Source organism: Heteronotia binoei, chromosome 5 (genome assembly GCF_032191835.1).
Source record: "Heteronotia binoei isolate CCM8104 ecotype False Entrance Well chromosome 5, APGP_CSIRO_Hbin_v1, whole genome shotgun sequence".
Classification (NCBI taxonomy): Eukaryota; Metazoa; Chordata; class Lepidosauria; order Squamata; family Gekkonidae; genus Heteronotia; species Heteronotia binoei.
Genome location: NC_083227.1, coordinates 127,240,213 through 127,384,391, shown reverse-complemented (window position 1 = coordinate 127,384,391; position 144,179 = coordinate 127,240,213). Strand labels below are relative to the sequence as shown.

Here is a 144,179-nt window from a genome sequence, read left to right as displayed (position 1 = left end):
CAACCCAGGGAGAACTCCAGTTTTCTGGGTTACACCTCTGAGGATGCCAGTCACAGTTGCTGGTCAAACATCAGGTCTCACAATGCCAAAACCATGGCCACGCAGCCCAGAAAATCCACAACAACCAATGGACTCCAGCTGTGAAAGTCTTCGACAACATATTTAAGGGTGACGTTTGGAGAATGGAGGAGGCTCAGTAGTGAATGTGCCATCCTCTGAAGCTGTCATTTCCCCCAGGGAAACTGATCTAGAGATCAGTTGTGGTTCTTGAAGAATTCCAGACCTCACCTGGAGGCTGATGCCCCTAAAGAGGAGGGAAGCAGAATAGTTAACTAGGAAGAGTCAGCTAACAGAGATTACAAGGTGGTTCTGGAAGGGTGGCCATTTAGTTTACATGAAATAGTTGTAGATTCTATGCTATACAATAAAAGAAAGAAACTAGATAAATCAGATAAAAGTTGAAAGTAGATGTGACGCTTCAAAGTAACATCTAACAAAAAAATCCATGTAATGGCTATTAAGGCCAAACAAAGGCTGGTTTCTAACTGCTGGCCAATATCCCTTTGTCCAATGAAAGTTTGTACAATTAGGTTCCATGAAAAACCCAGTGTCATAAATGCTCACAAGTAAAAGTTGATATGTAAATTATGGTTTTATATGTTTTATCGGATTAATTGTTTTATAATGTTGTAAGCCGCCCTGAGTCCGCTTGCGGAGAGGGCGGGATATAAATGAAAAGTAATAAATAAATAAATAAGCCCACACAGAAAGAAGCCCACATGAAAAAAAAATACCATTTAAAGAAGATGATATTGGATTGATATCTTGCCCTCCACTCTAAATCTCAGAGTATCAAAGCGGCTCACAATCTCCTTTACCTTCTACCTTCCTCCCTCACCACAGACACCCTGTGAGGTAGGTGGGGTGGAGAGAGCTCTCACAGAAGCTGCCCTTTCAAGGACAACTCTGCGAGAGCTATCACTAACCCAAAGCCATTCCAGCAGCTGCAAGTGGAGGAGTGGGGAATCAAACCCGGTTCTCCCAGATAAGAGTCCATGCACTTAACCACTACACCAAACTGGCTTTTGCAGCATCATAGATATTTATAATTGTGGATAACTATTCATCGCCATTTATGAGAATGAACAGGTATTGCCTATATTTTATTTGTTATTTTAGGATTAAAATATGTCATAGTCACATGCAACAATTTGTGTTCTGATTTTATCAAGTATAATTAAATAATAATTTTGCTGTGTTATTAGTATATTAACTCATTACTATACAAAATTGGCCTGTATGAAGAGGCCTTTAATGCTACTGAGAGTAAAGGTTTGGAAGGGAAAATACAGGAAATAAAAGTGTCCATTTTGTTATCAATGAACTTTATTAAGAAGGAAAAACTAATAACTGAAATTAAACTCTTATTAAAATATTAAAAAAAATAAAATACTTCATTTATTTACAATTTGTCAACCTTTTTAATGTTGGTATGAAGTAATTTCTAAAGTACTGTCAAGTATTCACAGCTTTTGAACAACTATATGGCTTAACATTTTTCAAATATTTACTATTTACTTATTTTGTTATTAAAAATTAATATCATAAGATAACAAAACCATAAGATAACATTAAAATAAGTCAATTTCCTAGCTCAATTTCCCTTTATTTGTATTTTAACAAATACATTGTGGACATTCAGTGACCACTACAAAAGACTACCTAACCCTAATAATAAAAGCAATAATTATTTAAGAACAATGACAATAATAACAATTCAGATATAATTCTTCATTGCAAATTAGTCAGTCTCCTTAAGTACTTAAGTTTATCTTCCACCTGCTCATATTCAGGCTCAGAGCTAGGGCCTCAGGTGCCCCAGTCCAGCACCTGCCCCGTGCCTGACACCCACTCCTGCCCCACCACCGCAGCATCACCCACTGGGAGGACAGGTATAGCAGTGCAGCAGGGGAAGGCAGGGAAGACTCCAGCCATGCCATGCCTGCGCAGTGCATTCTTGGAGGCACCGGTGCTCCTGGAGGCACTCTGAGTCTGCCCTTCTTAGAGCAGTCTCGGGGCGCCTCGTGAGGTCACGGCTTACCTGCAGCCCCTGTTCTCAGCCTTTTTGGGTCTGCCTGAGAAGGCTGAGAGCGGGGCTGCAGGCAAGCCACTCCTGCTCAGTGTGCTCTCAGAGGCACTCTTCAGGGCAGTCTCAGAGTTCCTCCAAAAGCACACTGTGCAGGCATTCTCCTCTGAGCCTGGCTTTCCTTGCAAGGGAAGCCAAGCTTGTAGGAGAATGCACCCCACCCGGTGATTCTCACCTTCAAGGCGAGAGCAGCTAGGCAGGGGGTGTTCTCCTCCAAGCTCGGCTTCCTTTGCAATGGAAACTGGACTTGAAGGCGAGCGCATGTCGACATGCCGTCCTGCCACTCTCAGCTTCCTGGGTCTGTGTCTTGGGAAGCCAAGAGTGGTGGGGAGGGGGGACACCCGGCAGTGCCCTGTAGGTGAGGCAGAGCCCCAGGCAGCCGCCTGCTCCCACATGCCAATCATATTGCTGCACAGAAGTGGCAACCATGTCATTTAGTGCTTCATATTTCCGCTTTCTCACCTCTAGGCGACCTGTCTCTGCATTAGCCAGTGTTAGTTTGTGGCAAGCCAGGTCCTTCTGCTGTCCATCAAATATAGTAATCATAGCAAAATTATTGTTCAATTACACTTGATAAAATCACAACACAAATTGTTACATGTGAATATGACATATTTTAATCCTAAAATAACAACATAAAATATACCTATTCGTTCTCATAAATGGAGGTGAATGGTTATCCACAATTATAAATTATCTTTGGTGCTTTACATGGTATTTTCCTATGTGAGCTACTTTCTGTGTGGGCTTTTTTCTGTGTGGGCTTTTTCCTGTATGGGCTTTTTCCCATGTGGGCATTTTTCCATGTGGGCTTTTTTCCTGTGAGCATTTGTGACCATGGGTTTTTCTGTGAGCTTTTTTCCTGTGGGCTTTTTTCTGATTACTGTACAATTATTGGTAGGGTAGACAGATTGCCCATTGTGGTGGGCAGGCTCCCAGGCCAATAGCTACAGTGGGTCCCCTGGGACCCCAGCCCCCTGATGTAATACCAAGGCCCCCTGACTTCCTATCCATGGCACCGTCATGGCTGCTCCACTCCCCTCATATGCCACCATAGGTCACTTGCACCAAGCCATGGCCAGCATGGGACATCCTCCACCACTGCCACTTTGGCCAGTGTCCATATCTTGCTGGTGGCAGCCTGTGATCTGGCCTCCTGCTTCAGCAATTCTGAGTAGAATTGCTTAGAATTGCTCTCAAAACATGGCAGAGTGTGTTTTTGTGTGCATATGCACACACTTGTGGGGGCAGGGAATCAGAAAAAAAATCAATGGCCCAAAGTCAAAGCGTCCAAGATGAGTTCAAGAGGAAAATAAACCTCAGGTTCAACCCCCAGCTTAGCCCTTTCATTCCAAGAGGGGAGAGGAGGGCACTAAAGCAAGCAAATTGACCCAACCCCAAAGTGACTTGAAGGCAAGGCAAGGCAAAGAGGAGCCATGACCCGCCGAGGCTGCTGGACCTGATTACGGCCACAATCTTCCCCACAGCTGAATGGTGAACAGTGTAGTTGGTTTGCCAGGCAGGCAGGTGGATATCAAGGCATGGCAGTGCTGGCCATCCTGGTTCAAAGGTGAGCGGCATGCCCAGGTGAACCACCCACCAGCAGAGCCCATAGGGCCCAACACCCACACTGCTGGAGCTGCGAGAGATGAAGATGGGCCTTGAATATACCCCCAACACACGTCACTATTTGCTATTGGTGAGTTCTCAAGGATTTTTCACTGCACTTTCAAATCTGGGGCTTGAGAGTTTTTTTACTTTAATTAAATTAGCCAGTGCCCCCCTGGAATTTAAATGCCCCCTGACTTAAAAATTCCTGCCTATGGGGCCTGCAGCTTCTTGCCCCTGCACAGCTGTTTTCCACTGCCACTTGATGTGGCTATCAGAGCAAAACTGGGGCAGGTGTGGGCCCAAGAAAGGAAAGCAGCCAGTGGGATATGGGAGGAGCAGGGCATGGGAAGCACTGACATTTTGTGCAGTGTGACACCTCTTCCATGAAAAACCAGAAGTGACCATGCCACTCTAGGAATCACCAAAAACTCTATGATAAAACCATTGAGTTTTTGGCAGTTTCTAAGGCAGCATAATGCAGTCTTTTCCTCCCTTCCTGCTGCCTAAAGGAGCAGTGACCAGAAGAGTGTTGGAGTGAGTGACTCAACATGCCTGGACATGGGAGGGGGGCTCTATATCACATGTGTGCATAGGTGTTATCTCCTTGAATGTGACACTTCTCATTGTCTTAACTTGGGAGCTGCCCTCTGACTCCTTTTTCTCTCCTCTCACTTTGTCTTCACACTCTCTGCACATGGCCTTCCATGGAGACACACATCTCTACAGGTCCCTCATACAGAAACAATGCTCATATACTTCCAAACATGTGATACCAGAGTAGCTGGCCTAGTGTCGTGTCTTGTGTTGTAATAAAGCACCGCGTGGCCATGCAGCAGAGGCAACCAGGGGAAGTCCCCTGGTCACCCAGCGCAGCGCGCGAAAGGCTCCGCCAATCACGATCTGCGGCGGAAAGTTTGACTGGCCAGGATTGGACTGGCCAGCTAGAGGGCTGTTCCGGGTAAAGTGTATATAAAGCAGGTCCCGGCCCGCGTTGCCTGTTCTGTGATGTACCATCCATTAAAGCATGTTGCCTTCAGCACGTCTCATCTCTGAGTACATTACACCTATGTTATAGGGAAAGTACTCTTAGGATTAGGCTTCTTTCTTTTCTTTTGACTGCAACCTGAATGTGAACTGGAGCTACTTTAATAAACGTTTTTACCTTTTTTGCAATATACTTCTTGAGAAATTTATTTACTGCACTCAGTATCACACTTCTATGATTGGGCAAACTCTGTTATATTAACCAAATATCCCAATAAAGAAATTGTCAGGTTGCTAGTTGATGTACACATACACACCACAAAGAAATGAACTGACAAAATTAGCTATACTTTACAAGCATACATTTTTAATGTGTGAGCATGAAAATCATTGAACAAAGTCCACAATTTTAATAACGTCACCATTTGACCATACAGAATAAAATGTGAATCGATCAGCAGCGGACTTGGCTAATTATGTCAACACTTATTCTGTGTATGTATGTATTATATGTATTTGTGACCACTGAAGAAGGGCCATAAAGCTAAAAGGTGTTCAGTGCAATGGTAGTCTTGATGTATATCACCAGTCTGATGGCTTTCAGTTTAGAGACTAAATTCAAGGTCTGTGTTTTTAAAATTTGTATTTTAAGTGTACTGTATAATAAATTTATTTGTTTTATTTAATTCATTTTTATAGTTTTTGCTCAACCTCTGTGGTACTTAATTCAGTTTTTGAATTGAAGCTTTCCTCTCCCTTTTTGTTGTGTTCAGAAGAGAGGTTTGCCAGCTGGAGAGTATGGCAACCTGCTGACAATCCTAAGATTAAACAAATCATAGTCTCTTTCAGATCAGTAGAAATCACCCTATATCAGAAAGGTTTTATCGAGAAAATTTGCTATATCTAGTCTTACCTTGTAGAGCAGGGGTGTCCAGTGGTGGAATTCTAGCAGGAGCTCTTTGTATGTTAGGCCAAACACCCCTGATGTAGCCAATCCTCCAAGATCTTACGAGGCTCATTTTTGTAAGCTCTTGGAGTATTGGCTACATCAGGGGTGTGTGGCCTAATATGCAAAGGAGCTCCTGCTAGAATTCTACCCCTGAGGGTGTCAAACACAGCCCATGGGATGGATTCAGCTCCCACAGGTCTTGTATCCATCTCATGAGCAACTGGCTCTCTTCTTTCTGTTTAAAAGTTTTTATTAGTTTCAAAGAATTAGGAATAGGGGATAAGAAGGGATAAGAAATAAAGATTACAAATCAGTCTTAATCTGCATAGAGAGTACTTTAAAAAATACAAGTCTACATCTGCTATTCTTTCTTAAAATACATAGATTGTCACATATTATTATCTCTAAACTTTGCATCATCAACATTTTGATATTTTGTATTATAAATCTCTTTGTTAAAATATCAATTGAATTTGACATTTCCAATAAAAGCAATCTTGTAATACAAAATACAGGAAAAAGGAGATATAAGTTCACACCAGAGAATCTTAAGGGTTTTGAGTATCTAGCCAGGCATAGAATTTCAACCAATATTTTCTTGCTTCTTCCTTAGATTTCCCAGCCAACAGCTGGGATAAAAAGTCCAGCTCTGCTGTTTCCAGAATTTTTCCCACCAAGTCCATTCTCGTGGGAATTTCCTGAGATTTCCATCTCTGTGCCAAAAGAATCCTGGCTGCTGTATTGAAATGCGCCAACAAATGTCTCATTTCTTTGGAATAATCCTCAGGAAATATGTTCAATAAAAATAGTTCTGGTTTGAATTGAATCTGTGTCTTCATAATCTTCTGTAATAATTCATGAACCATTTTCCAATAGTCCTTCACCATCTCACATGTCCACCACATATGATAAAAAGAACCCACCTATTTAGCACATTTTCAACATTTGTTAGACATATTAGTATACATCTTACACAACTTCTGTGGAGTCATGTACCATCTGTAAAACATCTTATACAAGTTTTCTTTAAAAGTTACTGACCTGGTTAATTTAATATTGAGCTTCCACAATCTCTCCCATTCTTCTAATGTAATATTATGACCCAAATTTTCACCCTTTGGACCATACAATCTTTTACAACTTCATCTTGCATCTTCATCTGTAGTAGGTATGCATATATTTTAGAGATTAGCTTTTCTTGAGGGCCTAGAAAAAAATTTTCAAATGTGTATTGTTCTTTGTTAAAGCCTATCGTCTTGTCTTTAACATACCTAGATTCGACTTGCATTCTCAACCACCAATTCATTTTAATGTCCATGCTTTACAACTCTTCTCTGGTTTTCAGTTGATTGTCTTTTCCCAACAGGTCATCATATCTATAATTCTGGTTAGGTTTTAAAATATTTGGATGAGTAAATGCTTCCACTGGAGATATCCATCTTGGTATTTTTTTATAAATTCTCGTTTTTAACGATGACCATGTATGATACAAAGATTTCCGAAACCAATGGTTCTTAAAATAGGAATGTCCTTCAAGTCTTTGATACCATAGATATGCATGCCATCCCAGAGCGAGATCATGTCCCTCTAACAGCAATTGCCTCTTGTCATTCAATAGTATCCAATCTCTTACCCACAAGAGCACAGAAGCTTTGTAATACAATTGCCAATCTGGAAGGCCCATACCTGCTCTCAGTTTAGAGTCTTGCAATATCTTTAGTTTGATTCTTGGTTTTTTGCCTTGCCAAATACATTTAGAAACCACCTTATTCAATTCTTGAAAAAACCCACTACTTAAAAATACTGGGATAAAATAAATACTGGGATGAAATAAATAATAATAACCTTGGAAGGATATTCATCTTTATTGAGGCTATTCTTCCCATTAAGGATAAATTAAAATCATGCCATTTTTCCAGGCTTTTAAAAATTTCTTTAAGTAGTTTATCATAATTGTCCATTTTTAAACTGCTGCACTTATTTGAAATACGTACACCTAAATATTTGATTCTTTTCTCATACAAAAACCCTGATTTTTGTTGAAGAGATTGAATTTGTTCCATCATCATATTCTTTGTCAAAAATCTTGTTTTTTGGTAATTGATCTTCAGTCCTGCCCAGTAAGCAAATTGAGTGATCTTGTTTATAAGACAGTCTATTGAGTCTATTGGTTGCTTTAATATAAAAATTAGATCATCTGCAAAAGCTTTCAATTTGTATTGTTCACCTTTTATTACCGGACCCTTGATACTTGTGTCTTCTCTTATCTGGTTATTCATTATCTCTAAACATAAAATAAAAAGAAGTGGTGACAGTGGGCAACCTTGTCTTGTACCTTTTAAAATATGGATATAACCCTTTAATTTTGCTTTTATTTTTTATGTGGTTTGAATATTTTTATATGGTCTGAATATTTTTGGCTTTTGATTCATTTTTCCATTTTTCCTCTTTTTTATATTCCATATTTGGAGTCTTTTTATTTTTGTTACTATCTTTTTGGGAGTGTTTTCCAATTGGTGTTTTTCTTTTTCTCTTGGGTTGTTTGTTTAATTTTTAATTTTTGATCTCACTTGTGGATTATAAATAGGGCATTCAGTCCTGGATTACAAATTTACACCTTGAAGCAGTCCGATGATCCTGTTGTGAGTTGGATTTTAATTGAACTATCATTGGTAGAAGACCTGTTACAGTGAATTGTTTCTGTTTTAGTGAGTTGAACTGTTTTGGCTAAGTGGTATTAAGGATGTTGTACTAAAAAGATTCTGTTTACTACTAATCTTATCATTGTTTTGGGTCTGGCAAGTTGTTGACAGAAGCTAGAAGGCTTTTTTTCTTTTAAAATCATTATGTAACACTGGCACTATCTGGCAGAGATTAGTTTATCTATTATAAACAGGAATATTGAGTTTCAAAACAACCCCCTAAGAGGCAGCATACGGACCTTGTGGCTGTGAGTGCAATTATTTTAATAAGGATGGAAAATAAAGCTGTGATTGGCTTTAAGGAAACAATAAAAAAGAAAACCAAAAAGGTAAACCAACAATACCTTCACCCAGCTCCTCATCTGGGCCAGGGAAATTTACAACCATGCAGGGAGATATGAAAGAGATGCAAAATACTCTACTAACTGCCATAGCACAGCTAACTAGTAAAGTAAATAATATAGGAAAGCAGATGGTAGAAATCAAACAAGAGCTTCTGGAGAACAGCAAACAGACAGCAGAGACCAATAAAGCCTTAAAGGCATTAGATGCCCAGGGGACAGATAATATACAAAAGGTGGAACAATTGGGAAAAGAACAAAACATACATGATTCCAGACTCCTCCAATTGGAAACAGACAGAGCTGCCTATATGCTGAGATTCAAAAACATATCAGAAGAGAAAACTAAAGATTTACAGAAAATATTAAGTGAAGCCTTGGCTGAAATTCTGCAGGTGACTCCTCAAAGGATGGAAGAAGAGTTTGATCAAGTCAGATGAGTGCCATCAAACTTCACGAGACAGAATAAACTGTCCAGTGAAGTTCACTTGAAGCTTACAAGAAAGAGGACCAGAGATGATATTTTGAAGCAAGCAAGAGACAAACCTATGATGATAGCTGGAAATATGGTGAAAATTTTGAGAGAGGTACCATGGCTACTGAGACAAAAGAGGAGAGAATACCAAGCTTTAACAAGCTTCTTGAGAGAAAGAGAAATACCCTATATATGGCTAATGCCGGAAGGCCTTCTTTTTACTTACCAAGAGAATAGGTACAGGATAAACTCCATCTTCAAAGCCCAGAATTTTCTGGATAGAGTGAAGGAAAAAGAGGTGAAGGAAAAGAAGGACGATGAAGAGGAAGAAGAAAGCTCTGGTGAAAAGAATCCAAATGAACCACAGAAATACCCAACAAGACAGCAAACTAAAAAAAGATAAAAAAAAATATAGTGATAAGAAAAATCCATAATGGCATCAATAATTTCTATTAATGTGAATGGACTCAATTCTCCTGTTGAAAGGAGGAAGACCTTCAGAGATCTGACAAAATTGGAAATGGATATAATTTGTTTAAAAGAAAACCATATTTTAACTAAAGACCAACACCTTTTGAAAAATAAGAAACTTGGTAGTTTTTTTACAGCAACAGACATGAACAAAAAGAAAAAGGGAGTGGCAATATATATTAAGGATAAATTTAACCCACAATTACAGTATGCCTCTGAAGATGGAAGAACCTTATTAGTGGAAATTACAGTGGGCAATAAAAAAAATCCTACTGGCAAATATTTATGCCCCAAATGATCATCAAGAGAAATTCTTTCAAGAGCTACATCTTAAATTATCAAATCTGGAATATGTGGAATATTGTATAATAGGAGATTTTAATGCAGTTTCTGACAGGCAACTGGACAAAAAAACACATAAACAGATTAAAAGTAAAAGTCTTCAATTGCCAATAAGCTTTTGGAAGCTAGCAGAGGAATTGGATCTGGTTGATGCATGGAGAACAAGATATCCAAATTCAAAAGACTTTACCTATTATTCTCCTAGTCATCAAACGTGGTCAAGAATTCATATGTGTTGGCTCTCTACAAATTTGGTCAAAGATTTAGTTGAGACAGAAATTCAAACAAGAGTCATATCAGATCATAGTCCTGTAATGGTAAAGTTCAAAGGTACATGAATGAGAAAGATCATGGAGGTTAAATACCTCAATTCTGAAAGATAAAGATTTTCTTAAAGAATCTAAGGTTGAAATGGAATCCTTTTTCAAACAGAACATAACACAAGATGTAAAGATGCAAGTAGTTTGGGATACTGCTTAAAGCATACTTCGGGGCCTCGCAATTAGATATAGTGCCAAGAAAAAGAAAGAAAGAACTGAAAATTTTCAAAAACTAATGTTGCAAGCTGGAAAAGCTGAAAAGAACTTAAAAACGCAACCGACAAGACAGGAGTTCCAAAATAAGGTTAAAGAAACACAACACCAATTGAACTTGTTACTCAAAGAGGAGATGGAGATAAAATTGAGATATGCCAGACAAAACTTTTTTGAGCATGCCAATAAGCCTGGAAGGTGGTTGGCCTATAGAATGAGAAAAGAGAACACCAAAAGAATAATGCCGGTCTTGAAAGATGAGAATAATAAAGAGAAAGTTCAAAAACAGGAGATATGTCAAATCGTGGAACAATTCTATAAAAAATTATATCACAAGACAGGTTTAGAAGATTATATTAACCAAAATAATCTTAATAAATTTACAGAAGAACAACAAAAAAATTTAAATGAACCAATAACAATAAGGGAATTTGGAGACGTAATGGCATCTCAAAAGAATGGTAAAGCCCTGGGTCCAGATGGACTTCCTGCGGAATTCTACAAAGCTTATGAGGAGTCCTTACTGTTACCATTTAAACGTCTCCTTGAAAAGATTCAAGATGAAGGCCAAATACCAGCTTCATAGCAAGAAACTACAATATCCTTAATCCCAAAAGAAGGTGCAGATTTGAAACATATAAAAAACTATCGTCCAATCTCTCTTTTAAATGTGGATTATAAAATCTTTGCTGCAATATTGGCACAACATTTGAAGAAAGTTCTACAGTCTACAATACATCAAGACCAAGTTGGATTCCTTGCTAGAAGATACTTGAAAGATAATGTTAGAACAGTTTGTAATATCTTGGAATATTGAGACTCACCCAGAGAAACAACTGGCACTAATTTGTTTGGATGCTGAGAAGGCCTTTGATAATGTTCGTTGGCAATTTATGTTACAACAACTGAAAGGTATGGAGTGTGGTGAAAATTTCTTGAGAGCAGTAGAATCAATATACTCTTTGCAAAGAGCAATGGTGATGGTGAATGGTGAACTAGCAACTGGCTCTCTTCTGCTGTCTTCTCCCTCTCTCCTGCTTCCTTCTGTGTCACAGCTTGCTTTACTGGGCTCTCTCAATCACACAGGAGCTACAGAGCAAAGCCCCTCTTTCCTCCATTGGCTGAGGCTCCTCCCCCTCCTCCTCCCTTGAGGCAGAAGAGGAGGGAGAGAAAGAGTGAGCTTCCTTTGCCAGACTCTCTCAATTGCACAACAGAGCTACTGAGCCAAGCCTCTCTTCTCTCCATAGGCTGAGGCTCCTCCTTATCCTTTTCCCTTGGGGAGAAAAAGAGGGGGAGGGAGGGAAAGAGCAAGATCTTAACTTTGCCCAGTTCCCTCACTTGTATGGGAAAGATACAAAGCACCTTTAAAACCAACAAAGTTTTATTCAAGGTATGGACTTTTCCCCTTACTGCAGAGAGTGTGTGTATGTGTTTTGTTGGGCTCACTATGCCAGAGCTCTCCTGGTTGTGACTGGGTTCCCCTCTTCTTTTTCACTGTATTCATGCCCTCATGATCCAGTCTTTCTCAGTAGAAAAACAATGTGAACTATTTAGATGAGGTATAACAACAAGCCACTAGTGAGGTGAATTAGGCTGAGAGTGTATGTCCAGACCAAGTTCATCCAGCACATTTCCTTTGTAGATTGGGGTTTTTAGACTTTCCAGAAAGTAGGCTGATACTAACCACTATACATTGCTGTCTCTCTATTCTTGCATTGCCTCATAAGAGTTGTAGTTATTTCTCTGGGGAAGACTTTAGTTTTGTAGACAAACACATAGCCCTCAGTCTTTGTCATGGTGCCTTCACATATACTTGACCAGCACAAAAGCTCACAATGCCCAGCCATTTCATGTTTCCCCCTGGGTCTTAGGCTCAGAGCATTGACCATGAAATTTCTGTAATTAATGTCAATAAATCAAAAGTAGGTTTGCTACTTACAGATACACACCTGAACAGCATACTCAAAATAGCTACAGCAAAGGCATTATCTCTAGATTTTGATGCAATAATTCAGTGCAAGAGGTGTCAGTTATCAGTCTGTTAAATAAACAAAATATTGCAAGAGCATTAATTTTTTAAACATGTTTTTTAAGTTTAAAAAAAATCCTTTAATTGTGTGTGTGTGTGTGTCCTTTATATCTCATCTATCTAGCATTACATTTTATGACACAGACAACCCAGCCCAACAAGGTCTCATTTATGTCTGTTCTGACCCTCATAACAAATGAGTTTGACACCCTTATAGAGTCCCTGGTTTCTCCTCATAGGCTTTAGCCAGCCAGCATCTGACAAAATGGGCTCTCTGTTCCAGGGAAATTTATATTGGAATAAAATCTTAATAGTTGTTAAAGTCCAACATGACCAGTGTTCCCTCTAAGCTGAGTTAATGTGAGCTAGTTCACAGTTTTTTAGCCTCTAGCTCACACATTTTTGTCTTAGCTCAGGAAAAATGGCCCCAGAGCAAACTGATTTATGCAGCAGCCACATTGATTGCTCAGAACTTCAATCCCAGTGGCTCACTAAGTAGAATTTTAGCTCACAAGACTTCACAGCTTAGAGGGAGCATAGCACATGACTCATTTATTACGCACTCCTATTTAACTCTTAAAAGTACAGAAGTCATATTAGAAACAAGCCTGGCGATTGTATTCACATGTATAGGAGACAAGAATTTGCAGAGTTAGAATTTAATAAAATGTGTAAAACTGTGCTTCTTCCCTGACAACATTCTATCCCTAGATTATTATAGTTCCTTAATTACTTTAAAACAAAAAATTGACCTTTATATTAAGAAACATTTAGCAGCTCTAATTACTTTAAACTCCTTGATTTCTAACTCCTGCAAAGGTCTAGAACATGTGCTTTGTAAAGAAAGCTGTAATCCTTGCCCCATTTAATTTGTATTATTTTCACTCTAATGATATCCTAGTCTAACTAATTGAGGCATACAGTCCAGGACTTTAACTACGCAATATGACTTAGAAGAAGGAGGCTTAGTTTAGAAAATAGTTGAACTACTAAAATATCACAGAAAATCAGCAGATAGAATCTTCAGGTGCCTTATTCCCTTATGTAATAGTTGCTACACTGATTGGTAGTAAATATTATATAAGGGGGCAGATCTAGATACTCCATAATCAGTATTCAGATTTCTTCCTAGCAATTCTACAAGTCAGACAAACTTGCTGAGTCATATTTTTAGAATGGCTTCTCTTAATATGGCTGATTTCTCAACAGACATGACTTTAAAGGCTCCTTAGGTAAGCTTACTGGGGGGTTTTTTTAGTAACAAAGCAAAATACTCCCATAAAATATAAGGATTTTCATAAGAATACAAAAAGAACTGTAAGACTTCTGGGCAGGCTTTCCAATCCTCCAGTCCAGTGGGGGAACCCCCAGTTTTCCAGGCTCCACCCTGCCCCCAGCCAGCTGACCAGCAGGGGAAGCCCCATATTCACAGCCACCATGTGCCTTTAGATCTCTGTAGGTTTAGAAGCTCACAAACACTTTGTGTTTTATAATGTGTATGTGCGCCTTTAAATTTGAGCAGGAAGTGAAAGCTGCATGGGGAGGGGCCAGCAGCAGAGCCAAGTGTGTTTGTGTGTGAGGGACGGAGGGAGGGAGAGGGAGAGAGAGAAGTCCCTCTGCTTGCTTTCGTATCAGATTTCTTTATATAGGAACCAGAGCAAGTAAACATGTGTGTGAGAGAGAACAAGAGCACAGTCTCTGTGCTTGTTTTGGATTCGTTTCAGACATCTTTGTATAGTAACCTGTTTATGGGATGGAGGAAAACTCCACCTCTCTCTTTTTTCATTTGCCTGTGTTAGTCTGAAGAAGCTGGTTGGAAATACTGCAGCTCCTGTGCATAAAGCCCCAGTGAGTTCACAAAAGTGATTTGGGCTGCTTTGTTAGTATTTATTTTTAGCTGCTTTGTTAGTGTTTATTTTGGCTGCTTTGTTATTGTGTGTTCACTTTCATTTACTGGAATTGCAGCTGCTGCTGGGGACAAGGAAATGAAGTCTATTCAGGGAATTGCACTGCTGCATTTTTATTTATTTTAGGGAATGGGAAAGTCTCCTAGCTCCACCCTCAAAAGTACCCAGGTATTTTCTGAGTTGGATTTGGCAACCCTACTTCTGGGGTCTATCACTTCAGCAACAGAAGGTTAGAAGACTTCAGGAAAATCACGTGGTGAGTTATGTCCAGTGGTTGTTTCTCACCAGCCAATTTTTCCTCCCAGTGCAGGACTCTATGTTGTACCAATTGCTATTTCTGGGATTTCCCCGAACTTTTCTTGCAAATCAGTAAAAAATACTAGTAGTATTTCATTCATGTGATTAAGCTTGAGACCATAATGTAAAGACACAATCACTAAAACATGTAGAATTTAGTTTCAAGAAAATAATAATAATAATAATAATAATAATAATAATAATAATAATAATAATAATAATAATAATATATTATTATTAATAATAATAATATATTAATAATAATAATAATAATAATAATAATAATAATAATAATAATAATAATAATAATAATAATAATAATAAAAAATTTATTTTTGTATCCCACCCTCCCCCGCCAAAGGCAGGCTCAGGGCAGCTAACAGGCATGGTAAGTACCATGGTTACAATAAAATAAATAAAATACAATCATTACTATAGACCGTTAAAATAAATTAAGTTACATTCATAAATTAAACTAGAACTTAGATACAAGAGAAAACCATTATGATTTATCAATTAAGGTGCTACATTCAGAGTATGTATAGAATGGCTAGCTGTCACATCCCGGGCTTCATCCAAAAGCAAGCTGAAAGAGGGCGGTTTTGCAAGCCCTGCAAAACTGATTTAGTTCTCGCAGGGCTCGCACCTCCACTGGTAGTTGATTCCACCATTGGGGAGCCATTGTTGAGAAGGCTTGCTCCCTCGTTGATTTCAATCTAGCCTCCCTTGGTCCAGGGATTTTTAAAAGGTTTTGAGAACTAGATCTCAGTGCTCTCTGAGGAACATATGGGGAGAGGCGGTCCCTAAGGTAGGCAGGTCCTCGGCCATATAGGGCTTTAAAGGTAATAACCAGCACCTTGTAGCAAACTCGGAACACAATTGGAGCCAGTGCAATTCCCGCAGCCGAGGCTGTACGTGTTCCCACCAAGGTAGTCCCACTAACAGCCTGGCTGCCGCATTCTGCACTAGCTGCAACTTCCGGGTTTGGTTCAGGGGCAGCCCCACGTAGAGGGCATTACAGTAGTCTAGTCTCGAGGTGACCGTTGCATGGATCACAGTTGCCAGGTCGCTATGTTCCAAGAAGGGTGCCAGCTGCCTCGCCCTCCTAAGGTGGAAAAAGGTGGATTTAGCAGTGGCAGCTATCTGGGCCTCCATTGTCAAGGAAGGCTCCAGTAGCACTCCCAAACTTTTGACCCTGCGCACTGGTATCAGTGACGCACCATCAAGTTGGTAGGGAGATCTCCCCTCCAGGCCCGCCGCGGCCTACGCAAAGGACATCAGTCTTCGCTGGATTTAGTTTCAGCCCGCTCAGCCTGAGCCAACCCGCCACGGCTTGCAACGCCCAGTCCAGGTTTATAGGGACATCGTCAATCCGGCCGTCCATCAGTAGATAGAGCTGGGTGTCATCAGCGTACTGGTGGCAACCCAGCCCATACCCCCGGGGCGATCTGGGCAAGGGGGTGCATGTAGATGTTAAACAACATCGGGGAGAGAACCGCCCCCTGAGGCACCCCACAATTAAGTGGGCATCTCTGGGACAGCTCCCCTCCAATTGCCACCCTTTGTCCCCGACCTTCCAGGAAGGAGGAGAGCCACTGTAAGGCTAGCCCCCGAATTCCTGCATCGGCGAGGCAGCAGATCAACAGTCGATGGTCAACCATATCGAATGCAGCTGATAGGTCCAACAACAGCAACACTGCCGAGCCGCCTCGATCCAGGTGTCACCGGATGTCATGCATGAGGGCGACCAGAACTGTCTCCGTCCCATGGCCCAGGCGGAAGCCGTACTGGCACGGATCTAAGGTGGAAGCGTCATCCAGAAATTACTGTAATTGCAATGCCAAAGCCCTCTCTATGATTTTGCCCAAAAAGGGCAAGTTTGAGACCGGCCGGTAATGGGCCAATTCGGCTGGGTCTGATGTAGCCTTTTTCAAGAGAGGGTGGACCACTGCCTCCTTCAGGGGTGTTGGAAAGGAGCCCTCTGAAAGAGATCTATTTATGATGTCCCGTATAGGACATCTTAGCTCCTCCTGGCAAGCCTTAATTAGCCAGGAGGGGCATGGGTCCAGATCACAGGTTGTTGGGCGCACAGTGACGAGAATTCTGTCAACTTCCTCCAAGCTGAGCGGGTCAAAGCAGTCCAAGATCAAACCAGAAGACATGCATTGGGCCTCGAGTTCACTTACTGTATCTAAATTGGCAAACAAACAAACAAAAACTCTGTATGTTCAGTCCCAGGTCCCAGTGGGGGATCCCTCAGTTTTGCAGGCTCTTCCCCACTGCCAGCCATCTGGGTGGCAGGGAAAAGCCATGTGCCTTTAAATGTCAGCAAACTTACAAGAAGTGTGCAAAGAACTGCTTGTGTTTTGGAAGGTGTGTGTGCCTTAAATCTCAGCAGGACAAAGCTGCAGGGGGGCAGAGCAAGCAGGCAGAGGCATGTAGCTCTTCCTAGTGAGTGTGTGAGAGAGGAAGCCAGCACAGTCCCTGTTTGTTTGGCATTCATTTCAGAATTCATTTGTATGGATTGTAAAGAGTTAACCAGAACCTAGACTGCTCTCTTCAGTACTCTCATTTTCCTGTGTTAGTCTGAAGAATTTGGTTGAAATACAGCAGATTGCTACATCCAGCAACTCCCATGAGAAAATTGCCCCAGTGAAATTACAAAAGTGTGGGCTTACAAATTGTGGATTTTGGCTGCGTGTGTGTTCACTTTCATTTAGTGGAAGTACAGTTGCTTGGGGAACCCTTTGAAGGCAGAAAAGAAGAGAAGGAACTGTATTCAAGGGAATTGCACTGCTGTATTTTTATTTATTTATTATTTTGGGAAACAGGAAAGTCCCCAGGCTCCAGTCCAGGGCCGGTGCATGGAAGTAGGCCAAGTAGGCGGCCACCTCGGGCGCCACTTGGCCTAGGAGCACCATGAGGTGCCCCCTCTCCCCATGCCTGCTGCCACCCACCCACACCCATCTCCCCCAGTCCATCTTGCCCCATCTGCCCGCCTCCCACACCCACTAAAGTCTGTCTCACTCTCCCCGCTGCCATCGGTCTCACCCTCCCCCCCCACCGTCTGTCTTGCCCCATCCACCCGCCTCCCCCCTGCCCATCCACCCGCCTGCCTCCCCCATCCATCTTGCCTTGTTCCTCCTCTTCTCTTTTACAGATCACCTAGAATAACATTATGAATTTATCACAGTGGACTAGAAGCAAGATTAGAATGAAGAGTCATCTGTATAGTGCAGAGAAGGGTTGATGGTGTTATCTTCCCCCCTGTATTTTTATTGTGAAGTAAGAAAATGCTTTAGTTAAAATTCCCCCCCCCTCCAGTCTTTTTCTGTAGTTACAGAGTTTGATGGGCAAAGTGTCCTTGAAAACTGCATTTTTTCTTAAGCAGTTATAGTGGACCTGAACCTATAACTGTTAATAAGCAAAGAGTTCCTATCTAAATAAAGGCATACTAGAGTGACATCTACTGGGAAGTCCTAAGTCATTTCAGTAGCTGATGTAATTATGTATTCCGAAGAGTTGGAAGAAAAAAGACAAGGGACTTGGTAATATTCATTGAACACTCTCTTATCTATTTGCTTCTTAGTTTGCTGTAAAATTTCAACACTTAGCTAGATGTAATTAAGAGATTACATCCTAATTCTCTGCACCTTTCTCTAGAAATCAGTCAATATTTTTCCAGAAAACATCAACAAGAACTTAGCCCAGCAAAAGGTATAATGACTTAGGAAACTTTATGCTAAGATGTTTAACTTTTTAAAAACTTCTGAAATTACCATAATATTGATCAGATTGCCAATACCAAATTTCAAAAAGCAATAATAATTTCTTGCACCTGTAGTTCTCGCTATGATGAAGCAGTGGTAGTTTAACTTAGCAGTGCCCCCATACTGTGGTGCTAAGTTATAAAAACTTCCACTAATGTGCCTTGGCCACACTGTATGCCTATGCCCACATCAGCAATGGGTCATAGACATTGGTTTTTTTCCCCCTTCAGTCAGTTACTTTGAATAGGGTTTTTTGGGGATATTCTTCTCACTGAAAGCTGGCTAGAAATAGATGGTTGCAAACCCACAGACTTTTCTTGTATTTTTCCCCCTTAAAGGGTTTACAGTGCCCGGGGAAGGGGCAATTTACATTTAAAAAGCAGCAAAGAGAGAAAGAAAAAAAACCTAAATATCACTTCCCCCCTGCTGGTGTTTTAGCAAACTGGCAGCTTTCCCCTCACACATCCTAAAAATAAAAAAAAATGATGAACTGGTCATATCTCCTATATAACATGTAGTTTGGCATACCCTTTCCTGGCACTGGAACCACACAGATATCCTTATGGGTGCATGTTCATTTAAAAATTGAATTTGAACCTCAGCTGTTGTTTAATTGTAAAGTTATATTTTTTATTTAAAAAACCTTTTGTGGATTTTGAAGGTAAACTATGTCTCAGCTCATATTTTCTGCATGTCTGTAATCTGTGCAGCTTCAGTTACTCATTGAAACAAATCAATACGAGCCCAGAAATATCTTATCACACCCACACAGTACCCTTGGTGATTCCTTCTTAGAACAGAGATAACTATCCTGGAAGAAGAACAAAAATGAACTTCAAAAAGGATGCTCCATATGAATCACAGATAACTTTGTGCAGTAACACATTCACTTCCTTTTGAAGCTGGGGAAAAGATTGTACAACATATGTAATCTGTCCTCCTCTAATCTAAAACTCAGAATCACATGTCTGATTTTCATGATGAAAGGTCGAGTCCATAGGAAGTGCATCTATATCTATCTCTGCCATACTCTGCCTGCCTTTTTGGGTGATTAAATGCTCACCATGTGTGAATTTTAATATCTAAGGGGAAATTATAAGAATGAATAGTGAAAAGCAATATCTCTAGGAAACCAGAATAAAGCTTCTGAAAAGATCAAAGAATGGCTAAATAGAAAGTAATGTATAGAAACATTTTTTGACATTTTAAATTATGATGTGCAAAAATAGTTAGACTGGATCAACTACTGACAGTATAACAGCTTTTTAGAACTCTGATTAATTCAGAAATGAAAAATGAAATCCACAAAAGGTCCTTAAGAAAAGTTTCACTTTAATGGCTTATATGGATAATTGTAAGCTACTTCAAGCTGAACTCTGGAGAGGCAGCGTAGAAATGTCCTAAATAAATAGGATCAGATTGCAGCTTCATGAGATCCTGGATGGAGGCTAAGCGACCATGCAGTGGTGGTGGTAATGAAGTTTGCTCACATGGCATTGTTGCTCCTATATGCAGCTCATAAGAATTCCCACACACATACACACACAGAGAGAAATGAATGGCAGACATTCACAAGTGTAGTAAAAGCAGGGGTACCATACGGATAAGGAGCTGAAGCTGCCTCCTGCTCACAACTGTCTGTGGTGAAGAATGGATTTTGTCCAAAATTGCAACCTACTTACTTCACCTTATAGAATTAAGTAGAAACTGTTGACAACCAAGTCAACCCTTGTTTCTATATGTCACTTCTTGATATTGCTTGAATGCAATGGAACTCAGGAACTATTTTCTTTCGTCTATCATCTATTGATGACAGGAAACAAAAAAAATAGATGTCTCATCACAGACTTATGTGAAGTAACCTTGTTTCAAAGAAAATAATTTTAGTAGGATTTTTTCCATTAAAACCACAAGTAGTAATACAAATGTCTGGCTTTACACAAGTCAGCACCCAAAGAGTGCTTGTGAATGGTTTCTCATCCTCTTGGAGAGGAGTGACAAGTGGAGTGCCTCAAGGATCTGTCCTGGGACCTGCTTTGTTCAACATCTTTATAAATAATTTGGATGAAGGAATAGAAGGAATGCTTATTAAATTTGCCGATGATACGAAATTGGGAGGGGTTGCAAACACAGAAGACAGAAGCATTATACAGGATGACCCTGACAGGCTGGAAAACTGGGCTAAAATCAATAAAATGAATTTTAATAGGGATAAATGTAAAGTTCTGCATTTAGGTGGGAAAAATCCAATGCATGGTTATAGGATGGTGGAGACTTGTCTTAGCAGTAGTATGTGCGAAAAGGATCTAGGGGTCTTAGTGGATAATACGCTGAACATGAGTCAAGAGTGTCATGCGGTGGCTAAAAAGACAAATGCAATTTTGCGCTGTATCAACAGAAGTATGGTGTCCAGATCACGTGATGTGATGGTATCACTTTACTCTGCTCTGGTAAGACCTCACCTGGAGTATTGTGTTCAGTTTTGAGCACCACATTTTAAGAAGGATCGAGACAAGCTGGAACAGGTCCAAAGGAGGGCGACAAAGATGGTGAGGGGTCTGGAGACCAAGTCCTATGAAAAAAGGTTGAAGAAGCTGGGGATGTTTAGCCTAGAAAGGAGGCAGCTGAGAGGTGATATGATCACCATCTTCAGGTACTTGAAGGGCTGTCATATAGAGGATGGTGTGGAATTGTTTTCTGTGGTCCCGGAAGGTAGGACCAGAACCAATGGGTTGAAATTAAATCAAAAGAGTTTCCGGCTCAACATTAGGAAGAACTTTCTGACCGTTAGAGCGACTCCTCAGTGGAACAGGCTTCCTCAGGAGGTGGTGGACTCTCCTTCCTTGGAGGTTTTTAAACAGAGGCTAGATGGCCATCTGACAGCATTGAAGATCCTGTGAATTTAGGGGGAGGTGTTTGTGAGTTTCCTGCATTGTGCAGGGGTTGGACTAGATAACCCTAGAAGTCCCTTCCAACTCTATGATTCTATGATTCTGTTTTTGTGCCCCCTTTGTCTAGGACAGGGGTTCCCAATCTTTTTGAGTCTGTAGGCACTTTTGGAATTCTGAAACAGTGTGGTATATGCAGCTATAAAATAGCTGCCCAAGGAAGCAGAGCAACCCCCCCCCCCCCAATAGTTGGTGCAGCTTGCTTTCAGTCACACAGTGAAGATCCTTGTGCTATAGTGGCAGCTACTGCCAAAGCAATGTTTTTTTTTTCAAAATCTGTGCAGCCAATCAAATCTCCTATGGCCTGTCAGAGGACTTACTGGGCAAAAGCCCCACCTGGCCTTTCCCACTTTCTAAAAATATTTGGAGGCATTTGGAAAGGTATCAGCAGGCACAATGAGTGCCTATGGGAACCACACTGGGGGCCCCTTTGTGTAGGGCATGTTCTTCAACAGCCCAAACTTGCATTTGGTCAGTGACTGATTATGAAACAGTTTTCAGAAGAGATATGTGGAGTAATATCTTCCTGGCTTTCTTTCTAGCTAAGCATAAGGTGTTTTTAGATTGGAGGTTTTAATGTTGTTTTGGTGTGTTTTATATTCATATTTTGACTTATGTGGTTGTATAGAGTTGTATTGTGTCTCATAATATTGTTGTTTACAAGCCTTGAGGTCCTGAGTTGGTCAGGAAAAAGGCGAGCATATAAATGTAAATAATTTAGATGGAAACTTGTCACATTTCTGAAGGATTCCCCATTCAGATTAATGAGATGAATGTAGTAGCATGCCTATCTTCAGGATTGCCTCTTCTGGTATACCTCCCAAAGGGCATTATACTGTGCTGATAAGAATTTGCTGGTGGTCCCCAGCCCGAGAGACATCCTGCTGTTCTTGGCCAGGGCATTTTTGGCTCTGGCCCCAGCCTGGTGGAACTCTGCCAAGTGGCATCTGTGCCCTAAGGGATCTATTGAGGTTGTGCAGAGCATATAAAGCAGAGATGTTCTGCCAGGCATTCAGATGAGGACAGAGACTTTTCCCCATCTGACTGGGAGTCCTGCTTCTCCTGCATCCACACCACCACAAGACAGTGGCATACTCTGGCAGTTTATCACCGTCTGTTGTTGTATATTTCTCACAGTTTTAAGTTATGGTTTTAATTATATGCCACCCTGATATATGCCACCCTGAGCCCTGTTTTACAGAGAAGGGTGGTCTAAAAATCAAACTAAATAACTAAATAAAAATATTTTTGTACACCAGCTGATAATATCACTGTCTTGTTCTCATTCCCAAAGAGCACACTACAGCTGAAAGGCTTTGATTCTCATGGTTCACAGCTGTACTGACTGGTTCTCAATTGGCATCAAGCAGGCCAATAGCCTCACCCCATATTTTCAGTCTTTTATTGTGAAATCCATAGCATTTTGCTCTAGTTTTTGTAAGAGTTATTTTCACAAACTGTGTCATGTTTCAAATCATTCCACTAGATGGCAGGAAAAGCTCGCCTTAGTCAGCTCTTTAAGCATATTCCTGAATGTGTGCTTCAACTCCTTTCATAGTTTTCAAGCTGCTTATTCCTGTTGCCATCGGGACACATTTGAATCACTCTCTGATTAAGAAGTATTTCTTTTTGTCTGTCCTGAACCTACTGCCCATCAGCTTCATTGGATGCCCATGTATTTCGGGAAAGGGAGAAAAATTCCCTTTGTCAACTCTTTGAGAGTGCTAGTCTTCAGTCCTCAGCCCATCCCACTTCACTCCGTTTCTAAAATTGATAAAATAGTTAATCTCGTTAATTTTGTTTATGTGGTTAATACTGTTAATATTGAATTATTACTAAACTGAATGCATCATAAGACTTTGATGTTGGACTTAAGAACATAAGAACATAAGAGAAGCCATGTTAGATCAGGCCAATGGCCCACCCAGTCCAACATTCTGTGTCACACAGCAGCCAAATACACACACACACACACACACACTGTGGCTAATAGCCACTGATGGACCTCTGCTCCATATTTTTATCTAACCTCCTCTTGAAGGTGGCTATGCTTGTGGCCGCCACCACCTCCTGTGGCAGTGAATTCCACATGTTAATCACCCTTTGGGTGAAGAAGTACTTCCTTTTATCCGTTTTAACCTTTCTGCTCAGCAATTTCATGGAATGCCCACGAGTTCTTGTATTGTGACTTATGATCGGCTATGTGTATTTTATATTTTGTATTGTGAATTTTGAATGTTGTAATGTTGGGGGTAAAGTGTAGATGACTGGGGAAGGCAATGGCAAACCATCCCGTAAAAAGACTGCCACGAAAACATTGTGACGCGACGTCACCCCAGAGTCAGAAATGACGGGGAAAGGTAAAAGTCGGATCTACACTGATCTTCATGAATTCATATGATTTTTACATTTAAATGAAATAAAACCACTATAATTCTAGAGATCCTGCTTTAGACGATAAGCAGGACCACAAAAATCATGCTTCCATGGATTCGTGGCGCTTCACCAGTGCAAAAACAGGGTTCCAAAGCACGGATCCTCATGAATTCATATGATTTCTATGGTGAAATGAAATCAAACCACCATCATGCTGTAGATCCTGTCTTAGATTATAGGTAGCACCAGAAAAATCATGCCTCCACAAATCTGTGGCGCCACAACAGTGGAAAAACATGTTTCCAAACCACAGATCCTCATGAATCCTCATGATTTTTGCATTGGACCCCCCCCCCAGCTCACCATCCAATCACATATCATGTCCATGGGCAGAGTTTGCATCACAGAAATTGTGGATCCGTGCCTTCGTGGCAGCACCATGGACCAAAAACTTAGTTTTGAACTAGGGATCCTCATAATTTTTTGCCATGGATCCCCCCAAGACCACCATCCAATCACATATCATGTCCATAGGCAGAGTTTGCACCCCAGAAATCAAGGATCCATGGCTTCGTGGAAGCACCATGGACCAAAAACTGGGCTGGGCAATGGCTTCCAACCTGGAAATGGGTCAAAGCCACTCCCCCTGACCATGGGATTTTACCCAGCATAGTTCTAAGTTTGTCAAAGTTTGCCTTTCTGAAGTCCAACCTATAAGGGCTCTTTTTCTAGCAGGAGCTCCTCTGCATATTAGGCCAAGCCCCCTGATGTAGCCAATCCTCCTGGAGTTTACAGTAGGCCCTGTACTAAGAGCCCTCTAAGCTCTTGGAGAATTGGCTACATCAGGGGGCGTGGCCTAATATGCAGAGGAGCTCCTGCTAGAAAAAGAGCCCTGATTCTGACTACGTATAGCTTTTCCCTTCCCCATGACTGTAAATTCCAAAATTACATGGTCACTACTGGCCAGGGTGTCCAATATTTGTACTTCATCAATCAATTCCTCCTTGTGGTTGAGAATCAAGTCCAAGATAGCAGATCCCCTTGTTTCCTTCTTTACTTTCTGGAAAAGAAAGTTGTCAGCAAGACAAGTCAGGAATATATTTGACCTTTCATTTTTAGCAGAGTTGGACTTCCAATAGATGTCTGGGTAATTAAAATCTCCCATGATCACTGCGTCCCTTCTCTTGGAGAACTTTGCAATCTGTTGTAGGAGTATCTCATCCAAGTCCTCTGCCTGGATTGGTGGCCTATAGCAGACCCCCACAATAATATCACTGATATTTTGTTGTTGTTGTTGTTGTTCAGTCGCACAGTCAAATCCAACTCTTTGCAACCCCATGGACAAAGTCATGCAAGGCCCTCCTGTCTTCCACCATCCTCCGAAGTCTGCTCAAATTCGTGTTTGTTACATCAGTAATGCTGTCCAGCCATCTCATCTTTTGTTGTCCCCTTCTTCTTTTGTCTTCTGTCTTTCCCAGCATCAGGATCTTCTCCAGTGAGCGCTCCCTTCTCATTTGGTGGCCAAAGTAATTGAGCTTCAGCTTCAGCATCTGACCTTCCAGGGAACAGTCAGGGTTGATTTCCCTTAGGACTGACGGATTTGATCTTCTTGCAGTCCAAGGAACTCTCAAGACTCTTCTCCAGCACCACATCTCAAAAGCATCTATTCTTCTGCACTCAGCCTTCCTTATGGACCAGCTCTCACAGCCATACATTACTACTGGGAATACCATTGCTTTGACTATACTTTTGTTGGCAAGGTGATGTCTCTACTTTTTATTATGCTGCCCAGGTTCGCCATAGCTGTCCTCCCAAGGAACAACTGTCTTTTAATTTCATGGCTACAGTCACCATCTGCAGTGATCGTGGATCCCAGAAATGAAGCAGAAGTTGGAATTAAGATTGCCGGGAAAAATATCAACAACCTCAGATATGCAGGTGATACCACTCTAATGGCAGAAAGTGAGGAGGACCTAAAGAACCTCTTGTTGAGGGTGAAACAGGAGAGCACAAAAGTAGGCTTGAAACTCAGCATCCAAAAAACTAGATCATGGCATCCGGCCTCATCACACCTTGGCAAATAGAAGGGGAAGACATGAAAGTAGTGACAGACATTATTTCTTACTCCTTTTCTTTTTACCCAGACTCTCAACTGAGCTGTCATGCTCTGTTTCACATATTTCCTCACAAGTATATACCTCCTTCACATATACTGCAATGCCTCCACCCTTTCTCATTTGTCTGTCCCTTTTAATAAGTTGTACCCCTGAATCCTAATATTCCAATGCCGAGTGTTATCCCACCAAGTTTCATTAAGACCTATTATGTCATGGTCTACTTCCTGTATTAGGACTTCCAGTTCTTCCTGTTTGTTTCCCATACTCCGTGCATTAGTGTAGAGGCATCGGAATCCATGTTTTATGCATCCTGAGGGTTTAGTTTCTGTACATACCTGCAAATTAACATTACATAGGGTATGCACCACTCTTTGCAAATCTTTAATGTTCTTATCCCCAGTTTCTGGCATCATATGAGGCTTTGAATCATTGTCTTGCTCCCCCATACAATTTAGTTTAAAGCCCTCCTTATCAGGTTAGCAAGGCTGTTACCAAACACCTTTTTCCTACTGTCATAAGGTGCAAACCATCTCCTGATAGAAGACCACCATCTCGAAAGCGTAAGCCTTGGTCCAGAAATCCGATTCTTTCCTGAAGACACTATCGACGTAGCCAGTCGTTTATTTGAAGTAGTCTTCTTTCTCATTCTAAGCCACAGCCTTCAACAGGAAGCACTGACGAGAACACAACCTGCATGCCCAGCTCCTTCACCTTCTGACCCAGAGCCACATATAGTCTTTTCTGTTATGTTCAGGGCTGTGACTGGCAGTATCATTCATTCACATGTGGATCAGCAAGAAAGGATAATAATCTGTGGGCCTCCTGTCCTTTCTGTTACATCCTGGGTGTGTGCACCTTGTAGACAGCAGACCTCTCGGGATGACAAGTCCAGTCGGCACACTTTGGGCTCCACCCCTCTGAGCAAGGAGTCTCCAGTTACCACCACCTTCCTCTTCCTATATTGGGGAGCAGAAGCTCCAGGCTTTTTCTTATCCACAGGATCCTGAGAAACTTTCTTCAAGCTTGCAGAGGCTGGGGAAGTAGCCCTTGTTACAATGGTTCAGAATCAGTTACTGTGGGGAAATCCTGAAACCTATTGCTGAGAAGCAGAGACTCAGAACATCTCCTGATTTTCCTGCTCCTTTAGGTTACATTTTTCCACGAACCCTCCTCCTGTGTTGAGTTCTCGTCCAGTTGCTGAGTTACCACTTCCTCTTCCTCCTCTTGTCCTTTCAAGAGCACCTCATGGTTTCCGTCAGGAAAATCCTCACCTTCCTTTATACACTGCAGTGTGAATAATCATGCCCCCAGTCCCCGTATCTTCTCCTCCAGCAAGGCTACTAACTTACACTTGCTGCCAGTGTAATTGCTGCTACAAATACAAACATCCCAAAGTCTTTACGCCTTACTTCCTCAGCTCCCTCACCAGCCATGTATTCCCCCTAGATCCTCTCCTATCCCACCCCCACAACACCACACAAAGCATAGCAGGATGAACCTACTGTTTACAATTTATACAATTATAAACTAAGTAAGAATGATGGTATCTCAATCAAATTACATAATCACCACACACCAAAATCAGTATCCTTCCCCCTTCAAAAACACTCTAATTCTAATACAAGTCAATAAACCTCATACCAGTTAATTACAGACGGAGTTCATTTATCAAGGAGAAATTCATCCTTAATACTTAATTACTCCTAACCCTCTACTTTTGATAAGGTTCCACATAGTATCCTTGTTGACAAGCTGGTAAAATGTGGTTTGGATCCTGCTGCCGTTAGGTGGATCTGTAACTGGTTGACAGATCACATCCAAAAAGTGCTTGTGAATGATACCTCATCCTCTTGGAGAGGAGTGACAAGTGGAGTGCCTCAAGGATCTGTCCTGGGACCTGTTTTGTTCAACATCTTCATCAATTATTTGTATGAAGGAATAGAGGGAATGCTTATTAAGTTTGCCAATCATACTAAATTGGGAGGGGTTGCAAACACAGAAGAAGACAGAAACAGGATGCTGGAAGACCTTGACAGGCTGGTAAAATGGGCTAAAACCAATACATTGAATTTTAACAGGGATAATTGTAAAGTTCTGCATTTAGGTGGGAAAAATCCAATGCATGGTTATAGGACGGGAGAGACTTGTCTTAGCGGTAGTATATGTGAAAAGGATCTAGGGGTCTTAGTGGATCATACACTGAACATGAGTCAACAGTGTGATGCGGTAGCTAAAAAGGCAAATGCAATTTTGGGCTGTATCAACAGAAGTATAGTGTCCAGATCACATGAAGTGATGGTGTTGCTTTACTCTGCTCTGGTAAGACCTCACCTGGAGTATTGTGTTCAGTTTTGGGCACCACATTTTAAGAAGGTTATAGACAAGCTGGAATGGGTCCAGAGGAGGGTGACAAAGATGGTGAGGGATCTGGAGACCAAGTCCTATGAGGAAAGGGTGAAGGAGGTGGGCATGTTTAGCTGAAGAGGAGGCGGCTGAGAGGTGATAGGATCACCATCTTCAAGTACTTGAAGGGCTGTCTTAGAGGATAGTGTGGAATTGTTTTCTGTGGCCCCAGAAGGCAGGACCAGAACCAATGGGTTGAAATTAAATCAAAAGAGTTTCCGGCTTCCTGACCGTTAGAGGGGTTCCTCAGTGGAACAGGCTTCCTCGGGCAGTGGTGGGCTCTCCTTCTTTGGAGGTTTTTAAACAGAGGCTAGATGGCCATCTGACAGCAATGAAGATCCTGTGAATTTAGGGGGAGGTATTTGTGAGTTTTCTGCATTGTGAAGGGCGTTGGACTAGAGGTCCCTTCCAACTCTTTGATTCTATGATACTAATAGCCCAATTTGATTAATGAAAGAATAATATAAAGGTTACCCAATCAATTCAAAGCCATGATGTAATCAATCGGTATTCAATTAATTAATTAATTCATTATCTCCTATACAGAACTATTTGGGGGACCCACTATGTGATCTAATGGTGTATTTATTCTGAACCAATGCAAATATCATAAGGATCCATCAGGATTCATGGTCTGGAACCATGCATTTGCTCCATGGTGTTGTCACAAAGTCGTGGAGCAAGCTATGCCCATGGACATATCTTATGGTGTTTTTTATGGTATGTTTGGGTGACTGAATGCAAAAACTCTGAGGATCCAAGAGGATCTGTGCTTCAGAACCATCTTTTGGCAGAATGGTGTCATCATGAACTCGTAGATTCAAGACATTCCTGATGTAAACCATGACCATGGGCATGATATGTGATATGATGGGGGTATTGGGGTGATCCAATGCAAAAACCCCAAAGATCAATGAGGATCCATGGTAAAACATGTTTTTACAGCATGGCTTCTCAAAGAGAGTGTGGATGTATGATTTCTATGGTGCAAGTTGTGCCATGGATATGATATGTGATTTGATGGTGATGTTGTGGTGACTCCAAGTAAAACCCCAGAGGATCCATGGGGATTCATGTTTCTAAACCATGTTTTGGCTCCATGGTGTTGCCACGAAGGTGTGGGATCATGATTTCTGGGGTGCAAGGTCAGCCCATGGACATGATATGTGATTGGATGGTGAGCTTGTGGTGATGCAAAGCAAAAATCATGAGGATCCGTGAGAAAATATGCTTCAAAGCCGTGTTTTGGCTCCCTGGTGTTGTCACAAAGGCATGCATCCGTGATTTCTGTGGTGTAAGCTGTGTGGTGGCCCAAAGCAAAAATCATTAGGATTCATGGTCTGGAACCATTTTTTTGCTCCATGGTGTTGCCGCAAAGTAGAGTATCCATGTTCTCTGTGTTGCAAACTCTGCCCATAAACAGGATGTGTGATTTAATGGTGATGTTGGGGTAAGCCAAAGCACAAAGCCATGAATCCATGATTTCTGTGGTGTAAGCTTTGCCCATGGACATGATATGTGATTTGATTGTGAATGTGGCTTTACCCAAAGCAAAAACCATGAGGAACCATGAGGATCTGTGCTTTGGAACTATGTTTTTGCAGAATGGTATCACCATGAAGCCGTGGATTTGTGATTTCTTTGGTGCAGGCTTTACACATGGCCATGATATTTGATTTGATGGTGAACTTGGGTGAATCCAAAGCAAAAATCATAAGGATCCATGAGGATGCCTGGTTCAGAACCTTGTTTTTCCTATGTGGTGTTGCCACAAAGACAGGTAACACCATGTAGAAATCTGTGATTTCTGAGGTAGGAGCACTACCCATGGATGATCTGTGATCTGATGGTGAGCTTGGAGTGACCCACAGCAAAAATCATGAGGCAGCATTCAGATCCATGTTCCAGAATCTTAGTTCTGCTTGATAGTGTCACCACAAAGTTGTGGATCAGTGATTTCTGTGGTGCAAGTTCTGCCCATGGACATGATATGTGATTGGATGGTGAACTTGGGGGAATCCAAAGCAAAAATCATGATGATCCATGATGATCCATGGTTCAAAACCAAGGTTTTGGTTCATGGTGCTGCCATGAAGCCGTGGATCCACGATTTCTGTGGTGCAAACTCTGCCCATGGATGTGATATGTGATTGGATAGTGAGCTTGGGGGATCCAAAGCAAAAATCATTGGAATCCATGAGGATCCATGGTTCAAAACCAAGTTTTTGGTCTATGGTGCTGCCACAAAGCCGTGGATCCATGTTTTCTGTAGTGCAAACTCTTCCCATGAATATGATATGTGATTGGATGGTGAGCTTGGGGGATCCAAAGCAAAAATCATTGGAATCCATGAGGATCCGTGGTCCAAAACCAAGTTTTTGGTCCATGGTGCTGCCACAAAGCTGTGGATCCACGATTTCTGTGGTGCAAACTCTGCCCATGGATGTGATATGTGATTGGATAGTGAGCTTGGGGGATCCAAAGCAAAAATCATTGTAATCCATGAGGATCCGTGGTTCAAAACCAAGTTTTTGATCCATGATGTTGCCATGAAGCTGTGGATGCACGATTTCTGTGGTGCAAACTCTGCCCATGGACACGATATAAGAACTGATGGTGAGCTTTGGGGGATCCAATTCAAAAATCATGAGGATCTGTGGTTCAAAACCAAGTTTTTGGTCTATGGTGCTGCCATGAATCCGTGGATCAGTGATTTCTGTGGTGTAAACTCTGCCCATGGACATGATATAAGAACTGATGGTGAGCTTGGGGGGATCCAATGCAAAAATCATGAGGATCCGTGGTTTGGAAACATGTTTTTCCAATGTTGTGGCGCCACAGATTCATGGAGGCATGATTTTTCTAGTGCTACCTATAGTCTAAGTTTTTGTGGTCCTGCCTATAGACAGACAGGATCTACAGAATAACAGTGGTTTGATTTCATTTCAATGTAAAAATCATATGAATTCATGAAGATCCGTGTAGATCCGACTTTTACTCATACCCGGAAACGACTGGTGCTTGCACAGGGACTACCTTTAACCTTTTTTTAAAATGTTGAAAATGTTTTCTTAATTTGTATATTGAAAGTTTTGTTTAATCTCTATTCCTTTCCCCCCACCCCAGTCTCTATTTCCCCTCCTCACTCCGAGTCCGACCCCTCAACTCGTCATGCAAGACACAGTTCTTAAGTCTTTAAGGATCCGCTAGATTCTTGTTTTACTTTGCTACTATTAGAGACTTACAGGTGCAATCCTAGCAGATCTACTCAGAATTCATCTAAAGTCTGCTCAATGAGACTTACTCCCAGGAAAGCGTTTTTAGGAGAGCACTGTCACTGACTTTATTCGAAAGTAAATCCCGTACAGTTCAGTGAGGTTTACTGCAATTTGAATCAAATAATAGTATTTTAAATAAAATAAACAGGCGACTATGAGGACGTTTTAAGAGTTCAGACCTGTAACTGTTCTAAAAGGGGAGACACGCGGTTACTAGTAGATTTAATAAAGGCAATTCTGCCGAGCTGTAAATTGCGGAGCAGGACAACAGAAGAGGAAGTTGGTGTCTTAACGCGATTGCTTCTCCTGACTAGTGTCATATGACACGGTAAAGATGGCTGAAGGGGAGAATTACAAAGTATCTGCTGCGGAGCAGAAGGAAGACTTTGAAGTCATTGACAGGACCCAGATCCCCTGCATGTCTGAGCTGAAAAGCGATGGCAAGGAGAGAACGGGCGAAGACTCTCAGTGGTCTGCTCCTATCTTCTCATTTGCCAAGAAAGCATCGGAAAACTTAGCAGCGAGCTATGGAAATGCTTTGAAGTCTGCAGCCTTGGTAGGACTCATACCCAAACCAGTCAGCAATGACAGCACAGCCAAACTAAGTATGGTTATGTTTTTGCTTGTACTGTGTAATTATAATTTGGGCTATAAGAAGCAAGTGGCATTTCTGGTGGCCAAAGAGACATTGGGTACTTTGTATATCTGAAAAGAAAATTCTGTAGTAGGTTTTCTTAATATAATATGCTTAATTTCTAGAGTTCATGTGGCATATCTTTTCCTTGACTAGGAAACCCAGCTACTAAATTTCACACTGTGAGGACTGGTTATGGGTATCTTTTGGTATAGAAAAGGCATTCTGCACATGCTTAGTTGTGTTATTCTTCACGTGTTCCAGACCTGAGTCTTGGCCTTAAAAGTAAAGAACTAAGGTGTAGTGGACCCAAATTAAAACTAGCCCTAGTAATATATTCATTAAGACAGCAGGGCTGAATTGACAGTTTTCATCCTTTCCACCCCTGGGATTATGTCTTGAACTTGTTTTGCCTGTTACTAACTTCTTGTGGAAAGCTATGTACTGATGAAGATTTATGAATGCTTTGGTTGCACAGATTAATTGATAATGAGATTAACATATGAGAATACTTTGTAGAAATTTGGCATAACATTAAAAATTCTGAATCTGGCCAACCAAAGCTGCAGTCCTAAAAAAAACAATTTCCTTGGATTGTCCCATTAGGTAAAATTAGGCTTAATTCTGAATAGACTTGCCCAGGATGCTCCCCAAATGTCTATAAGAATGCATTTTGAAATGCTGTGTAAAACTGATGTCAGTTATAGTTGCTTGCTATTTATTATGAACCTATTAAATGAACCTATTAAACATATGATACAGAGGGAGAGGTGTGATGCAATAGTTCTCCATGCTCTTTCAATAACTTTGTTCTAAGCCAGGGGTGACCCAAACTGGCTCAGGAGCCACATGTGGCTCTTTCACACATGTTGTGTGGCTCTCGGAGCCCCTACCACCCTGTCAGCTGGCTTGGAGAAGACATTTGTCTCTTTAAGTAACTTCTCCAAGCCAAGCCAGCCAGCTGCTTGGATAATGCATTCAAAATTAAAGTTGCTTTCATTCTACCTTTCCCTCTGCTTGTCTTTTTTCCTTCCTTCCTGTCTTGTGTCTCTCAAACATCTGATGTTTATTCTATGTGGCTGTTATGTTAAGCAAGTTTGGCCACTCCTGTTCTAAGCTATCATAATAAATGTCCTTGCCCCTTTACTAGTTAAGTAACCGGGTGGGGGGGGGGGGCGTTTCCAAGCCTAATTACTTGAAGCTTCTTCTATATCCAAGCTTTGGAATGCTGTGAAACAAGTATTGCTCTGGTTGACCCCAAATTCAATTTAACTCAAAGCTCCATTTGCAAGAACAGCCTAATTAAGTTCAACAGATATACAAGAACAGAAAAGCATACCTTGCACATGTTGGTGTGTGGTTTTTATCAGGACTTGGTCTGCACTGAACAGAAAAGTGCATGTTGCTGTGTGGGTTTTGTCAGGACTTGGTCTGCACTGATTTCAGTATGCACTTATGCGAGACGCCAGATTAGGAGTATTCTGGAATTCATATGGTCAGCATACTCCCCAGGGAGAAATCTTATGCAAAACCAGGGCTTTGTTTGTAGAACAAGCCCAGCAGGAACTAATTTGCCTATTAGGCCACACCCCCAATATCACCATTGTTTTACATAGGGGGGTTTTTTTGTAGAAAAAGCCCAGCAGGGACTGATTTGCATATTAGGCCACTCTCTCTGACACAGAGCCAGCCGGAACTGTGTTCCTGTGCATTCCTGCTCAAAAAAAAGCCCTGTGCAAAACACCATACAATATACCTTATTTTTGTGTGTATGACTTCACACATTTCTGATTTATTACTGAAGTATCAAACCAACAGATGGGGAATGTTAAATAGCGGGTTCGATGCATGAGGAGGCTTAGTTGCAGTTGATCACAGCTCTTTATTAGCGATTACAGCATGGTAATAGGCAGACTAAGACTACTAAACTGGGCCAATAGGACTAACCATATCCAAAGTTCCCATGCTAGAATGCCATTGGGTCATTTGAACCAGCAGGGGGCTAGTGATTGGACCAGGGAAGCAGAGATTTGAATCCTGCTTCCCATTGTTCCCATGTCCCCAAGCTCAGTCCTAAGGCTCCAACTGACAATCCACGTGAAACACAGAGTCACACATACACAACATTGAATATGCTTCTCAGGCTTCTAAAAATGTGTAACTGGTGCAAAAAGGGCTGTGTACTTGAATGAAAAACTTGTGTGGGTGTTAAGTGCCATCAAGTTGCTTCTGATTTATGGCAGTCTTTTGAATTAATGACCTCCAAAGCATTCTGTTGTTAACAGACTTGCTCAGGTCATGCAAACTGAGGGCCCTGGCGTCCTTGACTGGGTCAATCCAATTTATGTTGTGTCTTTGTCTTTTCCTGCTGCCTTCAACTTTTCCTTATTGTCTTTTCCCAGTGAGTTTTGTCTTCTCATAATTGGACTGAAGTACATTAGTTTCAGTTTGATTGTTTTAGCTTCTAGGGATAGTTCAGGCTGGGTTTGAATAAGCCCTTGGAACAGAAGGAGATATTTGTACCAGTGCCCCCAAAATATGGGGTACTCTGGATTTACCCTTTTTGTTGATTTTTAGCCAACTGCATTTTCTCTTGGTAGAACACTTTCACTAAAACCAGATTGCACATCCCTTTTGGGCTGGGCCCATGTGATTTCAGTGATTGTGTATGGAGCTGAGCATTGGTGTTTAATATAGTAATAACACTTTTTAAGAAGGTACGTATACATATCAAAGAGACAGTCGTGTCTCAGAATCTGCAATTTTACTTGAACAGAGAAAGAGTTCACCTAATCAAATATATCAATTGAAGTTGTAAATTTTTCATATGTGCTATATTCCATGCTGTGATGTAGCCATCTTCTGTTATCTAGTATCTAGTAACAAGTCTTTAGTGTTTAACAGACTTGTTTGGATTATGGCTGTTCAGTTAGCTTGTACCATATTTTGAAGCACTTTCTCCAGACTCATTTAGGATATAAATGAAAGCTAAAATATTTTCCTATAACTTTTATTAAGGTTGCTAGGTCTGATTCAGGAAATATCTTGGGACTTTGAGGGTAGAGATAGGAGACTTCGGGGGATAGAGACAGGAGCAAGGTTGGAACGAGCACAATCAATCTTTTTTTGGTAGAAAAAGCCCAGCAGGAGTTCATTTGCATATTGGGCCACATTGCCTGGCCTGGGGACATGTGGCTGTCACATGGAGGGTCAGGCCAGCCGGAGCTCTGGCCAACCCAGGCGGAGCGCCATTCCTGTGGGCTCCTGCTGAAAAAAAGCCCTGAGCACAACTGAAGTCCGAAGGGAGTCCTGGCCATCACAATTAAAGAAGAAGATGAAGATATTGGATTTATATCCCACTTTAGATTCTGAATCTCAGAGTCTCAGAGTGGTCACAATCTCCTTTACCTTCCCCCATACACACAGCAGACACCCTGTGAGGTAGGTGGAGCTGAGAGAGCTCTTACAGCAGCTGCCCTTTCAAGGACAACTCCTATGAGAGCTATGGCTGACCCAAGACCATTCCAGCTGCAAGTGGAGGAATGGGGAATCAAACCCGGTTCTCCCAGATAAGAGTCTGCGCACTTAACTACTACACCAAACTGGGACCACACTCCTTTTAAATGCCTTCCCTTCATTGAAAATAATGGAGGATGGGGGTACCTTCCTGTGGGGCTCATAGAATTGGACCCCCTGGTCCAATCTTTTTTGGAGGGTTTTTTTGAGGAGGCATCAGATGCTGTGCTGAAAAGTTTTTAGCCTCTACCTCAAAAAACAGCTCCCCCTCAGATACCCGCTGATGGAGTCTCCATTATACCCTATGGCAGGGGTGGTCAGACTTGCCTGCATAAGAGCCACATAAAATAAACATCAGATATTTGCGAGCTGCAAGACATGAACATCAAATGTTGGAAGGAAGGAAAAGAGATGAGGTGGAGAGGTGGAAAGAAAGCAACTTTAAATGCATTCTCCAAGCCAATGGCTGGCTTGGCGAAGTGATTTAAAGAGAGAAAAGCCATTTCCAAGTTGGCTGACGGGGCAGTAGGGGCTTCGAGAGCCACACAATACATGCGAAAGAGCTACATGTGGCTCCCGAGCCACAGTTTGGCCACCCCGCACTATGGGAACCAGTCTCCATAGGTATAATCTACTGCCCAGTGGAAATTCAACCCCCTCCCTCATTTCTGATAACCCTGAAGCAGGGAGAGGGCCTCCAAACCAGGGGAGCCCCTGCCCAACTGGGGATTATCAACCCTAACTTTTGTGCTATTCTCATGTGCGCCCTTGGAAGTAAGATCCTTTTTTAATTTTTTTAATTTTTTTTCATAATTAATATATTTTATTTTATTGAATGTAATCCAATACAAGGGGAACATAGAGAACACAGGGAAAATAAATAACAGAAATATAAATCTAACATACAAGAATCCAATTGTGATCATTGGATGCATATAACAAACCATTTACAAAAACAATACATAATATGCTAGGTATTAAGAATTAAGAAAAAGCCTACAATTCATTCTTAGGCAAAAAGGAAATATTCCCAAAGAATTCCAAAACCAGGACCGAAAGTAAATAATAATCTATAGCTAAATCAGTATCATTTTCTAAGAAAGAGTTATCCATTGTCTTACCCATTACATACTGGTCCCATAACTTCATACCACATTTCAATCATGGCAGTATGTGGGGGTTTCCAATTTTTAGCAATCGTCATACGAGCTATCACCAACATTGTCGAGATTAAAGATTTCTGATCTTTACTCATCAATTTATCAGGCCAGATATCAAATAAAAGAAGTTTAAAATCTACTGGAATGGTTAAATCAAATATAAGTTTTATTTGCTCTACCACTTTATTCCAAAAGTTTGACAGCGTTGGACATTCCCACCACATATGATACGGGGAGCCTTTAGTTTTACAATTCCTCCAACAATCTGGACTTGAGACCCTAGAGATTTTACTCATAGTGACAGGGTTTAAATACCAAAGTGAATACATTTTTAAAAATTGGATATGAATACCAATGCTTTTAGCCTTAATGGAAGGGGAGTTCCACGTCCTTTCCCAATCACTTTCCTCTAGCCTTTGAGGTAGCATTAAATTGCAGTGTTTAATATACGAGGGTGGATATGAAGACAGTCAAATAATTATATATTTTAGAAACCTTTCTTACTAAGTAAGATCCAATGACATGTTATTTTTGTTTCCATCTAAGGTTCTAGTCCTTTTTACACATACTAGATACTTAGTAAATTCCACTGGATACAGCAGTTTATATCTGAGTAAATACACATTGGTTTGAACTTCATATACGGTATATTTAAAATCTGGGAAGCAATAGCATTTGATTTTTTTTTTCAGTGTTAAAAAGTTCTTTAAACTTAAGAATTGTCCACTGTATATATAAGGTAGTACTTTTAAATCCCTAATGTGTGTACTCAGAATTAATCAGAAATTATCTCCAAAAATAAAGCTGTACTAGCTTTATTAAGCTGTATAATAAATAAAATCAAGCTGTAATAAAATAATTAAAGCTGTAATAGCTTTATGTAAGCTCTAATTTGTAATAGCTAAACATGCAATTAAATGAGACTCTCAAGGTCCAGGAGAGTTGGGGGTGTGAAGACATGGGATGGAGATGGTCATTGTCAACAATACGATGCCACATATGGGGAAACCCAGAAGTGACTTCACAGTGTCAACAGTGGCTTTTTTTTTATCCTGCCATCCACTGGAGTGGTGGCAGGCAAGGCCTGCTGGGGGTGGGAGATACTCTTGCCAGCAGATGCATGACATCCCTTAGAACTGAAATTGCTAATTTTCTAGAACAGTTCAGTGGAGCTACTAGGATCAGGATGTTTGTGATACTGGAGATTTGAAAATTTATTAATTGCAAGAGGACTTATTTCTAAATAATTGTGCTTAGATCTTAAAATGCAGTTCTTTGCACTTGTCTGGGAGTAAACACTGTGAACTTGGTGGGACCTACAAATGTGTAGACATGCATAGCCTTACCCTGCATATCTAACATAGGAATCCAGTGGAACGCTGAAGACTAATACAATTTATTCCAGCATAAGCTTTTCTGACTTTCAAAACCTTATGCTGAAATGCAGTGTTGGTCTGTAAAGTATCATTTGATGTCTGTTTTATTTTGCTGGTACAGACTAACATGGGTACAAATACAAAATAATATAAGATAATACAATATAAGAACATGGCAATAGACAATTACAGCCACAATTCCTAAAATTCCGGACTGAACTAATCCTTCATTAATGACTCAACTTACAGTACAATCTATGCTTTTTAATTACCCGATAACAATACCTAGCAACCTTGCATGAAACGGAATCATAATTGTCAGCCAATAAAAACTTCATCACTTAACATGGGTACACATTTGAAATTATGACCGCACACTAGGCCTCAATTTTTTATTTTTTCTATTTTTACAGTGTTTTCTTTAGACTTTTTCCTCCCAAAGATTAGTTACTTAACCATCATGGAAATCAACTGTTAAAAACTGCAAAATTCACATAACTTTCAGAATGTCTTGTTACAAAAACATCAGAAATTGGAGTAATCTCTGCAGTGCTTTACTTTTCTTTGTTACACAGTGTATACTAGTGGCAAAATGCCTCTGCGCTTTGTATACTAGCGGCAAAATGCCTCTGCACTTTGCAGCCAGCAGGTGTTGTATCTGACCTTGCTTGTAGCAAATTAAATGGAAGCACTTCCAAATTCAAACGAAGTAACTTGCTATTTAAAGGGCTATCTGTAATATATTTGGTTATACACTGGAAGTGAAATTAGGAAGTATAGATAACTAGTAGCAAAAACACACTTTAAAGGTAAGGTTGCCTCACAGGGCCAGTTCTTTTGAAATTACAATTTATATCCAAACAAGAAGATCAGTTCCCCTGGAGAAAATGGCAACTTCAGAGGATAGACTCTGTGGAATCACATCCCCACTGAGTTCTCTCCCTTCCCCAAACTTCACCTTTCCCCAAATCTTCAGGAATTTCCCCAGCTGGTAATTTTCTTCAGGTCATTAAAACCCAAAGAATTGTTTGGAAACACTTCATTAATAAAATGGCTGTAGCCTGTCTGCAACTATAATTTGTGAACCAAGCGTATTCTAGTGATATTATCAGGACTGAACACTATTGATGATCAGGAAGAAATAAGAAATTGTAACTGCAGTGGTAGGATAGCGAGATAAGGTGCCATCCATGTGACCATGAGTATAGGTCAGTTTCTTTTGCCATTTTATACAGTTTAGAAAATGTTAAAAATGTCCCTTCAACTCGTTTTAGGGTAACTATTTCGGAGATGGGTAGGAGGGATATACTTTAGACTGTGAGCCAAAATATGATTTTTGTGATTATGTAAGAGCAACTAAGCAGTAATCCAATTTAGAAAAAAGAATTCTAGGGATGCATTTGCACACATGCACACACCCCTTTTGGCAGGCTTCATGTGCCCCCTCTCTTCACATGAAGTTATCGGTACAGCACAATTCCCACACCCAATTCCCTGGGAACGCAATAGGAAAGCACGACCTGTGAAATGTTTGCATTGTATCTGAAGAAGTGTGTGCACACACTGATGTTTATACCGTCAATAAAACTTTGTTGGGCTCAAAGGTGCCACTGGATTCTAACTTTATTCTGTTGCTCTGCAACTATTAAAACAGGGAAGCTATACCGGATAGGTGGTGAGAAACGCTATTTCTAGGACAATAAGCTAATTGCCACCATGAACAAACTTAGTTTTAAGCAGTAGCAGCGCAAAGGGTAGTTAGTCTTTGTGTTTGTTTGTTTTTTAAATAAACAAACTTTTATTAAGAAGTCTTTGTGCTTAGCATGTGAGGTTCCTAGCTCCAGAAGAGTATCTTGTAATCCTTACAGCTGTCACGTGGGATAGGTAACAACTCTAGGAGGAAACGGCTCGAATGCATTGAAAAGAGTTAGCCACCCAGTAACTCATGCACTTAGCCCTTGCTTCATAGATCACTATTAAATTCTGGTGCATAAAGGGTGACACTGAAAATGTGCTTGCGGTTTAAGTGGAGAGCAGACAGGCACACAATGAAGGCTATTCAGAGGACAGCAGGAGAAAGGAAGGTGCGACTCAGTGTGTCATATAAAGCTGAAAAATCCCAACGTGTAGCGCAATCCTGAATACTTTAAGTAGAGATAATTGCCTAGTAACAACATTTAAGAGAGCGACAATGAAAGAAGGATAAATGTAAGGCCCTTATTTCCATGGCAAAAGACGAGGAGGAAACTTCCGCATAAGAACTACCGCCAGCCAGGAAAAATGGCGCCGCGCCACTCTCCCCTCCGTGTTTACAACACGACGCCTTTCAGCGCCAGCCTCTTTTTCCCTCGAGCTAATTAGGATCGGGGTAGGGGTGGAACTTGAAGGCTTTTTCTAAGCTTTCGGAGTAGGAGAGGACAGATCAGCAAGTGTGGCCAATCCCGGGACCCTGGAGTTTGTGCATCTGCTGATTTCATTGGTTTTGCACGAAGTGCGTCAGCGACTGGATAGCCTTGGTCCAATGAGGAGCCTCTCTTTGAAGGCAGAGTAGGAGGGAAGTGTTGCTCTAGTAATGCAGGTGAAGGTGAGAAACCAATGGGGAATAAAGGGGGAGGGGGGATGGATGTTGAAGACTCGGGTCGCCTCAGTGCAGGGGTGTGGGGGAAAGACGAGTCTCTCTAGGGATTCGTCTTCGGGATGTGTTGATCAAACAAATTTATGTATGTGTATGCATGTATGAGAAACAGTGTGCGGTATCATTGAGAACAGGAGGCTGCCAGAGGGGAAGATATACCCTAAGGAAGCCAGTTACTCTAATTGCCCCTGCCAACCTACTAACTAGAGTTTTCAATCGCTTCTTTTCCCTGAGGTGCCTCTTGTCTCTTAAGATTATCTTTCCTTGGATCTTACACCGGTTGCCTTAGCTTCCAATTGCAAAACGTGGTTCATACGGGATCTGCCCCTTGCAAAGATGCAAATGTTTCCCCTTGAGTCTGAATGGCAGGCTTTCTCCCCCTCCTCCTCCTGACTGTTCTGCATGTGTTTGCAGAGAGATGGGGACTGAAATGGTATTAAAATGCTGTACCAACATAGGTTTTTTCTTCTGCATTTAACAATCAGATAGAACTTATAATTCAGTTTTAAGGGTCTTGTAGAAACTGAAGCTCGTATAGTGAGTTGCTTAAGTTCTGTGGATGCCCCATATGTATACATAGTCAGTGGACCAAATCACAACATATACAGTATATTATTCTATAATTTTGTATGCACTTGCTGTATAAATAGTAATACATGAATAGTATTATTAATACAGGGCATTTATCACTTTGGCTCTTCTGAGATGATGCCAATTCCTTACGCTTTCAATATTGTTCAAAGCCTAACTTGTTTGTTTTTAAGCATATGTGTTAGCTATGGAGTCTGGTAGGTTGAGAAATAAATTGCTAACCTAAGGATAAAACTTACAAATCTACTTTTCTTTTTTTCTTTCTTGAATCTCTAAATATGTTTAGCAGCCAAATACCACACAATGGAGGAACGTTCAAATCTCATGAACATGATGAAGCTGAGCATTAAAGTCTTAATCCAATCAGCTCTAAGTTTGGGTAGGACTTTGGATTCTGACTTCCCTCCTCTGCAACAGTTTTTTGTGGTGATGGAACACTGCCTAAAGCATGGACTTAAAGGTGAGCTTCTTGAGTTTTTTTCCCTACCTATAAAACCAGTATTGGTTTTTCCTGGGTGTAAATTCAGATATTAAAATGTTCACAGTAGTTTGTCTCCCACTAAAGGAGTGCTTAAGTATGTCCTTCAGAAGTTTCAGTAACTGTTCCATAAGAACATACTTAAGGGACATAAAAGGTGAAGAGAATGATATGGTCTCTTTCTCCTTACTAAAGAAACAAGTAAAACTAGTTAATATATTTGTTCACTGGATCAGCTGTTTGAGTGGATCTAGTTCTAGAATGCTGTGAAACAGAAACAGAGCAAAGTTCAATAGCATTGTAGCATTATCACATGTGATGAAGGGGGATCCCTGAATAATTAATGAATACCCCTATGATAATGAATAAAAGCATGCTTCTGTCTTCAGAACTAGGATGTCTGATGCAACTCTTCGTTAGAAGAACAGACAGCCTTCAGTGGGTGTGAATTCAAGGTTTTATATTAGATAAGAGACAGTGACCTCATTGAGGCCTCTGGATATGTATTAGATAACAAAGGGGCCACAGAGAAGCTTCTTGCTGGAGCTGATAAAGCATGGAGACAGAAGGAATGGAAAAGTACTAGAAAGAGTTACAAGGGGGTGGGGAATATTGAATCAGATAAGCCTGTGTGTCTGCACTGTTGGGTGTCTGTGTGAATAAAATGGTCTGTATGTAGAATGAGTTTGACTTAGTCATTTTGGGGGCCCATGGCTGACTAACTTCTGCTCTTGGTACCAAAAGTAAACCTCGTTTCATACCAGTAATGTGTGCGGACCTCGTTATTTCTCTGCTTTAGTGACAGTGTCTTTGCTACATGTGAGCTGCTAATAGGCAATTTGGGGCGGTTGGAAGGTGTTTTAAATAGGACCGGCTGGAAAAGAGCTGTCCTGAAGCCTCCACATGCTCCCCAGTGAAGCGCCTGGATCCTGTCTGTGAGGTGGCCTAAGGATAAAAGAGTGGTCCACATCTGGAGGCACCTCAGAAACTGGACCACTCTTTCCACCACCACCACCCCCAACAAGTTAAGTGCTCATGCACTCAAGCGCTCCCAACAGTTTTTAAGGGGGAGAAAAAGGTGGAAGTGACTTGGGGCATCTTGGTGGTTTCACAGGCCAGGGCACTTTGCTTGCTCCCTGCCACTTCCAGATCTCCAGGAGGCAATTGGTGTATGACTTAAAAATTTGCTACCACTTCCAAAGTGGTTGCTTTTTGAGCCACGCTCTGGAAGCTGGAGGACGGGGTGGGTATGGGATGGTGACAGGTGGCAGATGTTGCCATTTGCAAGGATTTTGGGGGGTTGATTTCAGAGGCGTCTCTGAGTCAGCCCAAAATGCCTGTCTGTAATCACCCGTGATGTAGCTGTCTTCATATTTGTGTGAATGTAGGTATTACTGGACAGATAATGGAAGTGAGCTATTTCTAAATGGGTGATCATTATAGTTGGTTTTATAAAGTTATTTCAAAATATTTTTTTAATTGTGGGAGAGATAGGAAAATGGTTTATGAACAAATTAAATAAATATAATTATTTGCCTTTGTTCAGTGTACTAACATTAAGTAATATTGTTCTATTTTCTTCTCTCTTCTTTCCCCATTTCTTTAAAACCTAGCTAAGAAAAGTTTTATTGGGCAGCACAAATCATTCTTTGGACCTTTAGAACTGGTGGAGAAACTTTGTCCAGAAGCATCAGATTTAGCAACAAGTGTCAGAAATCTGCCAGAATTAAAGTAAGTTTGGAGGCAATTGTTGAAAGGAACTGGATTCCAAGACCTTACATTATTTCCATACCTGCATGATATGTTGTAGCGTATTGGATGGATTAACAAATTAGTTAACAGGAGACAGGTGCTAATGGAAGTATTCAAGCAGGACATGAGGAAAGTATTCATGCCCTCTTTGCCTAACTTCTGGTAGTGAGTGTTACATGAAGATTTCATTTTCTCAGTATTTTATATAAGAAAAAAACCATTATCCACTTATTTAGCACTAGGGGACTGCCAGGTGGAATATCTCTGTTTAAACTCTTAATATGATAGACACAATTTTATAAAACTTCAGGTATGAGTTTTCAATGTTGTGCTGCAATCCAAGTATTAAAAGTACAAAATCCTAGAATAAGTGCACACCATATTTCAGTATAATTGCTTTTTCATTGTTGTTTCTTTTCTTTTTCTCAGCTCTGCAATAACCTGAACAAGCCCCGCAGAACCTTCCAGAGTAATTTTATATTGCTCTATGTGCTGTATAGTTATCTCTGCAAATCAGTAAGGCTTACACAATGAAGGTTTTGTGGTGGCTCATTTTAGAACATCAAATCTAATTCCCTAAATGTGAATTAATTGTTTTAAGAAAATATCCCTAGTAAAATCTGCAGCTTATTTCCAAAAATGAGATCATCGTGTTGTTGCCATAAGTTGTGTGTAAAGTGTGCATATTTTCTCTACAATATGAATAATCTTTGTTAGGAGATAAGCTTCTCCTAAAAAGATTCTTAGGCTATTAAATATACTTTATAAATAACCTTATACTGTAGTATTCTTAATCTAAAACTCTTCCTCAATTATCAGTGGATTATGAGAACTGTTGTTCATTTAATGATGTGTTAGGGATGGGTATTACAATAATACTCCAGGTGAGGTATTACAATTCATCTCTAGACTACAAAGAGTAGTTCCTGTGGAGTAAAGGGATGTTTTGGAGGGTGGACTCTGTGACATCGTATCCCACTGAGGTCCCTTTCCTCCCTAGGCTCCATCCCTAAATCTCTAGGACTTTCCCAACCTGAATCTGACAACCCTATGCCCATGTCCTCCACTGGTGGCTGGTGAGACCTAGCAACCCTAGATATGGTGCGTCTATCAGCATCAGTATTGAAATTCTGGAAGTTAAAAAAAAAAGGGGGGGGAATCTCAGGGTACAGTTCAAAAGTATATGATAGGCAAGGGTCCTCAACTATATTGAGTCTGAGAGAATTTTTGAAATTTTGGGGAAGGATAGTGGTGCTACCACAAAATGGCTGCCAATTATTCTGAGTCAAGCATTCTATGATGGGGCAGCTATTTCTGAATGGTGCCCACGCAAGGCCACTGCCTTCAGTCAACTTAGACTGGAGTGTTTCTATGTAGGGTTGTACTGCTGGGAAACACAAAACAGTGAGGCTAGAAATGTAATAAAGAATAAAATATTTAATGTAAAATGTTTTGAAAGATAGCAAGCCAATCTGCTCTTTCAGTCTCTGTTTATGAAGCTGGAAACTAGGATGAAGGTTCCACTGAACTCAGAAGGATTTACACTGTTTACTTTGTAAACATGTTCAGAAATTGACTGTCTGCTTCCTGTACATGTGCTTTCCCTGCAAGAAACGATGTACCCTTTGCAGAATATGTAACAAATAACTAATTGTAATAGTGTACTACAATTAAAGTGAGATTTTGGGGGCAAGGAATAGACAGGGGAAGTATCATATGACAGTCTAGGAATTGTCCAGGTCTCCATGGTAAAGGCTATGGAGACTGAAGAAATTCCTAGAGTGTCATGGATACACTAACTGGAAATGATATAGCTGTATCCACATCATTCCCCCTATTCCCATTTTCTCCTCCTGGAAGTGTGGCAGAGAGCCAGCAGCAAGCCTAATTACAATACTATATTAATTGATGATTAAACAGTTTTTCAGTTAAACATGAGGCAATGCTAAAAAGAATTACAGGCTTAAATATGTACTTTTTTGTACTGTTTCTAGAAAGTATACTTTATTCTAAACTGTCAAATATAATATGCTACATAACAGGTATGATTGATGTTGGCTGGTGTTCTTGTAGGACTCCAATAGGAAGAGGCAGAGCTTGGCTTTATCTTGCTGTCATGCAAAAGAAACTAGCAGACTACCTTAAAGTTCTCTTGGACCACAAGAATCTGTTGAGGTATTTTAATGTTTAAAAAAATCAGAATGACATTGTTCATTATACAGAAAGGGAAGTGTTTAAAACAGGGGTGTCAAACATATGACCCATGGGCCAGATGCGGCCCCTGCAAGGATCCGATCAAGCCCACAAGCAGACCTCTGATCAGATCTGGTGCTTCCTACTTCCTGTTCCCAGAATTGAAGCTGGCTTTTGCCCAATTTCTCCTATTTCCTGTTTCACAGAGGAGAGAAAGAAAGCCAAGCCTTCTTTCTCTCGACTGGCTGAGGGCTCCTCCCCCAGGGAGGGAGGGGAGGAAAAAGCCAGAGAAAGAGAGTGAGAGAGTCCCATAGCACTTTTAAGAAGACCAATAACGTTTTATTCCAGGTATAAGTTTTTATTCCAGGTATAAATTTCAGAGTGGGGAGGGGAGAAGGTGGGAAAGAAAGAGAGCACACGGGGGGGGGGGAGAGATCTCTAACAGATGGGGGGCAGAACTAAGAGTGCAGCTTGCGTTCTTTATTAGTGGAAGGAAACAAGTCTAGTAGACTCTTAATGACTAACACAATTTGTGACAGGGCATGAGCTTTCATGAGTCACTGCTCACTTCTTCAGATACAGCTAGAATGTGAATCCATCTGTCCTTATATCTTGGAGAGTGAAATGATTTCAGATGCCAAATGACAATAGCAGGCATTAGTAATGAGAGAAGAAACCGAGGTCTCAGTTTAGTCCAGGAGGATGCCTTGTCTTGAGCTTCATTTTCTGTTGCAATTCAGCAATCTCTTTAATCTCCCTTTGAAATTCCTTTGAACTTCTACTCTTAGGTCATCTACTGAATGGCCTGGAAGGTTAAAATGTTCCCCCACTGGTTTTTGAATGCTGAGGTTTCTAATAACAGTAGAATGAGTAAGAGTCCAGTAGCACCTTGAGGATTAACATTTGTGGTAGGGTATGTGCTTTTGTGAGTCACTGCTCATTTGTTGAGGCTTATTTCCATTTATTCTTTGCATCCTCCTTGACTGAATCCTCCAGTACCAAACTGAGACCTAGGTTTCCTGTCTCATTGCCAGTGCAGTCTCCATGCCTGTTACCCCTCTGCATGTCACACCTAATCCAATCTCATCTGCTATTGTCATTCAGCAACTGAAATCATCAATATAAAGTTTATATCTCTAGTATCTTGTGTTGTATTTTATTGTTTATATGGCCTGGCCTGACAAAGTGACATTTATGTCAGATCCGGTCCTTGTTACAAATGTGTTTAACACCTCTGATTAAAATAAATATTTCTGAATAATGGATAAGTGGATACTGACTTGAATACAGCCTTTAATAAACAATTTATGCTTGAATTTTCTATGCTATGGTAGGTAATGAAGCACACAAGATTTACTTAGATTTTTGTTTAATTTTTTTTCTTAGTGAATTTTATGAGACTGATGCCTTGATGATGGAAGAAGAAGGTGCAGTGATTGTAGGTCTTCTGGTGGGGCTAAATGTCATTGATGCAAACCTCTGCTTAAAAGGAGAAGATTTAGATTCCCAGGTGAAAACCACCCCTTAATTAAATAATACTTCTAGTTTGCATTCCGGTTAAATTGAAATAATGTTACTTAAGATACATTCAGTCCTGTTGTACCCAATTGCAGTCCTGTTGTACCCAATATAAGATCCAGATATCTTATATTTACACTATGGCGAATAGTATACATGTTGTGTTTTAGAGTGCACAATGTTTCATGCATGTTGCACTGAGTCCTACAAATGTGTTCTGCTACTAGTGGCTTTTCTCCAGAGCAAGAGGGATTCTTCTGCTACAAGGAGTGAAGATAATTGGTAGAACAGTTTGCATAACAGAGAAAGCGTCATGGTGGTGTCTGTTTAAAGCTGTCATCATGTGACAGGTTTTCTGTGCAGAAAAAAGCTGAAATAATATCTTCCCAGAAATATGGACATTTTGTTAGTCCAGACCAGCGCTCTGGGCAGTTGTTGTTGTTCCAGTTCCTTCCTATGGGCTGTAGATTTTTATGACTCTAGGTTTGATTTCAGGTTTCTATGACTGTCCTTTAGGCAGACATGGAATGTGTGAAGAACTGCTTTCTTTGTTCTGTCTGTCCCACCTTCTGGGCTTAACTGTCTTCAATAACTGTTGCTGTGGATTGCGCAAATCATTGAATGGCTTTGGGTGTGATCCATCTAGGCTCTCAATCTAAGGAATTTTCTGTGGCAATCTACTCTAGAGTTGGGCTTTAATTATATTATTCCACCCACTTACCCAAACCTTTTATTAACATGCAAAGGGTTTAAGAATGTAACCTTGTCAGGGTTCTGCCTGCTGTGTTAACATCACAATTAAAGAAGTAGTAGTAAATGTAATCTTGTCTTTTCAGGTTGCAGTGATTGATTTCTCCCTGTACCTTAAGGATACACAAAACATTGATGATGGCAAACAGTATGTATAGTTTATCTTCCATTCTTAACAATTGTTCAATAGAAAACTTTTTAAAGGAAGAAGGAGCACTGTTGGTTTTAGAGCCTCCTCTATCTCCTTTTGGCAAGGGGAAAATGAAATCTAAAATGGATCATGGTAAACAAATAGGGGGGGAAAGTCAGTCGTATCTGTGTAAGGAGAGTTGTATGTGCCAGTTTTGAGTGCTGGATTTCCACCATATCCCTAGCACTTCAAGATTCAAACTTCCTCAGTCACTCACATTTTCCTTCATTTAGAAGCAGGCATTTCTGAGAGGGCCCAAAATCAGATGTACGTTATTTTAAAAAACTATATTTGGAATTTGAAGAGCATTGTTAGTTATATACATTCATTTCAATTACTTAGTTCCATTTTGTGTGTGTCATCGAGTAACAAACTAACTTTTTTCTTACATAACAAATAGGGGTTATTGGTTAATGTTCTAAAAAATTAAGATTTTTAAATATCTCACAATTCGTGATAGTTCATCTGAATTAGCCAGGGATTTTGCATTTAATCAAATACCCACCTTCTGCTGAACTTCACGGTTTTGTTGAATGGGTATTCCTAAATCTGTTTTCTCTGGTACTGAGAATTGAGGGATGGGGGGGAAAGAAACAGTTTCTGGGAAGTATCAGCAGGTGAGAAACTTAACCCTGTCCTTACCTGCCAGTTTTCCTACCAAAGTCTCTTATTTCATTCCTTGCCTTTATATATCTGATTTTCATCTTGTTGACACCACATTTGTTTGATTTAAGGAAAGGGCATATGCAGCCTCATAATGTTAATGTGTGTAGCTTTTTGGTTGCATATGCTAAATGCAGAACTTCAAAGGACCAGCTCTTCTGAAGGGAAAATCATTTTTGTTTTTAAAATCAGAGATGGAGGAATTACTGCTGTGCTTGATCAGAAACATTATGTGGAAGAACTTAACCGGCATCTAAGGTAAGATTTGTTATATTGTTTTCCTGCTGTGCAAGGACCAACTCTGGCAGCTTGATCAATATAAAGAAAGCTATGAGGAGAACTGTCAGTTTTCCTTTTGCAGACTAAGTCTTGCCCTCAGTCGTCCAGTTCTGCCAGCCTAGTACCTTCCTCTCAGTTCTGTCTCTTTGCTTGTGATCTGGTGTTGCTGTTTTGCATTCAATCACATCTTTCAAAAATCTAAACTTTTTTTTCATACTTGTGTAATAGCTGTGGCAGGAGTCATTTAGTAGAAAAGGAGGTGTTGGAACTCATTAACACAACTCGTTTGCATATGCCACACTCCTTGACATCACCAGAAGGTATACTAAATTATATCAGCTCAGCATATACCTTAAAATGCTTCTCGAATTACAATTGGAGATGGAGGAATTACTGCTGTGCTTGATCAGAAACATTATGTGGAACCTTACTCCCATCATTCTTGTTACATTACTTTCTGCTATATGGCCACAGTGGCATGATGAAGATTTCCATCTGTCTGCTTTATATGTTTTGGTTATTTTCCCATTTTTTGTGGGGAAAAATATTAGAAAGTTTGTCAAATCTTAAGAGTTCAGCAAAATTCTCACAGGGGGGTTGAACAATGGAGCCCCGAAGCAAGTTTTTCTTGGGGGGGTGGGGGGGAGATTTAAGAAAGAAAGAACACAATAAAATTTAGAGGGTTCCAGAGCTCCACTTCTGTGAGCTCCTGCCCAAAATGAAGCCTGGATATGTAGTGTTGGTGACAGGAAAAAAACAAAGTCTTAGTCCAGTGTTGCTTTTAAGACCAACAAAGTTTTATTCAAAGTATGAGCTTTCGTGTGCCTGCACACTTCCTCAGATATATTGAAATGGAAGTTACCAGACCAAATCTATAGGTAGAGGTTGAACGGTAAATCAACATACAACATAATGATGTTTTAACAGATGCAAACAGGAATAATGAGCTAAGTTACAGACACCATTTGTTTGGATTTAATTCCAGGTGGGAGAGCAGTGAAGCAAATATGGGAGACAGGTGTGTTAATGTATCACTCTTAATTGTGGGGTGCTAAAAGTAATTAACTGAGACCCTGTTGTTATGCTCCATCTGTCTTCTCTCAAGCATAGAGGCAACTAACAGCATCCTTTTCCAAAAGGGGGGGGGGGGGCGGCGGCTATTGGTCGCACAGCATTATGCCTCCTCTGTTATCAGACCAGAGAAATGCATTCCAATATAGCATTCTAAATAACATTTACATTCTAACATTAATTGCATTACAGTACAATTTTAGTTTAATATCTTGGGGACCAGGAAGCACATTGGCATAATGCCAAATAATACAAACATAAGCAAAATCCTGGTGGACCAGACCAAGAGTCTATTTTACCAAGAATCCACAATGCCTGACCAAATATCCAGAAGAGTTGCAGAGGCCAAAACACCCCCTTCCCAGCAGCTATCATTCAAAGGAAATGCTTCCTCCTAACATGAAATTTCAAGTCATACATCATGGCTATTAACCACTGAATGAGCTTCCTTCCATGAATGTGTTTAAGAGGTTTTAAAGCTTCCTAAGCTAGTGACCATCACTACAACTGGAGCATTTGAATTTCACAAGTTAATTATGCAGTATTTGAAGAAATACTTTCTTTTTGTTTTTTTCTGAGTCTGCTGCCTATCAGCTTCATTGGGTACACCCATGTTTTTGTTTTTGGGAGAAAAAGTAGTTCCATCTATCCATTTTATCCACATCATGTGTAATTTATAAATATAGTGACTTCCCCTTTGTCACCTTTTATTGAAACTGAAAACCCCCAAAGTCAGTTTGGTGTCGTGGTTAAGGGTGTGGCCTCTTATCTAGGAGAACCAGGTTTGATTCCCCACTCTTCCACTTGTAGCTGCTGGGATGGCCTTGGGTCAGCCATAGCTCTCGCAGTTGTCCTTGAAAGGGCAGCTTCTGTGAGAGCTCTCTCAGCCCCACCTGCCTCATAGGGTGTCTGTTGTGGGGGAAGAAGATAAAGATTGTAAGCCGCTCTGAGACTCTGATTCAGAGAGAAGGTTGGGGTATAAATCTTCAGTCTTCTTTTTATGAGGAAGGTGTTCCAATCTCTTGATCATATTGGTTAGCCCTTCTTTTCCAGATCTACAGTATCTTGAGATGAGATATCCACATCTGTGAGGCAGCATAGATTTATACAGGGGCTTTGTTTCTGCTAACTGAATGATTTCTGTCAGCAAAATGTGAGTAATTTCCCCCCACCCAGAAAGCTCAAAATGCTCCACCATTGAGGACAAAGAACCTCAAGGAGCAGCATCGGGGGTTGGAGGTCTGCAGTGAGGGGAAATCAGTTAACATTACCCTTTCTTGTCAGCAGAAATCCTCTACGTGAGTTAGTGCAGGGGCATTATGACACCAGCCTCACATAGAATTCGCTTTTTTCACCTCTGTCACATGCAGTCAACATTTTCATTGACTTATTTTAAACTTCACTGGCTGTATTGCCCATTCACCCACTCTGATGAGATCCTCTGGAAGCTCCTCACGATCTGCTTTGGTTTTCACCTGGTTGGATCAGTGGATGAGCTTGTGGAGTGAGCTGGCAGAAGGAGGAGGAAGAAAGCGGTGTAGCTGATTCTCCCTCCCTGCTTTTTGTACTGTTTTGTGCTGTTATGCATGTTGTATTATAGACTCTCCCATCCTTCAGACAAGACTTGGGACAAACAGAAGTCTGCACAGGAAAAGTAGAGAAGATCTACTCTTAAGCTTACTCTTAAAGTGAAGAGTCAATATATATTTACAATCCTAACTAAGGGCCATTTTCTCTTTATGACTGATAATGAATATAGTGGCTTAGCTGCGCTTTTGCACTAAGGATCCTTTTAATTCTTGACCCTTACATGAGGAATCCTTGGAGTTTTGAAATCTATGAGCAATCTATATATCAATAAACCACAAAAGTATTATCTGCTTCCATTACCCTGGGGTTTCGAATGCAGACTGCTTGAGGCCAAGTTTGTTAGGATACACTGGCTCTCTGCAGACAATGTATAGGAATGCTTATATGCAAACATAAAAAATGTGAGAACAACAACGTTTTATTCAAGGTATACAATTTTGTGCAAGCACACGAAAGCTTATCCTTGAATAAAACTTTGTTGGTCTTAAAGGTGTAACTGGACTCAAACTTTTTTCTGTCACTTCAGACTAACACAGCTACCCACCTGAATGAAAAATGTGAATCATCCAGGAAATATGTACTTCTCAGAAATGTAATGTATAAATACTCCAAAGGTTGTGGTATGTGTGGTGCTGTGGATCACATCTGAAATTGTGAATGCTAGGGAAAAACACCCTGATAACTCCTTTGATTTTCATTGTGAGTGGTTGATGTTAAACAAGATTGATAATCTTTTGTTGCAGTTGTACTGTTGGAGATCTTCAGACCAAGATAGAATGCTTAGAAAAAAACAATTCAAAGCTCCAAGAAGAGGTGTGTTGTAATCTAATCTTTTTTTCCATTATTTATTTAAAAAATCTCATTAGTGAAGTCAAGAGTCTAATCAAGTAGTTCTGACAAGAATCTGAGCTGAACAAATTTATGGTGGGAGAAAAGTCAAAATAATTCCCTGCTCTAGAATGCAGCCTACAAATTACATATGGAAATTGAGCTTTCACCAGGGTAAAAAAGTGAGAGGTTCTGTTTCTTCTCCTTTTTTTCTGACTGAAAGCATATCCAGCCATGTGTGGGCTTTGTAGAGTGAAACTTGCCCACTTCTGTCTTGTGCTACAATCCATTGAGGCCCTCCCCTTCCCCCATTTTGCTCCTGGGGATCAGCAGCCTCTCGAGAACAGCATTGGGGGCACAGTGGAAATCTTAAGTGAAAAAGGGGATTCAGTGGGAATTACTGTGTTCAGTATTCCAAATTCTTAAGTGCCATTAAGTCTTCAGAACAGCCTGGCTGGATACATGCTGGTGTTTTTTGTTGTAAAAGCATAATGTTGTAGAAAGTGTCAGTACTGGTAATGTGCATAATCAACTATGTCTGTCTTAACAGCTGAATTGTTAAGTATGATCTTGCCAGGACTTACCACAATTGAACAGTAGATATTTCAGTTCATCCAGGCAGTACAAGGTTGTTTCTTTCTATCATTACCATCTTCCCCTCCCTCTATCTGTCTCTTCCTTTTGCCAGCTGGCTGCAGCAACAGACCGGATTGAGGCACTTCAGGAAGAACAACAGAAGCTGAAGCAGGAAAACAAATTAATCCATGAACGAAGTGAGAAGCATGTTGAGGTCAGACAGCATATGTTGCTGACAGACATGGGGAATGTGGTATGGCAGGTGGAATGTCAGATTATGATCTGGGAGAGCCAGGCTGAAACCCCCATTCTGCCATGAAGGCTTGCTGGGTGACCTTGAGCCAGTCATGCTCACACTGCCTGAACTACCTCATTGAGTTGCTTTGAAAATAAAATGGAGGAAAGGAGAACAATGCATCCTCATTGGGAAGAAAGGCAGGGCATTCATGAAGTAAACAACTTAGGAATTATAGCTTATCTTTTTAAAAAAAAATCAGCTAACTTCTCACACTTGAGGAGAAGAGACCTGAATGTCACACAAAATATCCTTTAAGAATTTTGCTGATCATTTATAGAATCATAAAATAATAGAGTTGGAAAGGACCTCCAGGGTCATCTAGTCCAACCCCCTGCACAATGCAGAAAATCGGCAGATACTTCCCCCTAAATTTATGGGATCTGCATTGCTGTCAGATGGCCATCTAGCCTCTGTTTAAAAACCTCCAAGGAAGGAGGATACCATCTCCTCGGAAGCCTGTTCCACTGAGGAACTGCTCTAACTGTCGGGAAGTTAAGAACATAAGAGAAGCCATGTTGGATCAAGCTGACGGCCCATCCAGTCCAACACTCTGTGTCGCACAGTGGCCAAAAAACCCAAGTGCCATCAGGAGGTTCCTTCTATTCCTATTATAAAAACACTGAGGTTAAAATTAATTGAATAATGTTGTATCTTTTGGTCTGAGATGGCACTAATGTAGTACATTGTGCATCACTTTTTAGAGTGCTTTTCCTCTTCACTGTGTACAGACCTTTCTTTTTTTAAGACAGTTGTTATTAGTAGGTGTCTGCTGGGTTTTAACCAGTATTTTTCTGTTCAAGTCTGCTGGACCCAAAAAAATTTCAGGATTTCTGAAAAATCCCAGTCCGCAGTACTGATATTGTATTTGGATCTGTTTTGTTTTGTTTGTTTTTTCCAGAAATCCTGAATTTTTTTCAGGTCAAATAGACCCAAGAAGAAAGAAGGAGAGAGTAGAAGCAAAGCCACAGAAAACATTGCTCCCCCAATCAGCTGTTTTTCTGGGCTTTCCAGTGCATTCCCTTTAAACAAGGGACATTTATAGGGACTGCAGAAGACAGCCAGACAAACAGATGAGCCAAGGGGAGCAGCCTTCCATGGACTTAGCTGATCATTTAAAAGAGGCTGCATGAGAAGCCAGCCCAAAGCTGACCCCATGGCGAGTGCTCCGCTTACACTGGCTCAGCTGATCTTAGCGCTGCCTTTCTGTACAGCCTCATTTGCTACATGAAAAGCCAGCCTAAAGCTGGCCCAGCAGGGAGCGTGCTGCTTCCTGCTGGCTCAGCTGATCTTAGGGCTAGTGTCGTATGCAGCTCTGTTTAAACAAGGCTGCATGGGAAGCCAGTCCTAAGATCAACTGAGCCAGCACAAGCGGAGTGCTCTCTGCAGGGTCAGCTTTGGGCTGGCTTCTCATGCAGCCTCATTTAAACAAGGCTGCACAAAAAGCCAGACAGTCCAAAGCTGAGCCTGCTGGGAGCATGCAGTAGAAAGCCAGACAAACAGCTGTTTTTCAGATCTACCCTGAATATATCCAGGATCTTTTCAGGATCCCACCCCCCTCCTGGTTTCCCTGAAAAATCACAAATATCTTTGGGATGCCAAAATATACCCAGCTTGGGCATTTTTGGCTCGGATCCAAATGCATACCCCTTGTAACTAGTACACAGCCTATTGCAATATTTTCCATTGTACAAGTCTGTGGATATTGCCATAAGTGTTCCATTTGATGCACATATGGAGCTTCCACAGGAGACGATTTTATTGTTCACTTCAGAGGAGAAGTCAGCTTCTGCACCAAGCTGAGCTTTTCCCACTAAAACGAACATATCAGAGTAATCAAGGTTTGTTGGTTTGTTTTTAACTGACTACAACTGCAGGAAATGGAATTTCTGTTATACATTTTGAAGCATGTTATTTTCATGTCCCTAACAGTGGGCATATATTGTCTGTGTAGGTGTATTTTTCTAATGGAGCATAAAAACTTGTTAGAAAGCATGGGTTGGATCCATTGATCTGTTCACACAAGTACTGTGGATTTTCCTCACTATTTGTTGAGGGGCACTTGGAGCTGCTGCTGGAGGGAAGATATGAAGTTGTGCTTTGTGAGAGGAAATCTGTCTGCAGAACTCCATCAATTTCAACCTCTTATGTAGAAACACCTCTACTCCAGTCAACTTGTTTAGCAGATTTCTCAAACAGCATTTTTCCCTAGGTAACTAAGCAAGATACCAAAGTTGAGCTGGAAACATATAAGCAGACACGTCAAGGCCTGGATGAAATGTACAGTGATGTCTGGAAACAACTGAAAGAGGAGAAAAGAATCCGAATGGTGAGATACTATATCGTCTTGACTGAAATGTAAACAGGAAATAGTGTGTTCAACATCAGTATATCAGGTCTTATGAACTGTGGGCTGTGAGTTGCTTTACTCAGAGGTGTGGAAGAAGGATGGATATGGTAGTGTGGCATAAAGCTTAAGTACAAAATATCCAGGGCAGGTTTGAACATAGACAGTGTGGTATAATGTACAGGGGGTCAACTGTGAAGATCTAGATTCAAGTTCTGATTAGCCATTGTCTTGGTGACACTGGGCCAGTCTCTCAGCCCAGCTCCAAACCTAACCTTCCTCACAGAGAAAGCTTTTAAAAATGACAGTTCTTCACATTGGGACATAACATTCAAAAGCACCTGTATGGCTTCTAGGAGCATTTGCACAATATTGTTGTCTGGCATATATAATGTTGGTAGTTAGAATTGCACTTGGTAGTTAGAATTGCATATATTGGCCGCACAGGTAGTTAGAATTGCACTTGCACATAGAATCAGTACAAAAAAGGACTTTTCTAAGAACTGGAAAGTCCTGTTTCTCTTTTGTCATCTCCTCCCACAAAAAAACCCCAAAACCCCACACTGGGTTCTGGAAAGAGCACTCTTGAGGCCAGCTAAGCCAGTGAGAGGGACCGCCAAGATAATGACTTGATGTCTTTACCTGTATTGCAACCTGTATCCATCTCAGAGTATTCTAAGTCCACTGCAGCTTGGGAAAGAGATCCACTAGGAAGGGAATGTGAACAGGGGAGCGGTGAGGAGTCTCATTGAGAGTCTCAGTGGAGGAAAGCCTCTCCAATAGACAGAGAGAAGTGCAAGGGGAACAGTGTCATTGGATCTAAGTCATGGTGCAGGTACATAAAATGCAGCATTTTGTGTATCTGCACCTTGGCTTAGATTCAGCCCTCTGAACAATGCAGGAACTTCACAAATACTTTCCCCCCCATACATACATTCCCAGTGACCTCTGCTCTGTGCCTGGAAGATGGCAAAAACCTCCAGGATTCCTTGTATAGGGTCATTGTGGAACAGGCCAGCTGGAAATTTCAGTGTGCATGAAGAAGCAATCCTGTGGTATCCTGTCCATTATAGTTCAGTTTATGAAATCTTTCCTTTTATCCAATTAAAGCTCTGTGATACATTGGTCTTGAGCAGTGAATAGTTAATCACTTATCACCCAGCAGACAAAAGGAGTAAAAAAAATGCAACTGCTAGAGTTCTGTTTGGATCCCTGTCAGCAAGTAGATATTTGACTAGGTCATAAGAATATATATCAGACTAAACTGACAAACACAGTGAAATATAATTCCTCCTGAGATTAGCATACAAAGGGCTCTCCAAAAGAATATGTGCAGTCATATCATTCTTTCCCTAAGGGACAGCAGCAGATTCGTTCTGGATAAGGTGAACATATGAACCTTCCCCTCATAAGTTCTGAAGTGTGGGCATTTAGTTTGGCCAGGAATAATGCTTTTAAAAGGCTTTGGGAAGTCAATAGACAAGTATAGGAAGGGAAGAGAATTCAGAGGGAAGATACCAAAAATTTGGGATGAACATGGCATGCTCTACAAGCATGCTCTACAAGCAGAGCTTTGATAATCAATTAATCTTACATGATTTCTCATGAATGCAAAAGCTGCAGAAAGGCCTGGGTCCTGCATAATACCCATGTTAATGCTGACAGCTAGAAGTTTCTCAAAGACCATCTTAAACATTATTGACCTATAAGGGTCCTCTTTCAGAATGCCAGATAGCCCTTACTGTTCAAATATGACTAAATGAACGATCTAAATGCTTGTAACCAAGTCTTTGCCTCAAGGGAGGGTTGCCCAGTTCTGAACAGAAAAGTTAAACAATAGGGTCGAAAAGGCAGCTCTGCCTGACCCCTTTACCAAAGTTAATTGAGTCTGTCAGCTCATCGCCATAATTGCAGCGAACCTGAGCTGTAAGTTCTGCATGAATTTGATGCATAAGCCATAGCAGCCTTTTATTGATTGCATGTCGCATCTTTTCCCAAAGTCTTGTTCTAGGGATGATGTCCAAAATCCTTTTCAGATTTATAAATCCTACATAAAGGGAGCCATTTGAGAAATGAGTGTGGTATAAAAGTAGGCAATGGTCCAAAGTTGAACTACCTTTCTTCAACCACATCTGCTCTTGGCCCAGAATGTCAAATCACTTAATGCTTCTAGCATACATGAAGAGTATAGTTTGCCCAAACACAGTGATAAGCTAATTGGATAATAGTACGGTAGCTCAGATCTTTCTTAAAACAGGACTATTATTATGTGCTTACAAAATTTTGGGGTGACCCCAGTTGTGTTTATTTGTGAAAACAGTGGAGCAAGGATCTCTACCCACTAATAGGGATTTAATTTGAATAATTCCTTTTGGATAAGATCTGCTCCAGGGGGCTTCTGTGAACAGAGCTGATGGATCAAGCCTTCAACTTGAGAAGGGGTCACCTCAGACCAGTCTGGAAGAAAGTCAATTGATTAAAATATCTGAGGTGTAGAAAGTTCCCTAGGAATAGCAAACAGGCTTTTAAAGTATGAACCTCACCGTTTTGATTGAATATAATAGGGAATACTGCTATGTATTCTAGTGCCTATATTGATAATTGCCCAGAGGAGTTGTTGATTTTTATGGCCAAAATTAAGCACCCCCAGTTCTTACGTAGGAGTTTATGAAATCTGTTACATAATGTGTAAAAATACAACTTGTGCTTGTGATCTAACATATGGCTCAAGTCTTGCATAGCATAGCAGATGTATTTTATGTTTGTGCTTTGCACTGTAATTTTTAAGGAGCTGGAAAAAGAGCTGGAGCTGCAAATTGGAATGAAAATAGAAATGGAAATTGCCATGAAACTTCTAGAAAAAGATACTCATGAGAAACAGGATACTCTGGTAGCCCTTCGTCAACAGCTGGAGGAAGTTAAAGCTATCAATTTGCAGATGTTCCATAAATCTCAGGTAAATGCGTGAAGTAACTGGGGAGAAAAATATTTATTAATCATGTTTTAAATGTTTTTAACATACACATTATATTATGCCTCTTAATAGCCCTATGAGATAGGATCACCACTCTGCTTGTTTCATAGGTGGAGAAGTAAAGCTGAGAGTAACTTGACTGAGGCCACCTGATTTTGCAGCTAAACAGGGTTTTGAACCCAAGTCACTCCAGTCCAAATCCAACTATCTGTATGCATCCTGCCATCCTGTTCAGAGGCCCCCTACCTTTTTTTTTAAGTGATTTGTCATCCTGTTGGGCACCTTGCAGACTTTCCTGGCTCTTCATGTGCACCCAGCAGTAGAGATACACTTTCTCATCTTATGTGTTTTTTATGTGCGCGTACACACAACTATTTGTTATGAGTAGAGCAACATTCACTCTCATTCTTGGTGGCCAGAAGAAGGAGTTAAAGCCTTCTGCCTGCTACAAGATTCTAAAGGTTGCTTTCCACAATATAGTTAAAACACTGGATGCTCGACTAAGTTATTTAGTCACTACAATGATGCAAGCAGTTTCTAGGGAAAGTATGGATAGTTCTCTATCACCTTTCTTAACCTGTGTTTTAATTCGATTAAAGTAGCATATATGTTTACCTTTCTGCTTCTTGTTGAGACGATAGATAGTACTGAATATCAGAAAGATAAGCATATTAATGTTCCTTTTGTTTCTCCATGCACCTTAAATCATGTTAAGAGGCCCATGTGATGCATCTTCTAGTTGTCTAGTCTGTCTGTCTTTAGACAAGTATTGGGTATGGACCCCATATTTCTTTGTATTTGTATGGGTTTAACCTTTTGTGAGACTTTAACATTTTATCTTAATTTAGGATTGAGTCCAGAGAGTATTTTCTGCTGACAAAAGGCACTTTTGTCAATGGAAGGGAAGCATTCTGATTTCTCCTTCCCATGCAGCCTGCCATGCTGTTTCTGAAGGTCCCCTTCTCACACATGACCTACATTTCAGAAAGTTCAGTTGACTGCAATGTGTGTGTGACTCTGTGTGTGTGTGTGTGTGTGTGTGTGTGTGTGTGTGTGTGGAGGGTTGTTTGTTCCATCATCAGAGCCCTATCTTTACCTACTTTGCTTTCTCTAGGAATTCTCTTGAGTTTCTCATCCACTTCTTTGGGACCTCGCAGCCACATGACAGTTCCTTAGTTCTTACCACCATTTTTTTTGCTCTGCCCTTTGAAAGGGATGCATACTTATGCTGTGGCATTGCAAAATTGTTGATATGATAAGATCTAACAAATCTTATGATGTTTTGATAGTGCAAATAAAATCTGTTCCATAAGCAATTTGGGTTTTGAAGTCTAAAGAGTGATGAATTGAAGTGAGCTGCTTGTATGCTGTTCCTTCAGAATGCAGAAACTTCATTGCAACAGAAGAAAGAAGCAATATCCTCATTTGAAGACAAAACACATCAAATGATATCTTCTGTGAAGCAAATGGAAGACAGGTATATCGCTTCCAGTCTGAAACTCTATAAGATATGCTCAGAATACAGCAACACTGTGCGGTGCTCAGGGTGAACAGTTTGGCAACCTTTGAGCTATAGTTTATGTATGTAATCCTGCCTGTCTGCTTTGTTCTCTGACAGTTTCCCAGTCATATGGGCACTGAAGAGATGGGACCAGAGATAGTTTACAAATAAAGAAGGGAGAGGAATCCAGAAAGCTGGGCTGTTCTGAACTAGAACAAGAGAGACTGTCAGTTCAACTGGGGCATTAATAAATTGCATTGCGTGTGGTAGGAGTTTGACTGATCCTAGTGAACAGTGCACCTTGCTAAATTAGGCAGATGATCCAAATATACCAGCAGAAGAGGAGGGTATTTTTCATCTGTTCATCTTCTTGCTGCAGCCCACTGAACGTCCTAAAATATTACTCCTAGGGCACAGTGGACTTTGAGGAACTGTGTGGGTGATAAAGAGGAAGGAATTGTCAAAAATATCCATTTGTCTCTGCTGCTGGAACCAACCCAGTATTTGTAACACATCTTTGTGGAAGAATACTGAGAAAGTTGACCTACTCTGAAGCAACTTGTTGTGCCTGATGACTATGAACAAAGGGAAGGGGGGTTCAGAGGAAATACTTGTGGGAATAGAAACTGGTATACTTCTCTGTAGCAATCACAACTTACATATCTATCTATCTCTTATTTTGCTTTAGATTGCAGCGTGCAGAAAAAGCCAGGCAGGTTGCAGAGGAGAAAAATGTCAAGTTAAAACAAGAGATGGATGCCAAAACTGAGTCCTTGAAACAACTACTAACCCAACTGGATAGCAAATGGTACTCTAACATTCTGTAATGTTCAAAGAATTGATATGTTGGTCTCACCTTGACTCGTTTGTGGGTTTAGTATTAATAGGAACAGGGTGCCACTTACAACTTATAAACTTCTATAGAATCTATATTTTCTTTGGTGTATGGCCTGTGTACTGAATTTATGCCAATAATTGCTGAGTTGTGTGCTACAGTTATTCGTAAATATAGGTTGGATCTAGCCATTTTTTTCAATCATGCCCAACTTTCCTCCATTACTACAACCCACATGGCTTTTGTCTGTGCTGGTCCCATGATTTCCAGCATAGCCTTTGGGGGAGATTGAAGGGGACTCTTCATCAGCAGAAAAGCTCGTTGGATCCAAACCTGTATTTTCTGATCCATTTAGCCATAGCTTAACTAAATTGTGACACTGTGAAGAAAGTATGCAAATTGTGGAGGAAGTGGGGATGCAGAATAGAAGCTTGTATTGTAGTTTGTATTGTAAAAAATGCTCTTCTGGTGATCCAGGAGAAAAGTATGCTATTCCATATCCTTGTAGTGCACTGGGATTTTTTAAGCAGAATTTCCAGTGAAGCATCCGTACTGATGAAAAACCAACTTCATTATTGTTAACAGTTCCACTCTTGAAAAAGAATTAAAATCTGAGAAAGAACAAAGGCAGACTCTGCAACAAGAGTTGCATCAGGAGAAGGACACTACTGCCTTGCTCAAAACAGAACTGCAGCAAGTGGAAGGGCTGAAAAAGGTACATGGCTTGGAAATAAAATTTTGTTTGGTAAACAGAAGGGGGAAATAGCCGGAATGGAGGGTGTTCTTGTGCGTGCGTGGGTGCACCTTTCAGCAGTTTCAGTTGAATAATTCTGTAATTCTGGGCTAAAGGGTTTATAATAATAAGTTACTGGTTCAGTTGCTAGTGGTGAATTTTTAATAACCTTTTATTTCAATATTAGGCAACCTGAATCTAATAAATATGCTTATTTTAAGGTCTTTTCCAACTCTTTTCTGGATGCTTTAATAAGTTTATTTTAAAGACTCTGTCAAATTCAAATACTAAATGTGCCGATTAGGAATTCCAAGCCTAAGGGGTGAATACTTGCAAATGAAATGACTGAGCAGGTGTATCAGGGCTCGCCACCTGTAGACTCTCACTAGTTCAAGGCTACAACAAAGCTGTGCTGACAGCACAGGGCATTTTTGCTAATTCCTCCTTCCTGCTGCAGATGCCCGATTTGTTATTCATGTTGTTCTGGTGACAGAAACTCCTTCTATTAGCAGAAAACTTAGGTTGAATGCATCCTTTAGTCTTTAGGTGGCCTGTTTTGTAGCAGTTGTGATTTGGCCTGGGGACCATGGATACAATTATGTAGTTGCCCTACTAAGAAAGCCACTGCCTTTGGTAAGTCCTGTAAAATGCTACAAGAGCTTTCTGTTAATGGCCAGTGTTCACTAGCAGAAAGGCATTGTTTAATTGTAATGTAGGTAAATGATTCCTTCTCCCTGCCACAGTTAGCTCAAGTTCTATAAGGGCCCATTCAAAACAGAAGAGGAAGAAGAAAATATGCCTGCCTAACAGAAACATACAGCTTTTTTCTTTTTGTGGGTGTTCCTTATAGGAGTTGCGAAAACTGCAAGAAGAGAAGCAGCAGCTTGAAAAGATCTGTGAAGAGCAGGAGCAAGCCCTTCAAGAAATGGGACTTCACCTTAGCCAGTAATTGTGTTTGAATAATTCCTGTCAATATAGGGAAATCTCTCGTTACTAAAGAAGCTGCATTATTCACAAATTTATATAACAGTTTAAGAATCACAGACCAAGAAATCAACACATTTTTGGTAAACTTAAGGATTCAGTTTATGCTGGAGGGTCAGTTGTGTTTGCTGCAGTTTCTTTAGTGTTTCCTGCAGCAAATGGGTTAAGTGTGAAGAGCAGACATGGAGGCCCTAAATACACTGTGGATGACAAGGAAGATTGCCACATACAGTAGAATATTTTCCAGTTAGTGAAACTGCTGCAGGGTGAACAAGAGATTTCAGAAATTACTGGTGTACTATAAGGCATGGGTTGTTTACAAAGCACCTTTGGTCCAGGGCCATAGCCAGGATTTAAAATTTGGTGGGGCCACAGGCAGGATTTTTTGTTTAGGGGGCCAGGTTCTCAGTGTCAGCTCTCAAAATATCCTGTGAACACCCCTAAAAAACCAAATACCATGTTATTCCTTTTATTATGACAAAATTATGCATGAGTTTTCATCTTCCCCTGCACTTTTTATCAGGCTGGATGGTAATCTTGGGCGGGGTGGGATGGGGAGAAAGGGGTTAAAGCCTCTTGAACAGAGCAGTAGTGAGACTGATTGGTGGGGCCAGAAAGGTTACACAAGGTTTTAATTGGTGGGGCCTGGACCCGCCCCCCCCAGGGCCCCACTGTAGCTGCAGGCCTATTTGGGTCCCCTTAAGTTTGGAATGTGTTTCATAAAACTTAGATCTATATTGCATATTAATTAGCCTTAAACAAGCTTTTCTGTCTGTTATCTGCAATATGGAAATATTACTATGACCTGATAAGTATTGGGTCCCTTCTGTTAAGTGAGGAATCATCCATTGGAGGTGAACTCCCTCCCCCTTTTTTTTTAGGAAGGACTTCTCTTGCCGACAGAAGTGCTTTGAATTCCATAGTAACACAAATGTCTTCCTTTTTCAGGTCCAAGCTTAAGATGGAAGATATTAAAGAAGTAAATAAAGCATTAAAGGTATTTCAAATTTAAATAGCTATCTGCTGTTTTCTTTGCATCTTCCCCTCTACCACACAGCAGTTTGAGATATTGGAAGCTGCAATGTTAATCATGCTCACCCTAAAAGCAGGCTCTGGCACTACTTGATCCCTCCTGTCTTCCAAATTTGACATGTTCTAACAATCATTGAATGAGTGTAGGCTTTTACTACTAATTCTTTGACCTTCCATGAAGGTACTTTCATAGAGCACCTATGTTGGCCTGCAATAGAACAGCTACATTCCAGTCCAGTAGCACTTCAGGGACCAACAAGATGGGGGCAGGGAGAATATGAGTTTTTGAGAGTCAAACCTCCCTTTATAAGATGCCTCCCTCCCTGAAAACCTTGTTGATTTTTAAGGCACTACTGGGCTGAAATCTAATGATTGGGCCCTGAGCTAAATGACCCTGCCTATAGCTGGCTTTGGGAGGCAGCTGCGGGAGGGGGTTGGCCTGTTAGTGGTGTGGTGTGGGGTATGGGATGGTACGGTATGTTTAAAGTTGAATACTGAGAAAAAATTTTTTATATATTTTGTGTAAAAATCAGGGCCATACCTGGCTGAAAGATGATGAAGCAACCCACTGCAAACAATGTGAGAAAGAGTTCTCCATTTCCAGGAGAAAGGTAAGATTAAGGGATCAGAGCTGGCTATATTAAATAAAATAGTATGATAAGTCAATCTGCATGGCATAGTTTCAGCAAGGTTACGGAGGATGATGAACTGCAGTGGAATGTAGAAGTGCAAGCATCACCTTTCAGTCCTGATCCCTGACTTGTCAACTAGTAAGTGCTTACCAGTAAAGACAGGTTGCTTACCTGTAACTGTAGATCTTCGAGTGGTTATCTGTGCATTCACACTCATGGGATAGAGCGCCTGCGTCAATCCCCAAATCGGTACCTAAAAAGCCTGGGATTTTTTCACGCTCAGCACCAGTGGGCATGCGCAGGCGTCCCAATACGCATGCTCACCGGAAGCAGCGTGAGGATCCCACCAGTTCCTTCCTGACTGCTGGAAGCCCCTAACATAGGGAGACCGTCAGCAGTGGGGAAGGAGGGCGGGTAGTGTGAATGCACAGATGACCACTCGAAGATCTACAGTTACAGGTAAGCAACCTGTCTATCTTCTTCGTGGTCTCTCTGTGCTTCACACTCATGAGAGATTAGCAAGCCAGACAAACCTGGAGACGGGAGCAGACGGTCAACCAGAAGAGACAGCTTGCAGCACCACAGCTCCCAGACGAGTCCTCTGCTGAGCATGCACATCCAAAGCATAACGCTTCATGAAAGCATGAGGAGAGGACCAAGTGGTGGCCTTGCAGACATCCATCAAGGAGACACCCTTCAGGAACGCCACCAACGTCACCATCGCTCTAGTAGAGTGTCCACGAATGGGTCCAGGCAATGGCTTCTTCACCAGCAAGTAGCACAGCTTAATAGTTTCAGTAAGCCACTTTGAAAGCCGTTGAGACAATTTTTGAACCCAACCGAGGAGCAGCATAGGAAACAAAAAGATGCTGGTCCTGACGAAAACTCTTTAGAACTCAGGTAAAAAAGTAATGCACGCTTAACATCCAAAGCGTGCCACCGATGTTCCTCGTCCGAGGAAGGCATGGGGTAAAACATAGGTAACCAAACGTCCAACTTAGGGTGAAACTGGGAAACCACCTTAGGGAGAAACGAAACATCAGGAGCCAACGAAACTCCGGACTCATGAAACACTAAGTAAGGGTGGTCACAACGCATAGCCATGAGCTCCCCTACACGGCATGCTGACGTGATTGCCACCAAAAATGCAGTCTTCCAGGATAGAAGCTGTAGGATCGTGGGGCCCAGCCGCACTACGCAGCAGCCTCCCCAGGGCCAGGCAGGGATCACACAGCCCAGATGTACTGTGCAGCAGCCTCCCTGGGGCCTGGCTGGCCAGAATTGCTGCAGGGCCTGGAAAAGTTACTGGTACAGTTCAGTTTGCACTTGATTATCCCAGATGGTGTGGCCTAATATGCTAATATTAGGGGATGTGGTTTAATATGTTACTGAGTTCCTGCTGGGCCTTTTCTACAAAAAAGCCCTGGTCCTATGCATTTGCCTAGGGCGGCGGGCCGGGTGTGTGTGCCAGATTAGGCTCTCCCCACATGACTTCAAATAGAAAAACAATTATTTGCATTAATTTTGCTGGCCTGAATCATTCTCCCTCGGCAGAGCACTGTTTAAGTTGATAATTTTTATGGCCCGCGAATGATATTATAAATATCCATATGGCCCTTGGCAGAAAAAAGGTTCCCCACCCAATTTAAACTAAGCATAGGATTGCGTTTGTTTAAGCCTGTGCTCTGTAAACTGGGTCCAATTCTTTTTTCAATGTTTCCCCTTCTCCCAGCTATCACTAACCTAGTAAAGTCAGTAACTCAGCTTATTTTACCAGCCCAGTTTGACTCCAAATGTATTAAAGGGTCAAGCTACCTATAACATAATTCATAAAAATGTATAACATTTAGCTCTCTCCCAGGTGGCTCCCCCAGGATACTCAGTCTTTCACCAATCACAGACTAGCGGGTTGTGGGGAGGAGTGGCCCTATTCATACGAGAGGCTTACTCCTCCCGTTTCCAAAGATCGATGGTATCGAATGTGCCGATCTGGCGTGGGATGTTGGGGAGGGTTTGGTGGTCTGGCTGGTGTACCGAATGCCTAACCGTCCCTGATGGAGGCCATAACAGGCTGGGCATTGAAACACCCAATGCTTTTGGTTCTGGGTGATTTCAATGTCCATGCCGATGACATGAACTCTAGTCAGGTGGTGGACCTGGTGTTGTCCATGGCAACACTAGGACTCTCCCAATTTGTTACAACATCCACGCATCAGGCCGGTCACATGCTGGATTTGATCTTTGCGACGGGAGTCTTAGTGGACTGGATCACTGCAGAAGCGGTGCCATGGTCGGACCACTACGCCCTGAAGACTCATATGGATGTGCCACCCCAAACCTGTTTAGGCAGCGAGCATATTTTAGCTTGCCCACGAAATCTGATGGACCCAGTGCTGTTCCAGACGGCCTTGCAGGACTCCTGGCCCCCTGGCAATTCTCTAGATGACCTGGTTAAGATCTGGCAAGACCGCTTCACCATGGCTATCGATGAGATCACTACCCAGCAGCCTCTGCACCCTCGTTCTAAGCTGGCCCCGTGGTATAACCCTGAGCTGCGGCTGATGAAACAAAGGCTGAGACAGCGAGAGAGGCAGTGGCAGCGTACTGGAGACGAAGCGACCAGAACATCTTATAGAGAGTTTATGAGGTCCTATGAGATGGCAGTCAAAGCCACGAAGAAAGCTTACTTCATGGCTAAGACTGCATCTGCAAATTCGCGCCCAGCACAATTATTTAGTATTATTCAAAATCTTACAATTCTGCCACAAGGCAGACCAAACTGTAGGGAATTAGATATAGGCTGTGAGGCTTTTGCGACTTCTTTCACAGATAAGATCTCGTCGCTTTGTAACGATCTCCCTGCCACTGTTGAAACAGTAAGGGAACTCGAAGCTCCGTACCTCTTTTCCGGATCAGCTTTGGATCGTTTTACAACACTCAGCATGGAGGAAGTCGACAGAATTCTCTCTACTGTGCACCCAACATCATGTGACCTGAACCCTTGCCCATCCTGGCTGATTAAAGCTTGCCAGCTGGAGCTACACTGTCCTATACAGGATATCGTAAATAGATCCTTCTCTGAGGGGCTCTTTCCAGGGTCTGGTCTCAAATTTGCCCTTTTGGGGCAAAATTATTGAGAGGGTAGTAGCGCTACAGTTACAGAGTTTTCTGGAGGACACTTCCGTCTTGGACCCCCATCAGTCCAGCTTTTGCTCAGGTCATGGGGTGGAGACAGTACTGGTCGCCCTGGTGGATGATCTCCAGCGGCATCTGGACAAGGCAGTTCAGCAATATTGATGTTGTTGGACCTGTTGGCTGCATTCGACATAGTCAACCATCGGTTGCTGATTCACTGCCTTGCCGACGCAGGGATTCAGGGGTTGGCCTTACAATGGCTCTCCTCTTTTCTCCATGGTCGGGGACAAAGGGTGGCGATTGGGGGACAGTCATCCGAGAGACACCCACTTAATTGTGGTGTGCCTCAGGTGGTGGTGCTCTCCCCAATGTTTTTTAACATCTGTATGCTCCCCCTTGCCCAGATTGCCAGGAGGTATGGGTTGGGTTGCCATCAGTATGCTGATGATACCCAGCTCTATCTACTGATGGACAGCCAGTCTGCCTGTACCTCAGAAAATCTGGATCTGGCACTGAAGGCCATGGCAGGGTGGCTAAGCTAAATCCGACAAAGACAGAAGTCCTTTGCCTGAGCCGCAGCAGCCCAGGAAGGGGAATCCCCCTACCAGCTTTTGATGGTGCGCCACTTGCAATGGCGCCCAAGGTTAAAAGCTTGGGGGTGCTACTGGAACCTTCATTGGCTTAAAATCCTTCCTCTTGGAAGGCAAGACTTTTTTGTCCTTCCCCTCAATCAGGAAGCTTTCCAGCTCGTCCCCAAAGAGACTAACACCTTTGAATGGTACAGCTGCCAGTGTAGCCGGTACAGCTGCATCCGCATCCCAAGTCCTGAGCCAAACGTTCCTACACGCTGCAAGCCATGGCCCTTGCAGACAACTGCATTGCGTCTACGGTCGCATCTGCAATAAACGCTGTGCCCAAGGCTATTTTCTTAAGCTCATCCTTGAATTCCTTTGGCACATCACTATCCACTGAGGCCAAATTGGACGCCCAAGTATATACTGCATGGGCAAATGGCGACCCCGCTGAAGACGCCCGGATGGACCAGGCTGAGGCTTCAGAATCCTTTTGTAATGCCTGTTCCATCCGTCTATCACAGGCATCCTTGGGTAGCCCATTCGCATCCTTGGGAAGCATTGATGTGGATAATACAGGATCGTCCACTACTGGCAATTTCAGCCGTTTAGTAGCCTCTGGAATCAGCCCATACAATTTTGAACAGATGTGGGTTAGATTTTGGCTTAGCTGGGTGTTCCCACTCTGCTTTAATAAGACTAAAAAAGGGGGCGGGTAAGGGTACCCCTGTCTGAGAAACCCCCACCTTAGGCATCATCTTCCCTGAGCCTGCGGGCAGGTCTGGGTCCAATTCTGCTTTCTCTCTGGGTGTAGCAGTAAAGATATTCCACTGGAAAGATCCTAGATTGTACTGAAGAGTCAGGTTTCTCCTCCTCCTGAGAACTATCACAGGGAGAGTCCAAGCTCATACCCAGTTTCGCTTTCTTTGGGTCTGTAGGAGCCGTGGCAATATCTAGATCTGCTTTTCTCTTCCTTTTCTGAGGGTGAGAAGGCACAGTAGAGCCTTGGGCAGGGGCAAACTCCTTTCTCAATCCTCTCCAGTTAAATCCGGTTCAGAATCCTTTCGCACTTTTTCGGAAGTGGATCCTGAGTACTTTGGGATGGAGAAATCACTGGCTAAACCTCCTTTCTCACTAGTCTGTCCCCATCTGTCAGCCATCTCAGCTACAGCAGAGGGCTGAAATGAAAGTGAAAGGGGAGAGAGGAGCCTCCGTTACCAGGCTAACTGCCTGAAATGGCGACCCCTCCCCCTGCATAGTAAAAGAAAAAAACCCAGGTACACTCTAATCGTGCCTGAGTTGAAGAAGGCCTGCTACATTCTAAGCCTCCCCCCCGCCCCCCGACTGTAAAGAAAGCCGTTCTAGAGGGGTCCTGGGGAATGTGCCGCCTTTGTTGGGTAAACCCCAATGCTGGCGGTTAAAGTGCTCTGCCTGCCGCCTGCTGCGTCTGAGAAAGAAGGTGGCAGAGACTTTCCCTCGAGGAAACCTCGTTCTTCGGATCACTGTGCTCTGACGCATGACGAACACGTCCTGTCTCATAACAGGGCCGTTTAGCCTGGAGAGTTTCCAAGGGAGAGCCCGGCCCGGATCAAACAATCAATGACCCTGTTTCCGGAGGAGCCTCCTCCCAGCAGTTTCGGACCGTCCCACTACCAGGGACCACTGGAGAACTATAGTGTTACCTCACATCCTGTGATATTAGATACTCTGCACCAGAGAACCATAAATGTGAATATTCTGATGTGTGTATGAAGTGTGTGAAACTATTAGGCATTTACTCTGAAATAAATTTTATTAGGGTCCATGGATTGTGGACTTTTGCAGAGAATTCATCTCTGGTTTAATGCCTGACCTGAACTTCTTGTCCCAGTGCCTTCATGCCCAGCAACCCTAGTCTAGAGAAAGTGTTTAGTTGTGATTCTAGGCATGATTAACTTTTCTCACTGAATTTTGTGAAATATAAACACAACTAAGTTTCTTCACGTGGGAAGGCCCTTCTAAGACTCACTTATGTAGTTACATAACCTTAACCCTCTTTGTTAACTTCCTTGCAGCACCATTGTCGGAACTGTGGCCACATCTTTTGCAATAGTTGTTCCAGCAATGAACTTGCACTTCCATCCTATCCAAAGCCTGTACGAGTCTGTGATACTTGCCATACTTTACTGCTTCAGAGGTGTTCATCAAATGCTTCGTAAGACATCCATTTCTTTCAAGAAAACGACACAAGACTGGACAAAAAGCCAAATGTTTAATGGGCTTTGGGGGAATCTAAATTTCACCTTTACATATCAAACAGCGTTCTTATGGAACTAAAGTTTGCTACATTACAATGGGACAAGAAAGATTTAGTTTGTAAAAAAAAAAAAAAGAGCTTACAGAAATTATGGAACTTAAAATATTTTGCATAGACCAAGTGTCAGGAAAAAAAAGTTATAACAAAATGTTCCATGTGCTGAAAGTCTGAGGTACACAGTTACACTTCTGGCTTTGTTCAGTATGAAAGAACTATTTTGTTTCTATTTAACTTTGTACTTTAAATTTATACATTCAATCTCTAAAACAAATTAATTTTCTGAACACTTTAATCTTCTCATGGGTCTACCTGTTGTAACAGTTCCGCTTGAAAATTCCTCTAGATTTCTATGTAGTAAAAGGTGAAAATGTCGACATCTTCAAGTCTGCTCCTATGAATGACATTTTTAAAGCAATGTATAAATGAATGTGCCTTCACTATACTTCAGAGTAAAATAATGTATAGATTCCTGAGTGCACCTATAAAATACAGGTAAATAAATAAATACAGGTAGTGTTTATAGAATAAAGATGGTTAAATAGATTTGATCTGCACCTTCCTAAATTGTTTCTTGAAAATAGTTATCCATAAGGAAAACACAGCTAAAACCTGCAGCTCTGTTTGCCTGAACGCTAATATGAAAGCAAGTATACTACTGGTTTAAAGAATGCAGAGTCTTGCTAACCTGGTAAGGAATCTGCAATAGAAGTAAATAAATAGAAGCTACCACCTCTTGAAACCAACTTATATAGTATTAATAGAAATGTGAAACAGGTTGTGTGATGAGTTGTATAATGTCCAGTTCTTGTTTCATTGTTTGCAGTCTGGTACTAATACTGCAAGTATGCATGCTGCTCCTTTGGAGAGCTATTGAAACCTGGGGGGGTGGCTGAAAATGGGGATGTGGGAAAAAGGAAGAAGTAGTCAAGGCTTTGATGCATTCATAGACAGATAGTGATGTCAGGAAACACAGAGAATAGACCAAAGGTTTAACAAGAAAATAAATAGTTATATTTTACATTTGATATACTGAGACGTCCAGATAAAGTTATCCAATTGAACAGAAAGGAGAAAAGCTAGGATACAGAAGTATAATAGCCAGGTGTGGTCCTTGTACAAGTGTTACTGAAAGCCACAGGACTTGAGCTCACAACAGGAGGGTAACAAGCTAAGAACAGAATTCTCAAGGAATCCCAAGAGAGAAGGGAGAAGCAGAAAGAGCTTCCTCATTAGAAAGGCTGGGCAATCCATCAGAGACTAATGTGACCCAAAGTATAGAATGAGTCAAGATGATCAATTGTATAAAAAGCAACAGAGTGCTCAAAAGGGGGGAGGGGGGTGGAATGGACACTTCATGGATTTTTGCAAAAAGATGTGTGACTTCTTTAAAATACTTGTCACCCCAGAGTTGGAAACAACTGGCGCTTGCACAGGGTACTACCTTTACCTTTTTCTCAAGACAAGCATGTTAAGGTGGAGAGTTATCATCATTTGTTAAGTGTTGTGAGGAAAGGTGATGCAAAACTGGCTAGTGCCCATGATACTTCAGTGATGAGCAATTTTTTAAAAACTTTAGTGTGCTCCCAATACATTCAAATGCTGAGACTTTTATCCTTCTAAGCTGTTAACTGGTGTTCTAGTGGGTTGCACTGAAGCAGTATGGAACAGACTTGGTAGCTTAACTGAAATGAATTGGGTGGCTTATTGAAGCACAAGGAATGGATATTAACAAAACACATGTTTAAGAGGAAAGGAAAAGCTAAATGGTGTGAGAATGTCTAAGACAATATATAGCTGCAAGAAATAACAGGAGAGATTAACATAGTTATTGTTTGTTTTCAGATTTCTTATGTTGCATCCTATTGATTGCACTGACTTCTGCTGTGTAATCTGCTTTGCATTTCAGTTAGGAAGGAGAGGAAAGGTCCCCTGTGCAAGCAACAGTCGTTTCCGACTCTGGGGTGACGTTGCTTTCACGTTTTCACAGCAGACTTTTGCCATTGGGATGGTTTGCCATTGCCTTCCCCAGTCATCTACACTTCCCCCCCCCAGCAAGCTGGGTACTCATTTTACTAACCTCGGAAGGATGGAAGGCTGAGTCAACCTCGAGCCGGCTACCTGAAAACCCAGCTTCCACCGGGGATTGGACTCAGGTCATGAGCAGAGCTTAAGACTGCAGTACTGCAGCTTTAACACTCTACACCACAGGGCTTTTTCAGTTAGGAAGGCAAACTGTAAATAAAAATACTATTTGAACCATCCTTCACTAAAAGGAACTGAGTATAGGGGTGAGAAAACCATATCACTGAAAAACCAATAATAGTGGAATAGCAGGAATGGTACCTTTGCTAGGGCCTTTCATTTATACTCAGCATTTGAAGCAGTTTTTCAGTTACCTTTCAGAGGATCATGAGCACTCTGTACCAACAAATGAATTCAGTTCAGTAGGCCCACCCTCTTCAGGATTTTTTTTTTTTTATCTTTTCCTTGCTCAGGGTTGGCGCGAGGTAGATGTTAGGGTTGTCCCAGAGTTGTTAATGACAACTGGACCTTTGCTTGTTCTTTACCCTGTTCATCACACACAGATGGAATCTAGGGTTCTTCAGGTGCCTATTACAGTACATGACTTTTAGGAAGACTATACTAAGCTGACACAGTTCTTCAGGTCAAACTTTGCCTTTTTCAGGCATTCTAAAGCATCATGTTCTTTATTGCAATGCTATGCATTGTGAAGCTATTAAAATCACATTTCAAAAAGTAATTTCAGGTCGAAGCCTGCTCAGAGCTCTAAGATAGGAGTTGTTAGCAAGTCTCTCTTCACAGGTAATTTTGGCTAATTTTCAGAAGAATGACTATAGTGCCTGTTGATCTCAGCTGTTTCTCAGTACTTGGAAGCACTGTCTCACAGAAAAGTTACACAAATCAAAATCAACTTTGTTCATTATGGCAAAGCTTAAACCAACCCCATCTTAAAGTGTTTTAACCCCGATAGCATGACTCTTTGGGGTTCACAGGATCAGATTAACCTAAACTACTCTTCTATCACAGGGTTTCCTTGCCTCTCCAGTCCCTACGCCAATAAATAAAATGCTTTTCTCCAGTTACTGATCGGGTTGTATCCACAAAAGGGTCTCAGGGTCATCTAGTCCAGTTCCCTGCAAAATGGATGAAATTCACAAATACCTACCCAACACACCCCCAGTGACCTCTGCTCCATGCTCAGAAGAAAAAAGAAAACCCTTCATGGCTGAGGTAGCCTGGAGAAAATTGTTTCCTGACCCCAAAGTTGCTATCAGTATTTCTTTGGGTGTGTAAGAAAGGGCCACAAGAACTAGGCACTAGTGCTTCCTGCCCATTGCCAGAAATGATTTCTAGCCAAGGAACATCGCTTCTCATTTCTTCCATGTTGCAGCCCCTTCTGAAGGGAAGGGAACCTGCCTCACCCAGAACAGCAGGAAGGGGAAGAGATTATGAGAGGGCAGAATTGGTATAAACTGTCTCCAACCTCAGCCCATGGAAATCCTCCATAGGATTCAAGGCATGTCACATTGAAGGACATTTTGTGACTGAATCCAGATATTCCTACCTAGAAGGCTTCAAGTGGAAATATATTAAAATGTGCATTGGATTGTCGGTATGTCAGGTGAACCTGTGGAACATAATACAGCTGTATATATTAAGATGCTGTCCTGCCACAATACTTTTGGAGAAAGTGTTACACTGCAGGGTCTCTACTTCAGGATCTCTACTCTCAGTTCAATTAAAAAGCAGTTGCATCCTCAAATGTGAAGGTGTGTGTGTGTGTGTGTATGAATTACAAAATCACGTATTTGTGGTAATAGTAAGCATGTCTGCTTTCTTCTCCACCCCTAACCCACACCCCATAAGTGGTATTGCTCAACACTAAGCACATTTAATATTTAACCTGCTTTTCATTAGTTAAACTAGCTTCCAAAGGAGTTGGATATTTAAACCCATAAAGTTATCCAATACGCAGTGACAATTACTTGAACCAAATGATGCTGCCATTCTACCTCTTCCCACATGCTGAAAGGAGCAGAGGCAGGAGAAGAATACAGTACGTACATCGCATCATCAAACAGAAATCAAAAAGTGACAGCTGCCCCTCCCCCACAATTTCCTCATTAAACAGCTGCCCCTCCCCCCACACCAGCCCCCACCTCCTGATCAGTAAATGAATGCCTGACGTAGTGGGATTGTACTTTTTTGCTGCCCCTTCTAATACATTAATTGTAACCATCCCAGCATTTTCTTACACATTAAATCCTAACATTTACCTAGCCACCTAACAGCATTTTAGATGCCTATTCTAATACATTAATTGTAAACATATAGCATTTTCTTACACATTAAATCCTAACATTTTTCTATCATCTTCAGTGCCTGTTCTCAGAGTGAGACAAAAGTATTTGACCTTAAAAGGTCAAGTGCTGAAATGTATATCTCGCAGACGTGGGAGGATATTCACCCTGTGAGAGAGAGCAAGAATCTTAGCAAATTATTTAATGCTGACACAGTTTAGACCTGGACAAAATAAACAGATGAAATTAGGTTCTCACGCAATAAATTTCCTGTTCTTATGGTCTGTGATTTAAAATAGCTTTTCCATCAAATTTATGTATGGGCTAATTGTGAGAATAGTGTTTGACCCCCAAAAATGGTCCTAAGAGGTCAAGGGGTTTTATGGCTGTGAAGTGCAGAAAAATGTAGACTTAAGAAAAATGCAAAAGCAGGACAGAGATATACAATTTAGGTTATTTTAAATATAAACAAAGATAGGATTTTCTGACATGTATAGAAACACACAGGTTACAGAATGCCCCATTGGTTTTTTTTGTGGATATACTCTGACTGTGTCCAATATGTAGATAAAATAAAATTTTAAATAAAAACAAGCAACAGTAAGCAGTGTTTTAAATGATTTTAGTTCTACATGCCCTGTTAAATGTGCATTCACCCCATGTTCCCCAAGTATTGTTGACAACACAAATATTTACTGCCAACTTTGGTGATTTTTGATATGGTTCCACCAAGATCAGGATCTGAGCCTTTAATTGTATTCAAGTAGGCATTCATTTGCTTTTGATGGAACTCTTAACATCAGAAGATCTGGGGCTTAGTTCTGAGCCATGCAGCTCACTTAATATCTTGGCACACAATACAACTTTTTTCCATCGTCAGCATCCTCCACCTGTTAGCACTCCAAGGAGCTGTCTGGGGGGTTACTTGAGCAATGAACAGGGCCCCGGCAGTAGGAGGTTGCCTAGGATTCTATAAGAAAAAGAAGAGCTTATCGTTGCTGCTTTAGGGAGAAGAGGGGGTTGTGGGTCACGGGCAGCCTAGGAACTGATCTCCTTGATGAACCAAGGGTGCAGAGAGAGGAGCGAATTCCACATTTTAATCACTCTCTGTGTAAAATAGTATTTCCTTTTGTCCACCCTGAATATGCTATCAGCCTCGTTGTATTGAGTTCTAGTATTTTGAAAGGGGGAAAAAGTTCTGTTTGTCAACTCTCTCCACCCCTTGCATAATTTTATAAACCTCTATCTTGACCCCACACCCTCCCCCTCCCCTAACATAGCCATCGCTTTTCTAAACTGAAAAGTCACTCATCAGCCTTTCCTCATAGAGAAGGTGCTCCCCCCCCCACCCCCACCCCCCCCAATCAACTTTGCTGCCCTTCTCTGTACTTTTTCTAGCTCTGCAATGTCCTTTTGGAGATACGGTGACCAGAATTGTACACACTATTCCAAACAAGGCTGCGATATAGATCTATATGGGGGCATTACAATATAGGCTGTTTTATTCTCAATCCCGTTCCCAAGAATACCTACCACAGACTTTGCCTTTTTCACCGCTGCAGCACACAGGGTTGACACTTTCACCAAACTATCCTCAACACACTTGGGATTTTCCCCCCTCTCAGTCACAGCAAGTTCTATCCCTATTAGCTTATACGTGAAGTGGGGATTTTTTTTGACCCACTATGCCATCACCTTACACTTACCAGCACCTCACCCCTAGTTCCTAATCATTTATGAATAAATGAAATAGTCTTGCCCCCGTACCAATCCTTATCGGACCCCGTAGCATACTTCCCTACATTGTGAGAATTGTCCACAGATCCCCACTCTTTACTAACAGTCATTGAACCAGTTTTTTAATCAGAAAGAGAACCCATCCTCTTATCCCATGACTGCTAAGTTTACTCAGGAATCTCTGGCGAGTCTTTCTCAATGAACTCTAAAAGGTTGGTGAGGCAGGACTTCCCTTTGCAGAAGCCATGTAGGTGAAGAGTAGGTGGAATTCACTGCCACAGGAGGTGGTGGCGGCCACAAGTATGGCCACCTTCAAGAGGGGTTTAGATAGAAATATGGAGCACGGGTCCATCGGTGGCTATTAGCCACAGTGTATGTGTGTATATAAATTTTTTTTTGCCACTGTGTGACACAGAGTGTTGGACTTGATGGGCCGTTGGCCTGATCCAACATGGCTTCTCTTATGTTCTTATGTTCTTAAGATTAAAAAAACCAAAACAAAAAAACCTGGCACGATTGTGATCCGAGGGTGGAAAAATGTTTTTGTTTCAAACAGTCTTATTAGTAACATATGGCAATAAATTTCAATTTCTTACATCATTAATAATTACTTTTTATCTATCCCATATATTACTTTCTACCCACTCCTCCCCCGTTACTTGACACCCGCCGGTGTTATATACTTAAAATCTTAATATTAAAGGTACCCTTAATTAATAAGAACCAAAATTAATATCCTCCTCCCTCTTGTACTTAGTCATTATCAAAAATTGTCCAATGTCCTTTTATTTTCCACTCTTTTTCTACGTATCTTCTGAACTTTTTCCACTTCATCTTAATTACTTCTAAATCATAGTCTCTTAAGGTTCATGTTAACTTGCCCATTTCACCCCAGTGTCATAACTTTTAAAATCCAATCCCATTTTTCTGGTATTTTTTCTTGCTTCCACAACCGCGCATACAACGTCCTAACTTTTTCCACTCCATCTTAATTACTTCTAAATCATAGTCTCTTAAGGTTCATGTTAACTTGCCCATTTCACCATGTGTCATAACTTTTACAATCCTACCCCATTTCTCTGGTATTTTTTCTTGCTTCCACAACTACGCATATTATGTCCTAGCAGCTGAAAGCAAGTATCAAATTATAGTTCTATCTTCTTTTGGATTTTTTTTCCATTTGTAATCCCAACAGGAAAGTCTCTGCAACTTTCTTAAATTCATATCCCGAGATCCTAGAAATTTCTTTTTGAATCATCCGCCAATACTTTTTTTGCCCTTTCACAAACCCACCACATACGGTAGAAAGAACCTTCATGTTTTTTTTTTTTACATTTCCAACACCGGTCTGGCATCTTATTATTCATCTTTGCCAATATCACCCAGTGAGTTGCATTTGAACACGAGTCTCCTAGGTTCTTGTTTAGCACTTAACCCGCTAGAGCCAGCGGAGTATTTTACTTACTTTACTGTAGCCCCCCCTTTTTTGTTTTTGTTTTTTTGCTGAGACTGAAATGTAAGAACAATGTTCTCAACTAGGATAGGCATTAGAGGACCACACTAGGATCCGGAACCATCAAGTTCAAATCCTGACTCTGCCACGCAAGATTGCTGGTGACTTTGAGCCTATCACGCTCTCTTGCCTTAGCCTACCTCACAAGGTTGCTGTTGCGAAGATAAAATGGAAAAGGAGAAAAACAATTGATAAGCTGCTTGGTATCATGATTAGGGAGGGAAACAGGATGTAAAAACTAAGCACTACACCACAATGGTTTCAATGAAATGTGGAGGCTGGACAGTTGTAAGAGACCGCAGAGGCTACTGTTACGCGGCTAACCCTACTGACGTCCAAGCTCTGACAAAATTGGGCTAGTCGGTTATATTCAGGCTTCCCATGAAACATTTACATGCGGATAATTAGAGAAATAAGAGCCCCAGTGGTGCAGAGTGGTAAAGCCGCAGCACAGCGGTTCTAACCTCTGCTAACGACCTGAGTTTCACGGTTAAAACAATTTTATTTGGTAACAAATTATATGTCCTGCATCATTAATAACTTCTTTTAACTATCCCACATATTACTTTCTAGCCATCCCTCCCCCATTACTTGACCCCCGCCGGTGTTATTTACTTAAAATACTAATGTTTAAAGGTACCCTTAACTAATAAAAAATGAAAATTAACATTCTTCTTTTTTTTTCTAAGACTTCATCATTATCAAAAATTGTTCAATGTCCTTTTATTTTCCACTCCATCTTAAAAACTTCTAAATCATAACCTCTTAAAATTCTTGTTAACTCGTTCATTTCACACAATGTCATAACTTTTACAATCCAACCCCATTTCTCTGGTATTTTTTCATGCTTCCACAACTACGCATATAATGTCCTAGCGGCTGAAAGCATGCACCAAATTATAGTTCTATTTTCTTTTGGAAATTTTTCCATTTGTAATCCCGACAGAAAAGTCTCTGCGACTTTCTTAAATTCATATCCCAAGATCCTAGAAATTTCTTGTTGAATCATCCGCCAATACTTTTTTGCCCTTTCACAAGTCCACCGCATACGGTAGAAAGAAACTCCATGTTTTTTACATTTCCAACATCTGTCCGGCATCTTATTATTCATCTTTTGCCAATTTCTTAGGAGTCATATACCACCTGTACATCATCTTAAAACAATTTTCTTTAATACTATGATACGTTGAGAGTTTCATAAAGTTCTTCCACAAATATCCCCAAGTTTCCATATATATTTCTTTTTTTACATTAATTGCCCACTTAATCATTTGAGATGTCACTACTTCATCTACTTCATTTTAAAAGTAACATATAGATTTTTGAAATTAATTTTTCATTGTCTCCAAGCAGAACTTTTCCCATTTCTGTTTGTTCTCATCTTATTCCTTCAGTTTTAACATCGCTTTCCACCAAACTTTTTATTTGTTGCGTTTGAAACAATCATATTTATTATTCAACTCTTCGGCAGTTTTCAATTCTATTTTACAGCTTTGTATTTTTAGTTTATACGACACCCTTTTTCCCTCTCCCATCTCCGCCGTTATCCTTATTACTTCCGCAGGCACTGAGGATAGAGAAATGTTACGACCGTTCCTTTGTCATAGATTGCTATTTGATCATGTTTTGCGCGCTTCGGTTTTAATACAAAGGCACGCAAATCGGGGCCCTCGGCGGTAGTTTCTAAAGCATCCGCGCAATTCGATGTTTTGATTACGCGTGTCTTAGACGGTCGTTGTATATAATCGAATAAAATATAATACGCGATCGCGATGTATAACGTTAGACAACCTTGTTACTCTGACTTTTGACAACCCCGAGATAGGCCCCCTTCTGCGAATTCGGCTCAGCGGCCCGCCACCAATAGGGGAGTCGCCGTTGTTCAAACGCGCCAGCGGGTGCGGGGGGGGGGGTCGGCGCAGGATTCTCTTTAAATACGGGAAACCCGAGCGCCGTTCTGACGGCTCCGTACCACCATGGAGAAATTTTCTAACATGGAGGGACCCCTAGGCATCAAGCCTCACAAACATTCAAGAAAAGGCAACGGTGATGAGATAGAAGCGGAGAACACCACCCCCGAGAAGACCCCTCTAGAATCTGTACCCGAAAACATGGAAGAGGAGAGTTTGGAGAACCAGGAAGCAGAAACAGATGCACGGGTAAGTTGTGAGAAAAGAGGAAAGCTGGGAGGATTGCGATGGCGGGTCATGTAGCGTTATGCCCTTTCTTTTTTTTTTTTTAAATTAGGCGGCGGAGGGATCAGAGACCAAAGTCGCTGATTTAGAGGATTTGATCATGTGTGGGATGCTAACCCTGGTGTTGCTCAAATCTTTAAGAAAGCGTGGTTCTAATCTCAAGAACTCAACACAGGTGGAGAATAATGAATCCCCTTTGTGGGAGAGTTCCACAAAGAAGGCTTGGGAAAAGGCAGAGCTCTCTGAGAATGGCGTCTCTATCAAGGAGTCAGAACGTGGAGGGAAGGCGCAAGAAAATATGGAGATTGTGGAGGAAACGGTCTATTTGAAAGCGCTCTTTCCGAATGTAAGGCCTAAAAAAAAAAAACACCGAGGTGTATGGAATTGGGGGGTGGGGGGCCCGCTCATGAGACAGGATACTATTTTTTTTTTCCTTCAAACTTTTAGGTAGAGAATGTGGCAGCGGTCAACTCAGGGAGGCCGGACACCTGTCACTGCCCATACTGCGGGGGTCTAGCACACTTTCAAGATTCAGATGAGGAAGATTCCCTAGCAGATGCCGAGCACGATACCGCCGGTGATTCCGGAGCGGACATGGAGGATACCTCTGGAGATTCTGAAGCAGACACGAAGGATGAAGCTGTGGAAAAGGCGAGGGAACCCCCGGTTGATGAAGCGCAAACACCGGAGTCTCCAAAGGAGGTTGATTCCCTCATGGAGGAAGAAGAAGAGGTTGCAAAGCAGGAAAAACATACAGATTAGAATCGAGAATGTCCCAACCACATGTAGATGAGAAAACACACACGTCTGTTTGTATATAAGACCCGTATCCTGAAGCGGATAGTAAGAACTGTATTTTTTCAGTAGGGTGGGGGAAATAGCACGCTTGTTTTTGTTTTCTCACGTTGATAAAGCGGATGTATCGTTGCTACACTTTCTGTACATACACACGTGTCTAATCCTTGTGAATCGCAACACGACAAAGATGTACGCCGTGTATTTCTTACCCTGCCCCCCCCCTTGCAGGATTTCCCGGCAATCCCCCCTTCCCTCCTATTCGACACCAAAGTGGAAGACGCCTCATTCGCGGGGAACTGTAGACACGTGGGTCGGGATGCAGATTGTTGTTAATTAAAAAAAGCTACGCTTTGTATATTCTCGCTTTAATAAAATACTTTTCTATTAGATATGACGGTATGAAACACGTGGTGTGCTCGACTGAAATAAGCTTAGAATTCCCACCGTAAAAATCCAAACACACATCGTTACGCCGGTTGCACCGCAAGGTCATCTAACGTATTTTAGCATAACGTCTCAGTTCTCTAGAATGGAACTAACAAAACATACAAACTTAGGACCTGAACAATCTTTGTTTCCATTTGTTTGGTTTTTTGACGTTGCCAAGGTGGGTTGTGCTTCATTTAAACATTCAGGCCTAGACACCGATTTAAGCAACGTTATTAAAATTGTAAAAATATAGAGCGGACTCATCACGGGTACTTGTTCATAGTTTCATAGCGCTTGTTCATAGTTTCGAGTTCACGATGTACTTTTATCTCACGGCCATGAGGAAAGCTAATCCTGCTAGGACAAATCCGGCGGTCGCTATGATAGTGTTGCTTTTGGTATCGCACCGGCTGATTGAATCAGAACCGTGTTTGTTGAAGTAGCGGTAGAACCCTTCCCAGCCACCATGCGCCTCCAGCCACTCACGCTTCTCCACAGACAGATAGATGACAAATGCCTCTGTCAGGCCGCCGATCTCCTCGTGAGCCCCCCGCCCAGCCAGCGCTGTTGCCAAGGTGCCGGTGAACACAAACAGCGCCACTACTCGACCCCAGTTAAGCCCGCCATCAGATGCCATCTGCGCCGCCACACGTCTCAAATGGACGTCTGCCCTACCAGGCTCCGGCAAGATTGCTGTGGAGCAAATGGAGTGAAAGAATGTCTTCTCACGGCTCTCCAGCTTGTCAGCCACTCTCCGCAGGGTCTTGGCCGTGTGGCTGTGAGACAGCACCGAACCACTCAGGTTGCGTCGCAAGTAGCCATCCACCAGTCGCCTTGTCTCGGCTGTCAGATCGCTCAGCATAGCGACTCTTCGATGACTGCCGATGAATACGTCGGCCTGCTCCAACCGTGCCCCAGTACCGCCGGTTCTATACAGATACGGTTTTACAACCTACTTTCCCCCAATCGGTAGGTTTCTTACAAACCGAGAAGCCGACAAATTAAGCATCTGTAATAGATACGGTCATAGAAATGTAGAGGAAGTACCGTCCGAAAGAACACGGGTAAAAGAATGATGGGATTACCTACGTGTATAGACAAGGAACATACCCCCCCCCCCCTTTCCCTAACATGATCCGGCAGCGGACTATAACGCTGTTGCTCGTGTGTTACTTTGTAATATGTTTATTGCACCCCAACCTGATTCCGGCCTCCCCCCATTCTCACCTTTTCCCATTATGCTCACCCTCGGCACTTTTGATTCGTAGCCATCTTTATACAATATTACACCCGCTTTCCTATATAAAATCAGATAGACTCCCTCCGTTTCTTACCCCACCTGCCCCAGCTAATTTTAATCCGCCCAAGCAAACGCCGAAGAAACCTATCCTCCCACAATTGCGATCCGCAGCCTTTACACCGTCACTCCTACCCTGTTCAATAGGTCATATTTACAGGGGAGTGTTTCACCGTAAAGTGAAAATAAAGGAAAAAAGCTTATATGTAATAACAGGGTGTGTCCGATTATTCAGTGTATTTTTATACTTTGTTTCTTTGTTGCCCAAAGTGTTTTACAAAAAGCCATTAGCCAAAAATTGGCATGATTATACATTATTAAAACAAACCAGGAGAAGGACTTTCTGTGTTGGCGGTATCGGATGAGAGAAGAGACGGCCCCCGCCTTCAGCCGGGGCATAAGAACGGAACCGCTACAGAAAAAGACTTGCTCCGGCTTTTAAAGAACTTTTAAAGAGCTGTTCAGGATTATGTGGGGAAGAGCGTGCACGGTGTTGATTTTTTAAAGTAAGGAACCCGTGAAAAACACGCTGTCGGTATTAGGACTTGTGTTTAAACAGCTCTCGGTCTATTTTAAGTTTTCTCGGTGCAGAGACGTTATTTTCAGCGTTATTGGTAAAACCATACGTCTATCGACGTATCGGCGTCAATCTCCCTCTTACTGATCAAAAGCGACCTCCCTAAATGCAACGTGATCTTTTTAATATCGAATATTTTTTAGTATCAAAATTTGCACAAACTCAACGGCTTCTAAATACATTTTTATTTTTATACATGTGAATGTATAAAATGTACATTTATTACAGAAAGTTTTTAAAATTTATTTACAAAAGGGGGAAAAGAAAGGTATTCACAGATGTGCCATTCTGAAATGTATTATGCAGAAATTTCTCAACAAGTGTCACATAGGGTTGGTGGCATTTCTGAAACAACGTTCTCAATTGTTCACAGGGGGTCGGGGATGTTCGTACGCCTTCCACCAGGTTGGCCAATGTTATGACATGATTCTTGTTAATACCACAACAATCAAGAAAACACGCAATAACCGTGATCACATACAACACGGGGCTCATATTCAGATTGCGACAAACATATCTTAAGTTCTCATCGTAGAAAGCAGAGGACCACGTCAAACATACATGAGAATTCTGTCCGGGTCTATCTAAAATGCATCCGTCACACATAGAATAAGAGAGATCGTTGGAGCAATAATTGAGAACAGAATAAGCGGTGGCAGTTATCAGTTTGTACATCGCAGAACGTGACTTTTGCTTGTCCACAGGTGGAACGTCTTCATCGGACACTCCCACGTATTTTTGCAGGACGGTTTGAATCGACGTCTGAACACCGGACAAGTCCACGAGACAAATTTTCTAAAAAAATCACAAACACACAAAATGAGAAAAGGAGTCTAAACAGAAACAACACAACCTTTTACACATCTTTCCCATGTTGTTCTACCCACCTTAAATGTATCTTGTTGTGACGGATTCACAACTCTCACCATCCTGGAAACATCTACTCCGCTTCGGTGTACAGGTTTCTGCCCCATCTTTCATTTTCTCGGGGGAAGCAAAAAGGCGTTTAGCAAGAACCGGCTGTACATTCTCCTTGTCAGAATCGGTGCTAGGTTTTTGAATCCTCGCTGTAGTTTTCCTCCTCACGGGTGCTCCAGGGACCACAGGATTAAAAACAGACAGAGGTGTATTCGCCATGGTGGTACGGAGCCGTCAGAACGGCGCTCGGGTTTCCCGTATTTAAAGAGAATCCTGCGCCGACCCCCCCCCCCCCGCACCCGCTGGCGCGTTTGAACAACGGCGACTCCCCTATTGGTGGCGGGCCGCTGAGCCGAATTCGCAGAAGGGGGCCTATCTCGGGGTTTTCAAAAGTCAGAGTAACAAGGTTGTCTAACGTTATACATCGCGATCGCGTATTATATTTTATTCGATTATATACAACGACCGTCTAAGACACGCGTAATCAAAACATCGAATTGCGCGGATGCTTTAGAAACTACCGCCGAGGGCCCCGATTTGCGTGCCTTTGTATTAAAACCGAAGCGCGCAAAACATGATCAAATAGCAATCTATGACAAAGGAACGGTCGTAACATTTCTCTATCCTCAGTGCCTGCGGAAGTAATAAGGATAACGGCGGAGATGGGAGAGGGAAAAAGGGTGTCGTATAAACTAAAAATACAAAGCTGTAAAATAGAATTGAAAACTGCCGAAGAGTTGAATAATAAATATGATTGTTTCAAACGCAACAAATAAAAAGTTTGGTGGAAAGCGATGTTAAAACTGAAGGAATAAGATGAGAACAAACAGAAATGGGAAAAGTTCTGCTTGGAGACAATGAAAAATTAATTTCAAAAATCTATATGTTACTTTTAAAATGAAGTAGATGAAGTAGTGACATCTCAAATGATTAAGTGGGCAATTAATGTAAATAAAGAAATATATATGGAAACTTGGGGATATTTGTGGAAGAACTTTATGAAACTCTCAACGTATCATAGTATTAAAGAAAATTGTTTTAAGATGATGTACAGGTGGTATATGACTCCTAAGAAATTGGCAAAAGATGAATAATAAGATGCCGGACAGATGTTGGAAATGTAAAAAACATGGAGTTTCTTTCTACCGTATGCGGTGGACTTGTGAAAGGGCAAAAAAGTATTGGCGGATGATTCAACAAGAAATTTCTAGGATCTTGGGATATGAATTTAAGAAAGTCGCAGAGACTTTTCTGTCGGGATTACAAATGGAAAAATTTCCAAAAGAAAATAGAACTATAATTTGGTGCATGCTTTCAGCCGCTAGGACATTATATGCGTAGTTGTGGAAGCATGAAAAAATACCAGAGAAATGGGGTTGGATTGTAAAAGTTATGACATTGTGTGAAATGAACGAGTTAACAAGAATTTTAAGAGGTTATGATTTAGAAGTTTTTAAGATGGAGTGGAAAATAAAAGGACATTGAACAATTTTTGATAATGATGAAGTCTTAGAAAAAAAAGAAGAATGTTAATTTTCATTTTTTATTAGTTAAGGGTACCTTTAAACATTAGTATTTTAAGTAAATAACACCGGCGGGGGTCAAGTAATGGGGGAGGGATGGCTAGAAAGTAATATGTGGGATAGTTAAAAGAAGTTATTAATGATGCAGGACATATAATTTGTTACCAAATAAAATTGTTTTAACCGTGAAACTCAGGTCGTTAGCAGAGGTTAGAACCGCTGTGCTGCGGCTTTACCACTCTGCACCACTGGGGCTCTTATTTCTCTAATTATCCGCATGTAAATGTTTCATGGGAAGCCTGAATATAACCGACTAGCCCAATTTTGTCAGAGCTTGGACGTCAGTAGGGTTAGCCGCGTAACAGTAGCCTCTGCGGTCTCTTACAACTGTCCAGCCTCCACATTTCATTGAAACCATTGTGGTGTAGTGCTTAGTTTTTACATCCTGTTTCCCTCCCTAATCATGATACCAAGCAGCTTATCAATTGTTTTTCTCCTTTTCCATTTTATCTTCGCAACAGCAACCTTGTGAGGTAGGCTAAGGCAAGAGAGCGTGATAGGCTCAAAGTCACCAGCAATCTTGCGTGGCAGAGTCAGGATTTGAACTTGATGGTTCCGGATCCTAGTGTGGTCCTCTAATGCCTATCCTAGTTGAGAACATTGTTCTTACATTTCAGTCTCAGCAAAAAAAACAAAAACAAAAAAGGGGGGGCTACAGTAAAGTAAGTAAAATACTCCGCTGGCTCTAGCGGGTTAAGTGCTAAACAAGAACCTAGGAGACTCGTGTTCAAATGCAACTCACTGGGTGATATTGGCAAAGATGAATAATAAGATGCCAGACCGGTGTTGGAAATGTAAAAAAAAAAACATGAAGGTTCTTTCTACCGTATGTGGTGGGTTTGTGAAAGGGCAAAAAAAGTATTGGCGGATGATTCAACAAGAAATTTCTAGGATCTCGGGATATGAGAAATGGGGTAGGATTGTAAAAGTTATGACACATGGTGAAATGGGCAAGTTAACATGAACCTTAAGAGACTATGATTTAGAAGTAATTAAGATGGAGTGGAAAAAGTTAGGACGTTGTATGCGCGGTTGTGGAAGCAAGAAAAAATACCAGAAAAATGGGATTGGATTTTAAAAGTTATGACACTGGGGTGAAATGGGCAAGTTAACATGAACCTTAAGAGACTATGATTTAGAAGTAATTAAGATGAAGTGGAAAAAGTTCAGAAGATACGTAGAAAAAGAGTGGAAAATAAAAGGACATTGGACAATTTTTGATAATGACTAAGTACAAGAGGGAGGAGGATATTAATTTTGGTTCTTATTAATTAAGGGTACCTTTAATATTAAGATTTTAAGTATATAACACCGGCGGGTGTCAAGTAACGGGGGAGGAGTGGGTAGAAAGTAATATATGGGATAGATAAAAAGTAATTATTAATGATGTAAGAAATTGAAATTTATTGCCATATGTTACTAATAAGACTGTTTGAAACAAAAACATTTTTCCACCCTCAGATCACAATCGTGCCAGGTTTTTTTGTTTTGGTTTTTTTAATCTTAAGAACATAAGAACATAAGAGAAGCCATGTTGGATCAGGCCAACGGCCCATCAAGTCCAACACTCTGTGTCACACAGTGGCAAAAAATTTTATATACACACATACACTGTGGCTAATAGCCACCGATGGACCCGTGCTCCATATTTCTATCTAAACCCCTCTTGAAGGTGGCCATACTTGTGGCCGCCACCACCTCCTGTGGCAGTGAATTCCACCTACTCTTCACCTACATGGCTTCTGCAAAGGGAAGTCCTGCCTCACCAACCTTTTAGAGTTCATTGAGAAAGACTCGCCAGAGATTCCTGAGTAAACTTAGCAGTCATGGGATAAGAGGATGGGTTCTCTTTCTGATTAAAAAACTGGTTCAATGACTGTTAGTAAAGAGTGGGGATCTGTGGACAATTCTCACAATGTAGGGAAGTATGCTACGGGGTCCGATAAGGATTGGTACGGGGGCAAGACTATTTCATTTATTCATAAATGATTAGGAACTAGGGGTGAGGTGCTGGTAAGTGTAAGGTGATGGCATAGTGGGTCAAAAAAAATCCCCACTTCACGTATAAGCTAATAGGGATAGAACTTGCTGTGACTGAGAGGGGGGAAAATCCCAAGTGTGTTGAGGATAGTTTGGTGAAAGTGTCAACCCTGTGTGCTGCAGCGGTGAAAAAGGCAAAGTCTGTGGTAGGTATTCTTGGGAACGGGATTGAGAATAAAACAGCCTATATTGTAATGCCCCCATATAGATCTATATCGCAGCCTTGTTTGGAATAGTGTGTACAATTCTGGTCACCGTATCTCCAAAAGGACATTGCAGAGCTAGAAAAAGTACAGAGAAGGGCAGCAAAGTTGATTGGGGGGGGTTGGGGGGGGGGAGCACCTTCTCTATGAGGAAAGGCTGATGAGTGACTTTTCAGTTTAGAAAAGCGATGGCTATGTTAGGGGAGGGGGAGGGTGTGGGGTCAAGATAGAGGTTTATAAAATTATGCAAGGGGTGGAGAGAGTTGACAAACAGAACTTTTTCCCCCTTTCAAAATACTAGAACTCAATACAACGAGGCTGATAGCATATTCAGGGTGGACAAAAGGAAATACTATTTTACACAGAGAGTGATTAAAATGTGGAATTCGCTCCTCTCTCTGCACCCTTGGTTCATCAAGGAGATCAGTTCCTAGGCTGCCCGTGACCCACAACCCCCTCTTCTCCCTAAAGCAGCAACGATAAGCTCTTCTTTTTCTTATAGAATCCTAGGCAACCTCCTACTGCCGGGGCCCTGTTCATTGCTCAAGTAACCCCCCAGACAGCTCCTTGGAGTGCTAACAGGTGGAGGATGCTGACGATGGAAAAAAGTTGTATTGTGTGCCAAGATATTAAGTGAGCTGCATGGCTCAGAACTAAGCCCCAGATCTTCTGATGTTAAGAGTTCCATCAAAAGCAAATGAATGCCTACTTGAATACAATTAAAGGCTCAGATCCTGATCTTGGTGGAACCATATCAAAAATCACCAAAGTTGGCAGTAAATATTTGTGTTGTCAACAATACTTGGGGAACATGGGGTGAATGCACATTTAACAGGGCATGTAGAACTAAAATCATTTAAAACACTGCTTACTGTTGCTTGTTTTTATTTAAAATTTTATTTTATCTACATATTGGACACAGTCAGAGTATATCCACAAAAAAACCAATGGGGCATTCTGTAACCTGTGTGTTTCTATACATGTCAGAAAATCCTATCTTTGTTTATATTTAAAATAACCTAAATTGTATATCTCTGTCCTGCTTTTGCATTTTTCTTAAGTCTACATTTTTCTGCACTTCACAGCCATAAAACCCCTTGACCTCTTAGGACCATTTTTGGGGGTCAAACACTATTCTCACAATTAGCCCATACATAAATTTGATGGAAAAGCTATTTTAAATCACAGACCATAAGAACAGGAAATTTATTGCGTGAGAACCTAATTTCATCTGTTTATTTTGTCCAGGTCTAAACTGTGTCAGCATTAAATAATTTGCTAAGATTCTTGCTCTCTCTCACAGGGTGAATATCCTCCCACGTCTGCGAGATATACATTTCAGCACTTGACCTTTTAAGGTCAAATACTTTTGTCTCACTCTGAGAACAGGCACTGAAGATGATAGAAAAATGTTAGGATTTAATGTGTAAGAAAATGCTATATGTTTACAATTAATGTATTAGAATAGGCATCTAAAATGCTGTTAGGTGGCTAGGTAAATGTTAGGATTTAATGTGTAAGAAAATGCTGGGATGGTTACAATTAATGTATTAGAAGGGGCAGCAAAAAAGTACAATCCCACTACGTCAGGCATTCATTTACTGATCAGGAGGTGGGGGCTGGTGTGGGGGGGAGGGGCAGCTGTTTAATGAGGAAATTGTGGGGGAGGGGCAGCTGTCACTTTTTGATTTCTGTTTGATGATGCGTTGTACGTACTGTATTCTTCTGGCAGGCTTTCTCAGACCAAGCTGCAGACTAGTGACTAGCACCCTCTAACTGCATAACATAGAGCCAGTAGTCCAGCTATCCAACCAGTGAGAGACAGCCATCAATAACGCTGCTCCCCATGACAAGAAATGAATGGATCCAGGAGCCAGGGGTTTGGAGAGGTTCCCTGGCAGGATTGATAAGAGAAAGGCAGATGCCAAGGCGGAGTGGTCATTTGGCATAAAGATGAAAGCTGAGAAGGCCTTTAGGAAGTGAGTAATAGAAGAGTGTGAGGATGACAAGTACCCATCAATGGAGGTACAGTGTGCCAAGGTGGCCAGGAGGCTGTTCAACCCAAGAGGAGTTGAGGCTGCAGCCCACAATGATGCTAATAGGATGTTCCATATTTGGAAGAAAAATAGGGGGAGTCTCTGGGACGAGATGACGCAGAAGAGGAAAGTAGCGATGGCAAAGCCATCATAGTTATGCCCTAGAGCAGTGAGGGCATGGCTTAGGATTTTGTTGGCTACCCTGGAATTTCAAGGTGCACATGAGAACACGTAGAGTTATTGGCTGCATCGCAGGAAAGGAGACAAGATCTGGTGTCCACTCCTGCTCTGGGGTAGAATTGCTGATGTTTCCTATCTTACTCAGATGCTGTCAATTGGCGAGTGACCCCAGAGGCATAACAGAGGGTGGAGAAAAAAACCCTCTCAACATGAGGGGATGCCGCCCTGCAGATTCAAGAAATCGCCTGTATGTTCAGGTCCCCAAGTGGGCAGATGACCTGTAGGAAGAGTGGAAGTCCATACCGTCTGTCCACATTCCCAGTACTAGGGTACAAGCATCCTGGCAATAGCCCATCTGTGACAGCTATAAGATGAGGGATGAGGCATTTATGCAAGGGTGAACACAGACCTCTGCAAGTGATAGCTGAGGGAAGTGTGTAGTGGATCTTATCGCCAGCGTTCCCAGAAAATGATGTGGTAGTTGGCATGGTCAGGAGGTTATAAGTGGCTTGCCCCTGCCTCCTGTTCCTGGTATTCCAAGGAGGTCTCCCATCCAAGCACTTGACAGGGTTGGCCCTGCTTAGCTTCCGAGATCTGATGAAATCAGGTTTGCCTGGGCTATCCAGGTCAGGGCTGGTAAGCTCTTGACACGAGATCATTCATGTGCATCTTCCAGAACCAGAGACTGGTTTGTAATGATCTAAAAGGTAGGATAGGGAGTTGGAGAGATGTCCCGAAAAACAGAAAGAGCTCCCATTATGCACCAATCCCATGGTTTGGGCAGTAGGGAGAGGTGAAGCAACGGGGTCTCTGAAGAGTCAGAGAGAGCTGAGGCACCAGAACCCCAGAAATGTAGGACATGCATGAGGCTAGTAAGGACCCGGACCAAGATGGTTGAGGTCATAAGGCCCAGAGAGGACTGACATGGAGAACTGTGTGTTCTTACCATGTTTGGAGCACATGCGCAAAAGAGAGACTTCTGCACTCCCCGTATGATGTGTGCATGTGTGTGGACCCCACAGGCTAGCATTCATAGTTGTCCCTATGGACTGGACCATGTTTAAAGGATTTTAGATGTCTTTTTCTTTCTCTTTGTGTTGGAATAGGTCAAAGTGGACTGAGCATTGAAAATGAAGATCTGTTTGGAGTTAGCAACCAACAGTTACAGGAGTGTGGTTAAACCTAGGAATCAGAGCAGGCTGAGGAACATTATAGTATGAGAGGGATGCATGATGATTTCAAGTGCCCAATGGAAGTGAAGTGGTTCAACTGAAATGTAGTGGGAATACACACAGTAAATTAGGGGTGCCAATCCCTACTTCACGTTACTTGGCAGGAGCATATCATACAGGGCAGTCCTACTCAAATTGTACTAGAGGGACTAGTACTAGTGTCAATTGGAGAACCAGTTTGGTGTAGTTAAGTGCGCAGACTCTTATCTGGGAGAACCAGGTTTGATTCCCCACTCCTCCACTTGCACCTGCTAGCATGGCCTTGGGTCAGCCATAGCTCTGGCAGAGGTTGTCCTTGAAAGGGCAGCTGCTGTGAGAGCCCTCTCCAGCCCCACCCACCGCACAGGGTGTCTGTTGTGGGGGAGGAAGGTAAAGGTGATTGTGAGCCGCTCTGAGACTCTTCTGAGTGGAGGGCGGGATATAAATCCAATATCATCTTCATCTAGTGCTCTGTGGATCCTGATGAGGCAGAGGCCTCCAGGTCTTGTTCTTGATGACATGAAGTACTGAAAGGGAAGGTGGAAACTTGGAAGGGTAGAAGAGCTTAGTCTCTGATCAGGAATAACTGGACTTCTGCCAGAAGGACAGTTGGTATTAATATGAGCCTTCAACTGGCAGTTAGCTGATGCAGCTGCACTACATTCTCTCAGGTAAGAGAGAAAAGGTGTTGGTTAGTACTGAGGCAGAACCCTGCTTCCAGGAGAGTTCAGATGGTTGGTGCTAGGATTGTCGTTTGTTCTAGGCTGTGTCCCAGATGGCATAGAACCTGGAGGCAGACCCAGATTGTAGAGCGTTGATACTCCCAAGCATCTCATGCCAAACAGTATCTGCAGTAGAGTGGACAACTGTCTTGAGCAGGAAGACTTCAGTATATGTTCTAGTGCCCAACTGAAGACATGATTGGCATCCAGGAATAACAACTACAAATGATGAGTTGTGAAGACAAGAGCATGCCCCCTTTGAATTAGTTTGACAGCAAAATGCTGAACATACTGGTGGTGGGGGAGGCAGTGCTTCTGAGAGTTGCTGCCCTAACATAAACTACCAGTAGCTGGTGTGAGTGGAGCAGCGGAGGATCTTAATGCCTGGGTACCAGCCGAATAAAATGTCTTGCCCAAGGTATCAATTCCCCTCCCCCCCCCAAGAAAGGGGGCTAGAGAGTTCGGTCCCCAGTTCATGTATCATACACATATGATCCGGCCAAGGAGGGACTTGGAGTAAGGATCTGCGTAGTTCGAACTTCTTAGTCCTTTATGGCACAAATGCTGGGGGGGGGGGGGGGGGGGCGTGGTGCTAAAACAGCAAATGCCAAGCAAAATGATGTTAAACACCATTGCAGTGGTCGAGGGTTGAAGTTGATAGGAGAAAGCGTCAGGGTATAGTCTAATGCTTTCATGCAGTCGCCATAGGAGCTAGGGTCATCTGGTTAGTCTTCACCAAAATGAGTTAGAATATAAGGCAGAACAGTGAAGGAATTATATAAAGGTAGTTATGAGGGAAAATATGCAAGAAAAATCTAGAGTTTAAGAGTTAGATAAAGGCAAGGCCTGATCTAAGCTGCTCTCCCTGTAGAGGCAGGAAAAGAACTGGAGGGCAGGTCATTCCGAAGGCACCAACAGGAAGCAGAAAAAAGTATTTCCTGCCTCCCTGAAGGATGGATGGGAATAACCTAGAGATGGCCGAAGTCCAGTCAAATTAACTGGATAAATGTGCACAAAAGTCTGCAGCAGAAAAAATCCCATGCAATATTTGTATTAGGACCAGCAAAACCCCAAGTTCCCCAGAACTTACATCATAGAACCTAATGATAGGTTCCTTGCCCATTTAAAACATCCAGCCTGAAGAAAATAAATAAAAAACTCAAGTTTGTCCTATTGTGTCTCCTTGCGGTTGGCCCTCAAAGGATACTACAGGATTTTTTTTGGCCCAATGCAGCTACCCGAGACCTAAATTCCACCATTAAGGGTATGAGTTTATCAGCCTAAGGTGAAACACCACTACTCAGATTGGCTTGCTACTGACCTATTACCTTGTGCAGCTGTTTCCAGAATTGTTCAGACAAGGATCTCTGCTGTCAGCATTTAAGGATGCCTCCCCAATACTGTATACAGACATTTGATCCACTATTGGGGATTTGCATTTTCCATGCGTTTCTTTTTTCATGGTCTTCCCAATGGCCACACGCTTTTGTTGGACAAATGCAGTTCTCTGCAACTTAACACGAAGGTCACAGGCTCACCTCTCCTTTTACGTTCCTCCTTTACTTTCTAGGAGTTCCACTCATTTCTTTTAACTGAATTTTGGGGCTGCTTGGGACATCCATATTCTCCCCACACACAGACCTTGCACTTAAAAGGCCTAAACTCTGGAGTCCACCCTTTGTTCTACATGTGGCCATTTGAAAGTATAGCCACAAAATGGCTTCCATGGGAGATATCAAGGAAGTCACAAAATGGCTGCCAAATATATTTCCCTAACAAAATCTACACACAGTAAAACATGTTTTCTCCAACCCCACTTTTCCTTTCACCAGGGCCAAACGCTTCAGAGAACTGGCTCCACTGCAGAATTCCATACCTGCCTGATCCAGGGGAGCATAGAGGGAAATGAGCTTTTCCTCCAGATGAAGTGTTTATCACAATTACTCACTTGAAATCAAGAAAAATTCCAGTTTTAAAAAGGATGTTTTATTTCAACAAGTTTCACTTAGCGCAAATACACCAAAAAGTAAATCACAATACAATGAAAGATTAAATCAAGGCCTCAGATTTCGTACGAACACCAAGACCAAAATCCTAAAGGTAGCTGTATTGCGTCTCATTTCCCCATTAACTTAAAAAGCTTAAACATGCCTTACAAGATATTAAAAGAAAAAACTAGAACTAACATGCCAAATGTTCACTTTTGAGAGTTGCCAACACAGCTCCTATATCTTGTTTGTACAAAAAGCATGTTCCTGAACATGCACTGAAAACAGTTTGGTGTTATATGGTATAAGAGCAACACTTAACATAATTGAAATAGTTTTAACCTAAATATGCTTACTGCTCAAATACACTCCTACAACAAAAACTGGAAAAAATCTGAAAATTGTTTAACAGGAAATTCTTTACTTGACTGTTACACTCTAGATGAATGTTTCAGTAGATTCAAAAAAATACTGAACCTGAATGTTTTAAAATGATCCTGATTCACTTACAAGTAAAGCATAAATCACAAGCTTGTATTGCAAAACTGTTAAACTTAGTTTTTTGTTTTTTAAAAAAAGTTGTCAAAAAGTCAGATGGCCGGTTTACATTCCCCAACCACCACTCATATTGGACATGTTAGACATTCCAGCCATGCCGTTCACTCCCATGGATGCCCGATTGCCGCTACTATAGTAGCTGCTGTTCATTGCACTCTGGTTACCTACAACAAATAACATGCATTAGACAATTTAGTGCAAAAATAACAGCCCTAGGAACACACATTCTCCTCCCCACGTAACCCTATTATCCCACTTGTATCACCTTGCATATTCCTACTATACTATCAAAAAGACAACTTTCTTCTGTTTAATATCTGTTTCATTAAGTTCAATGCTCTATAATGCCAACTGCAAACCAGTTTCCTAGATGTTCTGTAAGCTTGTGCAAAGGAAATCCTAAAACATCTTCAATGCCTTCCTTCTATTGGAAAAGAGTAGTACACATAGCACTTCTCACACCATGAAACTGACTGACTATTCCACAGATACTGACCCAGGCTAGCACTGCACCAGCGAACAATCTAGTTTTAGACAAAACTGGTTTGAGCAGCAGCTAGGAGGAAACCTTTCCTTTGCTTCGCTTAACTTTTTATTTCCTAAGATCGTAAAAGGTAGCTTAAAATTAAATACTTGAGACAATTTCAGCATATTTGATGTTAATTTGCCGAAGAAATCAATCCTTAGAAAAAATACTAGCCAACTCTTACCACACCCCTCTAAAACTAATAAAAACATCTTACCATATCCGCTCATGCTGCTTTGACCACCGTAGCCTCCTCCATAACCTCCACTCAACTGTTGGTTAGCTGGACCACCGTAACTGGATTGGCTTCCTTTCAAGTTAACAGCAGGTATGTTAAGACCTTGATTAGCATTTTTTAAATAAGAATCTATAGAGAACATGCTACCTAAAAACAGCCAAAATCTGCTCTTGTTTTCACTGTTACCTGGCCTCTAATTTGAAAGGTTCTTCCTATTTTATTTGCTCTTTCACTGCTAGAGGAAAAATTTGCAGAGAGCTGTTACAGTTCCAATTAGAAAGTGGCTTTGTTCTTTCTTTGTGCCATTTTTACTCCTTGCAGCCAGAAGGCACTTCAGAAACAGAAATCAACAAGTACACCCACACATCTTAAGTGGTAATAAGTGACATATATATATTAGTGCTTGCTTAGCATTTAAACATGCATCTCTCTGAAGTGGAATGCCAACTGGTGGCCACAGATTTTCCATATCAGTGCCTAGTAATTCTATTCTAGATTACAGATGTCATATGCAAAACAGCTTTCTATTTATCTAAGAAAGCTAATTGTAGCTAGTATATGGAGAATACAACCAATTCCTACCCCATTTCAGTAGCTATGTAAAACTTTTTTGCAGTTGAATATATGAAGCTTGCTTTTTAAACTTCATCTTTTTATCTTGTGAAACACAAAATCTAAGCCACCTGAACCATTCTGCAAAGTGCTGTAAAAGCAGCATATATCCCAAGCAACAGATGAAACTAGCCACCACTTGTTAGAATAAAAACATTTTAAAAATCAGAAGACAGGCTTCAAGATAATTCTTTTAACTCTTGTACCCAAATTTTAGGGCAGTCCCACAAAGCACCAGGCAAAAAAGAAATCACTATGACAACTGTTACCAATAAAATTCCACCCACCACCATAGTCTTGAATAAAATATTGACAACAACTATCAACCACCCTTCATTCATTCACACCAGCAAATAAAGAAATTAAATGCTATACCTGCCAGCGTGTTAGTGTTCCAGTCCTGAACTACACCTTCTGTCTCCTTGACTGTGATTGGAAAATAAATTTCAGTTGTAAAGGTCTTGTACAAGATTATCCAACTTTGAAAATTACCCAAAATGAAAAGTGAACTGCTTTGCACATACCCATTGCTCCCATCATCTGACTGCCATATGCACCACCACTTCCTCCAGCTGTAGAATTCAAGAAGAGTTCTACATATCTGTGTTCTGAGGAAATACAAACACAGATAACAAGGTAACTCATAAGAATTCATACGCCTTCCTTGACAAGCAAGCATCTTCAATGCCAAGACTAATATTTACAACCAAGATTAACAAGTAATACCAACACACATATTAAATAGAATCCTGCCATCCAGAAGCAAAAAACTCTACCTTAAAAAAGGCAACTTAAACTTACGCATATTTGCTTTGTCTTTAGACATTGCAGCAACAGCATCCTCATGAGTAGCAAACTCAACATCTGCCTCCCCTGTTACTCGACCATCAGGTCCAATTTCAATGTGGACTCTTACAGGATTCAAAGGTGAAAAGAACTACATAGAGAATATCAAACAGAAGCCATTGTTAATTTGCTTTAAAATTCTGTGATGCTCCCCAAAAAAGAACTGGATAGATTAAGGACAAGATATACACAAACTTGCTCCAAAAATACAGTCTGCCAAAGTAAGTCTACTTACATTGTAAATGTCATTCTCTGTAGCTCTGTATGGTAATCCTCTCATATGTACACAGTGACCAGTTGTGCTTTGAAAAGTGGAGGATCCATCGCCATACCTATGGTCTGACATTCCTGTGGAGAGAAGAGTCCATTCTAAATCTTGTGTATGTAGAAAAAGTTACTTCATTTGCCCTAATCAAGAATCCTTACCTCTTCCAAATCTATCAGATCCAAAGCCATAGCCATCATTATACCCATTGTAGTCATCATAGCCACCATAGCCTGCAAGCCAGAATTTAAAATAACATTGAAGCAAATCTTCTACAGGTGCATTACAGGACAACTATATTTTAAATGCTATATACGTACCTCCACCATAAGCACCACGCCTCATTCTTTCAAATCCACTTCCTCGGCCAAGGCTATTATAGCCTCTTCCCACGCCTGGCCGGTCATAAGGACCTGGCCTCTGCATGGCCATTAGTTTGCGGGGAGGATCATAATGAGTACGCACTTCTGCTCTGCTGCTCTTGAAGATTTCAATGTACCTAAGGAAGTTTACACATAAAAGAAGCTAAGTTTTCCTTATCTTGCACACTAGTTTATACAAAGCAATACAATTTATACCACAGCCTTGGAACTGGCAACTTTAAGCCAGAATTGTTTTTTAAATTATGGATCTTAATCCAAGGCTATAACAATTCAATTACTGAGCATTTGTAACCTTAAGGGTTAGGGACAGCAAACTGGTTTAATCTTCAGGACAATCACAGAATGCACCCTGGAGGGAAATATCCACTCAACAGGACCCACATTTTGCTCATATGGCAATACACAAAGATAGGGTTAAAAAGCCAGCCTCCGCCAGAATTTTAACCCATATGCACACTTCAAAGTGTGTGCTCATTTAGCCATTCCTCGCTTTTGCATGGCACATGAACATTAAAAGGTGCATGCTTTAATTAAGTCACAAAATTTAGAATAAATACCTTTGTGACATTTTGGAAATTATGTTAATGTGAAAAATTACAAGAAAATGTTACATCAATCTATAGAACATATTTAACAATTATATTTTCTTAGTGTAATAAGAAGCTAAGTGTCTTTAGAACTATAGGCATAATTGGTGCTATTAGAAAAATTTAAAGCCATAGTCTCTCGACTTCCTTAATTGTGAAAATTAAACATATTTAACAGTTTTAAGTTATCTACAAAGCTAACAGCAGAACTAGAATTTCAGCTAGTCTGCACATGTGTGAAAGAAAAAAACAACATTTACAACTTATATTGGAGATGTTAGTAGGCTATAGCATTACATATTATGAGGTGAGCATTTCAGAAGAGAGAATATGGATTTAATTACAGTTTACCATAAGAAGAGCGACATATCCAACCAACCATCCATCCCCACCTGTGCCCTATTCTTTCCTTGTGTTTCTTTAGAGCCTTTTCAGCTATTTCCTGTGAAGCAAACTGCACGAAGGCCTCCCCCGTACTCCTCCCCTGGAAGTCCACCGGCAATGTTATCCCATTTGGCACGATTTCCAACCCTTCAACCCAAGGACAAATAACCCCAGTAGGGGGGTAATATTAACATCACAAGCCCAATCATGATTTTCTTATAGCTTTAAAATACACCAGATGTTATACTTTAATTTCAGAACACCATTCTAGTAACACTATAACAAAAATATACAAACACTATTTGACAGATTCTTAACTCAGCCTGCTTGCAAAAAGACTACATTTCTGTAACTTTAGTTCAATATTTTCTCTAATTAACACAGGTTGTGTTAAGGAAATAATAAAAGCCATAACTTTACTAAAAATATCAATTATTTCAATATAAATTCCTTTAAAAATACAGTATGGTCATTTATACAATCAAAAGCATCTACTTTAACTTGCTTAAAACACTACATGCAACATTCAATGGTAGTAACAAAAGTAATTTTTACACTTTCATATTTATTTCAACAAACTATAAATGCACACAATAAAGTAGGATCTATAAAGCAGAAAAATGTTCAATAAAAAACCTAACATTGCTCAAGTTGATCATATCATAATGCAACATAAAACACATTCAAATTTATCTGAACTACTATAATATATTCTAAAAATTCTAGGAAGTTACTTTTCTACTTAAATATATTCCTTGTTTCTCATATGAACAGTATTTCCATGCCAAGCCAGTTTTTATTATGCAAATAATCATAAGATGCTGAATTGCAGAACTATCCTAGAACATACAAAATGTCTCTTCAGTACCTTGATTGCAAAAGTTTATTTCACAGAATTTAATTCCACTTCCCACCAAGCTAAGCAACATTATCACAATTACTCATCCATGTTCCAGACACTAACATTTTTAGTTAGACATTTTAAATGCTTAGCTGAGCAGTAGCAGACTTAGAATTGTTAAAATGCTTTTGCTCCAACCTATTAGTATCTATTTAAACAACATACTATCCAAATCCAAAATTTGTAGCACTTAAATTAAGATCAACTTAGTTGATATTTGAAATTTTGAAGGTAGTTCCCAAATCATAAAATAAATCAGGGTTTGATTTAAGTAAACTATACACAAGCCTGTTGCAAAACTGGCAGTTTAGTCATGTTTTTATTAACGTAAGTAGGCACTAGGTTCAGCACTTCTAGAATTCTAATCTTTACCAAATGCAGCTATAGCTTTCATTTATACCCCACATACCTGAGAAGAATTGAACAATTTCTTCCTTGCTACAACCAAATGGAAGTCCTCTAAGCCGTACAAAACCATCATTAGCAGTATCAGGGCTGTTAGGACCAGTATGCTTCAGAACCCAATCCATTTCAACGTTGTTTGACTTGAAGACTGGAAGAGGCACTCAGAATTAATGAATTTTGGAATTTAGCATAAAAGCTCAATGCACAACAATCATTTGGAGGACAGATTCACATTACATTCACAAAAAAGTCATGCATTTAAACTCCACCCAAATCAAAAGCTAGTCAGTTACTATGTCAATTCAATCCAAACCTTCAACATATCTGTGTCCCATTGTTTCTCTGTCTTTTTTCAGTGCTAGCTTCACATCTTCTTCGGTTTCCAGTTCAACAAATGCTTCTCCACTTGGTCTTCCTTCCCTTGTGTAGATAAAACGGACCCCTGAAGATCCATTTAGTATTTTGCATTCTAAGAGAAAGCAGACAACAAGTTTAACCCACAGACCATGGTTGGAAGTAAATCCTGAGTTCAGTAAAGCCAGAGCTGCAATTTTAATTATACATACTGAAAACTTATTGGAAGTGAATGTACCTTCCTCTGAAGTAAGAAGAATCTAGCCAGAGTATGAAAAACCAGAGATAAAAAGCACAGATTAACAATACAAAGCAACACCAAATTACACAGGCCCTGCTGTGAATTATCTAAAAATTAGCACTATGGAAAAGGTAAGACAACACAAAGAGTTAAAAAAGGAGAAACAAGAAATAAATCCCAAAAGGATTCAACTTTGTTCACATCTATTATACTTTACATTTCATTTGCTATTTTTAGAATCACATTTCTTGGAACTAGTTACTACTTCACCACCATCATCCTAACGTTCTTAAATCTGTACCTTAAAAAATATGGTCTTTATAAAATCTAAACCACCTGAAGTCATGAGGAAAGGTAGCATGTTTTAATAGCTCCTGAAATTAAAAGTTAAGCTGCATCCTCTCTTGCCGCAAGGAACGTTTCACCTTAGGCCTACCCCCATTTGGTGGCAAAAGACTGAAGTGAATCCATCCTGCAACCTAAAAATAAAATACCACGGAGGAAACAAATAACACATGCTCTTCCCATTTCTAAAGAATATTTAAAGTCCCCCAAAAATATACCATGAATGCCATGTGGCGTGGGGGAGGGGTCGAAAAGAACCAGGAAACAGCACTTACCCGAAAAAAATCTCTGTACCTCATCCGCAGAGCAGGACCAGGGCAGCCCACGCACTTTCACGACATAACCCTCTCCGCCTTCGGTGTTTAGCATCATACTGGAAGTGAGCGTAGTCTCAGTTTCGCCTTCTGTTGCTACGGGGCAGACAAAGAAGTCGCCACACTGAGTGGGACATAACATCGGCAACCCAACACACCCTCTTGTCTGCAAACTTCCCGGTTGCCCACCCCTCCTCCCACACTTATTCTGTCACCCAAAAAACAAAATCGTTCTTCCCCCACGTACACATCGCAAACGGATATTCTCCTCCGGCGTAGCGTAGGCGGTTTTAAGGGTTTCTTCACCTCTCTAACTCAGAAAGCCGATCGGCGGTGAGCGTTAGGAAATGGCGCCGAGCGGTTGTTTGCGCTTCCGCTCGGCCGATCTCTGGCGCCGCCTCCGCCTCACAAAGAATAGGCCTCAGCCACCGCTGGCAACTCAGAAACGAGTCGGCTATGGAGTAGGACGCCTGATCAACGCAGATGCTTCAGAAAAGACTATATTTACCGGCCGCTAAACTGAGAGAACACCCACCCAGCTCACCTGTTTCTAAAGTCTGGCGCGGCGTGGCCGAGAATAAAGCAGAAAGGGCATGCGCGTACTTAAACCATACAGCGCACGCGTCTTACCGAGTTCAACCCCCCCCCTTTTTTTCCAGGGCTATCCACGCATGCTCTTTAACAACAACCACCTCTCGCGATTCTAAGACTTCATCAGTTATGCGCCTACAACGAGAATAATACGCACGGAACCAAATATAACGACTATGCATAAAACCGGGCAAGTTCATTCCAATCCTGCCCCTCCCCAGTTCCACAATCTACTCTACTTCCCGCGAAAGAATACCACTCGTGTCTTGCGCATGCGTCCGAGAACAAAGCCCTGATCTTCAGTCCGTGCATTCAATTTGTGCTGACTCAACGCTCAAGCCCAAACATTTAGAATACAGCTCGCGTTTTATCAAAAACTCAAATCACAGATTAAGCAGCATTCAAAATTACATTACTGAGCTTTCATACTCGATCGTTTCGAACAACTGCCAAAGTGCCCTTAGAAGGCAACTAGAAAACCACGAGAAGCAGTTATCAACTGTTTTCCAGCATATTTGGATCGATTTACTGCACGATACATTTTCATAACTCCGAAGAGTAAGGACACGGAGTCCTCTACGAATTCCTTCCTTACGTCAAGAGCTACGTCCCAAATGATTTCACTGCAGCTTCCTTTTAAATTAGCAACTCGAATACACGCAGCATGCTAGTGCTCAACTGCGCAGCATGGAGTTAAATTCCCGCTCTATCAATGTAGCACTTCCTGAAACAAGGCCCGACCCACTCTCCTAGCCAGACAAGCAGCACCCGATGGGGTGGGGGGGGGCGCTGTTTACAAATGGCGGATTCGCACTGAATCGACCCAGCCTCCAAAGGAGGGTGGTTTTAGAGACGAAAGGGAGGGGCAAAGGCATCAGCATGATTGGCTAAACAGAGGCGGGAGTCTTAAATTGAAGAAAGCGCGGGAGCTGCTCAACTCGGTTCTTTCTTGCGGAGTACGTAACCACCGGTTTACGATGCATTCTCCAAGCAAGCGCCTCTGTCCCAGTCCAACCACCTCCTTAGACCGCAGCTTCCAGAAACGCCTCAAGAAAATTTCAATTGAAGGGAATATTGGTAAGTGCTAACCTGCTCTTCAGCCTAGATTTACTAGCTAGATTTGTTAGCTGATACTTTTTCAGCATTCTCTGTTCTAAAAGGAACCTGTCCTAGCTTGGTTTAAGAGAGACTGCTGTAAAACGAAAACGTGTGTCCTCATACTGCGAAAAATGACTGCTCTGCCCCCTCTCCAAACAGCTACAACAACAGCAGCCTCCCACAGCAAACAAAAAAAGGCGCCAAATTTCAGGAAGGAGTACTTTGAGAGTCATCCTGATCTAACTAGCCTGCAGTAAACAATTATTTCTTGCTATTCTTACAGATGAGTGCCTTATTTTCAAAGCATTGCCGCAAAGGATGGAAATTTAAATAGGTCACTAGGTTTGACTCTTTTCAACACCTCAGGTTCCCTTCCTCTGATTTTTACAGGACATATTGTACCATTTAGTATTTTATCCTCTGGAAATTAGAACTCAAGTCAGGGATGATGAAATATCAATCTATTCCAAATCAGGACTTACAAGTAGTATCATAATTAGGGTGCACATAAACATGCAGATAAGCATTTGAAAATTTTAGAAGGTGGCTGTGCACAATAAAACACAGCCCTTTATAATATATTGCTCCATGTCTGGTTACAATGTCCACTAATGTCTTCCAACAGCTGCAGGGAAGTCCACATTTGTACGTATTCTAGAGAAACACAATGATGAATGGGAAGTAATTCCTGAACCAATAGCTAAGTGGTGTAACGTTCAGACATCCGAAAATGAACATGAAGTAAGTACAATAGCATTTGTGTTGAGGAGGTAAGATAGCAGTAACTAACTGGTGTTTTAAAAAGAATATTCTTATAATATTCTGCAGTTCCCAAGAGTAGTCAAATATAGCCAGAGGGAAACTAAGTTACAAGTACTCCAACTTCAAGTAAAAGATTTTTGATACTGTAAGTGTTCAGATTCAAAATACTTTATGCTTTGTATAAAGCATACATATTGAATGTCAGTTTTACTTTCTAAAATGAGGGGAGTGTAAATTCATTTTTGAAAAATTCCATTTCTGCTATCAGGAGCTTTCAACATCACAAAAGAGTGGAGGAAACCTGCTCCAGATGCTGTACAGTAAGCCTACAAGGTGGGCTTATACCTTCCAGACATATGCTTGTTTAAGCAGAGTTAAAGCACAGTTAAAACCCATCTCTGTCAAACAACATGAAGCAGAACATCCTGTGCAGTTTTTTGAGAGATCAGTCTACAGTGATAGGTAAGAGCATTCATTCCTTCACACAGACAAATAATTAAGAGGCATCCTATGAAGCAGACCTACCAAGAATGCATTATGAATAGTCATTTTGATGTAAATTCCTAAGTAAAGTCCTTAAAAGTGTTACACATACACTAGCAGAAACATCAAAATTAATTTTCCAACATTAAGTTAACAAATACAAATTCAGCGATTATATTTATATAAATATATTTTATATCTTGGATGCAAGATATATTTATATCTTGGATGCAAAGTTCTTTATATTTTGCAATTTTTTCATTTGTAATCCACACAGTCAATAGTTTGTTAGGGCTATTCCCACTTACCTGACTTGATAGGCAAAAGTGGAGTTCAGAGAAAGATTTTAGATTTAATATCCAGATGTTTTATATTGCAATCCTAGTGCATTCTTGTACTCAATGTAATCAAATTGCTTTACAGGTATATTTTTGCCTCCAATTTATTTGAATCAGGAGATATCAATGAAACAGAGTGGGCAATTTATAAGGACTGCCATGCATGGCTTCTGAAACAGTTTGAATCAACCATGGAGTTAGATGGTATTATCTACCTCCGAACAACCCCCCAGGTATGTTTTTTTTCCAGTCCAGTCTAGGTAGCTTAATATAATATTGTTAGTGCCACCTAGATATTTCTCTCTATGTGAAATGAAATACAATGCAATACAATATAAAGAGATTTGTGGTGCTCTGGAATTTGTAATTGTACTGTGGGATCCAGCCTCTGGCTAAGCTAAGATTTAACCAATTCCTGTGTGCAGACCACTCTTCAGACCTACCTCCTCAGCTCAGCTACTTCTCAAGGTGAAGGACCTTTATGGTCCCAAGAATGATTACCACGGTTTGAGATATTACTGAGGCAGCACAGACAACTGCAGTACTTGGGCTTACCCTTAAAAGCTAGTTTAGATACACAATGTGTCCACCCTACTTACTTAAATCAACAGTAGTCCAGAGAATAAATCTAATGGTACACCTCACAACCTTTCTAATGTCAGATTACTTCAAGAAATTCCACATCATAATCAGTACTTACTGTTGCCTAGAGACATATACTGTGCAGCTCTAAATGCTTAAAGTCTTCATGCTTGTAGGATTTCAATGTTAAGAACACCAAGCTTATTTAAATAAACATTAATAATTAAAACAAAGACATTTCAGTTAAAGGTCTGAATTATTTTCCCGTATTAACTGTGAAACATTTCTCAATTTTGCATTTCTATGCTTTACTATACTCACAAAAAGTAGGCTCTTTCAGTGTTACACCACAGGCCTGTTTCAAAAAAGGGCAAGTTCTTAAATTTTAGGAACTTGTCCTCAACAGCCACTAACTTACTATAACCAAAGCAGCATAAAGGAACAATATTAGCTGAGAACTATTTGTGGAGTACAGTAACACAGGTTACTATGGTTACCCTGTTCTTATGCTGTCAATACAGGACAGCAGCCATGGGGCTTCCCAAATGCCTCCACCGGGGCTTTTTCATTTTTTTAAAAAAGTACGCTTCTATAATGAAAGGAACATGCTTTGTTTTAAAAACCATACACAGATTATAATTCCTTTAAAAAAACAGTAATGGAGGAAAATATGGCAACCTCAAGGTCAGGGGAAATGGCTGCCATGTGGGTGGGACCAAGGAAATTCAAGCTTTCCCACTCACAAAGCAGCCATCCAAGTGTTGTGCAGCACAGCAAATATGTGAGAGATTAGAGAAAATCCGAGGAAAACCCAGGAAATGTCCAATTCATCACAATGCTGTGGAGAAGCAGTGAATGCTTCTGATGGCATGGGCTTGCCTGACAAGGTCAGAAAGATGTTCTACAGAATGTGTAAAATGGAACTGTTCAAGAAGGCATTTTTATAAAGAAAAGGGCTGTGGTCTCAATGTCTGCAATACCATTGGCATTGTTTATTGTAATTCATTGTTTGTTGGATTTATAGTTGCTTTTTTGAAAATCTGATCAAGAGGTGCAGCAGCCACATCTATTTTATTAATGTGAGAATCATGCTAAGAATCATGTCTGCTAGAGTGTATAAATGTATGGCTTTTGAAAACCTAGAAATGCATGGAACGGCTGCAGTGTAGAGGCAGAGAAGAAGAACAAGGAATTCAACTAGAATTTCTGGAGAGCCTTCACTATAAGCATGAAACCTGGCTTCAAGAGAGGACAATCAAGTAAGCATTTCTATTACTTCATTACACAGACCTGCTATGCTAAGTAACTTTCTTAGCTGTCAGTTAAATCACCATTCTGCAGGTTTAATTTAAATCCCATCATTGCCATGTTTTCTAAAGCACATCTTATAGCATCATACCAAAATTGTGAATGCTATGTTAGAGGTTTGTAACTATTTACAAATAGATTCTACTGTTAGCCTATTATGTATAACAAATATTTATTTATTTATTTATTTAAATTTAAATCCCACCCTTCCTACCAGCAACAGTTGAAAAATGTTAAACAGGAACAAAATATTCTGTTAACTCCAACAAAATGGATAAGATACACATTATATGAAAGCTAGTTTAATTCCATTTCTGTGGAGCTTAAAGTACTAAACATTGTTCTCTTCTCCATCTCATATTCACAACCACACTGCGACAAAGGGTAAAGGCAATGTGTACAGCTGTCATATAGCTGCCAACTACACTTCAAAATTAATGAGGAATTCAAATCCAAGAATGCCAATGTGATTTAAAGTTGTAGTGAGATAATTGTGGACTGCTTCCGGGCAAACCTTGTATAGTGGAATGTTCAACTGAATCTCTGCTTAAATCAATCTATTCCATTTGAGACACTGAAGCAAGATCTTAGGTTCAAATCCCAACTCAGCAACGGAAGCTTAATGGATGGTCATGGGCCAGTCACACCTTCAGACTAACCTTCCACAATGGATTGTTATGAGGATATAATAGAAAACTGTATTGTAAATTGCCTTGGGTCCCCATTCTGATAAATGTGTGTAAGTTATGACTAAAAATATGGCAGAACAGGGGTCCCCAATCTCTAACCCTGAGAATATGGGCTTAGAACAGGGGTGGCCAAACTTGCTTAATGCAAGAGCCACACAGAATAAACTTCAGATGTTTGAGAACCACAAGACAGGAAGGAAGTTTGGGGGAGGGGGTGGTGGAAAGAAAGCACTTCAACTTTAAATGTGTTCTCCAAGGTGCCAGCTGGCTTCATGAAGCAATTTAAAGAGAAATGCCTTCTACTAGTCAGCCAATAGGGCCAGTGGGGTCTTTGTGAGCCACACAGTATGTGTGAAGCAGCCAGTTTGGCCACCTCTGGCTTAGAACGTTTTCCACAGGGGGGGAATCCAAGGAAACCCACATCATTGCCTCTGAACACTTCTGAAATTGAGACTATGACTAGGCAGAATCACAAAATGGCTGCTATGGGATACTGGGACCCAAATCACAGAATGTTTGAAGGTTCCACGTCAACCATCCTCCTACAGTGGTGGCAGCAGTCTCTGAACTGGTATTCCTGTAATCACATGGAGTTGGAAGAATGCCCCAACTGGTTTGGGAGCAAAGCAAGGGAGCACCACAGTGGGTAATGAAGGACTACAGATTGAAATATATTTACAGTGCAAACTAATTTTGCTTTGTAGGGTGGATTTTGACAATCTTAGAGACATACCAATTCTGGTTCTAGATGTTAATGAAGATTTCAAAAATGATGAAATAAAACAGCAGTACTTATTGGATAAAGTAAGTATCACAAATAGTATCTCATCCATACTTCCCTTAGCAAGGTTTCTTAACTTGATTTCACTTGCCTGTTTTGCAATTTAGAATGGAATTTAGAAAAATTAGTACATCAACAGTGTAATCCTAGCACCATCAATTTAAATACACTTGAAAATGTACAGCTATTATGATTGCACGGAAAGTATTTGAAGAACTGTGTTCAGACTTAAAAATAATCCTTTACTACTGAATCCTTTTCCTATACAAAAACAGTGAAAGATGCCCCCTTTGTTTTTAAAAGAATCCAAAAATAAGAGCTAGGAATTCTCATTCACATAATATAAATCAATATAGTAAGACTGTAAAGTATAAATTAGGCAGTATGTCAGAAGGTCTGCATGTCAGTATGATTTAAATGAAGTTGGGTTTTAGTTTTTGGAAGGACAAAGGCAAGACTCCCAGGATTCTGAATACTTTCCTAAATACACAGTTTATGTTATTTTGACAGGTCAAAGCTTTTTTGACTGCTTAGGAGCAAGATGGTGTTCAACCAGGACATCTGGAAATCTGTCATTTTCTAAACTATCTGGAATGGGCATAAATTATCTGCATGTAAATAGTCTCTTAATGCTGTTTTTCTTCTACTTGAGCATGTAAAGTCTGCTATATATTTGAGAATCAAAGCTTTAATGCAACAGCGAAGACACTGAGACTGTAAGAGGCACTCATTTTATGATTGGAGTTGTGTTGAAGCAAGAGAGTGATGATTGACTATGTTTTTCCAAGGACAAAACTTCATTTGTAAATAATTTTAGTATAATGCAATATTAGAAATGTTGTACACCTTAATCATGATAGGTTATGTGCTTATGTCCAAGTGATTAAATATTTACTGCGATTTTGCTGTAATAAACATTCTATAAACTCAAAGTTGTGCAACTATTTCATCTACAACCAGTTCATAGCATAATAAATGATACCCCAAGCAGATGGATATTACTATATTAATAGCCACTTTGTCAAATTAGAATCACCAGAACACTAGGATGGTTAAGAAATGTTACAAACTCCTGAATCCAGTAGCATGCCATTTCTCAGAGGAACGATATATACCACAGATTTACAAAGAAGTCATAGCTTCATTGTTGTTCACGTTAGACATGGAATATGGTCCTGCAAACGTAAGTTACAGTGATTCTGGGTACATTTATGTGGAAACAATGGCTGAAGTACAGATGAGTTGCAGTATTTATGTTTCTTTAGACAGATTAAATAGTTAGATCTTAAGGACCAGGTGTATCCAAGCTACTCAATGTTTTTTCTCTTTATGTACAAAGGCGATTTCTCCCCTCCCCTACTGGAAATGGAGGTGTTTTAACACTTCAGCATTCAGTTTCCAGAAATTGCTTTCAGATAAAAGCCGAAAGGTTTACTTTCTTGGTATGAGGGTTAAAGAATACCAGAGAAGCTCTGCTGCGATGACTGTCATGGTATACTTAAAACCTGTGGTCGTTATCTGTCCTTTTTATTCTATGCCAATGCAGGTATTTATTGATAGTCAAAAGGCTTAATTTGAATGTAGGCCCAAGCAAGGAAACTATATATGCTTAGCCACCGACGCTGTTCGGCTAATAAAATGAGATCGTTAGGGTAGGATTAAAGATAGAACATGGCGGCAACGTTGCCCTTTCAGCGTTTGTGACAGTAGTATTGTGCAGTCTTAATTTGCGGGGGGGGGGGGGGGGCCTTTCTCCAACCAGCCACTAGGCCCGTCTCGCGATCGCCATCAAGTCACGTGTTCCACTCCCCTCCATTTCAGGGATTTCCACTTAGGTGTTACCCAAATAAATAACTTCCCCTCCCGGTACTCAAGGGCAATCGTTCTCCGAGAGCTTCTTTTACCCTCTCTGGCGAGCTACGGGGCGGGCGGTTAAAATGGGCAGTCCCCCCCCCCCTCGCAGCCTACGCCACACTACTGTCATACACTCTAGGCCTCGGAATGGCCGCCGCAAGCGCAGCACGCAAGATTGGGCAACACCCACCACAATGGCGGAGACAGGACGTGTTGAAAGAAAGAACCCGGGGGGGGGGGGGGAGCACTCCTGTCACGCTCCCTACCGAAGGGGGTCTAGGGGAGGTCAAATTCCTCCCCCGCATAGGCAGGCGAAGAGGGACACTTACATATCCTTGCCGAGGCGGCGGGTTTGAGAGGGCTAGCTCGAGGCCCCTCCCCCAGCCTGCGCCAGCGTTCCAAAGGCCGCAGCAACGGCCTCAACGGTCGCTAGGCCGCAGATTCCTTCCTTGTTTCCGCAGCCAATCGGCAAAGCCCACTCACCGAGGCCGGGGATCTCGGGGCCAGTCTCTTCGGTGTGACACGGATCCATCACGTCTGATCTCCTTTCGGGTTTTCAAAAGATCTCCTTCCTCTTCTTCGCCCGGCAGCGAATCAAGCAGCAAGCTAAACAAGAGAAGATGGGCCCCGATTAGCACAGCGCCGCCGTCCCTCTCCGACCGGATCTTTCCCGGATCTAAGGCTTGACTTTGCCTGCCTGCTTCCCTCCCTGCGAGAAAACGAGGCCCGCACGAAGGAAAATAAAATACGCCACCACGCGCTTTTCGTCCCCCCCCCCCGACTCACCAACGCTTCCTCGCAGCTGCTCTTCGCCTCTATAAATAACTCCTTCCCCCACTTGTAGGCTTGTGACATCAGATTAAGTAACCCCTCCCCATCCCCGACCAATGGAACCAGCCAATCGCTTTGTTACAAAGGATCAGAAGAGGCAAGCATCCTCGCTGCACGCATACACCGCTATACCACCCCCCACCCCTTTTAAAGTACCAGGATGGTTGTATTTTCCAAGACAGAATATGGAAGGAAGGGGCCTAATAGGTATGACTGTTAGAACTGCCATCTTCAACTTAACCTACTAGGAAGTAAATTCTATTCGAGTTGCAAATCCAGCCTGATTCCGGAAATGAAGAACACCCCCCTCATCTGCTAGAAAGGTTAAAAGAATCTTTCCATATGTAGGGGTTGTTGTTTTATTTTTTTTTTAAAGAGAGTAACAGTCATGTACAGATCCAGATGTTTAGTCTTGAGACAGCACTACTTTTCAGGTTTCCAGTATTCCCCCCTCTACCCCCAACATATCAATTGCCCTTGTTACCATAAGTCATGTCACTGGTGGCAAGGGACAAATATCTCTCCCCCGTGCCCCTATACTATTTTGTAAACTTTTAAAAAATAAGTGCTTTGGGGTAAAGTATAGCGCTCAAGAGAGTCTTGAAGAGTATGGTATTTATAGTGATCACCAGTAAGGGTTTCTTCCCCCACACATACCCACAAAAAAATACCTTATCCTCTCTACAAGTTATTTATTAGCTGAGCAGTTCCTCAAGAAAATTGCTATTTTGGAAGGTGGACTCTGTGACATTGTACCCCACTGAGTTCCCTGTCCTCCCCAGGCACCATCCCGAAATCTCAGTGTCCCAACCTGGATGTGGAAAACCTACTCCTCCACCCCCTGCCAGTGGCCAGGGGAGACCTGGCAACCACACTGACAGGAAATTTTCTCATGGAAAAGTTCCTGGTTTCAACTGCAGCATGAAATGGTCCTGCTGAGAAAAAGCTTCCTGCTTGCTTGTGTTTAAAGTGGAAACTGCCCCTCCCCGCAAAAAAATCAGCTAATGCAACATATCTCATACTTTAGCAACCCAGAGACCACCATTTTCATTCGGAATTTTTACAGACCCCTCCAAATCCTCCCTCCCATCCATCCTCAATGGCATGCCATCAGGGCCAGCCCTAGACTGTCTGGCACCCTAGGCAAGGTTGGCACACACACCCCCCAGCACTGATAATGTCACTGAATCACATAGGGGTACCCAATTCAGCGCACCCAGAAGGCCAACACCCTAGGCTATCACCTAGTTTGCCTAGTGGCAGGGCCAACCCTGCATTCCATGTGCCTGACAGTCCCCTTTCAAAGAACATAACAAGCCATGCACAGCCCATGTCCTCTAATATTTGTAAAGCTACTGTTCCTTGCTCATTCTTTCTCCATAAATGGCACTGAATAGAGCATTAAATCCAGGAAAAGGAAAGGAAAGATCCCCTGTGCAAGCACCAGTCGTTTCCGACTCTGGGGTGACATTGCTCTGACGACGTTTTCACGGCAGACTTTTTACGGGGTGGTTTGCCTGAGCCTGAATTTTTAACCACAAAAGTATTTCACTTTTACATCTTTCTCTAATTTGCACCATTAAATCTATGGTGCAAATTAGAGAAAGATGTAAAAGTGAAATACGTTTGTGGTTGCAAAATTCAGGCTCAGGTCTCTACATTTAGCCATGTTGAATCTTTTTGGAGAATTATCTTTTTTTTATTTTAATTTATATCCCACCTCCCAGCAAGTGGGCTTAGGGCAGGTCACAACAATAGAGAAACAATATATTTAATTTTTGACAGGCTTTTACAAATGGATAAGGGATCATTTTTATCTATATAACACAGCAACAACAAACCACCCTACCTATGAAGACAATTACATAATTCAAAATGAAGTTTATTTTTCTGGTATTGTTGACCATAGTTCTATATTTGAGGTACTAGTAGTATTAAATTCAGCACAGAAAACTTTTACTCACAAGCATCATATGACAAAGTGTAAGTCAATGGACTTTAGGGGAGATACTTTTTCTTAACAGATTTTTGAAGCATCTTCACATGCCCTTTATTTTAAAAGATTATCTCTAATTGTAAAATTTATAATTTTAAAAAATTATGTTTAAGAAAATTGCAGCTCTGGAAAACACACTTGATTTTTCCTCATAAATATTCCTTCTCCAAAGATCTCCATAGGATACAGTTTTAAGAATTTTTTAAAAAATGTTTGTAATTACACGTTGATTGCAGAAGATAACAAAAGTTATGGATTCTTAGGCAAGGATGTAAATCATTGCTTCATTATATGTACCATTTTGCTTCTTTGGATCCTCAAGTAGAATGTAAATCTGGAAATAAATTATATGAGAGGGAGACAGTTTTAATTTGTTGTGAGGTTTTGGTCCTTGGCTGGGAGTTAAGTGTTTTTATAACCAAACATTTTGTTTGGAGGAGGTATAATCATACTTAATGTCAAGAACAGTAGAGAAGTATTTTAATTATAATCAAATTAACAATAGCTATATATACATATTTTGTGTGAGAGAGAGTGAGAATGCTATAATAACAGAGAGCAGAGCAACATATAGCTGGTGGACAGTGCTTTAGAATGCAAAATGATACAAAGTTAAAATCCAATAGCAAAATAGTGTAATTAACAAATTGAAAGAACATTCGGTCTGGATAGCATTTGCATGGGAGACCAGTAAAAGGTAATAAAAGCTGTCTGTTAATTGCTCTATTGCTAGCAAGTAGGGTTAAACTAAGAATATGTTTTTTTCTTAAAGATATTCTTGTCCACCTAATTTACTTTTTGAAATGTAAATGTACTAAAATGCTTGCTAGTTACATGGAAGAATATTCCACTGGCCATAGTTGGACCTACTCCTGAGTGAACCTGCTCAGGCTCAGGACGGTTACTCTTATTTATTTTTAATGGAAAATGCAAAACATGTTCATCTATTTAAATAAAAGGAATTTGCAGACTGATCCTATGCATTCTTACCAGCAGGTAAGGGCCACTAAGCTTAGTGGCAACATCAGGGAAAGGCCTCAGCCAACCAATCCCTCTGAAGGGCCAGCAACAGGGCATAGAGTCTGTGCCCTGTTGTTGGCCCTCTAGAGCAGGGGTTCTCAAACTTTTTAAATAGGGGGCCAGTTCACTGTCCCTCAGACTGTTGGAGGGCCAGACTGCCGTTACTGTACAAGGCCGCGGGCCGTCAGTTTTCCGTCTTCTGCATCTCTTTCCCTTCCCCACACCACACACCCCGGCCTGGGAACTCACCTCACCTCGGTATCGCCTCACACTCTGTCTCCGCCGCCTCAGCCCAGTGCCGGAAGTGTGCGTTGCTAACGCAAGTTTAGGTCGAACGTCACTTCCGGTCTGATTTTGCCATAACCCGGCGGGCCGCATAAACGTCCTCAGCGGGCCGCAGTTTGAGGACCCCTGCTCTAGAGGGATCGGTTGGCAACTGTGTGAGACAGAATGCTGGATTAGATGGACCACTGGTCAGATCCAGCAAGGCTCTTCTTATGTTCTTAGCAGGACTTACTCCCAACCTGTAGGGCTGCAAGTTTAAAAGTACTTAATTTGGGCTAAACCATCCCCACTATTTTCCTCAGAAACAAATCACTTTCAGAGTTACAGTCAAAAATAAACTGATTTTTAAGACATCTTTTCCTGAATACAATGCCACTTCCTCCTTATTCATTGTTATCTGCAAGTTTAAAAACACTTTCCTGGAACAATGCTCCACTCAATAAAATGGAATTTACTTGCTTAGATTGCTGCCTTTGAAGCAAATTAGTTAGGAAGCTATATAGTGAAGAAAATATAAAACAGTTTCAAAGGAAAAAAGTACCAGTTTCAGCAACTAGTTGGCTGGAAGTGCATCAGAAAATATCCCTTATTGGGGCAACCTTTTAATGGTATTTTTTAAACTTATTTTTATGCTGCAGTGAGACGTCCTTCTATTCACTTCTAGACTTTGAGTAATTATACCTTTTCAAAAAGGAACTAGAATGCCTATGAAAACAGCTGCAGATGATCCAATAACAACTGCTGCTTATCTGAAGTAGGGAAGAAACAGGAGTTTTAGTGCAGTGTCAGCTGCAGATAAGTTTAAAGTAGCAAAACACTTTTTTTTCCAAGTTGGCACATTTCCAACAAAATGTTGCATAACCTCAAACATTATTGGGCAAGCAGAAGCAATGGTCACAAACAGCTGAGTGGGAGGGAGACCTTTTCGTAGATTGTAGTAAAAAGGCTGAGGTGTAGATTAGTGTTTCCTGATTAATCTTAATTTGGGTTTATATCTATTTTTAAATCTCCATCTGCAGCCTCAGCTTCCAAAGGAAAAAGCCTCCAAAGCCAGTTCATCAGCTATCTCTGCTTGCATTTGAATGGACAACATATCATAGTTAGAAACCAGAAGACATTCTTGCACAGTTCGTAATCACTGACACTCCTGCCCTTCTGTCCAAGTGCTACTGTGGCTAATAGCAAAAGCTGTTGAGAGTTCCAGAACTTACTGCTCTTACCCAGGGCTGTCTTTGTAGAAAAAGTCCAGCAGTAACTCATTTGCATATTAGGCCACACCTCTGGTGCCAAGCGGAACTGAGTTCCTGTGCATTCCTGCTCACAAAAAAAGCCCTGCTGTTACCTGTCTTCTGATGGAGGTGGTTAACCAGGGCAGGGCAGTCATCCAAAGATCAAGTAGTTATTAGACTGATCCTTTTGATTTTGATTACAGTCACTAGATAAAATGTATTTGACAAAAGGAGCTTTGGCTCTCAAAAGCTTATACCCCAAAATTCTCTTTGGTCTCTGTGGTGCTACTGGACTGTTACCTCACTGCCCTACCCTCTGAAACAGATAAAATGCAAAAATAGTCTAGAAGAAATTGAGTGCATGTACTCTAGAAGAAACTGAGTGGAATAATAAGAAAACAAACATGAAACCACTGTAAAATCATCAGTTTCAGAGTTTTATTGTAGGTTTGGACATCATAAGGCAAATGACTGCAAAATGAAGAACTCTTAGATGTCACATCCAAATTATTTTTCAAGACTGAAGCATGAGTACCTTGTTTGTCTTTTTTATCTTAGGGTGCCATGGTATTCTGTCCAGCTTTTTCTCTACTGTATGCAGTCGGGCTGTGGTCTCTGTCAGCATGTCCATCAGCAGCTCAAGCTGTAGCTTCAAATAATTATTTTCCTCCAATAAGGCTTTGTTCTCTTTCTTCAGTCTCTTGTAAGATGATTCCTTGTTAGGAGTAGAAAGTAACTGCAGTGAGGGCATTTGCTGAGGCACACTATCACCCATCTGCCACTCACCATCCTGGAAGACAAACTTTGCTTTGCTCAGCTGAGCACACGGATGCCCATAATCCATTCCCAATTCAGTCTGTCTCATTTTGTAGTCCAGTAAGTAGAAAGTAGATAAAGAGGTAAATTGTCGCAGTGGAGGCCTTCTGGGGTAAAATCTGCGAGAGAAATGATCAGCCCAGTAATCACGAATATCTTGCAGAATGTGAGCAATGGCTTCCATGAGGAACTAGTGATGGAGTATGCCAATAGGAGTCCTACAGGAGAAAGTTATGTGCAATATCACAGAGAAAGGTGATACATTATGTGACTAAGAAATAGAAATCATTCTGCCACTTAATCAAGACAATTGTATCAAATAGCATAACCTGCTAGCTTTCTTTTTGCTTGCCACAGTAATTTGGTGCAGGATATCATGTAGGAAGCATAAAATTATTTTAGAATAACTAGGAGTCAAGGGTTATGTTGTTATGGAAACTCTGCTCTAAATTAGAAATAAAGTTGCCAGAAAGACTTCCAGTTATCCAGCAATTTAACATAGAGATATTTCCCTAAAGACTACCCCCACTCTATCTTGAACACATGAACTGAATGGCCAAATCATGCTCTAGCACTACCACCACTTAGCACACACATAGGATGGGATTACCAAACCACTGCCTGACACCACAATGATCATGGGGGCATACATATACTATACACTTAATTTTGTACTTGTTTAACTGACCTGGTTTTCCCTTAAGAGTCCTGGAAACTGTAAGTGCTGCTACTTCTGCATGTCATAATGACCAGTGGTTGCAGGTTAGTGCACTGGTCCAAAGCTATATCCAAAAGCAAAAGCCATCTAATAACTTTTCTTAAGAGCAAGGAAAATAACACAAAGCAGCATGCAAGCTTTTGAGTTCTGCAAAACATCAGACTGGACTCCTTAAAATGCCTTCTTTTTGACCCAGGTTTATTAGCAATAGAATAATTAACAGGCATTCTCACATTCTGACATGTTACTGTTTTATGGTTTCCCATGCTAATTCAACCCAGATCAAAGGTTTTCTGAATTTGTTAATTTTACTATTCTGCTACTGGTTTTTAACTTTGTAACACTTGGCATTCCAAACCCCACCAGCTATATGTAGTTCTGCTTACTGGACCTCATTCCTCGTCTGAAGAAGTGTGCATGCACACCAAAGCTTACGTTCTGAATAAAACTAAGTTGGTCTTAAAAGTGCAATTGACTCCTATTTTGTTCCAGTACAGTTAGTATGTATCTATTATGACTGCTGTCAATTTTTTTCAAGGGACCTTGTATTCTGTCTAGTGTCAGAGAGACATTTGAGTAACCACCGGCTTTTATGTTTGTAATTAGAGACTGCTGTTATTCTCACCTTGAAGAAGGCTAAAGATGCAACCTGATACCAACTCCACCACCTATTTAGATCTACTGAGCATTCTGCACAGGATGTAGATCATAGCACAGCATCTTTTTGTATGCCACCCCTCCAATTTTGTTGACATCCAGACTGATGAAGAGTTCTGGAAAATCTGAAAGCTCGCACACTGTTTTGTGTTATTGGTTGGTCTTAATGACATGACTGGTTGGTCTTAATGAAAAAGCATTGCATTATTTTTATATAAAAGCCAATGTGTCATTCTCTAGTGGATGTGGAGGAGCAAACACTCCTCCTACCCAGCATGAGTTGGAAGTGTTGCTGAGGGATGTGTAAATGTGTCCCAATGAAGAAGAAAGTGTTGGTGGGACTGGTTCTGGTCTGACTACAATGAGGATAGCGTTTCAAGGCCAAAGCCAGAGGTGGCCAAACTTGCTTACCATAAGAGCCATACTGTATAAATGTCAGATGTTTGAGAGCCGCAAGACATTAACAAATCTTGCACACACACCTTTATTAAAACTCTTCATACTTCCTTTGCACAGAAAGCTAAAAAAAATGTATGCACTTTATGACCATGCTGTAAGGAGAGAGAGAAAGATTTCGCACTCACCCTACACCGCTCTCACATTCATCTTCTCAGTGCAGCAGCCTTCCGATTTCCCACTATCTGCCCCGGGGCTGCAGCAAAGATCGAGTGGCATAGGGTGATTGCGAAATCGGTCAGAGAGAGTTAGGAATAACAATGCCCATTAAACCAGCATAGGAAAAGGTTAAGGATTTTTTTTTTTGCACCAGTGGGAGAAGGAAACACATGTATCATATAAATTACTGACTACCGTTTGCATCATTATGCATCTCTCTTTGACTTGACACCAAAGTCAGTAAATACAGCTTCTACAGAAGCTATGAAACTAAGGGGGAACCCTGTGCAGCCCTCTTTAATTCCATCCATCCTCCCATTGGCCCCCCTGGCTCTTGCGCTCTTTTCCCCCGCTTTAGGACTCCAGGTGATCTCTGTGGTAGAGAAGAGGTTTCAAGTCTGCCTATTTCCCCTTCCTTCCCTGCTTCACTGATGGCAGAAATAGTTGCCTAGTTATGGGTCAGTACTCAGAGGCTGACTGAGGACCCAATGCTAAGCACATTTACTTGAGAGTAAGCCTGCATTAAGTTCCTCCTGGACTTCTGGGGGCCACACAATATGTGTGAAACAGCTGCATATGGCTCCCAAGCTGCAATTTGGCCACCCGTGACCTAGGCTCAAGCAACTAGATCACAGTTTAACAAAAATGCATTGTTTAAGTCGGGGTATCCGCTAAACTAATTTGTGGTCTCTGGCTCTCTTTCCATACCAACAAAAAAGAGGGTTTTCTAACAAAGCACATGCAGGCAAATGATCCACCAGCCACAAAACATTTTCTTCCAGTTCTCTACATGTTCTGCTTACCGAACAGCTCTTTGTGGTAGTCACCTGGCAATGTTCTTTTTTCAGCCAAAACCAGATATCCACTGGCTGGGTTTAGGAGGTGAACCATTTGCCATTTCTGAGTTCACACCCCTCTTGAAATTATACCTGGCAGCATCATGTTGATTGCCTCATGTCATCATGTGGTTTACAGTGACTCATAATTACTTTTCCTGTGTTGGCCAACCAAATTTTTCGATGCAATGGGTCTTTAAATGGACATATTTGTTATTGCCCTGACCTGGCTAACCCAATCTCATCAGATTTTGGAAGCTAACTAGGGTTAATGCTGGCTAGTATTTGGCTGGGAGTAGAACTTTTCTTCTGAAAAGAGGTGTTGGAACACTCAAAAGGAAAATGAAGGAGAAACACATGGGATTCTTTAAAACAACATTATTTCCATGTGCTACAGACTTACTTTACTTTAAAGCCGTTTCCAAATTTTAGTAGGACTGTGAGGAAAAAGAAGAGTGGGTGCTATGCTTCCTCCAGAGGAAGCCTGCTCCACTGAGCCCCACCCCCTCAGTCAGTCTGGCCTGTAGCCAGTGCCGGATTAAACCCTGTGGAGGCCCCTAGGCAGCTGAAATCTTGGGGGCGGCCTCGCAAATTATCTCAAGAGTTGGAGCACCCACCCCGCTGCCTGTGGCCCCCGCTGCAGCCTGCAGGGCAGGCACTGGTGGCTAAAAAGGCAAATGCAGTATTGGGCTGTATTAACAGAAGTATAGTGTCCAGATCATGTGAAGTGATGGTATCGCTTTACTCTGCTCTGGTAAGACCACACCTGGAGTATTGTGTTCAGTTTGGGGCACCACATTTTAAGAAGGATATAGACAAGCTGGAACAGGTCCAGAGGAGGGCAACGAAGATGGTGAGGGGCCTGAAGACCAAGTCCTATAAAGAAAGGTTGAAGGAGCTGGACATGTTTAGCCTGGAGTGGAGGCGACTGAGAGGTGATAGGATCACACTCTTCAAGTCCTTAAAGGGCTGTCATCTAGAGGATGGTGTGGAATTGTTTTCTGTGGCCCCAGAAGGTAGGACCAGAACCAATGGGTCGAAATTAAATCAAAAAAAGTGTCTGGCTCAACATTACAAAGAACTTCCTGACAGAGCAGTTCCTCAGTAGAACAGGCTTCCTCAGGAGGTGGTAGGCTTTCCTTCCTTGAAGGTTTTTAAACAGAAGTTGGATGGCCATTTGACAGCAATCCAGATCCTGTGAATTTAGGGGGAGGTATTTGTGAATTTCCTGCATCGTGCAGGGGGTTGGACTAGATGGCCTGGGAGGTCCCTTCCAACTTTATGACTCTAAGGCTGGTAAGGACTGGCAAAGTTATTTTAAAATTTACCATATGCCACATATATGAGAATATCCTTAAATTTCATTTTGAAGATGAATAGTTAGCACATAGTGACTAACACAACAGAATTCACAATATCTGGCATGCACTGGAAAGTAAGTGTGGATGAGGGAGCATCAACCATTTTGTGACTCTTTAAGTACCCTGATTGCAACAGCAAATAGAAATAACCTTCAACAGATATGTATCCTATTTAAAGGTAAGCATACATATATATTCTATAGCAGGGGTGGGGAACCTTGTTTGTGCCAAGGGCCATATGGATATTTATAACATCATTCATGGGCCATACAAAATTATCAACTTAAAAAACAGTGCTCTGCCGAGGAAGAATGATTCAGGCCTGCAAAATTAATGCAAATAATTGTTTTTCTATTTGAAGTCATGTGGGGAGAGCCTAATCTGGCACACACACACACAGCCTGCCGCCCTAGGAAAATGCATAGGTCCAGCAGGAACTCAGTAGCGTATTAGACCACATCCCCTAATATTGGATATTAGGTCACACATTGGCATATTAGACCAAACCATCTGGGATAATCAAGTGCAAATTGAACTGGTGGTACCTGGCTCCCACCCCGCATCCCTGCCCCCCCCTCCCTTCATGCAGAAACTGCAGCTGCTCCCAGAAGACCTTTAAAGGCACCCACATACCCCAGCAGCAGTCTTTCACAATGACCACCACACAGGTTCTACAGAGAGAGAGAGAGAGAAAGAAAGGGAAATGAAATAGAGGGAATGAAGGTAAACAAAGGAGGGAAGAAAGGGAAAGAAGGAAATAAAGAAATGGGGGGGGGGGAAATGGAAAGAAAGGGAATAAAGGGGAGAAGAAAGGGGAATAAAGGGAAACAAAGAAATGGGGGGAAGAAATGGAAAGAAAGTGAAATAAAGAAATGAGGGGGAAATTTACTGAACTGTGACAGTAACTTTTCCAGGCCCTGCAGCAATTCTGGCTGGCCAGCCAGGCCCCAGGGAGGCTGCTGAACAGTACATCTGGGCCCTGTGATCCCTGCCTGGCCCTGGGGAGGCTGCTGCACAGTGCGGCTGGGTCCCACAATCCTCACTGGCCAGCCAGGCCCCAGGAAGGCTGCCACATGACTTGGTTCGGCCCAGCAATCTCTGAGGGCCGCGCCAAGTGATCTTAAGGGCCATATACGGGCCTCGGGACGAAGGTTCCCCACCCCTGTTCTATAGGAAGGGTGTGCTCTAAAACCACACTAAACATTGGTTCTCATATTGGTATGGGTCACATGTGCCCCATTTCTTGTAAAAGATGCCTCATATTCAGGTGAGAATATTCTGTGTACTACAGGGTACTTTCTATTTGTATTTTAAAACATGTATATCCTATCTTTCCTCCTAAGGCAATCAGTAACGTATTTCTAAAGACATCTTACATAAAACCTGCCAGGTGTCAAAACACAAACACACAAACTTCATTTAAAATGTTCACAGAAACAAAACAATTGTCCTTCTGACGACCAACAGCAATGCGATCTTTATTAGCTCCACAGAGAGCTTATTCCACAGAAGTGGAGCCACTACAGAAAAAGTTCATGAGCATCTGGTTGCCAGCTCTGTCACTCTCAGGGAAGGCAGCACTAACCAATATTGATCTTAGAAGCACACCGATGGCATGTGGATTCACAGAGACTGATGTCTTTCAGACTTTTAACATGGTCTGCTAATGACTATAAAGCAGGGGTGGCCAAACTTGCTTAACATAAAAGCGACATAGGATAAATGTCAGGTGTTTGAGAGGAGGAAGAAGACTGCAGATTTATACCCCACCTTTCTCTCTGAATCAGAGCCTCAGAGCAGCTTACAATCTCCTATATCTTCTCCCCCCACAACAGACACCCTGTGAGGTGGGTGGGGCTGAGAGGGCTCTCCCAGAAGCTGCCCTTTCAAGGACAACCTCTGCCAGAGCTATGGCTAACCCAAGGCCATTCCAGCAGCTGCAAATGGAGGAGTGGGGAATCAAACCCAGTTCTCCCAGATAAGAGTCCGCACACTTAACCACTACACCAAACTGACATGAAAGTCAGGTGTTTGAAAGCTGCAAGACAGGAAGGAAGGAAGGAAGGAAGGAAGGAAGGAAGGAAGGAAGGAAGGAAGGAAGGAAGGAAGGAAGGAAGGAAGGAAGGAAGGAAGGAAGAAAAAGAAAATCCACTATGGAAGGAGGGAACCTTTGAACTAGGTGACAGTCCTCATCTAGGATGCAAAAACAATAGCCACATTATACTTTTTATTAGATTCAACCCAAATGACTCCCAATATTGCTCAAGTTTTCTCCAGTATTCTTCATCAGTGAACCTCAAAAGCTCACATATTTTTGTATCATCTACTTACTTGTTCTATCCCATCTTTCTCCCCAGTAAAGACCCGAAGCAGCTTACATCATTCTTCTCTTCTTCATGTTATCCTTCCAACAATCCTGTTTAGTAGGTTAGTCTGAGAATGTGTGTGTAACAGGGCCAAGCCAAGGTCACCCAGCAAACTTCCATGGCAGAGCGGAGATTTGAACCCAGGCCTCCCAGAACCTAGCCTTAACTCTTAACACTCTTAACCACTAATCCAAACTTGCAGTAAATAAAAATAAATGAAGGAAGGAAGGAAGAATGCACAAATGCAGTGCTTTCAGCTGCCATGGAGAAAATGTCCACTGATGGTGCCAGCCTTCCTGGGAGTAAGTCCCATTGAATAGACCAGAATAGGATTCTGAGTAGACTTGCTTAAGACCCAGAGTCACTGTCAGCTTAACCTACCTTCACAAGTTGTGAAGATAAAAATGAAGAAGGGAAGAACAACGTTGTGAGCCAATTTGAATCCCCACAGGGGAGACAGGGCTCCCCTAAGCTTCCTTTTCACACTGCGAGGGAGCCCTCAGCTGCCAAAGAGAAGGAAGCGGAGGGAGGAGTCTAGGACAGAGAAAGCAGCCGGCTTTTCCTCCCCACAGCACCTGAAAGGAACCTGCTGCTGGTGAGCTTATGAGCCCCTCCATCCACACCATGCCAGGCGCTGGGTTCTAGAGCTCCTCTGACATCTTTCCATCTCTCCCCACCTTTTCAAACAAGTGCCCCATCCACCTCCCCCCCCCCTCACACACGCTCACAGAGCAATGCACGCACAGACAGAAGGAGGCCAGCAGGCGCTGTTGCAGGGGCGGCAAGGAGCTCTGCTCGGCTGGAGGAAGAGGTGCAAGGAACACCCCGGCTATGAAAACTGGGGGGAGCTGGCTTGGAACCCCCAAAGACATGGGGCCCATAGGCAAGTGCCTAGTTTGCCTAATAGTTAATCCAGAGCTTAGCAGAAGGAAACTGCTAATTTCTTTGTGGGCAAGTGACAGCCTGACAACCAAGGATAAATTGCATTTTAGGATTTCCCCTTTAAGAGTTGTTATAAATCAAGGGTTTGAATTGTGATTAAAGATATGGTTTAAAACTCTTACCCCTGGAGTCAGTTTGGAGGCAGGCAAGAGAAGGCACAGAGTCTGACTGAGGGAAATATGAAATTGAATTGTGATTAAAGATATGGTTTAAAACTTTTACCCCTGGAGTCAGTTTGGAGGCAGGCAAGAGAAGGCACAGAGCCTGACTGAGGGAAATATGAAATTGAATTGTGATTAAAGATGTGGTTTAAAACTCTTACCCCTGGAGTCAGTTTGGAGGCAGGCAAGAGAAGGCACAGAGCCTGACTGAGGGAAATATGAAATTGAATTGTGATTAAAGATATGGTTTAAAACTTTTACCCCTGGAGTCAGTTTGGAGGCAGGCAAGAGAAAGCACAGAGCCTGACTGAGGGAAATATGAAATTGAATTGTGATTAAAGATATGGTTTAAAACTCTTACCCCTGGAGTCAGTTTGGAGGCAGGCAAGAGAAGGCACAGAGCCTGACTGAGGGAAACCGCTAATTTCTTTGAGGCCCTGCCCAAGCCAGAGACAGCATCCAGAGCAGCAGGAGCAACAAGCACCATTGAAGAGCATATAGGGAAAAAGCAATTTCTCCTGCTGGCCACCTGGCTGGTGGGGGACTGGAGCTCTCAAAATCAGGGAATCTCCTGCCCCCACCTTGGGACTAGGTAACAAAGTGAGAAACACTTTAGACATGTCACCAACTCCTCAGTTCTTTTTTTGGGTCTTACTTTTGGTGCCTAACAATGAATGATGAAGCAACTGTTTTTTAACATACTTCACTGGATCAAAGACTGTTATACTCTCCCAGTGCCCCTCATGAACTTTTAGACATTTTTCATGATAATTTTATTTCCATGAAGAGGTTCTGGAACTCTGTTCGAGCCCGTTCCCCCAGAAAAAAAGCCCTGGATGGGACATTTCCAAGGGTCATGACATGGAAGTTCAATCCTTTCTAATAGGAGGTTAAAGGTAATAAATGACAGAACCCTTATGTTTGGCAAACAAATATGAAATTGTTTTAAAGGCATAGAAAATATATTCAAGGTGTTAAATGGTTTTTAATATAACAAACATTTATCATAAACCTAACAACTTTAAAATTACAGATAAAATTGAATGATAATGTCTATGAACAAAGGAACAGTTGAAGAGACAGGATCTTCAATGCCCTTCAGGAAGAGCACTCAGAACAAATGTAAATTTTAGCAAACAGTGCCTGTTAAGAAAAAGAGAAAGTCCAAAATGTTCCGCAAAATGGTTTGGCGACTTACGTTAACAAAAGATTTGAGTCGAGAATGATATTTAAATCCGAGGATGCAAGAATTCAATTAGCTGAAATGATGAGAGTGGAGCAAAAACTTCTTTTTAGTCAATATTTATGCTCCTAATGAGCAACAGCAGTTTTTTTTTTCTTAAGCTACATCAGATTTTAAGTCAGTATGAATAAAAAAACATATGTATAGTGGAAGACTACAATGCTGTGTTTGATAAAAGAGAAGATAGAAAAGCTACAAACCCTAAGAAAGCGATGGGACAGGTACTACTAAAAAGTTTTTTCCAGATGGTACAAGAATATGTCTTAGTGGATGCATGGAGAACTCAGAATCCAGATACAAATACTATACATATTACTCTCACAGTCATGATTCTTGGTCTCAGTAAGACATGTGTTGGATGACCTTGGAAATGCTGAAAAATCTAGAGTCAATAGAAATCCTCCCAAGAATCTTTGCAGACCACAGTCCGCTATTAATAACTATAAAAGGGATCCGAGGCAAACATACTTGGAGGTCAAACACAGCCATCTTAACAAACAAGAACTTTGTACAACAAGCAAAAAAAGAACTGCAACGCTACTTTGAGATCAACACTAGAGAGGATACATCATACAAAATAGTCTGGGAGGCCAGTAAAGCTTTTTTTAGAGGACTGGCATTAAAGTTTAATGCAATTCAAATAAAGAAAGGAGGAAAAGAAGTAAAGATTTATTGGCTGTCTTGAAAGCTAAATAAATGTATTTAAAAAGACAACCAGGATTGGAACAGGTTAAACAAGATATAAAGTTTTTACAACATCAACTGAATGCTATTCATTTAGAAGAAATGGAAAAACGAATAAAATAAGCAAGGCAAAAAAATTTTGAAAATGCAAACAAGCCCAGTAGATGGCTGGCCCATCAGATCAGGAAAGTAAAGGAGAGAAAATTGATAAAATCGTTGAGAGACATTAACGGGATAGAAAAGTTTAAGCAACAAGAGTTAAAGGAAATAGTAAGAAACTACTACACAAAATTATACCAAAAAGAAGAGATAAGAATTGATAGTGTGCGTGACTATTTGAGAAAACAAAGGCTACCAAAAATCAAGGAGGAACATCTGAAAAGTTTAAATAGTCAAATATCACTACAAAAGATTATTCAAGCTTGGAGAAATCAGAAGAAAGGCAAAACTCCAGGCCCCGACGGCTTACCAATTGAATTTTATTTAAAGTTTGAGGACTGCTTACTGTTACCTTTTAAAAAGTTAGTAGATTATATTTGGAATGAAGGGGAAATGCCTGAAACATGGAAAGAAGCAAAGTATCATTAATTTACAAAGAAGAGAAACACCCTAAAGAAATGGTGAATTATATACCTATATCAATTCTTAACATTGATTACAAAATCTTTGCTTCAGTATTGTCAAACAGATTTAAAAAGATCTTAAATGATATCATTCACCAAGACCAATCAGGTTTCCTCCCCAAAAGGCAGATTTGAAGTAATGTTAGGATACTTTATGATGTTCTCCAGTATCATGAAGCCAACCCAGGCACAGCGTCAGTCTTAATATTTGTAGATGTGGAAAAGGCATTCGACAACCTGAACTGGGATTTTGTAATTGAACAACTTAAGGAGATGAATTTTGGAGATCAATAGACTAAAGTATTTCAAGCTATATACTTTGAATAAAACACAAAAAATAACATCAACGGAGAATTAACTGAGAAAATCGAGCTCAGGAAAGGAACGTGACAAGGATACTCGCTGTCACTCTTTTTATTTATACTTTCTTTAGAAGTTCTTAATATAGTCATTAGAAATGATAATAGGATTAGAGGATTAAAAGTAAAAGGTGAAGAATTTAAAATACAAGCTTTTGCGGATGATATGGTGTTCATCTTGGAAACCCCAGAAAATTCAATCACAGCCTTGATAGGTGAAATAGAAGAGCATGGGAGAGTAGCAGGACTAAAAACTGATCGATAAAAAACAAAAATTATGACCAAAAATATGACTGATTAAAAGGAGAGATATCTAGAAGAGAAATCAGGTTTCTGTGTGACAAGAAAAGTAAGATATCTAGGGGTCCGATTAACAAATAGATGTAGCTCACTTTATGAGGACAATTACGGTAAAATATTGAAAGATAGAAAAACAGCTAAATTCCTGGACAAACATGCAATTATCTCTATCGGGCGGAGTGGTGGCCATAAAAATGTCTATCTTGCCAAGATTAATTTTTTTTCAACAATACCTATTATCCCCAAAAAAGGTTTCTTCCAAACACTTAAAAATTACATCAAAATTTATATGGCAAGGTAAAAAACCACAGATCAGGTGGAAGATTCTTCAAGACGTTAAAGAAAGAGGAGGAGCAGCCCTACCAGACTGGGAACTTTATCATAAGGCAAATGGCTTACTATGGGTACGGGACTGGATCCTATTAGAAAACAGAAGGCTATTGGCAATAGAGGAACATGATCTTAAATTAGGGTGGCATGATTTTATTTGGTATAACATACAAGGGCATAAATATTTTAAAACTCATTTAATTAGGAAGTCCCTCTTGACAATATGGATTAAGGTAAAAGATCAGACATATAACAGAATACCGAGATGGGTATCTCTGCTAGAAGCGTTCACTCAGCCACAATTATTAAGTTTAGAAAAGGTGATTCGATATCAAGACCTTTTAACGGAGGATGGCCAACTGAAAAAGGATTTAGAACTTAAAAGACATAACTTAGTAACAGATTGGTGGCCATTGGCCCAACTAAAATCAAGATTTCATAAAGATAGGCTAATAGGTTTTTATCAGCAGAAATGTATGGTGGAGAAACTTTTATTAGAATCTGAGGTGAAAATCATAAAAAAGTATGTTTACCTGCTCCAATTAAAGATGGGAGATGAAGAGGTGAAGGAAACAATGATTAAATGGCCCCAAAATCTTGGCGCAAATATAAATTTAGAACAATGGATACAAATATGGAAAGTAAGTTATAAAATAGTAAAATCAACAACATTAAGAGAAAATATCTTTAAGATGTTCCATTGATGGTATTTAACCCCATGAAAATTGGCAGAAATTAGTTCTAAGTTTTCGAAACTCTGTTGGAAGTGTCATGAGAAACCAGGCACCTTTTTGCATATGTGGTGGCATTGTAGAAGGACGAGAGTATATTGGGAGTAAATACATGAAGGGATTCAAAAAATAGTCAAGGTTAGAGTCCCTTTTACTCCCCAATTGTTTTCACTTAATATGGTTCAGTTGGAAATGGGGAAAGAAAATTGGCACTGAATAATACATATAATAATGGCAGCCAGAATGCTTTTTGCAAAATACTGGAAAGAAAGTAAAGTATCTGAATTTGAACTGATAGCTAAAATTTTAGATACAGCCAAACTGGATATTTTAACACCATTAATAAATGGGAAATCTAAACAGGAAGCATTAAAAAAATGGGGAAAATTATATGAGTGGTTAAGAGCAGCCCAGGGAAGGAACTAAGGCTAACTCTATTGAAATATATTTGAAGATGTTAGAAAACGTATTTAAGAAAATGTATTTAAAGGTATTAGAGAATAATAAGGTAACAATATAGCTGTTTTTGAAATATGCAATTTGAAAATGATCTTTCCCAGCCTCCATGGATGAAAAATGAAGTAACAAAATAACATGGTTATATAGAATCGATGTTCTAAAGCATTTTATTTTAGTTTGTTGTATGTTTTTTTCCATATTACAATATGATAATGTATCTATAATATAATAATAATAACAATACCAATAAATATTACAAAGACAAAAAGATTCTTCTGCAGCACCACATCTCAAAAGCATCTATTCTTCTGCGCTCGGCCTTCCTTATGGTCCATCTCTCACAGCCATACATTACTACTGGGAATACCATCACTTTGATTATACGGATTTTTGTTGGCAGGGTGATGTCTCTATTGCCCAGGTTCGCCATAGCTGTCCTCCCAAGGAGCAAACGTCTTTTAATTTCATGGCTACAGTCACCATCTGCAGTGATCTTGGATCCCATAAATGTGAAGTCTGTCACTACTTCCATGTCTTCCCCTTCTATTTGCCAAGGTGTGATGGGGCCAGATGCCATGATCTTCGTTTTTTTGATGTTGAGTTTCAAGCCTACTTTTGTGCTCTCCTCTTTCACCCTCAACAAGAGGTTCTTTAGGTCCTCCTCACTTTCTGCCATTAGAGTGGTATCATTTGCATATTTGAGGTTGTTGATGTTTTTCCCGGCAAGCTTAATTCCGGCTTGTGCCTCATCCAGGCCAGCATTCTGCATGATGTACTCTGCATATAAATATACATCTTTGACAATATACATCCTTGTCGAACTCCTTTTCCTATTCTAAACCAATCAGTTGTTCCATATCCCGTTCTGACAGTTGCTTCTTGACCCTTATACAGGTTTTTCAGGAGACGTGTGAGGTGGTCTGGTACTCCCATCTCTTTAAGGACTTGCCACAGTTTGTTGTGATCCACACAATCAAAGGCTTTAGCATAGTCAATGAAACAGAAATAGACCTTTTTCTGATACTCCCATGCTTTCTCCATAATCCAGTGAATGTTGGCAATTTGATCTCTAGTTCCTTTACCTCTCCGAAACCCAGCTTGAACTTCTAGTAGTTTCCAATCTACGTACTGCTGAAACCTAGCTTGTAGGAACTTTAACATGACCTTGCTGGCATGTGAAATGAGTGCAATGGTGCGATAGTTTGAACATTCTTTGGCGTTACCCTTCTTTGGGATTGGAATATAAACTGACCTTTTCCAATCCTGTAGCCACTGTTACATTTTCCAAATTTGTTGTCATAATGTGTTCATCACTTTAACAGCATCATCTTTTAGGACTTTGAATAGCTCAACTGGGATACCATCATCTCCGCTTACTTCGTTGTTAGTAAAGCTTTCTAAGGCCCATTTGACTTCACACTCCAGGATGTCTGGCTCGAAGTCAGCGATTTCATCATCATGGTTGTCAAGGACATTGAGCTCCTTCTCGTATAATTCTTCTGTGTATTCTTGCCACCTCTTCCTGATCTCTTCTGCTTCTGTTAGGTCCCTACCGTTTTTGTCCTTTATCATGGCCATCTGTGCACGAAATGTTCCCTTGATTTCTCCAATTTTCTTGAAGCGATATCTTGTCCTTCCCATTCTATTATTTTCCTCTATTGTTTTGCATTGTTCCTTCAGGAAGGCCTCCTTATCTCTCCTTGCTGTTCTCTGAAAATCTGCATTCAGTTGGGTGAATTTTTATTTTTCACCTTTGTCTTTCGCATTCCTCATTTCCTCAGCTATGTGTAAAGCCTCATCAGATAGCAGCTTTGCTTTCTTGCATTTCTTTTTCTTTGGGATGGTGCTGATTGCTGCCTTCTGTACAATGTCACAAACCTCCGTCCATAGTTCTTCAGACACTCTGTCTATCAAATCTAGTTCCTTAAACCTATTCTTCACCTCCACTGTATATTCATAAGCGATGTGATCAAGGTCAAACCTGAATGGCCTAATGGCTTCCCCAGTTTTCTTCAGTTTAAGCCTGAATTTTGCAATGAGTTGCTAGCTCATGATCTGAGCTGCAGTCAGCTCCAGGTCTTGTTTTTGCTGACTCTAAGGAGCTTCTCCATCTTTGACTGCAGAGTATATAATCAATCTGATTTCTGTGTTGCCCATCAGGTGATGTCCATGTGTAGAGTCGCCTTTTAGGTTGTTGGAAGAGGGTGTTCACTATGACCAGTTTGTTCTCTTGACAAAACTCTATTAGCCTTTGCCCGGCTTCATTTTGTTCCCCAAGGCCAAACTTGTCAGTTGTTCCGGTTACCTTTTGACTTCCTACTTTGGCATTCCAGTCCCCTATGATGAGGAGGACATCTTTTTTTGGTGTTAATTCTAGAAGGTGTTGTAGATCTTCATAGAACTGGTCCACTTCAGCCTCTTCTGCATCAGTGGTTGGGGCATAGACTTGGATTACTGTGATATTGAATGGTTTGCCTTGGATACAGACCGAGATCATTCTGTCATTTTTGAGATTGTATCCCATTACTGTCTTCCTCACTCTCTTGTTAACTATAAAGGCCACACCATTTCTTCTGAGGGACTCTTGCCTACAATAATAATGATAATAATTTTCAGATTATAGTAAACTAAATCTGGGCATGTTATAATATTTGTAGTTACCCTCATTTATTACTAGATGCAGTGAGAACAGGGCAGACCCTTCCACTAGGGTGCCCCCATGTGACCTGCAGAGGCCTTCCCCTCCTGCTGGTTGGCTCCCTCTCATGCTGGCTTCCTCACTTGCTGCTCTTTCTGGGTTCCTGCAGGTTTCCCCGCTTGCTTGTTGCCCTTCTCAGGCCTCTGCCGGCTTCCCCACCCACTTGCCACCTTCTCTGGGCCCCTGCCGGCTACCCTGCTTCCCCACTGCCCTTCTTGGGAGCCTGCCGACTTCCCCACTCATCTGCCGCTTTCCCCAGGTTCCTGCTGACTTCCCTGCTCACCTGCCACCTTCCCCAGACCCCTTCCAGTTTCCCTGGGCCTCTGCTGCCTTTCCCGGGCCCCTGCCAGCTTCCCCATCGCCCTTCTCGGGTGCCTGCTGGCTTCCCCACTCATCCGCTGACTTCCCTGGGCGCTGCCAGCTTCCTCACTCACCTGCCACCTTCTCCAGGCCTCTGAGAATATTAACAGAAAGCTGCTGTGATCTCTGACCAAAACAGATCTCAGTACAGCATATAAAGGAGAGGAGAATATCTGAAATACAGAGAAAAAGTTGTTGTGACATTGGCCTTGTGGTTGTTTCAAGGATGCCACCACTATTTTAAAGTCATTTTAAAATTCTGCAAGCTGAGATGCTCTTGTTCCCCTGTCTTTCATGCTTTATCAATTGCCAGTGGTCACACAGTCCACCACAGCTATTTCAGCACTTGAAAAGGTAGGCTTGCCAGCCTCCAGGTAGGAAAAAAGACCCCAACAGGTTCTGTGTATAAATCAGCCTCCAAATAGTCTTAGGAATAATAAAGTCCGCTTGAACATGTCTCTAATTCAACTCAGATTTATTCCATAGAAGCCATAAGCTTTAGAAAAGTGTGGATTGTACAAAATTTATATATCACTTATCCACAAAAAATACTCTTCTTCAGCTGCGTATGTTCTATTTTTTGCAGCAAATACATCAAATATATTATGCGACAGGATTAATCGATTTAATTTTCCCTGTTTTGCTTCAATGCTTTATCCAAGCCAAAGTTTATTTCCTATAACAAATTTATACAATTAGATAAATTCATAACCACCATAAAGAACACTTAGCTTTCATTTATACAGTGTCGGAGCATATATTTAGTCAATTTCATTTATTCGTTATTTCCCTGTGCCTAGTGTAAAAATATATATTATTTTTTAAAAGCTGTTTTGTTTACATACTTACATTCTAACCTTTCTTATTCACATTCTCCATCGCTTCACTCTCAACCCTCAATGTAATTGACATTGCCGCTCCGTTTTTCTCACACAATCATATAGCCGTTCTCAGGTGTGTGTCATTTATATTTCCCAGCCACACTGTTAAAGTTGTAGCTACCTGTTCTCTACTGTACCAGGCAAAATATATTTTACAAAAACCATGATAAATCCCAGTTGTTATTTAGTCCTATAGGTTCTAATGTCTTCAAATAAAAGATCCATTGCATTTCTTTTTGTAGGAGCAATTTAACTGCATCTACCTGTTGAATATCCGAAATTATCAATTTCTCTAAAATGAAAAATCTTAATGATTCTGGTGGATGTTTTAGCCTGTTGTAGTGTTCCACAAGAGGAGCCTCAGGGACAGAATTCTTCAATCTCGATTTGTGTTCTAACACGCACGTTTTCACCATTCTCATGGTACTTGCAACGTACATGTAGGGCGGTGAACATGGACAGACCACCGTGTAAATGGCCATTTTGGTAGCACATGTTGTATGTTGTCTTAATTTTACTCTAATACCAGTCTGGGGATGATCAAATTCCTTTATCTGTAAACAAAACTGACAAGCTTGATAGGACCCACATTTAAAATTCCCTGGCAAAACTTCATCTTCCCTATTTTTTCTGATGATAGCGGAGTGCACCAGTGTGTCCCTTAAATTTTTTGTTCTTTTATAGCCTATCATTGGTAGTTCTTTACACCCTGGGATATCCTCTACCAGATACCAATGTCCTCTAATAATTCTACATATTTCACTGGCTATTGTAATGCTCTTGGAACACTCCTGTCTGGTCCTATATTGCAATAGTTCTTCCCTGCTTTTCCCACTTGCTTTGACTTTTGCAGCAGAAACAATATGTCCTGGGTAACATCTTTATCTAAATTGTAGCATTAAGTCAGAGCAATCCCTTTAAAAATCCTCCTTTCTAGTTGAATTCCTTTTAAGTCTAAGGAACTGACTTAGAGGCAAGTTATTTGGTGAGTGGACTGGGTGATGAGATTGAAAATGGAGAAATGTATTTTTGTCAGTCGACCTTTTAAAATTTCTTGCAGCCAGTCTATTCTCATTAGTTCTGAGCACTATGGTATCTAAAAAAGAAATTGAATTTTTATCCCATGTATGGGAAAAATTTTATGGAATGATGTACCTGATTTAACCATGTTGTCCATTCCCCTATTGTTTCCTCTTCCTCATATATCACTATGATGTCATCAATAAATCTCTTATAAAAAAGACACCCTATCATAAAAGGGATTTATTTCAGAGTTGCAAAAATATTCCTTCTCCAGTGATGCCATAAAAAGGCAAGCCACACTGGGAGCAAAAACACTTCCCATCGAAACACCTTTCACCTGTTGATAAAAACCCTCTCCAAATCTAAAGTAGGTTTTTTCAAAAAACAAGTCGACTAACTCCATTAAGAAAAACTTGGGGGGGGGTCCTGATTTTCCCTTCTAGATAACACTTCCTCAATTATCCCTCTAGTTTCTTCATGTAGAATCTGGGTATATAAAGAATTCACATCCAGAGATACCAGTACCGCAGATGCAGCTATCCGTCTGTCTTCAATACTGTTAACAAAGTCCACTGTATCTTTAACGTATGAAGGAATTAAAGGTACTGCTGATCAACATATTGGGAAAGGAGTTCTAATACAGAATTTATGGCGGATACAATGGGACGACCTGGTGGTGATTAATCCTGTCGCATAATATATTTGATGTATTTGCTGCAAAAAATAGAACATATGCAGCTGAAGAGGAGTATTTTTTGTGGATGTCATATATAATGTCATATATAAATTTTGTACAATCCACACTTTTCTAAAGCTTATGGCTTTAGAGACGTGTTCAAGTGGACGTGTTCAAGTGGACTTCATTATTCCTAAGACTATTTGGAGGCTGATATATACACGGAACCCATTGGGGTCTTTTTTCCTTCATTCCAATTTTCCGTGGGACTTTTTTGGCTGCTCAACCTCCAGGTAGGGCCTGGAGATCTCCCACTTCTATAACCAATCTCCAGATGGCAGAGATCAGCTCTCCTGGAGAAAATGGCTGCTTTGAAGGGTGAATTCTATGGCACTTACCATGCTGAGGCCCCTCCCCTCCCCAACCCCCATCCTCTCCTGGTTCTACCCCCCAAGTCTCCAGGTGTTTTCCAACACAGACCTGGCAACCCAATTAAAAGGCATGAGGAGACAAATGTGCCATGTTGCAGGCCTTATCAAATGAAGCTGATGGGCAGACAGAGTTGACAGCCTCCAGGTGGGACCTGGAGATCTCCTGCTTTTATAACTGATCTCCAGCTGGCAGAGATCAGTTCCCCTGGAGAAAATGGTTGCTTGAAAGGGTGGGCTGTATGGCATTGTACCCTTCTGAGGCCCCTCCCCCCTCCAATCCCACCCTCCCAGGCTCCATCCCCAAAGTCTCCAGTTATTTTCCAACACAGACCTGGCAATCCTAGGGCAGTAGGTTCAAGATGGACAAAAGGAAATACTACTTTACACAGAGAGTGGTTAACTTGTGGGATTTACTGGCAGAGGATGTAGTGATGGTCACAAGAAATTAGATTTATTTATGTAGGATAAGTCTATCAATGGCTATTAGCCATGGTGACTGCGGGAAATGTCTACATTCAGAAGCACTTAACCTCTGAAGCCCAGAGCCCAGGGTTGCCAAGTCCAATTCAAGAAATATCTGGGGACTTTGGGGGTGGAGCCAGGAGACATTGGGGGCAGAGCCAAGAGCAAGGGTGTGACAAGCATAATTGAATTTCAAGGGAGTTCTGCTCATCACACTTAAAAGGACTGCACATTTTTTAAAACCCTTCCCTCCATAGGAAATAATGAAGGATGGGGCATCTTCTTTGAGGGCTCATAGAATTGGACCCCCTGGTCAAATCTTTTTGAAACTTGGGGGGTATTTGGGGAGAGGCACTGGATGCTATGCTGTAGCTTTGGTGCCTCTACCTCAAAAAACAGCCCCCCCCCTCAGAGCCCCAAATACCCACAGATTAATTTTCCATTATTTCCTATGAGAATAAGTATCCATAGGGAATAATAGAGTTCCCTCCCCTCCCTCCGCTTTCTCTTTCTCACTCATACACATACTTAACAGTCTCTGGTGCCTCCACAATGAGGTCTGGAGAGTACAGGGGCTACACTGCTCTCTTTTACACACAGATTCACTTGTCTGAAATGAAGGCAAAACAAATGGAGGTTCTGCACTCTGATGAGGTCTGCTGTTGCTAATCCTTCCCCATTAAGTACTTCCTGCTTCCTGCTCCAATTTAAAGGAACACACACATTTAAAAACCGGACCTGTTTGCAGGTCCTGCCGGAGATCTAGAGGTACATGATGGCTGTGGGGGAGGGCCAGCTGGATGGGGGAGGGCGGAAACCTGTAAAACCAGGGGATCCCCCACTGGGACCTGGGGATTGGGAAGCCTACCAGAGCCAGAAGGCAACATCAGGGGAAGGCCTCAACCTCTCTGCTCTGTTGTTGGCCTTCTGGGGGAACTGGTTGGCCACTGTGTGAGACAGGATGCTGGATTAGATGGACCATTGTTCTGCTCCAGCAAGGTTCTTCTTGTGTTGTTAAGGTCATCAAACCTTTTCCCTTGATGCTTTAATAACTTTATTTTTAAAAAATGTATGAAATTCAAATAATTAATGCCCTCATCAAGACTTCCAAGCTTACAGGTGAATACCTCAAAATATCTGGGCTTGCTACCTGTAGACTCTCACTAGTTCAGGGCTACAGCAGAGCTACATGAATAGGCCATGGCAATTTCACCACTTGTCCCTATGTTTTTGCAGGTTCCATGACCCTTGGAATCAACTTCCCTGAGGTTGGAAAGGACTGCTAGTGGGCAGGAAAAATCTCTAAGCACACAAATTGCTGGCTCCAGCACCTTACCTGTAGGCTGTCTGGTTTTATGGTTTTTGTGATTTGGCATGGGGACTTGCCAATTTGCTATCGTATATAGTCCTGTAGTTACTGTGATAAGTAAGACACTGTTTTTAAGAAAACCTTCTGAAATGCTACAGGAGTTCTCAATGAATGGCCACTTGGTGTTTGCTAACTTCAGCAGAAGTGCATTGCTTTATTATAATGCAATCATTTGATTCCTTCTCCCTGTCACAATCAGTTCAATCAAAGGCAGTGTGGTATAGGGATTAGAGTGCGAGACTAGGGTCTGGAAGACCCAGATCCAAATCCCCACTCTATCATGGAAGCTTGCTGGATGACCTTGGACCAGCCACAGACTCCTGGCCTAACCTAACAGGGCTGTTGTGAGGATAAAATGGAGAACAGCATAATGAAAGCTGCTTTGGGTTCTCCTATGGCTCAATCAGTGTTTCCTCCACGCTGAGTTAGTGTGAGCTAGCTCACAGCTTTGTAGGCTCCAGCTCATGCATTTTTGTCTCAGCTTAGGAAAAATGGCCCCAGAGCAACTGATATATGCAGTAGCTCACAGCTTTAATGCCAGTAGCTCACTAAGTAGAATTTTTGCTCACAGTATTAGAGTATTAGGCTCAATATACTTTAACTATTGAAGATGTTATCAGAATCATTGTCGACTGCTGGCCCATCTGCAGTAGAAGAAGAAAAACTCTAAGACTGAATTTCATACCGGCCACTGGTACTTACAGTGTTCTACAGTGTTCTCCTGTTACCAGTACCAAAGTGTATTAGGTTTCTGACATGAAAAAGAGAAAAGTCATCTTAAATGCACTTGTACCAAGTTTCTTACTTGATTGATGACTGTGTAGGACAGGCTGCCTTCGAGGGCAGACTGGGGCATTTCCTGGAAGTAAATCCCATTGAATTGACATGGGTAGGATTTTGAGTAGACCTGTCACCTGCTATCTAAAAAAACTCTGGAGCAGGCAGAGCCAAGTTGTCCCACAAGTAAGTGATTGGCTGTTATAATCACCACTGCCTGGGTCTGAGATTAATGGCCCTTGCAGTACTGCTGGCAGGGACCTCTTGGCTCCGCCTGTGGATGTCAGTGCCCCGCCCCTCCAGGGCAGCAGCCCATCAAGAATATTCCCAACGGTTTCAAACACCAGTCCACCCCAGTTGATTTACAATTGTATTCCCATCTTCCTGTGCTTTACAGTACGTGTGATTTTGGCCTGAATGCACACCACAAAGAGGCAAACCGGACATGACACTGGCAGTTCTTTCCTGGAGAGCCCAGTGGCATTATGTATGTAGCACATCAGGACCACAATGCAAGGACTTCGTTTAAGCCTTTCCTCCTACGATGCTTTCCTGACATGAAATTCACTGTTGGGGCAGACAAGTACCCAAAGCAGATGCTGTTTTACAATGTGATACTAAACTCCCTATGACCTACACAGTAGATAAATGCATGATCAAGATATCTCTTCCCCTTTTTGTGTCATTTAGAGTGCTTTCAGGGGTGTCAAACTTACAGCCTGGGGGTCAAATCAGGCCCCCAAAGGGCTCCTATCAGGCCTCCAAGCAACTGGCTGTCATCTGTTTCCTTCTCCCTCTCTCTTGCTTCCTTCTCAATCACAGCTTGCTTCGCAAGGCTTGCTCAATTGCACAGGAACAGCAATACCTCTGTTTTCTCCATTGACTGAGGTTCCTTCCTTGTGGAGGAAGAGGGGAGAGGGAGAGCTTGCTTTGCCATGCTCTCTCAGTTACAGAGCTACTGAGCCAAGCCTCTCTTCCTTCTATTGGCTGACTCTCCTCCCCCTCCTGGTCCCCTGAAGGAGGAAGGAAAGAGCCAGAGCTTCCTTTGTCCAGTTCCCTAGATCCCATGGGAGAAATACAAAGCACCTCTAAGACCAATGAGTGCTAATGTTTTAAGCATGTTTTATTTTGTTTAAAAAAATTAATTGTATTTGTCTGTGTCCTTTATAAAGTTTGTATCTCTGCTACCTAATCTAAAATAGGTACATACATGGCCCAATCCAACATAGCCCAGCCCAACAAGGTAGGGTTGCCAAGTCCAATTTAAGAAATATCTGGGGACTTTGGGGGTGGAGCCAGGAGACATTAGGGGTGGAGCCAAGATCAAGGCTGTGACAAGCATAATTGAACTCCAAAAGAAGTTCTGGCCATCACATTTAAAGGGACAGCACACCTTTTCAATGCCTTCCTTTCATAGGAAATAATGAAGGATAGGGGCACCTTCTTTAGGGGCTCATAGAATTGGACCCCCTGGTCCAATCGTTTTGAAACTTAGGGGATATTTTGGGGAGAGGGACTAGATGCTGTACTGAAAATCTGGTACATCTACCTAAAAAAATAGCCCCCACAGAGCCCCAGATACCCGCGGATCAATTCTCCATTATTTTCTATGGGAATAAATCTCCATAGGGAATAACAGAGTTCCCAGCAGACATTTCCCTCCCCTCCCCCCGCTTTCTGACAACCCTGAAGCGGGCGGAGGGCCTCCAAACCAGGGGATCCCCTGCCCCCACCTGGGGATTGGCAACCCTACAACAAGGTCTCATTTATGTCAGATCCAACCCTCATGAGTTCAACACCCCTGGCTTATATTGTGCCAAAATCATGATGTATAATTGTAAAGAATTGGTTTCATAGGATCTTTAATGGATCTTTCCCTTGCTTATTAGAAATGTATTATTAGGAAGAATACAGTTAATGAAAATGGTATAGAAGTTAAAGGGTTTGACTGGGACCTGGGAGACCATAGTTCAAATCTCCAATCTGCCATGGAAGCTTGCTGGATGACCTTGGGCCAGTCACACACTCTCACCCTAACCTACCTCACATGGTTGTTGTGAGGATAGAATGGAGAAGTGAGGAAGGCAAGTAAGTCAGTAAATAAGTAAATCTGATTGATTGTTGACCAATGTTCCCTCTAAGATGCAGAGTCTTGTGAGCAAAAAGTCTGCTTTGTGAGCTACTAGCATTAAAGTTGTGAGCTACTGCATAAATTAGTGTGCTTTGGGGGTCATCCTTCCTGACAAAAATGTGTGAGCTGGAGGCTAAAATTCTTTGAGCTAGCTCACGCTGACTCAGCTTAGAGGGAACACTGTTGTTGACTATAGTTACTAATGGATGTTGAGCTGGAACTTGGAACTCTGTGATGCCTTTGATATCCTTCAGGTAGGGCTGCCAGACTCCAGGTGGGCCTAGAGATCTGCTTTACATTTGATCTCCAGCTGGCAGAGATCAGCTCCCCTGGGGAAAATGGCTGCTTTGAAGGGTAGACTCTACGGCATTGTACCATACTGAGGCCCCTCCCCTTCCCAAACTCTGTCTTCTCCCAGATCCACTCACAAAGTCTCAAGGTATTTTCCAACCCAGACCTGGCAACCCTACCTTAAAGTCTTGCTTTGCTTTTGCTACCCCTATGCAACGGCACTAGTTAAAGAGGAACGCAAACGAGGAAAGGGTGCTGCTGTTCAAAGATAGTAAGAAAAAAGGAAGTGAAAAGAGATATTGTTAATTTATTTTTAGCACTGTGCAGAAACAGAAAACAGTAAATGTGAAGTAAGATGAAGTCTCAAATGGGTCACTACTGCTTGTTAAAAACAACCACCACCATAACCATAAGCCTTCCTCTTATTCCTTGGATATGCAGACAACCCAAAAAAGTGTCAATGGGGAGGGAAACTAGGACACAGACCTGCATCCAAATAAAGTGCAACTAGTTCTGCATGCTCCAAGGAGATCTAGACTTGTTGGCAAACAGGAGTCCCCGTCCCCGCCCCCATTGCAGAGCAAACTTGTTTCAAAATGTTAGGAATTTTCAATACCAAATTTATTTATTCAAATTATTTATTCCATGGAGTCCTTGAACATACCTAGTGTCTCTTTGGATCCTAATCATATATGCAACAATGACAATAGGTTCAGTGATTACATTCACATAATGCAAAGAGTCTGTGCCAAGTAACTCCAGCACACATTTTTATTTATTTAAAGTCAATTAATTTTATTTACTTTATTTACAGACTGGCACACCAAACCATTGTACTCAGCAGACAAAGCCATGTAGGCAACTGAGGCGAGCACTGATGGGACTGGGGAGCAGGGGAGAAGGCAACAGGCATGCTGGCATCCTCACAGGTAGACAATTTTTCCTGCCAAAGAGGTTGTGTATTTCCTACCCTTGCACCAGTCCCTTCCCCTCCGCGCTAGGCGTACCCTTTTCAAAAGTAATATTTCTTATTTTTGTTTTAATACTTTCTTGTGGGAAGGGCTGTTAAGAGGATGAAGGTAAGCCTACAACAGCTTATGCAGTTTTAGATGAAAGAGTTATTTGAGAGTTTGCACACTTTGTCACTAAGCAGAGTAGGTCTAATTATCAATTGCACCTTTCTCAGTGCTTCTTCCTGTAAAGGTGACTTTTTGGGTCCCCCCTCCCTTGACCTCCACCATGCAGAGCATATACTTGTCAACACAACAGGTATGGGGAACAGTAGTAGGATGTATGCAGGTGGTGGAAATCCATATAGGAGAACTACAGCTGATGCACAGAATTTCTAGGCTAAGGGATCCCAACATCATATCTGCTCATGGAAAGCATTCCCATTATTCAATTATACCTTCCCTCCCACTACAGCTTAATGATCTGCCCAAAATGCTGCTCCTGGGAGACAGCAGACCCACAGGAACAGCATCATGTCTGTAGTGGGGGGAGGGAACTGGCAACAATTGTCATCCTCCCATTATTAGCACTTGCCAGGATCTGATGCTGTGCTGTATATTTTCTTTTACGTATTGTTTCCTGAATTTGCAATTTACAGTTAAATTACTGGGCTGAAAGGATGACCAGATGAAAACCAATAATATTTCTATTACAAAGTGTGACTGTATAACAGAAAAAATACATATTTTTGCAAAACAGACAGCGGCTGTTCCCAAATTTCTGTCATGGTGTGATGCTTAAATAGTCAGTCACCTGACCACATCAAAACACAAAAGGCTGCACATGTTACATCAGAAAAACATATCACCACAGGTCATGGAAAGTTCTCCATACAACCTTTTAAAATGTGCACAACACAAATATATTGTGAAACTGTAGTAGTGCTCATCCTAGACATCTGCAGCAGACCTAAACCCTGAGAAAAGGCAAGTTTTGTAAATGCCAAGATGAGAGACTTAGCTTGATATAATGGTGCCATCTCCACAGCTAAGAATGTATATTGCTGCTAACATATAAAACAGACTGGGAGGGAGCAATTTTATGAAAATAATGGGTAGGCAGGTACTGAACGCTTCCCCTGCTCATGTCTTTCTCTCCAAAACTTTCTCCAACTGCTTTTCTTCTAGCCTTTCTGTGTGACTAAGGAGAAAAGTGACAACAGAAAGCAGTTTTGGGTGGAAACCATGGGGTCAAGTTCAACGCTCTCTTTTTCACCATTTATTTACTTCATATCACACACACTTTATATTGTTCAGAGGCGCTGAGAATTCCAATACACATTGTATTTCTAGTTAGAATTTATCTTGAATCTCCTGAACAAAGGCCTTAATCTAATTTAAAATAATTGTTTGTCTGCAATACTATGCTGCATTTACCTGAAGTAAGTCCCCCTATATTCAGTGGAGTTTGTTCCATTTAAGACATAGGAGGGCTATCAGTTGTAGTGAGGGAGGGATTTAAAAAGTAAAGGTAAAGGTAGTCCCTTGTGCAAGCACCAGTAGTTTCCGACTCTGGGGTGACATCGCATCACAACATTTTAATGGCAGACTTTTTTACGGGGTGGTTTGCCATTGCCTTCCCTAGTCATCTACACTTTCCCCCCAGCAAGCTGACCTTGGAAGGCTGGAAGGCTGAGTCAACCATGAGCCAGCTACCTGAACCCAATTTCCACCAGGATCAAACTCAGGTCATGAGCAGAGCTTAGGACTGCAGTACTGCAGCTTTACCACTCTGTGCCATGGGGCTGCCTGAGGGAGGAATTTAGGCTTCTACAAAAACAAATGAAAGCAGTTTGTCCAATTGCATGTTCTTAGGTTTGTGTGAAGACACTCATAATTTAAATAACACAAACGGATCATTAGAAGGGCACACTGACGTTTTCTTAGCCTAAAAAAAAGACGCTTTCCAAACCTTTGTATATAACATTTTTGCATCCTTAACTCTTATCTCTGTCCTTCCCAGTTTTCCTCCTCTTCTTAGTTCAAATATCTGGATACTTTTCAGACTGGGTATTATTTAGACTCCTCCGACCTCCTTTTGCCCTGCAGCTGGCCCCCTTTTGTTATGGATGCAGCTTCTATGGCAACTTGTGTAACACATCTGCATCACAAAGAAGAGTTTCATAGATTCAGCTCCATTGCTGCTTTTGGGTTTCACTGCAGTGTCCTCTTCCCCTCCCCAATGTCTGCACCAGACTATTCATTCACACGCTGGCAAAGAAATTGATGCTTTCTTCTCAAAGTATAATTGTAGAATCCAGACCATTTTATTAGTGTTTTAGTGTTACCAGCAGCAATTTGAGAGTGACCTATTAGCTGCTGTTTGTAAAACTGGATGCTTTCTAGATCAAGCGATATGAAGTACGTACATTGTGCTTGTAAGATATCAAGGCTCTAGAGGTAAACACACACCTTATGCTTGTGAAAGCTGAGCATTATAAGTTATTGCTTAAGGGTATTAAGGCAAGTCTCATGATTTGCAAATCAAATCTTAGATTATATATTTTTGTAAAACCATTTTTGAATGCATTGTATTGTTGTAGATGGGTAGCTATGTTAGTCTGTGGACCAAGCTTGCAGAGAGAACCCAGCTGTGTGCAGACACTGGTGATTTAAGAGGGTTCTACGAAGCCCTGAAGGCAGTATATGGTCCATCATATCAGGCTCAGAGTCCCTTGCATAGTGCAGACGGCCAAGTGCTCCTCACAGACAAGGCATCCATACTGAACCGGTGGTCGGAGTATTTTCAGGTTCTCTTCAGCGCCAACCGTGTAGTTCAAGATTCAGCAATCCACCTCACCCCACTTCAACCGGTGAAAACAGAGTTGGATGAGATCCCCACCCTAGAAGAGACTGTTAAAGCCATCAAGCAACTGAAAAGTGGCAAGGCAGCGGGAGTTGATGGAATTCCACCAGAGATCTGGAAGCATGGGGGCACAGTACTACATAGCTCACTTCACAAAGTACTTGTCACCTGCTGGGAACAAGGCAAATTACCACAGGACTTTCGCGATGCAATCATCATCACCCTATACAAGAACAAAGGGGAAAAGTCAGACTGCTCCAACTACCGGGGGATAACCCTGCTCTCCATCGCAGGCAAAATCCTTGCCAGAATACTCCTGAACAGACTGGTGCCCGCCATTGCAGAAGAACTCCTCCCAGAGAGCCAGTGCGGCTTCAGAGCTAACAGGAGCACCACCGACATGGTATTTGTTCTCAGGCAGCTCCAAGAGAAATGCAGGGAACAGAACAAGGCTCTGTATGTGACTTTTGTCGACCTTACCAAAGCTTTCGATACCGTTAGCAGGAAAGGCCTGTGGCAAATCTTGGAACGTTTAGGATGTCCCCCAAGGTTCCTCAGCATGATCATCCAGCTACACGAAGACCAGCGAGGCCAAGTCAGACACTGCAACGACCTCTCAGAGCCCTTCCCAATAGGCACAGGTGTAAAGCAAGGCTGCGTTCTCGCGCCAACTCTCTTTACGATCTTCTTTAG

The 144,179-nt window shown here is 41.4% G+C and overlaps 5 protein-coding genes across 21 annotated transcripts; 2 read left to right on the top strand and 3 right to left on the bottom strand.

Annotated features, from left to right (window-relative positions):
• The first annotated feature begins 31,956 nt into the window (after positions 1 to 31,956).
• RUFY1 (RUN and FYVE domain containing 1) lies at positions 31,957 to 71,358 on the top strand. Of its 5 annotated transcripts, none has more exons than XM_060240364.1 (18): positions 31,957 to 32,284; positions 41,881 to 42,051; positions 43,683 to 43,800; positions 45,895 to 45,996; positions 47,401 to 47,524; positions 48,369 to 48,430; positions 49,328 to 49,393; positions 52,819 to 52,888; positions 53,592 to 53,693; positions 55,987 to 56,103; positions 58,910 to 59,077; positions 60,475 to 60,572; positions 61,285 to 61,404; positions 62,017 to 62,146; positions 63,015 to 63,109; positions 64,097 to 64,145; positions 64,714 to 64,791; positions 70,574 to 71,358. In XM_060240364.1, exons 1-18 carry the CDS (start codon positions 32,014 to 32,016, stop codon positions 70,715 to 70,717), a joined length of 2,085 nt encoding a protein of 694 aa, XP_060096347.1. In that variant the 5' UTR covers positions 31,957 to 32,013; the 3' UTR covers positions 70,718 to 71,358. The 5 variants fall into 5 exon arrangements, with proteins under 5 accessions (XP_060096347.1, XP_060096346.1, XP_060096349.1 ...); XM_060240363.1 differs by having other exon boundaries at positions 31,958 to 32,284; positions 41,878 to 42,051; XM_060240366.1 differs by having other exon boundaries at positions 32,024 to 32,235; positions 41,878 to 42,051.
• A 10,776-nt stretch (positions 71,359 to 82,134) lies between these two features.
• On the bottom strand, positions 82,135 to 82,671 carry LOC132572051 (anti-apoptotic protein NR13-like). The gene has a single exon (XM_060238838.1). The coding sequence runs from the start codon at positions 82,669 to 82,671 to the stop codon at positions 82,135 to 82,137; it is 537 nt and encodes a 178-aa protein (XP_060094821.1).
• Positions 82,672 to 94,540: 11,869 nt separating this feature from the next.
• Positions 94,541 to 110,805, bottom strand: HNRNPH1 (heterogeneous nuclear ribonucleoprotein H1). Of its 12 annotated transcripts, none has more exons than XM_060240349.1 (13): positions 110,493 to 110,805; positions 101,485 to 101,619; positions 100,583 to 100,738; positions 100,274 to 100,417; positions 98,972 to 99,110; positions 97,930 to 98,108; positions 97,771 to 97,842; positions 97,580 to 97,713; positions 97,300 to 97,435; positions 97,023 to 97,106; positions 96,874 to 96,924; positions 95,866 to 95,958; positions 94,541 to 95,286 (listed from the first exon to the last, which is right to left on the bottom strand). In XM_060240349.1, the coding sequence occupies exons 1-13, from the start codon at positions 110,539 to 110,541 to the stop codon at positions 95,168 to 95,170; spliced, it is 1,491 nt and encodes a 496-aa protein (XP_060096332.1). In that variant the 5' UTR covers positions 110,542 to 110,805; the 3' UTR covers positions 94,541 to 95,167. The 12 variants fall into 12 exon arrangements, with proteins under 12 accessions (XP_060096332.1, XP_060096335.1, XP_060096333.1 ...); XM_060240352.1 differs by having other exon boundaries at positions 97,580 to 97,692; XM_060240350.1 differs by having other exon boundaries at positions 101,485 to 101,613.
• Positions 102,178 to 109,087, top strand: LOC132572858 (deoxycytidine kinase 2-like). Its single transcript, XM_060240362.1, has 7 exons — positions 102,178 to 103,191; positions 103,838 to 103,953; positions 104,243 to 104,436; positions 104,881 to 105,028; positions 106,521 to 106,636; positions 108,079 to 108,178; positions 108,666 to 109,087. Exons 1-7 carry the CDS (start codon positions 103,092 to 103,094, stop codon positions 108,687 to 108,689), a joined length of 798 nt encoding a protein of 265 aa, XP_060096345.1. The 5' UTR covers positions 102,178 to 103,091; the 3' UTR covers positions 108,690 to 109,087.
• A 4,981-nt stretch (positions 110,806 to 115,786) lies between the features above and the next one.
• Positions 115,787 to 119,197, bottom strand: CBY3 (chibby family member 3). Of its 2 annotated transcripts, none has more exons than XM_060238319.1 (2): positions 118,980 to 119,197; positions 115,787 to 116,404 (listed from the first exon to the last, which is right to left on the bottom strand). In XM_060238319.1, exon 2 carries the CDS (start codon positions 116,368 to 116,370, stop codon positions 115,885 to 115,887), a length of 486 nt encoding a protein of 161 aa, XP_060094302.1. In that variant the 5' UTR covers positions 116,371 to 116,404; positions 118,980 to 119,197; the 3' UTR covers positions 115,787 to 115,884. The 2 variants fall into 2 exon arrangements, with proteins under 2 accessions (XP_060094302.1, XP_060094303.1); XM_060238320.1 differs by having other exon boundaries at positions 118,935 to 119,127.
• Positions 119,198 to 144,179: the final 24,982 nt, after the last annotated feature.

Bases quoted from the DNA above. Each gene is read 5' to 3' on its own strand.
- RUFY1 (XM_060240363.1), top strand. From the start codon at position 32,014: ATGGCTGAAGGGGAGAATTACAAAGTATCTGCTGCGGAGCAGAAGGAA. The intron at 42,052-43,682 runs GTGAGCTTCTTG...TTTAAAACCTAG, and splicing joins CCTAAAGCATGGACTTAAAG to CTAAGAAAAGTTTTATTGGG. The intron at 56,104-58,909 runs GTGAGATACTAT...GTAATTTTTAAG, and splicing joins AGGAGAAAAGAATCCGAATG to GAGCTGGAAAAAGAGCTGGA.
- LOC132572051 (XM_060238838.1), bottom strand. From the start codon at position 82,671: ATGCTGAGCGATCTGACAGCCGAGACAAGGCGACTGGTGGATGGCTAC.
- LOC132572858 (XM_060240362.1), top strand. From the start codon at position 103,092: ATGCATTCTCCAAGCAAGCGCCTCTGTCCCAGTCCAACCACCTCCTTA. The intron at 104,437-104,880 runs GTAAGAGCATTC...ATTGCTTTACAG, and splicing joins AGATCAGTCTACAGTGATAG to GTATATTTTTGCCTCCAATT. The intron at 108,179-108,665 runs GTAAGTATCACA...TTATTTTGACAG, and splicing joins AGCAGTACTTATTGGATAAA to GTCAAAGCTTTTTTGACTGC.
- HNRNPH1 (XM_060240349.1), bottom strand. From the start codon at position 110,541: ATGGATCCGTGTCACACCGAAGAGACTGGCCCCGAGATCCCCGGCCTC. The intron at 96,925-97,022 runs GTATGTGCAAAG...TTCCAATCACAG, and splicing joins TCAGATGATGGGAGCAATGG to TCAAGGAGACAGAAGGTGTA. The intron at 95,959-96,873 runs GTATAGCATTTA...TTAACTTGAAAG, and splicing joins GAACACTAACACGCTGGCAG to GAAGCCAATCCAGTTACGGT.
- CBY3 (XM_060238319.1), bottom strand. From the start codon at position 116,370: ATGGAAGCCATTGCTCACATTCTGCAAGATATTCGTGATTACTGGGCT.